Consider the following 144,179-nt stretch of genomic DNA (forward strand, 5'->3'; position numbering starts at 1 on the left):
GGATCCAACATTCTGCTGTTTACAAGAAACACACCTCAAACTCAAAGACAGACACTACCTCAGAGTAAAGGGGTGGGAAAAGGGTTTTCTTTTTTCTTTTTTTTTTTTTTTGGTTTTTCGAGACAGGGTTTCTCTGTGGCTTTGGAGCCTGTCCTGGAACTAGCTCTGTAGACCAGGCTGGTCTCAAACTCACAGAGATCCTCCTGCCTCTGCCTCCCGAGTGCTGGGATTAAAGGCGTTCGCCACCACCACCCGGCGGGAAAAGGTTTTTCAATCAAACAAAACTAAGAAGCAAGCACGTGTGGCCATACTAATATCTAATAAAATTGATTTCAAACTAAAATCAATCAGGAGAGATGGAGATGGACACTTTATACTCATAACAGGAACAATTCATCAGGATGAAGTCTCAATCCTGAATATCTATGCCCCTAATATAAAAGCACCCACTTATGTAAAAGAAACATTACTAGAACTCAAGGCACACATCAAACCCCACACACTAATAGTAGGAGACTTCAACACTCCTCTCACCAATGGACAGGTCAACGAGACAGAAATTTAACAGAGAAATAAGAGAACTAACAGATGTAATGAACCAAATGGACTTAACAGACATCTATAGAACATTCCACCCAAACAGAAAAGAATATACCCTTCTTCTCAGCATCTTATGGAACCTTCTCAAAAATTGATCACATACTCGATAACAAAGCAAACATCCATAGATACAAAGAAATTGTAGTAACCACTTCTGCACTATTGGATCACCATGGAATAAAGTTAGAATTTAACAATAATTCTAACCCCAGAAAGCCTACAAACTCATGGAAACTGAACAGTCAACTACTGAACCACCCCTGGGTCAAGGAAGAAATAAAGAAAGAAATTAAAGTCTTCCTTGAATTCAATGAAAATAAAGATACAACATACCCAAACCTATGAAACACTATGAAAGCAGTGCTAAGAGGAAAGTTCATAGCACTAAGTGCCCACATAAAGAAAACAGAGAAAGCACACATTAGAGACTTAACAGCACAGCTGAAAGCTCTAGGAAAAAGAAAGAAGCAGATTCACCCAGGAGGAGTGGAAGACTGGAAATAATCAAACTGAGGGCTGAAATCAACAAAATAGAAACACAGAAAACAGTCCAAGAATCAATGAAACAGAAAGCTGTTTCCTGGAGAAAATCAACAAGATTGACAAACCCTATCCAAACTAATCAAACGGCGGAGAGAGAATACACAAATTAACAAGATCAAAAATGAAAAGGGAGACATAACCACAGACACAGAGGAAATTCAGAGAATCATTAGATCTTACTACAAAAGCCTATATGCCACAAAATTGGAAAATGTGAAAGAAATGGACACTTTTTAGATAAGTACTATATACAAAAGTTAAACCAAGACCAGGTGAACAATATAAATAGACCTGTTAGTGGCAAAGAATTAGAAGCTGTTATCAAAAACCTCTCAACCAAAAAAGCCCAGGACCAGATGGTTTTAATGCAGAATTCTACCAGAACTTCCAAGAAGACCTAATACTTATACTCTGTAATGTGTTTCACATAATAAAAACAGAAGAGTCATTGCCAAACTTTTTACGAAGTTACCGTTACTGTGATACCAAAACCACACAAAGAATCAACCAATAAAGAGAATTACACACCAATCTCACTCATGAACATCAATGCAAAAATACTCAAAAAATGCTGGCAACCCGAACCCAAGAACACATCCAAAAAAATATACATTATGATCAAGTAGGTTTCATCCCAGAGATGCAAGGCTGGTTCAACATATGAAAATCTATCAATGTAATCATCATATAAATAAACTGAAAGAAAAAACCATATGATCATTTCATTAGATGCTGAAAAAGCATTTGACAAAATTCAACATCCATTTATAATAAAGGTCTTGGAGAGATTAGGGATACAAGGGTCATACCTAAATATAATAAAAGCTATTTATAGCAAGCCGACAGCTAACATTAAATTAAACGGAGAAAAACTCAAAGCCATTCCACTAAAATCAGGAACACGACAAGGCTGTCCACTCTCTCCATACCTCTTCAATATGGTGCTTGAAGTTCTAGCAATAACAATAAGACAACATAAGGGGATCAAGGGGATTCGTATTGAAAAGGAAGGAGTCAAATTTTTGTTATTTGCAGATGATATGATAGTGTACATAAGCGACCCCAAAAACTCTACCAAAGAACTCCTACAGCTGATAAATATCTTCAGTGATATGGCAGGATACAAGATCAACTCAAAAAAAAATCATTAGCCCTTCCATACACAAAGGATACAGAAGCAGAGAGGGAAATCAGAGAAACTTCACGTATCACAATAGCCACAAATAGCATAAGGTATCTTGGGGTTACACTAACCAAGGAAGTGAAAGATCTGTTTGACGAGAACTTTAAGTGTTTGAAGAAAGAAATTGAAGAGGATACCAGAAAATGGAAGGATCTCCCATGGTCTTGGATCGGGAGGATCAACATAGTAAAATTGGCAAGTGTAGCAAAAGCAATCTATAGATTCAATGCAATCCCCATCAAAATTCTAACAAAATTCTTCACAGACCTTGAGAGAACAATAATCAACATTATATGGAAAAAAAATAGGATAGCCAAAACAATCCTATAAAATAAAGGTACCTCCGCAGGCATTACCATCCCTGACTTCAAACTCTATTACAGAGCTACAGTAATGAAAACATCTTGGTATTGGCATAAAAACAGAGACGTTGACCAATGGAATTGAATAGAAGACCCGGATACTAACCCACAAACCTATGAACACCTGATTTTTGACAAAGGAGCTAAAATTATACAATGGAAGTAGGAAAAGCATCTTTAACAAATGGTGCTGGCAGAACTGGATATCAACCTGTAGAAGAATGAAAATAGATCCATATCTTTCACCATGCACAAAACTCAAGTCCAAATGGATTAAAGACCTCAATATAAATCTGACCACACTGAACCTGATAGAAGAGAAAGTAGGAAGTAGTCTACAAAACATGGGCACAGGAGACCACTTCCTACATATAACCCCAGTAGCACAGACAACAAAAAAGTGAATAGATAGGACCTCCTAAAACTGAGAAGCTTCTGTAATGCAAAGGACACAGTCATTACGACAAAAAGGCATCCTACTGAATGAGAGAAGATCTTCACCAACCCCGTATCAGACAAAGGTCTGATCTCCAAAATATATAAAGAACTCAAGAAACTAGACATTAAAACTCTACTTAACCCAATTAAAAAATGGGGTACTGAACTGAACAGAGAATTCTCAACAGAAGAAGTTCAAATGGCCAAAAACCACATAAGATCATGTCAACCTCCTTAGTAATCAGGGAAATGCAAATCAAAACAACTTTGAGATACCATCTTACACCTGTCAGAATAGCTAAAATCAAAAAAAAAAAAAAACAATGATAACCTATGCTGGAGAGCATGTGGAGGAAGGGGTACACTCATCCATTGCTGGTGGGAGTGCAAACTTGTGCAACCACTTTGGAAATCAGTGTGGCGGTTTCTCAGGAAACCTACCTCAGGACCCAGCAATACCACTCTTGGGAATATACCCAAGAGATGCCCAATCATACTACAGAGCTCCCAAGGTCCAAATGAAGAGCAGAAGGAGGGAGAAGATGAGCAAGGAAGTTAGGACTGCGAGGGGTTGGTCTACCCACTGAGACAGTGTGCCTGAGCTAATGGGAGCTCACCAAATCCAGCTGGACTCAGACTGAATGAGCATGTGATCAAACTGGACTCTCTGAATGTGGCTGACAATGGGGGCTGACTGAGAAGCCATTGATAATGGCACTGGGACTTGTTTCTACTGCATGTACTGGCTTTTGTGTCCCTAGTCTATCTGGATGCACACCTTCCTAGGCCTGGATGGAGGAGGGAGGGCCTTGGACTTCCCACAGGGCAGGATACCCTGCTGTCTCTTAAGACTGGAGGCGAGCAATGTGGGGGAGTGGGGGAGTGGAAGGGGAATGGGAAGAGGTGAGGAAGTGGAAATTTTTGAATGGAAAAATAAATAAATATATATATACATATACATAAAGCAAAAATAAAATAAATCTCTCCACTTGTAGAAAAAAAGAAAGAAAGAAAAAACTATCCACAGAAATCTTCATGTATTTCTTTGAGAGAAACGATTTTATTGAGAAGTTAATACACTCTCATTAAATGTGGTGATTCTCTCAAATTACAGCATATAGAGCGTATAGTTACTCCTTAAACATCTAACAATGCTTTGAACAGTTTAAGGAAACCGTCTTCTTTTTAGAGACAAACACATGTGTGTTTCTCAAGAAATCTTATAAATGGGCTATCAGTGCATAGAAATGTTAGAAGAAACCTACGTCTTTCACAGAAGCCTCCGGCATTTCTTTGACTCATGATTCTATTAAGAAGGTAAATGCACTCTCCATAAATGTGGTGATTCTTTCAAATTACAGCATATAGTTACTTGAGGAACACTCCTTATATGTCTAACAATGCTTTGAACAGTTTAAGGAAACTGTCTTCTTTTTAGAGACAAACACATGTGTGTTTCTAAAAAAAAAAAAAAAAAAGAGGGGGGGGAGAGAAAAGAAAAGAAAGTTCCAGGAAAATCCTGACCTTTAGGCTGAATTTCAACTAAGTGATAAGAAATGGTCCTTTTTTTAAAAGCTGTATTTATTTTTATTTTGTAGGTATGGATGTTTTGCTGTATTTTTGTCTGTGAACTGTGTGCATGCCTAGTGTCCAAAGAGGCAAGAAAGTCTTTGGATCCCCTAGAACTGGAGTTAGAGGTGGTTATGAACCTCCATGTGGGTGCTGGGAATAGAACCCAGGTTCTCTGGAAGATTGCCAGGCCACCCTTCTAGCCCAGGCCATGTTTGTATGTGAGTACTTACTAGGATGCAGAGGGACTGCTTAGGGAACTTCCTCTCTGGAACACACGCTGTGCAGTAGAGCACTGGATCAGAAAAGGCACAGATGTTCTTGTATTGATGCCTAGGACCAACATGGGTACATGAAGCATTTTCAAAATGAGAACTATAGCAATAGTAAACAGAACCCTGGTAACATTTTTCTTCCTCAAGAAGTCAAGGTGCATTTAATGTTGGTCTGTTAGTGAAGTCCTGTTGTCCCTGTCCCTACTTCAAGGAACATCACTGTTTTTCTCTGCTCCCAGCCTCCGGCTTCTACGTGTTCAGTCTGTCTGAGTCTTCAGCTATTGCTGTCCTCACTGATGCGAATGCAGGCTGAGAAGCATTACTGTACCTCTGGAAAATCTGATGTCATGAGTCTTGCTGGAATGGCTGTACTTATGTGATTTTCAAAGACGAGGATGAAGAGCTGTGGCAAGAAGACCCGTATGAGGTCATAAGGATGAAATTTGGTAATTGAGATGAGTTCTCCCTCACAGTTCTGGATCTATAAATATGACTAAGTTCATATTCCCAAGCAGTCTGCTCTGTATGATGGACTCCAAAATTCAGAAAAGTTTGATGTTATTTTGCACATAATAAAGCTTGATGCTTTTGAGTGCAGGAGATGAAAGAAGCCTTATTCATCTCTTCCATCAGAGCTGAGGCCCTTGCTGAGTGGTTTGTTACCTAGACTGTGTGAGTGAAATGGAGGGACCAGTTTTCTGTGCTGTGTTACCACATAGCGCTCATTCTGGGATAATTGTGGTTCGTGCTGTTTTCAGAACCTCAGCTTGATTTGCTCCCCCTCCTTTGGACTACATATTCCACCAGGAATAGGATTTCCTTCATCAGCCTCACATGGCTTGCATCTTTCTGGAAGCTGTAGTACTGAGTAGGTTTCCTGGTAATGACTCCCGCTTTCTCTGGGTAAAGCCCTGTGCAGATGTTGTTATATGTAAATCTGTATCCCATCGCTGAGGTACGTCAGAGCAGGAAGGCTGCCGTATTTATTTCCTCTATTTTATATTCTTCCTTCCTTTCTCATGTCTATATTCTCCTGGTCTTGATCTGCACAACTAAGGTATGTTGACTGTGCTGTGGGAAAGTTGTTTTACTGTTTGAGTCAGGTGTGTAGAGTTCCATATTGCAGCTTAAACTCCTGTCAGAGCCCCCCTTGTGGGACCTCAAGCGACAGAGCTCAGCATGCTGACTCCAGGGGAACAAGGGAAGGGCAGCGCTGGCCGTCTCCATTCTCTCTCCATTCTGCTGTTTCCTTTGAGATGTCCTTCCTGTGCAGGATTTGTTTCCTCCTCTTCCTCGTGTCCGCCCTTTCCTTGTTTGCTTTGACAGCAGAATGAAGTCATTCTTCCTTCTGTTTAAGGCTTTGTGAGATAGATAGGTTCTCACTCACTTGTCCAGTCAGGCCCAGAACTTACTGTGTAGGCTGGGCTCAGATCTCTGAGTGCTGCATTTATAGGTGTATGCCATCATCCCTGGAGAGGTGTGCTGGGATTGAGTCTAGGGCTCTGTGTGTGCTAAGTCTACACTGAGCTAACCTCCAGCCCTAGAGCTTTCTTCAGATGGTTAGCATTTCCTATTTTATTTTTAAGACATTTTTATCTATGAATGTGTGGATGCCCGAGAAGGTCAGAAGACAGTGTCGTATTATTCCTTAGAGCTGTGGTGAGAGGTCATCGTGAGCTGCCTGATGTGGGTGCTGGGGAACTGAACTCGGATCCTCTGGAAGAGCAGCAAGTGTTCTAAACCACTGCGGCAACTCTCCAGCCCCAACTTTACTGCTCAGCTGTCCCTCCACTCCATGTTAACTGCTCAGTTGTCCCTCTATTCCCATGTTAACTGCTCAGCCGTCCCTCCACCCCATGTTAACTGGTCAGTTGTCCCTCCTCCCCATGTTAACTGCTCAGTTGTCCCTCTATTCCCATGTTAACTGCTCAGCCGTCCCTCCACCCCATGTTAACTGGTCAGTTGTCCCTCCTCCCCATGTTAACTGCTCAGTTGTCCCTCTATTCCCATGTTAACTGCTCAGCCGTCCCTCCAGCCCTTCTTGTCTTTTGACTTTGTGAATGAGAGTCTCTCTCTGCTCTCAGGCTTACCTTAAACTTGCAGCAGTCTAGGCACGGCCTCCCCACCACTGGATTATATCTGTGTGCCACTGTGCCCAACATCTTACCTTTTCCTCCAGCCCATTTGGTTTTGTAATGTATAGTGTATTTACTTAACTTTTAGAATTAACATTATTTAATTTATTCTTTGTTTTGGTAAAATGGTATCTTTGTTTTGTTTTGCTTTTTTAAAATATAACAACTAATAGTTCTAGTGTCTTTATGCTATAATACAATAAAAAGAAAACTCTTCCATGTATGCTCTCAGTCTGCTTGCTATAGTGGGTAATTACAAATGTCACCAACTGGGAATGGAGAAATGGCTCAGCAGTTAAGAGGACTGGATGCTCTTCCAGACAATCCAGATTTAATTTCCAGCACCTACAAGGTGGCTCACAACTATCTGTAACTCCAGTTTCAGGGGGTCTGACACCCTCTTACATTCTTAATGCCTCCCTAGACAACAGGCATGAGAGGTATCATGACATGCATGAAGACAAAATCTCATACACATATAATTTATCTTTTAATTGCAAGTTGGTTAGAAGAGTATTGGTAACTGAAAAAGGTCACCGAGGAGCTTTCCCCTTGGTTATTCTCTCCTGGAATGATCGAGAGGTCCTGCCAGTCATTTGACACAGGCGCTGTGTTTTCAAATGACGACAGGGAAGAAGTCACTACATTCCTGTCTAAAAGTGTTGATTAATCTTAAAACTGACGGTTTTACCATATTCTGTAGTCATATTTGTCCATTCCCAAGAACAATGGTTTTAGATTTGGTAGAAGCTGCCCTGAGCTCAGGCTTTGATGCTGTGGAGGTGTGAGGTGAGCACCACAAGCTTGCATCCCTGTATATCTGTGGCTCAGCCTCTGTGAGAGGCAGTGTTTTCCCTGTGAGCAGGATACAGAGACAGTACTGTGAAGACCGATAGGGAATTGGAATCCTAGTGTAAAGTACTCAGCATGGAGTGGTACTGAGTGGGAGGGGTGGGAGGGGCTTTGGAGACAGGGTTTCTCTGTGTAGCCCTGTCTTTGAACTAGCTCTGTAGACCAGGCTGGCCTTGAAGTCACAGGGATTCTCCTGCCTCTGCCTCCTGAATGCTGGGAGTAAAGGCATGCACCACCACCAACAACAACAGCAAGTTTCCAAATTCTTAACGACACAGCCTGTTGTGAAACTGTGGAAGTTTCCATGGTATTGCGTAGTATTTAAGGACTTCCCCATTCAACACAGACTCTGTCGGATGCTGTAAAGGGCCAGGCCCTCCTAGAATTGTTCCCTGCTGTCCCCTCTGCCTGCCTGCTGTAGTCCGTCCATGTAATCTCTGTCTCTTTCTTTCCATGTAAGCTTCTGTGTTCGATCCTTTATCCCTGGAGTCTAGAGCAGTGCCTGGCATAGAACACTCTAAGTTTCTGTTGCATTTTGATAGAGGTGAAGTACATTCCCTGTGTTCAGGAAAATAGATACCCGAGACATAACTGCTTTCCTTAGTCTTATCTCTTGAAAGGATGAGCACATGGTGTTTGCTAAACATGCTAAATCATAAATTAGATTATGCATCAAAACCCTGAGACCGCAGCCTTAGCATCTTTACTCTGTAATCCACTGGACAGGTTTAAAGTCTGTATAATAAAGAATTGTATTTTTATTAACATGATTTGCTTTGACATTTTAGATATTTTTGAAGATTGTGCATCTCCCACCATCGCAGCCCAAACCCTCTTGGACAGAGCTGTGCAAAAGGGGAAAGAGGCATACAATTGTTCTTAACTATAAAGTAACTTGTATTATTTGATGTTCTAATATGTCAATATTTATCAATTTAAATCATTATTACTTACATCGTATCACTTTAAATAGTTTTTTAAGTAAAAGATTGAACTATCTTTGACACCTTTGTTCTTGAGCTTATAGTTGATGAATAAAACACAATAAGATGGTTTTAATTTTGAAAATGCACAATATATTTAACATGGTGGTGATAAGATGAGATTCATGCAGATTGAAATGGATTCTTCTATTTCTTTCCGTGATGCCAAAAATGATGGTGTGGTATGGGAGAATTGTCTGTATTTTGCAATCATGTTTTAAATAAACGCTGATTGGCCAATAGCCAGGCAGGGAGTATAGGCAGGGCAATGAGAACAGGAGTATTCTGGGAAGAAGGAAGCCCTTTTCCCAAGTCCTGCTCAGACCACCAAAGAAGCAGGATGTGACCTACCCCGCTGAAAAAGGTACTGAGCCATGTGGCTAATATAGATAAGAATAATGGGTTAATATATGTTATAAAAGCAAATACAAAGCCTCAGCTAATGGGCCAATCAGTTTACAATCTTATGGAGACTTCTGTGTGATTTTCTTTGGGGCTAAATGGCTATGGGAACTGGGCAGGACAGAAACCCCAACAAGCCTGGCCTTCATGTTACAAAATGGGGCCCACATGGACAATTGCATCCACATAAAGCCTGATAGAGCTTGGAAAGTAATTCTGGGCAGAAAAGAATAGAGTAAAAGCATGGCTTCTTGATAGCAGCAATTTCTCGGTTCTGCTCTGCATGCTAAAGACAAGCAAGTGCTCTTTTTAAGAGAGGCTTCCTTACTCAGCTTTAGCTGCAAAACCTTTCAGCTCTTTTAAGAGGTCCTGCCAAGAAACACTTAAATGATGTTAATGAAAAGCTGAATGCATGCTTTTTGGTTTTCAGCTGAAGCAGTAAAAAAATTGAGCTGTTTTAAATTCCGGCTTTTGGGCCATCCTGCCAGGGCAAACTCTGACTCTTTCAGGCAGGCAGTCTGATTATGGATCATTTGAATGTGGTCTATGAACAGACTGTTGCAGCTTGCTTGCTGGCAAGGACCTTGAAATGCCATAGAGTTGTGGCAATAAACGTAGCTACAGCCGGTACCTCCGCCATGGGGCTGAAATCTCAGAAAGCTAAGAAATGGGCTGGATCCAGTCGTCAAGCCAAGGCTTTAATCCTACCCATATTGCTTGGTAAATTAAAGACTCCTGTGATCAAAAAAAAAGAGAGAGATTCAAAGATGAAGAAAACCTCTAAATGGTTTACAGTGTGTTAAAAATATATGCAGGCTTGAAACTAAAAAGGTTAAAGACCTTAAAAAAGAAAGAGAGTAGTTGGGTGTAGTAGCATACACCTTTAATCCCAACACTTGGGAGAAAGAGGTAGATGGACCTCTGTGAGTTCAAGGTGTGGTAGCACACACCTTTAATCTCAAAGCTTGGGAGGCAGAGGCAGACAGACCTCTGTGAATTTAAGGTGTGGTGGCGGACACCTTTAATCTCAGCACTTGAGAAGCAGAGGCAAGTGGATCTCTGTGAGTTCAAAGATAGCCTGGTTTACAAAGGGAGTTCCAGGACAAAGACACACAGAGAACTTGTCTTAAAAAGCCAAAAGTTAAAAGTAAAGGTAAAAGAAATAGATGTTAAAATAAAGCTACATAAGATGGAAAACATACAGAGAATCTGGATACTGTATGTTATTATGCTTTCTTCGTATTGTTTGAATGCTGAGGAAGGAGCAACAGCTGCTAAGAGATATTTGTTTATAAATGCTGCTGAATTAATCCAAGATGGGTATTTTGAAAATACCTTGACTTCAAAAGTATAGTCAAAAGATATGTTACTTTGGAGAGGAGTTTTGCTTTTGTTTCCACAGGAAATGAGAGGCTGTGGATTAATTCTGAGCTAAGAAAAATCAGGTTTGATCAAGGAAGACCACCTGAGACATCTCCAGTAAGAACAGATGGCCTGGATGTCTGAGTTCTTCATCCAGAACAGGTTCAAGACTGCTGCCTGAGATGATCAAGCCTCACAGGATACTCCAGTCAGGACTTGATCATAACTCTAAATTTTCTTTAGGTCCCCATAAGATGATCAGTGCCCCCAACCAGCCAGAAGTAGCCTGGAATACTATGCCCACTTTCCCAAAAAATGGACTTTGTTTAATAAAAAAGAGGGGGAAGTGGTGTGGGAGAATTGTCTGTATTTTGTCAATCACATTGATTCAGGCAGGGAGTATAGGCAAGACAACCAGACAGGAAGTAGAGGTGGGGCAATGAGAACAGGAGTATTCTGGGAAGAAGGAAGCTCTTTCCCAAATCCTGCCCAGACCACCAAAGAAGCAGGACGTGACCCACCCCATGGAAAAAGGCTAACATAGATAAGAATAATGGGCCCACCACCCAGCTAGCTTAACCCCGAAATAACCACACAGAAATTGTATTAATTAAATTACTGCCTGACCCATTATCTCTGGCCTCTTATTGGCTAACTCTTACATCTTGATTTAACCCATTTCTAATAATCTATATTACCACTTGACTGTGGCTTACCAGCAGGAGTCTAACCAGCATCTGTCTTGGGCAGGAGAACCATGGTGTCTTGCCACTCTGCCCTTCTTCCCAGCATTCAGTTCTGTCTGCTCTGCCTACCTAAGCTGCTGCCCTATCAAAAGGCCAAGGCAGTTTCTTTAATAACCAATAAAAGCAACACAAATACAGAAGGACCTCCTACAATGGTGTCCTGGTATCAAATACAAACAGGCCTAAACTTTGACCCTAGGAAGAAAGATGGAGCCCTGTATGTGATTGGTTCCCTGGCTGAGATTTTGTTGAAGATTAGGACTATTGGTTTCTTTTTCCATATGTTGGAAGGTATTTGTGCAGTGTTTGTGTGATAGTGTGTGTTCATGTGGTTTGGAGGCTGGAATGAAGTGCCTTCCTCTATGGCTCCCCTTATTTTTTTTTATTTTTCTTACTTTTATGTGTATGGATATCATCTGCATGTGTGTCTGTGCACCATATGCATGCCTGGTGCCTGAAGAGCTAGAAGGTGTCAGACTCACTGAAGCAGGAGTTACGAATGGTTACAAGGTGCCATGTGAGTACTGAACTGACCCGGGGTCCTCTGGAAAAGGAGCCAGTACTCTCCACTGCTGAGCTCTCTCTCCAGCTGCTGTTTATTTATTTGTAGACAGTTCTCTCATTAGCTTGGAACTTACAGTTGCTAGACTGGCTACTGTGGCTGGTCCCCACAGGACTGGACAAGCCCTGGAGAGTCAGGTCCGGGATGCTGCAGCCCACTCTAACACAGCGGGTCTCTGCAGCCCATGAAAAGCCAGACCTGTGAAGAAGAGCTATCTCCTCCATGGGTGGCCTCACCTGGGACAGACAGGCCCTGGGGAGCAGGGCCAGGGATGCTGTGCCCCCATTTCTACACCTAGTCTCCATAGTCCGGCAAAGTTCATGTGGAGCCAGGCCTGGGGAACCTGAGTCCCCTATTTCACAGCTGGACACCACAGTCGTGGCGAGTCCCTGGGGATTCTTCCCCATGTAAAGCATCTTCCTCTTGCATGTTTGCTCTCCTCAAAAGAGGACAGGCCTTGGGCTCCAGTCCAGCTGTTTTCCCTCTTCCATGCCTGGCCTGTCACTATTCTTCCACATCTAGACTCCCCAGGGCCCTCCAGGGCAGAGAAGTTGCATGCTCTTCTATGGCTTGACTCCCATTGGCAGGACAAGCCTTGTTGAGCCAGGCTAGAGAAGATGTGACACACACAGCCCTTCCATTGTTGGCCAACACATGGCCAGAGAGTGCCTGGGGATCTGTGTCAGGTAACTGCACACCTCTCTTCCACATATCTCCTTACCAGAGGTGACCATGCCCTGAGAAGCCAGGCCATATAAACTGCAAAACCTCGTCCACAGATACCTCCCCACGGCCGGCCATACTCTGGAGTCCAGGTTGTGGAAATTGTGCCACCTCTTCCATGGCTCTCCTGAGCACCCTCTTCCATGGCTGGCCTCTCCAAGACCTGCAAACTTGTGGAATCTGCATCCCCTCTTCTACCTCTAGCCTCTCCATGGCCTGAAAGGCCAGGGACACTGTGCCTTTTCTTCCATAGATAGCCTCACCAGCACCTTCCAGACCAGGAAATCTGTGCCCTGTGACTGGACTCGCCTGGACAGGACAGTCCCTGGGGAGCCGGCCAGGGAAGTTGCACCCCCCTCTTCCCTGCCTGGCCTCCATTTGGCAGGCTATTCCTTCAGGAGCCTGAGCAGGGAGTTGGGACATACTCTTCCACAACTGGCCTTTGCTGGGCTAGACATGCCTTGGGGTTTCAGGCCTTTGAAGCTGTGCCTCCTCTTCCATGACTGGCCTGCAACCCCTCTTCTGAGACTGTCCTCCAAAGTCCAGTAAGCTCAGGGAATCTGCAATTCCTCTTCGATGACTGGCCAAGCCCTTGGAAGCTGCATTTCTCTCTTCTGTGGCTGATCTCTATAGGGTCAGACAGATCCTGGGAAGCTGCACCCCTCCCCCTTTTCCTTTGCTGGCGTCCACATGTGTTGACAGGTCCTGTGGAGTCAGGTCGGTGAGGCTTTGCCCCTTCTTCCATGGCTGGCCTCCACAGGACAAGACAGACCCGATGGAGCCAGGCCTGAGATGCTGTGCCTCCCTCTCCAATTGTTGACATTAGCAGGCCTAGACAGCCCCTGGGGTGACTGCTGGGGAAGCTGAGCCCACTCTTCCATGGCTATCTTCCTGAGGGCCTGTCAGGATGGTGAAGAGGTGCCCTGCTTCCATGGTCTGTATCCCCGGGAGGGACAGGGTCCAGAGCACCATGCAGGGGAAGATGTACTCTCCTCCTCTGTGGTGGCCTCTATAGGTCCAGACAGGAACTGGGGAGGCTAGCTGTGGAAGTTTCTCTCCCATACTCTCTGACTGGCCTTTCTATGACTAACCTCCCAAGGGCCAGCAATGCCCTTGGGAGCCAGGTGGAGGATCCTGCAGCCCACTTTTCCCTGGCTGGCTTCCCCAAGGCTGGCCATGTGCTGAGTAGTCAGGCTGGGATGCTGCATCCCCTCCCCCATGACTTCACTACCCAAGTCCAGTCAGGCCCTGGGGAGCCAGGCTGCAGATGCTATGTCTCCCCTTGTATGATTGGCCACTTCAGCCCCAGACAGGACCTGGGAGCCTTGCTGGGATGCTGTGCTCCACTCTTCCCTGGCTGGAATCCCTAGGGCTGGACATGCACTGAGTAGTCAGGCTGGGGAAGGTGTGATCCCTCTTCCATAGCTGCCCTGCACAGGGCTGGAGAGCCAGACTAGGGACGCTGCTCTCCCCTCTTTCACATATGACCTCTGCTGAGCCAGTCAGGCCCTGGGGAGCCATGCAGGGGATGCTGTGCTCCCCTCTTCTCTGGCTGGCTTCAGCAGTCCCTGGGTTGCCATGTCAGGGAAGCTGGACACCCTCATCCATGGCTGGTGTGTGCCCCGTCTCCATGACTGACCTCCAGAGTATGCCAGCTCAGGTAAGCTGCACCCCCCTCTTCCACATTTAGATCCCCCAGGACAGTACAGGCCCTATGAGCCTGGCTGGAGAAGCTGTGCCCGCCTCTTCCATGGCTGGCTCACCAAAACTGGCCATGCCCTGGGGTGCCAGGACAAGTAAGCTGCACCCTCCCCTTCCAAGGTTGACTTCCCCAGGCCCAGCCAAGCCGTGGGGAAACAGTCCACAGAAGATGTGCCAAACTATCCTCCCACGGGCCACATCGGGGCCAGCCATGCACTAGGGAGCTAGCCTAGGAAAGCTGCACCCCTCGTTCTTTGGCCAGCCCATTCAGGGCCAGATAGGCCCTGGGAGCCAAGCTTGGGATGCCGTGCTCCTCTGTCCCATGGCTGTCCTCTGCCGGGCCTCTATGTCCCTGGGGAGCCAAGCAAGTGAAGGTGCAGCCCCCTCTTTCTCAGCTGGTCTCTGCAGTGCCAGTTAGACCCCGGGAGCCAGGCCAACGAAGCTGCAGCCCCCTCTTTCACAGCTGGCCTAAGCAGGGCCAAACATGCCTTTGGGGTAAAGCCAGGTGTGCCACGGTTTGCGCAAGCATGGCTAGCTTCTGCGGGGACGGACAGTAAGGCTGGAGAAACCGCACCCCCTTTCTTTCACAACTGGCCTCTGTAGGACCGGACATGCCTGGAACACTGTGTGCCCCTCCTCCACAGTGGACCACAGCAGGTTCAGACAGCTCCTGGGAAGCAAAGTCGGGGAGGGCAGACCCTGGGGAGTCAATCCGGGAGTGTCCACAGATGGCCTCTGCTGGGAGGGAAAGGCCTAGGGAGCACCTCACTCTTCCATGACTGGGCTTTGCATGGCCGTATAGGTCCTGGGGAGCAAGGCTAGGGAAGCTGAGCCCCCTATTCCATGGCTGGCATATACCCCCTCCTTTATGACTTGCATTGCCAGGACCTGTAAGACCAGGAAGCTGGGCCCCCTCTTCAAAGGCTTGCCTCCCAGGGCAGAACAGCTCCTGGGGAGACATCCCTGTGCCAGCCTCTTCCATGACTGGCCTCTCCAGGAAAGCGCAGGCCCTGGGGAGCCAGGCCAGAGAGGCTGTATTCCCCTCTTCCTCAGTCGGCCCTCTCAGGGCAGGGTTGGCCCTAGGGATCCAGATGCTGTGCACATCTTCCACAGCTGGCTTCTGCAGTGGCACACAGAATATGGGGAGCCAGGTGGGGAAAGCTGTACCACCGTCTTCCATAGCTGGCCCCTAAAAGCTTGTCGAGGCCTGGGGATCTATGCCGAGGAAGCTGTGTCTTGACCTCCCCAGGACAGGCTGGGCCCTGTGCTGCCAGGCTGTGTAAGCTGTACCCCATTTTCAATGACTGACCTATGCCCACTGTTCCACAATTGGCCACAAGCTTGGTAAACCTGCATCCACTGTCCCTGTCTATCCTCCATAGTGGATCCTGCCAGGCTGGGGATTTGTACCCCCTCGTCCATGGCTGTCCTCTCCAGAACAGGCCTGGGAAGCTGAGCCCACTCATCCATGACTGAACTCAACAGACTATGTCAGGCTATGGAAAGTACAAACCTCTCTTTCGTGTCTGGCCTCTGCAGGGCCTGACAGGCTTGGAGGGCCAGGCCGGGCATGCCGAGCTCCCCTGTTCCATAGATGATCTCTGCAGGACTGGAAACATCCTCAGGAGTCAGGTCACACGAGCTGTGCCCCCGACTTCCATTTATGGCCTCCAAAGGGCTTGACTGTGCCTGTAAAGCCAGGCTGGGAATGATTCATGCCCCTCTTTCATGCCTAGCATCTGCAGGCCTGGACGAGCTCTGGGGAGACAAGCAGGGAAAGCTCTACCCAGCTTGTCCTTGGCCTCCTCAGCATTAGTCAGGTCTGGGGAACCAGGCTGGGGACGTTGGGCTCACCTCCTCTACAGATGGCCTCCACAGGAAAGGACAGGCCCTGGGATGCCAGGACAGGGATGCTGTGCTCTCCTCTTCCCTTTCACAATGGGTCCCCTCAGGGCCATACAGGGCAGGGTAGCTTGACCTCCATCTTTCATGGCTGGCATCTGCAGGTCCAGACAGGCCTTGGGGAGCCAGTCAGGGGAAGCCGCAACACCTCACCCATGGATCACCTCTGGAAGGCTGGACAGGCACTGGGCAGCAAAGCTGAGGTGGCTGTGCCCCCACTACCATGCCTGGCATAGACAGGTCAGGACAGGCCACAGGGGAGCCAGGCCAGGGAGGCTGCAGCCCTATCTACCATGGATAGCCTGTGTAACACTGAACAGACTGTAGGGAGTCCGGCCAGGGAAGCAGCACCACCCTCTTCCACAGCTGCCCTCCTCAAAAGCAGACAACAACGGGGAGCCTGGCTGGGGAAACTGTGCCCCCCTTTTCCACAGATCACCTCTGTCATGCCTTATAGGCCCCGAGGAGCCATGATAGGACACCTGCACCCCCCTCTACTATGTCTGGGGTCAGCAGGGCCAGACGGGTCCTGGGGAGCCAGACCAGGGATACTACACCCCGTCTTCCAATGCTTGCCTCCACAGGGCCTGCCAAGCTGGGGAAGGTGCATACTCTCTTCCATGGTGGGCCTCCCCAAGACATGCCCTGGAGAGTGAGACACGGGAAACTGTCACCTCTTTCACAGCTGGCCTTACCGGGCTTGACCAACCCCTGGGATACCATGCCATATCAGCTGAACCACACCCTACGGCTTCCCCAGGACCGGACAGGCCCTAGTGAGTCAGGCTGGAAAATCCATGACCTGTCTTCCATAGCTGAGCTGCACAGAGCCACACAGACTCTGGGGATTTAGGCCAGTGAAGATGCACCCCCTCTTGCTCAGCTCACCTCCGCAGGGTTGGACAAGCCCTGGGGAGCTAGGCCGTGGCAGCTGTGCCCCTCTTCCGTGACAGGCCTATACCCCCTCTTCCATTACTAGCATCACCAGGAACTTCAAAATTGGGGAAGCTGTGCCTCTTCATCCACAGCTAGCCTCCTAGCAAGCCCGAGAAGCTGTGCCCCCTCTTTGATGGCTAACCTCCCAGGACAAGCCAGTGACTGGGGAGCCAGGCAAAGGAAGCTGCACCCCACTCTTCCATGGCTGTCCTCTGTGGAGCAAGACAGGCTCTGGAGAACCCGGTCAGGGAAGCTGTGCCCTGGGGTTTCAGGCCAGTTAAGCTGTGACCCCTCTTCTTCTGCTGGGTTCCCCAGGGCAAACAATGGACTAGGGGACCAGGTGGGGAAAGCTGTGCCTCCCACTTCCACAACTGCCTGTGGAAGCTGCCTCCTCCTCCACATCCAGCGTCCTCAGCGTCTTGCAGACTGGGGAAGCTGAGCCTGCTCTTCTCCAGCTGGAGTCATCAGGGTCACCACGACCTGGGGTGCCAGCCCATGTAATGTGCACCCGACTCTTCCATGTCTTGCCTCTCCAGTGGCAGTCACATCCTGTGGGATCAGGCCAGAGCAGCTGTACCCCTCTTCCACAGCTGACCAATGCTGGGCCAGGCATTCCCTGGAGAACCTGAATGTGGACGCTGCAGCCCCGTCTTCCACGGCTGTCCTTTGCAGAGCCAAACAGGCCCTGGGGAGCCAAGTGGGGAGCTGTGTTTCCCTCTTCCACGGTTGACCTTCACAGGGTCACACAAACCTTGGGAGCCAAGCTTGGTCGGCTGTTCCCACCTTTTCCATGGCTGGCATCACCTATGCTGGCAATGCCATGGAATCTGCGTCCCTTCTTCCATGAATGGCCTGAGCCCCCTCTTCCACTACTAACCTCCCCACAGCCTGCAAGCTCATGGAAGCTGCACTCTCTCTTCCATAGCTAGCCTCCTCAGGGCCTGCCAAGCCAGAGAAGGTGTGCCCCATCTTCTGCAGCTTGCCTCCCCAAGACAGGACAGGCTCTGGGAAGCCAGGTGGGGTAAGCCGCACACCTTTTCCTTTCTGGAATTCCCTGGACTAGTTATGCCTTTGGGTGCAAGGTCATGGCTGCTGCAGCCCCTCTTCCACTACTCCTCCCCATAGGGCAGGCAAAGCCCTGGGAGCTGTGCCCTCATCAGGACAGGCCAAGTCAGGTAAGGTATACCCCCTTTCCACTATAGGCCTCACCGGGGCTGGACAGTTCCTGGGGATTCATGATGGGGCAATTGCACCTCCCTCTTCCATAGGACTGCATTGGTCCTGAGGGTTCACACACTCCCCCTTCCACAACCGGCATCCTGAAGGACCTATAAAACCAAGGAAGCTGCACCATCTTCTATGGCTAGGCTCCCCATCCACCTCTTCCATGGCTGGCGTCCCCAGGACAGGACAGGACCTGGGGAGTCTGTCCAGGCAAGTTGTTTTCCTCTCTTCCACATTTGGCCTCTGCAGAGCTGGACAGGCCACGGGGAGCCAGGCCAGGGAAGGTGCACACACTATTCCTTATCTGGCCTCACCAGGGCCAGCCAAACCCTGGGGTGTCAGGCCATGTAAGCTGCAACCCCCTCTTCCAAGGCTGTCATTCCCAGGGCTGGTCATTCCCTGGGGAGTCAGGCCAGGGAATCTGCACAACCCTCTTCCATTTCTGCACTATGCGGTGCTGGACAGGCCATGGGTAGTCAGTCAGTGGATGCTGCGACCTCGTCTTCCATGACTGGCCTCTGTTGGGCCAGACAGGCCATGGGAAACAAGTGGGGGAAGTTGCAACATCTTCTTCTGCAGATGGCCTCTAGATAGATGCTGGGGAGACAGTTGTGTAAGGTGTGTCTCCTCTTCCATGGTTGGCTTCTTCAGTGCCAGACAGGCCCTGGGAAGCCAGGCTGGGGAAATCGCTGCCTCTCTTCCACGACTGTCCTTCATGGGGCTGGTAGGCCCTGGGAAGCCTGACCAGGAAAACTGTGCTTCCTTTTCCACAGCTGTCTTCCACAGTGATTGGCAGTCTCTGGTGAGCATGCCCGAGAAGCTGTGTATACCACTTCTGTGACTGTCCCCCTCAGGTGCGTACAGCAATGGAGAGTCTAGCTGGGGAATCCACACCCCACCTTCAATAACTGGCCTAGGCAGTGCTGGGAGGCCCCGGGGAGCCAGACTGAGGATGCTGAAGTGTCACCCTAGTCTGTGGCTGTCACCACAGATCTGGACATTCCCTAAAGCCATGCTGGAGAAGCTGTACCCCCCAATTTTATGAATTTCCTCCCAAAGAGAGCCTAGGCCGTAGGGTACAAAGCCAGGGGAGCTGTGCTACCTCTTCCATGACTGTCCTCTGCCCCATCTTCAACAAATGATCTCCCCAGCGCCTGCCATGTCAAGGACCATATAGCCGCTACTTCCATGACTGTGTGCTCCTCTCTTCCTAACAGGACCTGGGAAGCCAGTTCAGAGAAGCCAACAACTGATCCTTGCAGACTGAGACAGGCCTTAGGAAGCCTGTCTTGGAAAGCTGTGCCCCCCTCTTACAGAGCTGGCCTCTTCAGGTGCAAACAGGAATAGGGAACCTGGCAGGGGATCTATGTCCCCTCTTCCACAGATGGCCTATGACTTGCCATACATGGTCTGGGGAGCCATGCTGGGGCAGGAGCACTTCCCTCTTCTGTGGCTGGATTCTACAGGGCTGGAGGGTCCTGCGGAGCCAGGCCAGAAAGTTGCATCCACCTCTGCCAAGGCTGGCCTCTGAAGGTTCAAACATGCACTGGGGAGACAGGCAGGGGGAGCTGCAGACCCCTTTTCCATGGCTGAGCTCCACAATGCCATACAAACCTGGGGGTCCCAGAGTGGGAACACTGTGCCCACCTCTTCCAAGGTCGGCCTCTGCAGGTCCAGACAGGCCATGGGTAGTCTGTTGGAAAAAGTCGCATCCCCAATTTCACTTCTGGCCTCCATAGGTCAGACAATTCCTGGGAAGCCAAGACATGGAAATATCACCCCCTCTTCCATGGCTGTCCTGTCCTCCCTCTTCCAGTACTGGCATCCCCAAGACCTGCAAGACTGGGTAAGCTGTGACCCTCTTCATCATGTAGTATTCCCAAGGACTACCAGGCAAGGCAATGTGTGTCCCCACTTTAACGACTAAACTCCCAGGACAGGACAGACCCTGGGGATCCAGGCCAGCGAATCTGTGCCCTCCTCTACCATGGCTGGCCTCCCCAAGATAGGATGGGCACTGCAGAGTTAGGACAAGTAGGTTGTACAACTCTCTTCCACAGCTGTCCTTCACATGGCCCAATAGGCCCTGGGGAATCAGTCTGTGAACCTGCACCATTCTTACATGGCTGGACTCCTCAGGGAGAGTCAGGCCCTTGTGAGCTAGGCTGGGGGAGCTGTGCCTCTTCTTCAATGTCTGGCCTCTGTTCTCTCTTCTACAGAGGAGCGTAGCCCCATCAGTGCTGACCATAGAGTCTGTGGGTAGAGATGAGGACAATGACAGCCCACTTTAGTGCTGATTATACTGTCTGAGGGTAGACATGGGTCAGTATAGTGACAGCCCCATCAGTGCTGACCATAGTGTCTGTGCGTAGAGTTTTTAATTTTCTACTCAGTTTATGTGGTGAAAAGATACATTCAAAGATAATATCTTCCCTATGCATTAAAATTTCTGTAGGGGGAATTCTGGAAGGCAATACGGCTAGAATGCAATTAAGATTTGGATCCACCTGTTCCACATGTCCCTTCTGTAATTTTCTTCAACAAAAGTTAATTCTTTCTCTGCTTCAGCTGTTAATTCCCTGGGACTATTTAAGTCTTGGTCGCTATCTAAGGTTTGGTTTAAATGAACTGTTAGATCAGGTGTTATCCCAACAGTGGGTTGTAGATTGGAAATGTCTCCTATAAATCTTTAAAAATAATTAAGAGTCTGTAATTGATCTCTCCTAATTTGAGCTTTTTTGTGTTCTAATTCTCTGTAAATCTATTTTATAACCTAGGTAATTGATAGAATCTCCTCTTTGTATTTTTTCAGGAGCAATTTGTAATCCCCATATAGGCAAAACTTTCTTCTTCAAACATTCTTTCTAATGTATCTGCATTTGAATCAGATAGCAAAATGTCACCCATGTGATGGTGAATTATAGTTAGGGAATCGTGTGCATTATTTCCAGTTTACAGTGTCTTCACAGGGAAGACGGTCCATTGATATCTCCTAGTGGTGAGAATTATTATAAGTAGGCACTGTGAAGACAGTTTTTCTGTCCTATTTTTGTAAGGGAATAGTGAAGAAACAATCTTTTAAATCAATAACTATAAGAGGCTATCCTTTAAGCAACAGGGAAGTCAAAGAAATTCCAGATTGTAGTGGTTTTATAGGTTGAATACCTTGTTGACAGTTCTTAGCTCTGTCACCATTCTCCATTTTCAAGATTTCTTTTTAACAACAAATAGAGCAGAATTCCAAGGGCTGGTTGATTCTTCAATATGGTGAGCATCTAGTTGCTCCTGTACCAGCTGATCTAAAGCCTTTAGTTTCTCTTCTGTTAAAGGCTTAACCCATTTAGGTATCTCAGTTAACCATATTAAAGGTAGAGCTGTTGGCATCTCTGAAAGTTTATTAGTAGTTTTTTTACTTGTATAGCCTGAATGGCTAGTGATCATTTTTATAGTAACCTATATCCTTCCCAGAAACATGAGTTTCTGGGACTGCAGGAATGTTAATCTGGGTATTCCATTGCTGCATCAGGTCATGACCCCATAAGTTCACTGTGATATTAGCCACATATGGCCTCAGCCTTCCTCTGTCCTTCTGGCCCTGTGCATTCATCCTATCTCATGCTTTGATTCACTTGAGATAGGGTTCCAATTCCGAGGAATTAAATGAACATCTGCCTCTTGAAGAGGTCAATCCAGATGCCAAGATTCTGGATTAGTTATAGTAACATCCGCACCCATGTCCAGTAATTCCTCAATTACAGTGTCATTTATAGAAGTCTGCCAGAATACATGTTTCCTATGTCTATTGAAATTTTTGATTCTTCCTCCATGTTTAATCCATAATTCAGAACAGTGTGGTGTTTTACAGGAGGCACTGGACTTTTAATTTTCCTGGTGAGACATGTCCTCCACAGTGACTGGTAATGACTGGACCATGTTTGGCCTGGAGGCCTGCAAGAGGTCTCCCCAGTGAGTTTCCTGATATTATGTTGCCTTGTCTGTCTTTTGTTGCTCTGCATCTCATTAGTTTAATGTCAGCCTTTGCCTCATCTTCTACATAATCCAGAAGTTTGAGACCTTCTGTTTTTGCCATTCTCAGAGGAGACATTATTTCTGGTAATGCCTTGTCTACAATCCCTTCTCAGATGTCCTACAATACCACAATTAAAACATTTGGCATCTTGATGTCTCCTCATATCTTTGGAAATTGCTTCTCCTACCCAATATTCAGTATTATAGTCAAATGTCTCAGTGTTCATTGTATACAGAATCCATTCATCCATAGGTGCTGATCTAACCTTTAAAGGCCCAAGTATCTTTTTGCATTCTAAGTTGGCATTTTCAAAAGCCATAAATTCAATAAGTACTTATCTAGCTTCTCGGTCCGTTACTCCTATTTGTTAATCTTTATAAAAAGTCACTAAAGGGTTATCTTTGGCCTTGTTTAACTCTAATGTATGATCCAACTATTTTTTTCCTCGTTCTTGAATCCTGTCCCAAGCATTTTAGTCTGCTGTGTGACATAGGGACAAGGTGTGTTCATCATAAAGAGCTTGATCCTGTGGGTCAGTATAAGTGCCCTCACCAAGAACTTGGTCTTGGGAAGCCTCAAATCCTTTTGCTTTTCCCTGTTGTTCTAAATTTTTGTCTCTTCTCACAAACAGCATTTCCACAGTAGTTGTGGCCTGTCTTCCAGGACCACTGAGACTAATTGAAATCAGTCATATAGGGTAACCTTATTTCTGGAAGTCCATGTCCTTACCATCTCCCTATATAGTGACTGCAAGCCATAAGATACTACTGCTTGCTTAATTTCTTTTTTTTCTAATATTTATTTATTATGTATACAATATTCTGTCTGTGTATCTACCTGAAGGCCAGAAGAGGGCACCAGACCCCATTACAGATGGTTGTGAGCCACCATGTGGTTGCTGGGAATTGAACTCAGGACCTTTGGAAGAGCAGGCAATGCTCTTAACCTCTGAGCCATCTCTCCAGCCCCCGCTTAATTTCTTTTAAATCATTCATACCTATATGTTTCCATATACATTCTTTGGATCATTTTGGGCATTTAGAACTTGATGGTTTGTCAGGGGTGATTACAGGGTGGGAAGCTAAAACTCTTGGTAGGTCATCTCTGACTCTAACAGGTACTACTGATGTTAAATTCTTTCCTTGTACGTTCTCTTCCTGCTCATCAAGTCCAATAATATCCTCGATCATTTCAAATTTTTTGCCATTGTCTTTTGAAAAGCCTGACTCTCTTGACCTGTGAGTATTTCTAATGATCTGAGTCACTTAAGTCTCCGGTCCTCATTCTGCACATATGATTCCAAGGTATGAAATTTTCCATTAAAGATAACTTCTCACCCTTGGATATAATTTGGATGGCGTGCAGATTGCCTTCCTGGAGAGATACTCTATCTGCTAATTTATAACTTTTTAGCACATTTTGATTGTCAAATTCAACAGTATGAATTCTTTCAGATAATTTCTCAGTACCCTTTGACATGGATTGAATTTTGTCTGCAAAATTAATGTTATCCTTTTCAATGGTATTAATTTTTTCAACTAACTTTTGATTTTCGATGGTATTAACTCTGTCAGTTAGCTGTTCATTATTAGTCTGTAAAGACTGTATCATTTCTAAAAATGCCTGATTCTTGGCACTGTTACCAAACCATTTTCTTAAGGATACAATTCAAACAAAGCTAAGTCCCAATATCCAATAAACGGATATATCAGAAAAACCATATAAGCCTTGCAGAAAACCCTCCATAGTGTAGGGGAAAAGGTTATCAAATTCCTGGATGGTAATATTTTCTGCCATTATATAACTTTCAAATATATTTATTTATTAATCAAATAAAGTTACCTTCGTTATGAGATCAGTGAATTGCTATAGGTGTAATAATTCTTATTAGCCAGCAGGTGTCGTGGTTGCAGCAATGTACTGGACCGACATGACCAGTGGCAGTGAGTACTGCTTGGTTCCACATCGGCGACTACTTAAATACTAACAAATACGCCTTGCTTGACAAATCAAGAGCAATTAAATCAATTCTGTACATGGAGTTTTTTGGTGGCCAGAATATCAAGGAACCAGGTTTGCAGTGAGGGAACACAAACCAGAAGCTGCACGAGTCACCATGCGGCAGGGAAAGTGGTAGCGGGGGAAGTACGCACAAGCCTGGGAAATTGCCAAGTCTCCACGCAGTAGCTCTGCTGCGCAGGTGAAATCAAGCCAGGCAGGCAGGGGTGGGAGAATTTCTGGGCCACGCCCCTTTTGGATCTTGGGGGCTGGTCCCAGTAGGTACAGAGTTGGGATTCACGTGGGCTGCAGATGTTGATGCAGTAGTCAGTCACACTAGCTCAGAATGGAGTGTAATAAAGGGTTCTTTATTTAGAGGTAGACTCACAGATCATAGTCCTCTGCATGAACGGGGTAAAAGAATGAGATCCAGCAGCTGAAAGAGAGAATTCAAGCTTTACAGCTGCATTTATAGTATAAGAGACCAATCCCAAGTGGGCTGGTATCTTAGAGGCCATTGGCTGAAGGAGTTCCCACAGAACTCCCTTTAGTCTTTTCTTCCTCAATTCTTTCCTGCGTGCCTCTCTTCCTGTTTCCTATCCTTCATATTTTTATCCCATTCCACTTGTTTTCCTTTCTGCCTTTCTTCTGTTTCTTTGACTTACTTTATTTTTCTTCTATTTTCTTTATTTCTATTTTCATTTTAAAGTGGCTTCTTGTAAGATTTGAGTTCAAGGAAAAACTTTGGGCAAGGGAAAAACATTCATATTACAAGCACACAGTGTTGGGAGTGCTGTGGTATAGTATACACAGTTTAACCTTCTTGTGTAACAAGTGGATGTGCAGCAATAATTAGAAGTTTACGTCTTTCCTCATGGTGGAAAGGAAGAGCAGAGACTTCCACGCACAAATAGAATGCTATTTAAAAGCAGCAAACTGGAAAAAGATTCATGTGTGTATGTTTGGTGCCTATGAGGCTTACCTAGAAAACCTATGTCCTGCAACAGAGGTCTCAATTTTATGATGGTGGCACAGGATTCCCAGGAGAACTGCCATGATAGGTTTGAAAGACTTCTAGGGATCATCTTCATAACAAGTCAGCCCTCTTTGGGAAGATGGTCTTTATTCATAGGTAGAAGTAAGGTTTGCACAGGCCTAACTATAATCCATAATAAGGGACTTGCTCCTAAAGTATATGAAAAGACGAGGGAGCCTGAATTCTTCATTAGACCCTATAGAGGAAGCCAAGCTTCAAAAGCAACACATGTTATAAAAGAGTGTGCTGTATGTGTTATTCCTACTGGGATAAAAAAAATAATTTAAAATTCAAAATGGGCAATTTCCCAGAAAAGCAGAGATAACTATAGGTCATATTTTTAAGTGGCAGTGAACCTATGTATGAGTATTTGTGAGAATGGGTATAATTTCACATGTAGTGTGATCATGTGTTGGAGAATGTTTGAGTGTGTGTCTCCTTGTATGTGCTGGGAGAATTATTCACATATTGCTCCATTGATGTGCATCTTGCTCATGTGTGTAAAGTTTTATACAGAAAACAGGATGAAAAGAACTTGTTTTTGTTTTTGTTTTGGAGTGGGAATGAGATGAGTAAGAATGAAGCCAAACAGTGGAAACTAAAGTATGTGAATTCTGCATCAGTTCTCATCCATGTCCTCAGCTGGCAAACAGATGCCTTCATCTGCATAATGTTTATATTTTGGCTATGATAGGAAGTTGTGTGGTAGAAGTAGAATAGTTACAACTCACAAACAGAATTGTGTATTTTTGGTCCTTCCATAGGGGTGAGTGTGTACCTGACTGGCAGCCAGCTGGATCCCCTGGAAAGGGAGCACAGGCACCCTCCATTCCCCTAAACGTTCTGGCCATTCAGTGGAGGCTTCTCCCTAGCTACTGTCTTTCTCTTTTTATCCCATCCCAGCTTGCCCCCCAAAAACCCCTTTCTATCTATGGGGTCATAGGATCCCCCAACTCAGCCTGCTTCAGGGCTGAGGGTCTGAGGACAAAGTGGTAAGTGCAACTGCACAGGAGTTTCTTTGTCCCACTGAGCCTGTACTCAGCAAGGCCACCCTTTTGTCTGCAAGGTACCTGGCCAGCAAGTGGACCTGATCCTGTACCAGAAGTTCCATCCCTCAGGAGGGGTGAGTGCCCTACTGGCTGGTAGGATGCCCTGGGAACGGAGCACAGGCACCCCTCAATCCCCTAAACTGTCTGACCATTCAGGGAGCTTCTCCCCTGGCTATTGCCTTTCTCTATTTATCCCATCCTAGCTTGCCCCCCAAACACTTCTTTCCATCTGCAGGGTCTTTAGATCCACCACCACAGCCTACTCCAGGGTGGAGAGAATCTGAGAGACTCCAGTGCTGAGGAGACCTAAGAGAGGGCAGACCAAGAAAACCCCCCAAGTACACAGGTAGCTATAGCAAAGATCGGACCAAGCGGCCAAGACTCTCCTAACAGCATTTGAAGGAAGAGATGGGCAGGCACTGCTGAGAAGTCAAGAACAATGGCACGGGGTTTTAATCCTACTGCACGTACTGGCTTTGTGGGAGCCTAGGCAGTTTGGATGCTCACTTTACTAGACCTGGATGGAGGTGGGTGGTCCTTGGACTTCCCACTGGGCAGGGAACCCTGATAGCTCTATGGGCTGACAAGGGAGGGGAACTTGATTGGGGGAGGGGGAGGGAAATGGGAGGAGGTGGCGGGGAAGAGACAGAAATCTTTAATAAATAAATAAACTGAAAAAATAATTCAGAAACCTTTTCCACATAAGGTTTTAATTTTTTACTTGGTTTTTGTGGTTTAAAAAAAATCCATTCTAAGATAATATCAAATAAATGGATGTATCATATAAGCGTTGCATAATATCTTCTACAGTATAAGCAAAAGGTTATTAAATTCCTGGATGGTGATATTGGCTGCAATTATTTAACTTTCAAATTTATTTATATTTGCATTAATCAAATAAGCTTACATTCATTATGAAATTTCAGTAAATTGTGTAGGTGTAATAATCTTTATTGGCCAGAAGGTGTCACTGTTGCAGCCGCAGAGCAGAGAGATGGGCCAGCATGAACAATCCAGCTTGGTTCAACATTGGCACCTGCTTAAACATTGACATATATACTTTGCTTGACAAATTAAGAGCAATTAAATTGATTCCGTACACTGAGAGAGCTTTTTGGTGGCTAGAATATCAAGACACCCACAGCTTGCAAGCAGGGAACACAAACTGGAAGCTGTACAGGCTGTCTTGCTGCAGGGAAAGCAAGGTCGGGGAGAGTGTTCATGAGACTGGGAGATTGCCCAAGTGTGGTAGCTCTGCTGTGGTGAGGTTCTGGAAGAAAAAACACTTAGTAGGTAAAATCAAGTCAGACAGATGAGGGTGGTAGAACTTCTGGGCCACAGACCTTTGGGCCATGGACCTTTTGAGCTGGTCCAGGTATGCGTGGAATTGGGATTCATGTGAGTGACAGATGTACACTATGAAGTAGTCCCACACTAGATCAGAACTGAGTATAATAAAAGGTTCTTTATTGAGGGGTAGACTCATAGATAGCAGGGAACAGGAATTGAGAGGTAAAGAATGAGACAGAGAGAGAGCCTATGCAAGCTGTACGTCTACATTTATGGTACAAGAGACCATGCCTAAGTGGGCTGGAATCTTAAAGGCTATATCCCACAGCACTCTTTGTTTCTGTCTCCTCTCCCCGAACCACACACACACACACACACACACACACACACACACACACACACACACACTGTGCGTTTTAACTTACCGTAGACAGATTTGTAAGTTTGTTGCAAAATGGGAGTTAAGAAGGAGACCTAACTGGAGGGAACAAAGCAAAAGAGTAGGCCAGCCGCAACAAGCACACACTCCACCCACACTCCCCATTGGCTGATGCTTCCCTCAGCTCCCTCCTACACACACTCCACCCACACTCCCCATTGGCTGATGCTTCCCTCAGCTCCCTCCTGCACACACTCCACCCACACTCCCCATTGGCTGATGCTTCTCTCAGCTGCCTCCTGCACACACTCCACCCACACTCCCCATTGGCTGATGCTTCTCTCAGCTGCCTCCCGAAGCATTCTTTGTCTAGAGCCAGGACTCAAAATTTTCCAATCTCTAAGCTTTCTTTTTCCTCAGCTTAAGTTTTACTAGTATTTGGGTATCTTTTAGGTATGACTTGTATTAGACTGTTGTTTCATGCTGTCCTATTTGAATTAAAACCTGGTTCTAGAGTTAGGAGAGGGCTCCCCCTCCTCTAGACCCAAGCGTGCTTGTTAAAGTTTTCTTCCAAAATCTGTGCTGCACCATTAAGCACATTGCTTACAAACCCCATTCAAGTGCTCAACCTCCTGAAAAGGCCAGAGTTCAGGCTAGCAGCACAAACCAGAAAGTCACCGTGTCTTAACCGCATGGGTTGTTTTGCTGCTAGTGCTGAATCAGGAAGACCTTTCTTAAAAGAGCCACGACCCCCCCCCCTGCTCACTGTCAGCTGAATCAGGAAGACCTTTCTTAAAAGAGCCACGACCCCCCCTGCTCACTGTCAGCAAACAGACCCCACCCCAAAAAATGCAACTAAACTTTTTTGTGTCTAGAATTCCTTTCCAAGTTCTCTCAGGTTTTATAAAATTTTAGCTGGCATACGTTGGAGGTTGGGAGAGAAAAGGGAAGGTGATTGGAATTCCCCTCTGTATACTGTGACTATCATTGGTTAATAAAGAAGCTACTTTGGCCAATGGCTCAACACAATATAGCCAGGCTGAAAGAGATATAGAGAGAGATTAGGCAGAGTCAGAGAGAAGCCACATAGCCACTGCTGTGGACAGACGCCTACACTGGAGCCCGCAGAAATTTCGCAGGTAGGCCATGACCTCATGGTGGTGCACAGATTAATGGAGATTGGTTAGTTTAGGATATAAGAGTAAGCCAGAAATATGCTTAAGCTATTGGCCAAGCAGTATTGCAAATAATATAATTTCTATGTGACTATTTCATGGTAGGGCAGCCGGGAATGATTAATGGCCTCCAATGACATTAGTAGACAGTGATCAAAGTGTTTGTAGAATAACTAAGTAAATGACTACATATTTTAGGGCCCAGCATCATGTTGCAAACCAGGCTGATACATTTAGCAGAGTGAACACAGGTTCTGGGCTCCCAGAGGTCTTTTCTTCTTCTCATTTCCTCATGACATAGTCACAGGTTAGTGGCAACGGCCGATCTTTCTCCAGTCTCCACACATTTCTCTTGAAGTGGCATTTGTAGGATAGATTGTTGCAGGAGAACCTTCGGCTCCTCCAGCCTATAGCCGCTGAGATACCAGCCCATTGGGGTGTGGTCTCTCTCCCTTTAAAAAAGCGGCTACTTCCCTTCTCACCCCTTTTCGCTTCCTGCTCCATTTCCGGCAATTAGACTCCTTCCTAATCGCACAGAGGGCTGTTGTCTGGGACGGTTATCTGTAAGTTTTTTCCCCTTTAAATAAATATCACCCTATTAATCATAATTCCAAACTGGTGTGGCATTGTTTGCTACTTATGCCTTCACTTGGAGCCCCACGTTGGGCGCCATTCTGTAGTAATAGGAGTGGCGGGGCTGCGTCCCCAGCACCCAGGCCGCCTGGCTAGCTTATGCCCCGAAATAACAACACACAAACTGTATTCATTTAAACACTGCTTGGCCCATTAGCTCTAGCCCTTACTGGCTAATTCTGATATCCCGATCAACCCATCTCTAATAAATTGTGTAGCACCGGTCTTACCGGGAAAGATTCAGCGTGTCTGACCTGGCAGCTTGCTTCATCACGTGCCTCTGCCTCAGAGAGCAGAGCTATCGCGTCTGCCCGGGAGAGAGGAGCATGGTATCTCTGAGCTCACTTCCTCTTCCTCCCAGCATTCTGTTCTGTTTACTCCACCCACCTATGTTCTAACCTATCAAGGGCAAGCAGTTTCTTTATTTAATTAACCAATGACCTTCCTCCATCAATAGATATATGACCTAATCTAGCCAGATGTAACAGGGAGTTTCCTACGGGAAAATGTTACTTAGAAATATAGAGACTTTTCCTTTCTCTGGACTATATAATACTTTATTGTTTCAACTTGAGCTATGCCAATCATCTTACCTAGAACCTAACATCAAAGTCAGAATTCTGAGAAAGGCAAGCAGAAAAACAGAAAGATAGAAGATCTTGATCCTTATCAACATGGCTAACAGTTCGTTAACTACCCCTGGAGTTGTCCTGGCCAGGGACTTGTGATTGAACATTCAGAGTTAAAATGTTCTGATCCTTCAAGATGAAAATCTCCCAGTAGGAGGTTCATGAATGGATTTTATGTGTGTATGGGGAGAGGGGAACTGTGTTCTTTTTCCTTCGTGAAAAGCCTGTGGATGTCAGGCATAGTACACACACACTTAATCCCAGCTCTCAGGAGGTAGAGGTAGGTGGATCTCTAAGTTTGAAACCAACCTGGTCTAAATAGCAAGTTCCATGCCAGCCAGGACTATGTAATGAGACCCTGTCTCAAAAAAGAAAGGGAGGGAGGGAGGGAGGGAGGGAGGGAGGGAGGGAGGGAGGGAGGAAGCTGTGTGATGTGTAAGGAGAAGAAGGCCTCTTTCTGTTTGTGGAAAAGCCCATGCAAGCTCTCTGTTTTCTGACAGGGCACAAGTGACAACCAAACACACCCAGAACACGTGGGGACTCAGACCGTGCTGCATACAAAGCAAATAACCATGCTATGTAAATTTACTTAGCAATTATTTTCTCTTTTGATTTCTCAAACTCCATTTTTATAGTACCTACTATTAATTACTATTATTTTATTATCATAGAGAAAAGATCTTCCTATATAGACCAGGCTGTCCTCAGAACTTGCTGTTTAGACTAGGTTGGCCTCTGCTTCCTGGATGCTGTGATTAAAGGTGTGTGCCACCACATCCAGCCTCATACTGACTTTGATAGTCTCAAATTAGGACAATAGAAATAGCAGCTAGTAAGTCAAGTGAAGTCAGTAAGACAGAGAGTATGAAAATACTTTATTTTGACTGCATTTTCAGCCTGAAGTGAGAATTCTCTACTGTGGTACCTGGTGTTTCACACTCCTGATCCTTTCTGGGGCTCTCTTATCCAACTGGCCTGATTTTGTTATTTTTCCCTTCAGTAAACACTTTCTACACTCTCTCTAGTTGGTTTCTTCTGAATAGTCTTTTTTCTCAGTGTAAAATAGTATGGCCCTTGAATAGAAATGTCGGAGTCTAAGTTTGCAATTGAATTTTTTTTAAAAAAAAATTGGAATAGTTTCAGAAAAGGAATGAGGTGAAAATATTTTTAATTCATCTTAGAACTTAGAACTTTGTTCAGATTTTTTTTCAAGATGATGTTGCTTATTACCTCGTTGGATAGTTTGAGATATGATTATGATGCCTTATTTGTTTATTTAGTTAGTTTCAAGATAGGGTCTCATTGTCTAGCCCTAGCTAGATCTCACTATATAAATACCAGGGTGGTCTTTAATTCATACAGATCTGTAAAAGCCTGACCATCATTCTTTTGGGGGCTGGATTATACAGGCCCATATTCCCACACTGTATGGCAGTCAGAATTCTAAGACCTACAAGGCACAGTTTGCACCTGCACAAGAAGGTGGTCACCTAGCCTTTGATAGTCAAACAACCTGATGTCATCCTAAGCAAGTGGTCAAGATATGCTAACGCCATACTGCTTCTTCTGTTGCAATGTAGGCGGTCGCCTGGGGAAGAGGTGTTTTTTGGTCTATGTGGCACTATAAGCACGGCATGCACATGACCTAAGTCATTCCCCTGCTACCTAGCAAACAGAATGCTAATGAACTTCCCCCTCAGTTTACACTTTGATATAAAAGCTGTTTGGAGAACAAACGTGGGTGATTTTTCAGGTTGTGAAGTCAGGATTTCATGAAGGATCCCTGAAAACTCCCTCTCAATACAGTCCTGTGAGTTGTGTTTCCATTTTCACACCTCCACTCTGTATGAGAAACAGTTTATATCCGGGCTGCTCCCTGACATCATTCATGGCCTATCTTTCGATTTTTATGTAACATAATAGCATCCCAGTTAATTTGTGCTGTTCAAGTGTGCACAGAGAAGACAGGTTCTTTCAGCTCCGTAGCAAGCTGCAGTTTGACCGCTGTTCTTGCTTCTGTCCTAAGATGCTGTGCTCTTTCTATAAGCAGCAGTGAAAACAGGTGATTATCTCCTGTAGCAGGTGGAGTGACTCATCCTCCTGAATGTCTTAGAGGATTTTATTTGTGAGGAGAGTGCAGGGAGAGGAATGCTCTAGCAATGTGTCAGGTTGTACACATTCTGGCCCGAGTACAATGAGGAGCAATTTCAAAAACTTGAAAGCAACACCCCACTTCTCAGGCTTTAAAAACCACATTATTCATAACATGGCCGTGATTCACACGAACAGAACAAATAGAAGTATCAAAAATAGATTCTGTAGATCAATCTGTAGCAAAAATATCTTCTTAGCTGTGAGTTGGCTATAATTATAGGAAAGGCATTCCATTTGAGTCCTCCACTTTGACTAAACAATCTTTTAAAAATGCTTTTAAAACTTCTTTATGTCGGGGGCTGGAGAGATGGCTCAGAGGTTAAGAGCACTGACTGTTCTTCTAGAGGTCCTGAGTTCAATTCCCAGCAACCACATGGTGGCTCACAACCATTTATAATGAGATCTGGTGCCCTCTTCTGGCATGCAGGCAAACATGCAAGCAGAACACTATGTACACAATAAATAAATAAAATCTAAAAAAAAAAAGACAAAAACAAAACAAAAAACGTCTTTATGTCTACAGGTATTTTGCCTGCGTATATATATATATCTGTGCACCACTTGCATGCCTCGTGCCTGGGGAGGCCAGAAGAGGGCACCAGGTACCCCGGAACTGGCATTACAGATGGGCTGTGAGCTACCATGTGGGTGCTGGTAATTGATCCCAGGTCCTTTGGAAGAGCAGTCAGAGTTAACTGTTGAGCCAACTCTCCAACTCCCACTAAATAAGCTTTATTCTTCTCTCATTGACCATAATCATAGGTTACTCTACAGGTCAATATATTTGAAAAGGAGTTTGTTTGTTCTCCCTCCGTGGGGCTCTGTTTGTTTGTTTTGATGCTGGGGTTGAACCCAGGAAATCATGCATGCTAATTACCGACAAAAGGTTTTAATATGATGTACTTTGGGTTTTTTTTTGTATGATCCTTTTGAAATGAGATAACTTAAACACACTTTATATATTAATTGTACTTTTTTAATCGGCCTCCTTGAGCATCCTTCATTTTTACGCTGTTTATTGAACCACTACTACTTTCAGGAATGATTATAATAACCTGCAGACTGGGTTGAAAGGCCATCACACTTGATGGAATTTGAATTCCTGTCAAAGCTATTATTTGTTTCAAATATGAGCAATATGGTTTCAGTCCTTTTACCAGGCCATGTTCTCCCTTTCTATTGATTTCCTGCCTCTATAAGAGCAATAAATCTTTTTAGGGAGTAGTTAACAGGAAAAGGCAGTCCCACCTTGATAACTACTACTATGGTATAGATACATATACAATATCACGGGCATAATATTCAAGAAACTGTGTTAGGACTTTGAGAATCTAAAGTTGGCAATTTCATCTCTCATAATGCAAAGAAATGTAAAGTATTTATACATTATAAAGACAATGTTAAATATAAGGTCATTTATTATTTTACTAAAAAGGAATCCAGATAAAGACGAGCTCCAGAGTTGATATTCAGGCTCACGATGCCTCTGGCCTTCCTGACTAGCTGTCATCAATGGGTTGATAGTTTACATTCAGAGTTACATATGAATGTCCACAACAGCTGTATTACCTATAAAACGATTCTGTTCTTGAACAGTCACATCCAAAGGCAGAAAAACAGCAGGTTTTCTTCAACTGCACCTTCTCACTGAGGAATAAATGCTTCCTCAAAACCCTCTAGGTTCCCTCCTTCATTTCTGATTGCTTCAGATTGTATCATGTGCCTGTACCTTAGCTGAAGAAAAGTGTGCAAGTTTTGTTTATTCTTAGGTGGGCAATTAATAGTGTCTACCACAAAGAATAATACAAGATCACTGGCTGTGGAGGTAAATTAGAGAATCCTAGCATTTAGTAGGCTGAGGCAAGGGGATCATAAGTTCCAGACTTGCCTGGGCTATACAGAAGGACCCTGTCTCAAAAAGAGAAATCACAGTCCTCTTTCATGAAAATTTTTTAGCTGGGCATGGCAACACATACCTTAATCTCAGCACTCAGGAGGCAGAGGTAGGTAGATCTCTGTGAGTACCTGGGCAGCCAGGGCTTCGTAGATAGACCCTGTCTCAAAAACAAAAAGAAAAGAAGGAAGGGAAATTAAATTTAAAGAAAGATTTTTGCAAATGAGTTGAGAATACTTTTAAGTGTAGGTTCAATTCCCCATGTTTGGGGGAGTGGAATCTCTGAAGGCAAACATATGATGCAAGAACTTGATAAATAAGAAAGAAGCTTCAGAGAAGAATGAAGCCAGGCACACATTGATGTAGAACGAAAGCTTCACTGGATACATCTGAGTCCTTTCTCTTTGGAGTGGAGGCTGAATTTTCATTCAGCCAGGAAGATAGAGAAGAAGAAAGGAGAAAGGGGGCAAAAGGGGAGGCACCAAACTTTAAAACATCTGAGGTCAGAATTATATTATACTAGCTGTCTAGGTGAAGCACCAGGGAGAAATTTATTCATAAAGTTCTGGAGGAAATACAAAGTAGTTAGAATCCTCGGATGTTACTCTGAAGGCTATTTCAGGAAAGAAAAAAAAAGAGCCACTCTCACTTTTGTTTGCAAAAGCATTTGAGAAATAGTTTCTTGTTACTGTTTTTGTGTGGTAGGACTCTGGGTTACTTTAGGGGAATTCTATCTAACCTGACAAGCTCCTTGAAAACAACTTCAATTTCTCCCTTTTCTTCTTCCTACTCCTCCTCCTCTTCTTGTTCCTCTTCCTCCTCTTCTTCTCCTTCTCCCTCTCCTCTTCTTTTGAGACAGTGTCTTCTGATGGAATGTAGCCCCAACTGAAATTAATTGTGTAAGAACCATCAGACTTGGCTGGTTTTGTTTTATATAAGGATTTGCCAGGTAGTCCAGGCTGGTCTCAAACTCTCCATCATCCAGTATCAGCCACTGGAGTGGTGGGATTGGAGACGTGGGCCATTCATGTGATTTCAAAACATTTTTAAAACTCAAATATCTATGTTATGACTCAGTATTTACCTTTTCATTTTAGGTATACATTAAAAATCCTGCCACTTGCCTTGTGATGTGGCATATGCCTTTAATACCAGCATTCCAGAGGCAGAGGCAGGCAGATCTCTGTGAGTTGGAGGTCAACCTGGTCTACAGAGTGAGTTCCAAGACAGTCAAGGCTACAAAGAAAAACCCTGTCTCTAAAAAGCAAAAACAAAAACAAAACAAAAAATCCTGTCACTTGGTTGAGAGGAACTGCAGGGAAGTAATTCTTATTTTTTATTTTGTATTTCTTTATTATTGATTTATTGATTTGGTGCTAGGGTTGAACCCAAGACTTTAAGCATGCTTTTTTTTTTTAAAGTGCTTTCTATAGCCCTGAGCTATTCCTGACCCCAAAGAGTACATTTTGGTAGAGAAGGTTCTAAGATACAATCGTGTCCTTGGTAGGTCAGAATAGATGACACTTTCAAAATTTCTTTTCTCTCCAAATTTATTTTTGGTCATCCTGTATTTGAAAAAGTTCTTGTTTGGCCTTGCCATTAAATGTGTATAAGATACTATACATAGACCTTTTTTTATGAACTTTAGAAGATTTTGATATGTTTTTTCTTAATTCTTTTCAATCTTTTCAAAGTGTTTTGAACATGAACTTATGTAGCTCAGGCTGGCCTCAAACCCACCTATGTAGCTGACTATGATCTTAAGCTCCTGCTTCCGCTTTCACCTGGTAGAATCACAAATGTGGGTTTTGATGTCTTTATTGCAGAACAGAAATATCTTTTTTAGATCTTCTCCCACAGGATGTTGAAGAATGGCTGAATTCATGCAGACGCCAAATTCTCTAATCCAATGGTTCTTAACTCTTTCATCACCCGAGTAGACTTTATTTAGAACTCTCTTCCCTCCTTTGATACAAGGTTTCATATGCAGTCTAACTTTGATTTGTAGCTCCAGCTGGCCTTGAACTTAGATCCTTCTACCTCTACCTTCCAAGTGCTATGATAATGGGAGTGTACCACTGTGCATGGCCCTAGGAGTTTCTAGGGAACCTAAAGAGAAAATTTAGGGAAACATGTATGCTAGAAAAATCTTTCTACTATCAACCCATATCCCCACCTCTTGCTTTGTTTTGAGGCAGGATCTCACTCTGTATCTTAAACTTAGCTGGAATTCACTCCGCAGCTCATGCTAGGACCTGCCAGAAGTCTCCTGCCTTGACTTCCTGAGGACTGGGATTACAGCTGTGAGGCACTAGAGGAGAATAACTGGATTTACTAGAGATGCAGGATCCTCTATTAGCAGCTAACATTAATAGGATATACTTGTTAAAATAAATGGATCTGTATCAAAATACTATTATTAACTAAATTTCATGCTTTACTCAATTTATTATGTTTCTGTCTGATAATCTTTGTTTTCAGAAATCCCATTTAGATGAAAACTTACACTTGTGTCCACATTATCCTTAGTTCATATTTTCTTGTGGCATTCAAATTCTTATTGGACCATGAATCAGGTTGGCAATTTGCAGAAAAATGGAAATGCTTAGAATGTCTAGTTTAAGGGAGGTTCACTCAAGCATACCCACAGCTCCTGCTTTTTAAAAGCGAATGGATCTTTTAAAGATTCCTTCCGCAGATTTAAAATCTTGTTGAGGCTCCACTCTAGTGTGTGACATCTTCCGAAGGGGCAATGTGAGCAGTCGTTACTTATCTGTAATATGAGGGTTTGGTTTATATAACATCTAAATCCATTTCTATCACATAGAAAATGGTCATCACCTGAGAACAAGGGCACTCAACAGAAGATCAAGGGCCAATGGGCACCAGGGAATTAGAAGGGAAGTAACAGGGGTTCAAATAAAAAAGCCAGGAATTCATTTCATGCTATGTGGATTTTGCAAGTCATTTCCTCCGGTTGGGCTCCAGTTTCCTCACCCACAAAATGGAGAAGACCTGTTTCTGGTAGTTATGAAACTCCACGGAGCAATGGTGTGGAATGTATATAGGAAGATGCCGAGCAAGGAATTGCACTCAAAGATAGAGCAGAACTAAGGAAGGCGCAGTAACGTTAGGGGCTACCAAGGTGTACCTAGCTAAACCTTTGCACAACCCAACCCCACCCACGCCTGCTCGGCCCTTCCACCTCGGTTCCGGCTCCACCTCCGTCCCACCGTCCTTCCCCCTCCTCCCTCCCGCGGCCACCCGGGCCTGGGTCCCCACCCCCACCCTCCCCACCCCCGCCAGCGCGAAGGTCGGGCGCGCTCCCGCGCTGCCACCTCACTCAGCGTCCGCCTGCTCGCCGCTTCTTCTGATTGGCTCAGCTTGGCAGTGACGTAAGCCTTCCTTACGTACTCCTCCCCCTCCCTGTCACCCACCCGGAACTCGGTCCGCCTCCTCCTGGCTGCTCCAGACGCCTGTGGAAGCCGCACGGGAGGAGCCGGGAGAGCTGGGAAACCAGGAAGGCACTGGCGGCGGCGCGCGCGCGCACGTACGCACGTCAGCCCGGCCGGCGGACGGCAGGCGCGCGCCCATCTCGCCCCGCCCCGCGCCGCGCCAGAGGCTCGCGCACTCAGGGGTTCGGCTGCGGCGGCGGCGGCTGCCGTGGGAGTCCGTGCGCTGCGCTGCGCTCCCCGCCGCGTTTGCGGCGCCCGCTCGCCGCCTTCCTCCTCTCGGCCCTCGGCCTCGGCGCCGGACCCCGGCAGCCTCCGCCCGGCCCTGCGGGGGCCGAGAGGACTCGGCGGCTGCCCTTCCGCTCGACCCTCTGGGAGAGGTCTGTGTGCCGCGGCGGCGGCGGCGGCTCCTCCTCCGGCTCCATTATGTCCGCGGGCGGAGACTTCGGGAATCCGCTGAGGAAATTCAAGCTGGTGTTCCTGGGAGAGCAGAGCGGTGAGTGCGCGGCTCCCCGCACCGCCCCGCCCCGGTGCGGCCCTGGAGCACGGAGGCTCCCCGCCGGCCTACCCGGCCCTCACCCCGCCCAGCCTCCGGTCCGACGTCCCTTTCTTCCCCGGCTTTCTGGTGCCCCACCCTTATTCCTTGCTCCTTTTCCGGGTCCCACTCCGGGAAGCCCCCCACTCTGGGAATGGGCCCCTCTTCAAGCTTGGCTGGAAGAGGGTGGGATCTGGGCGTTGTTTTCCCCTGAGGCTTGTGCGGGTCTCCCGGAAGGTGGGAAGTGGTGGCCGTACAAAATAAGCAATTTCCTCCCAATTTTCCCTAAATGAGGAATTTGTTAGGGTTAGAGAGTTAATATATTCAACTCGAGGCGACTTGAAAAGAGGTGGCCTTATCAGTGACGGGTTTTGTCCCTTGGTTGGGACTAGTTGGAAAACCTAAATTTTCTTTTGGTTTTCATCATTGACAATTCTTTTGGCATTGTTGATGCCTTTCCAGATGCTATGTCATGATCAGTTTACTTCGATTTTTTCTCCCCTCACTTCCATTTTTCTCGTTTCAACATGAAACAACATTTGAGTATCTTCATATGATACAAGCAAGAATTAACGGGTGAAATGTTAATTATTCATTTTTCTTCAGTATTTTCCAACTACGTGTTTATGATGCATATGAGAAAGACTTAAAATCATGACCATCTTTGTTTTGTAGGGTAGTAGTAAAGACCCATCATTTAGCTCTCTAAATTAGATTGGAATACCACTTGAGCTAACTGATTGTTTTATACCTATTATTTCGTAGGGTCTTGTGAGTGAAATTGTAATGTCATTTACCTAGTCGAGGTTCTGCTGTCGCTGTACTCCCTATTAGATTCAAGGTCCTAATTTTGTGATGGTTGTCATTAAGATTACCTGGACAATAATTCAGAGAGCATAATCTTTTTTTCCCTCCACATTTTTTCATGACAACTATTAAAATTCAGACACTGTGGGATTAGTTCCAAGTTATCAAGCATTGAATACCTCCTAGGTATCTTAGATGAGGTTATGGAAAACATTATTTCGAGTAGAAACTGATAAAATATTTTTAGGTTTTATTATTAGCATGAACTATTTATTCCTATTGGGAAGTTAACACTGGTTGTAATTTTGTCTTCAGCTGAACCTGAGAAATAATTTTTCTTGTTGCATGTTTAGATTTATCTTCCTTACAACCTTGTAGGGTGGAATGGTTATGTCTCCCTCCTGTTTGCTTATGGATATTTAAGTGTAGACATTTCCAGGCCAGCAAAATGGCTCAGTGAGTAAAACAGGTTCTCACCACACTTAACAACCTAAATTCAAAGAAGAACCAACTCCCAAAAGTTGTCCTCTGATCTTCATTAGCATCCACCTACAGTAAAAAAAACCCATAAATATAAAAGTGAAACCTTTAAAATAAAATATGTTTTCTTAGATGAGTAACTTGATGAAGTCTGTGAAGTTGATCCTGATCAGCTACTGTTATATGGCAGTTTCAGGACAGTGCCATACAGAAAATACATAAAAAGTTCATTGGTTATTATTAATAAATAGGCTTGAATGTACTTCTTGTGCAGTCTAGGGAGATGTTGACTGCCTCATATGGTGTATAGGACTACTTAGTTTTCACGAAATCTATTAATCTTTCTATTGAAGTTTTTAGCATGAGGAGAGAGCTTACCTTATAACTATATATAAGTTTCCTTTGAATTTCTTGAGAGTTTATATTGTAAATATTAGTTTTATGACTTCTAGTAGTTTCTTTTTCATTACTTTTTCTTTTTAAGATAGAGTTATATTCTGGCAGCCCAGACTAGCTTCAAACTTGGAATCCTCCTGCCTCAGCTTCTGAGTGCTGGGATTTCAGTGGTGAGCTACTGCACCCATTTTTATTTTCATTTCTTTTTTTCCTATTTTGAAATTAATTTCTTTTTGAGGCGGTCTCATGTAATAACGCTAGCTATAAACTATGTAACAAGATTTGCCTTGAATATCTGATGCTCCAGCCTTTACCCAAGGGCTGGGATTGTAGGTGTTTGCCACCATGGTTGGTTTTATGTGGTGTTAGATGAGCACTATACTGAGCTATATCCTCAGCTATTAGTAAATTAATTTTTTTAAGTTGGCAAGCAAAGTAATGTGTTTCATACAGCTTTTTCATAATCGTGTGTGTGTGTGTGTACAGAGAGAGATAAGTCTTACTGTGTAGCCCAAGTTGGCATTGAGGGTATGAGATCTTCTTGAATCAGCCTGTCAGTCAGGTTCTGTCATTTTTTACTTTAGATAAACTTATCAACTATTCTGTTTTATGCATTCCCAGCCTTCCCAGGTGACTACTAAATAATGCCTTTTTAGATTTAGCTATGTATTTATGTGTTTCTATAATCAGCACAGTTTTAGATGTACAGGAAATTGGTAAGATAGTACAGAAGATACCTGTGCATCCTCATCATGTCCAGAATACATTTGTGAAAATTATTGGCTCAATATTGATTTTTTTATTATTATCTAAAATTCATTAATTACTTGGGTTTCCATAATTTTAAAAAACTCAATATTCTTTTTCTGCTTTAACTTTCAAGATACAACATTACATTCGATTGTTTTATCTCCTTAGATTTAACCTGCTTGCTTTAGGATTATTTTTGCATGCTTTTTTCTGTTTAGAACTGAGGTTAATGACCTTTTGAGGTCATCATATCGCTAAGTAATGAATGCCATCCAGTAGTTTTGACACTGAAACATTGAGTTCTTTACAGTCAGTGCCTCTAGTTTTGTATGCATTACAGAGATCTGTAGAATTTATGTTACATTGATGTAACTTGCTATGAATTATTTATTTTTCAGTCTGCTAGAATTCACAAAAGATTATACTCTGAGGCATAGCCTTCTTTGTTTCCGAAATAGTATTCACCACATTTAGAATATTTTGTTTGTTTTGGCTATTTTCCAAAGCGGAACAGAATGCAGGTTCCATAAGATACAAATTGTTATCTTTTTATGCTCATTGAACTGTTGCCTAGTGTAGAACCAGTCTCATAGTAGCTGCTCAGAAATATTTGGTGACAGAATAATAATTAAATGTAATAGCAGTCAAAGCTAATTGCCTATATTTTTTGTTATGATAAAAAATCTACATTTTCCCCTCATAAAATTAATAGTTTAGTAATTACATTGCATACTTACATTATTTGATTATTTATAAGTATATACTACAGATGCTGGAGTTTGGATAGAGGAACTAGTAATTTAAAGGCTTAACCATTTCCCTGAAAAAAGCACCTATCTGCATATTACACCTTTTTTTCTTTTTGAGTTAAAAGGATTTTTTTGTTAAAGCTATTAATTTATTGGCTATTTGTATAATATATAGAAGTATGTCAAATATGCAGATGCTATAGTCGTGTAATTTTTATTTAGCTTTTCAAATGAAAGATACTCTGCTCAATAATGAAGATGAGTTGTTTCAGTACTTGACAGATCTAGTTAATGGCAATTTTCTCTTTATCTTAGTAGTATATGATAAAGGAATGTTAAACTACGGAATTCCTAAAGTTTCCTTCAGGAGACTCTTTCCTTATTATGAGGCTATTGTCTGTAGGTTCAGAGGGACTTCTAGAATTCTTAGTAAGTGGTTTATGATGGATTTTACTGCAAACGTAATTGTTATTGATTATTAGGAAATGATGACAAGGAGACTTGTATACCTAATACTGCTTTTTTTTCACTTCATATCACCTTTTTTCCGTCATCTTTTTGAACTACAATGTATTAGATAGGGAAAAAATGTCAGAGGCTAGTAACATTGAACACTGTAATAGTACAATAGAGGTCACCCTGTTGTGTTGGGTATTATGTATTCTTCTCTGAAAATTCCTTTTGGATAAGATCTGTTAAACCACTTAAAGTTTTTCAGTAAAGTACATAAATGTTTACTAAGCACTGCATTTTCCAGACTTTCAGAAAAACGTTAACATTTAATTAGTCTTCATAATAACACTATATACAATAAGTCCTGTCTATTTTTATTCTATAGATAAGGAAACTGAAACATAAAAAGATGTTGAGTAATTTGCCAAAGATCAGTGGCTGGTACCAACATAGGAAACTTGTACTTTGTGCTCTCAATTACTACTATCAAGTTTTAAGGTTTAAAAATAAGATACAGAAAATATTTCCATTAGGACTCGTAATTTGCAAAATGGAGCTGCAAGAAGGACAAAATGACAAATCCAGTAGCTCTCAAACTGATCTACTGACCCCAGAGATCTGACAAGAGTCTGCAAGGGGAGAATCTATAAGCCCCATAGGGGTCCAGAATATTAAGATATTATGTGCTTTTCTACTCTTACTACCTTATAAGTGTATAGTGTGGTTTCTGCGCGCCTACCTGATATGTGTCAGCAGCAACTGTAAGAATATAACCGTCTTCTCTTCGGTAAAACATTAAGGAGTTTTGCAAATAGTGTAAAACAGTGCCACCCTCACTAAATTTTTGTTTGTAAAATGATTGTTTTCATAAAAATTATGTTAACATGCAATAAGATTTATTACTATTTTTAGATTTACTAAGTCCTTTTAATTTTTCATAGTTAGATTTCAGTAAATACTAATGCAATCTACATAAACAGAATTCTTCAGTGTCCTCAGCAATTTTTAAGAACTACCAATCCAGCCACAAATGGTAGTACTTGCCTATAATCTCAGTATTTAGGAGGTAGAGGCAACAGGATCAAGAATTCCAGGTTTTATCGACAGAACCATCTTGCTGCCCCTACCTTATTTATGTCAAGGTTTCCCACTGAACCTAAAGTTTCCCAATTTCTCTAGACTGGATGGCCAGCAAGGTCCAGGAATCTTGCTGTCTATGCATTTACAGTGCTGGTATTACAGGCATACACCAATGTACCTGCCTTTTTTTTTTTTAATGTCCAACTCAGGTACTTAATGCGCAAGTGCTTTACTAAGCCATTTTCCTCGTCCCTAGATTGCTACTTCCTGGAGTTAGGAACAATGATGAATGCCTGTAATTCCAGCATGGGAGACTGAGACAAGATTGCTGCAAGTTTGAGGAAAACATGGATTAAATAATGAATTCAGGGCTGTTATGGACTATATAGTGAGACTGTCTCAAAAAGGGGATAGGCCCTGGAGAGATGTCACTTAAGAGTATTTGTCTTGCAGAGGACCTGGGCTTGATTCCTATCCTGGGTCACAACCGTCCATAAACGGAAGTTTCAGGGGAACCAGTGCCCTCTGACCCCTGGGCACTAGGCATGCACATGGTGAAACACACATAAAATATATCTAAAAAATTGTTACTTTTAAAAATGGTACCAAAAGGACTGGGTGTGGTGGTGTGTTCCTTTAATCCTGTCACTTAAAGAGGCAGAGGCAAGTGGATTTTGGTGAATTTGAGACCAGTATTGTCTAGAGTTTTAGGCCAACCAGGGCTACATATTAAAACTCTATCTCAAAAAAACAAAACAAGCCCTTTGGTGGTGGGGCACTCCTTTAATCCCAGCACTCGGGAGGCAGAGGCAGGCGGATCTCTGTGCGTTCGAGACCAGCCTGGTCTACAAGAGCTAGTTCCAGGAAAGGCTCCAAAACTACAGAGAAACCCTGTCTGAAAAAATTTTGAAAAAAAAGGGGAGGGATACATTTCATTGATAGAGCTCTTGCCTAGCATGTGGGATGACTTGGGACTTAAACTTTTTCTCAAGCGCCTTTGAGGGAATGACAAAAACAACAACAAAAACAGTTTTTAAAAACTGCTTTCTACTTGTTTTAATTCTTTTTTTATTAAAGGTATGTATCTATGTGTATCTGCATGCATTTGTGTACACGTGCGTGCATGGCCCACCGAGGTCAAAGAGGGCATTGGGTCCCCCTTAGAACTGAGGTTAAGAGACAGTTCTGAAGCCGGGCGGTGGTGACGCATGCCTTTAATCCCAGCACTCGGGAGGCAGAGGCAGGCGGATCTCTGTGAGTTCGAGACCAGCCTGGTCTACAGAGCTAGTTCCAGGACAGGCTCCAAAGCCACAGAGAAACCCTGTCTCGAGAAAAAACAACAACAACAAAAAAAAACAAAACAAAAAAAGACAGTTGTGAGCTACCACGTGAGTGGTACCTGAACTATACCTACCCATTTCCATTAGTCTGGAAACTGAAGTCAGATCCCTAAACTTACATACCAAGCACCTTATTAATGGAACTATCTCCCTAGTTTACAATCCCTCTCCCTCTCCCCAAGGACTCAAGTAGACCTGGATGACCTAAAAAAAAAAAAAATTAGAGGCTGACTCAACAATTAAGCACACTTGCTGTTCTTTTCAGTCCCTAATTTTCTTTGAAAAAATAAGCAGAAACAGAGAAACCAGGCATGCATATGCTATTATAATCCCAGAATCTAAGAGGTTGAGGCAGGTGGACCAGGCCAGCCTTGTCTACATAATAAATTTAGGTTGCAGCAGTTACCTCTATAGTATTGAGACTGCATAGCACTGTTTGAGCTAGAACTTACTATGTATGCTGGGCTGTCCTTAAATTTACAGAGATCTGCCTGCCTCTGCATTTTCAATGCTGAGATTTAAGGCATGCTTTTATTTTTATGTGTATAAATATTTTGTCTGCATGTATACCTGTAAACCATGGGCATGCCTGGTGCCCTCTGAATCCAGAAGAGGGTGTGGCTCTCCTGGCACTAAGTTGGGAACTGCCATGTGGGTAGTAGGAACCAAACCTTCATCCTCTAGAAAAGCAGCAAGTGCTCTTAACCACACTGAGCCATCTGTCCAGCTTTTAAGGTTTTGTGAATTCATTTCTCTTTTACTTTGTCTCCGTCCTGTCTGAAGTCCTCGAAACAACAACAACAAAAAATTACTGATATTTGGCTGTTTGCTTCTGTTTAAGAAATAAGCACTAAAATTTTAATTTTTTTACCTTAATATTAGATTTCACTTCTAGGTCCATTTGAGATTTTTTTTTTTTCAGTACAGATTCTAATGTTAGGTATTTAGTATTTAGTTCTTCTTGGCCATATTTCCTTTAGAATTACTTGCTATCTTTCTGGACAGAATAATCCTGGTTGACTTTCTATCTCTCTCCTGGTTCTCTCTCTCTCCTGGTTGACTGTGTGTGTGTGTGTGTGTGTGTGTGTGTGTGTGTGTGTGTGTGTGTGTGTGTGTGTCTGGCTGACAGGCCAGGGAGCCCCAGGAAACCACCTGCCTCTTCTTCCCCAATGCTGAGATTATAAGAAGATGCTTACATGGCTAGCCCCTCTTCCCCTTTAAACCTTGTTTTTGGGGATTAAACTCAGATCTTCTTGCTTGCCTGTGCAAGCATTTTACTGACTGAACTCTCTCCCCAGTCCACTATTATTATTTGTTTTTGTCAGTTTGGGTAGGTAAGCTGGAGCAAACACTTTTCTGTGCTATATTCTTGGCCCAGTAATGGATTTCTGTCTCTGTGTTTTTATGTCTCCCCATGTACACATCCCCCTTTCTCTTTATATAGCACAGGCTGATCTTTAACTTGGGATATTTTTGCCTTAGACTGCAAGTGTGAGCTACCATACCTGGGTTATGAATTTCTTGTTCATAACCATACTTTTTAGCTTATTGTGTAGAGAATAGCACTCAAAAATCTTTAATAAGCAAATTACTTTTTTTTAAGTAGTGAAAAACAAAATGAAGACCTACTCAGTGAAAAGGTAAAGCCAGAGGTTGGAGAGATGGTCCATGGTTAAGAGCACTATTCTCCAGAATACCCTAGTTTTAGTCCCGCACCCACACTAGCTCACAACCACCTCTAACGGCATTTCCATTTTCCAGGGGATTCAGCATCCTCTGGATTCTTCCGACACCAGGTAATGTAGGCAACACACCAATACACATAAAATAATATTTTCTTCTTTAAAAAAGAAAAGTTATGGCAGGTTTGGCTGCCCATACCTCTAATTTCTGAATTCACAAGCTTGAGGCCAGCCTGGTCTACAGTGTGAGATCTAAGTTGTTGGTTTTTTTTTTAAGTTAATTTGTGATTTAGCCATATGTTTTTGCATTCTTAAGATATTTTCCTCTGGGGCCGGAGAGGTGGCTCAGTGGTTACAAGCATTGGTTGCTCTTCCAGAGGGCCTGGGCTTCATTCTCATTGCCCACACAGTGGTTCACAACCATCTTTAATTCCAGTTCCATGAGATATTACACCTCTTCTGGCCTCTGAGGGCACAAGTACAGTCACATAAAATAATAAGTGAATAAATAGATATTTAAAATGTTTGCAACATATATAACACTTATAATTCTAGCATTTCTGGCTGAGGCATGAGAATTTCAAGTTCAGTGCCAGCTTTGGCTTATAGTGAACTTTTCCAAAATCGTTAACAATAACAGAAAACTCATACTCAAGATGAATTAACAAAGTTAAGAAAGGGGAATATTCAAATTCAGATAGGCTTTTAAGCCACCTCCTCTTTAAAGACAGTTTGGCCTGTAGCAGTTAAGTCTATAACAACAATCACAAAATAAAAATAATTCTTGGTGTTAGTGTAATGACCATGCAAACTATTGAATATAAACTATTGAATCTATCAAATCATTAAGAAACTGGAGAAATTGGTCTTTGTCTCTCTTTTTTTTTTTGTAACAGAAGTGCAGAGAATGGTGTCACACCCATGTGATCCCAACATTTCAGAGACTAAGTCAAATTTATCACCTGAGTAAACCCCAAATTTCTGGTCAGCCTGGGATATATGTACAGTCAGACCCTGACATCCGGAAGCTAAGGATGTAGTTCAGAATCGAGTCCTTTTTTTTTAATAAGTTATTTTTATCTTATGTGCGTTGGTGTTTTACCTGCATATACGTCTGTGTGAAGGTGTCAGATCCCCTGAAACTAGAGTTACAGACAGTCATGAGCTGCCATGTGGGTGCTGGGAATTAAACCCAGGTCCCCTTGAAGAACAACAGGTGCTCTTAACCTCTGAGCCATCTCTCCAGCCCCCAGAATAGAATTCTTGATCTGTTTTTGTTTTCTAGTGCCACAAAAAGCAACAAGAAAACAAAGACGACAGAGCATCGTTGTATTTAAGAAAACTAAACTCTGCCAGGCATGTCAGCACTAGGGAGGTAGAGATGGGTCAGCCAGAGCTACATAAAGAGACCTTGTCTCAAAAAAAAAGAAAAAGAAAAAAATACCAAAAATGGAAGCTAAATCTTAGCTCTGCCAGTGTGTGTGTGTGTGTGTGTGTGTGTGTGTTTTCTACCCCTTTGAATTTTAGTGCTTTGGGGTGAACCCTGGGGCCTGGCTCATGCTAAACACATAGCATACTACTGAACTCTATACCCATAGCCCCACAGATTATATTAGCATTAAGATAGGTCTTAAGGGTTTATTACAAATGATAAAAGATGATCCATTCCGTTTTATTACTTCTATCACAAGGAAAACATAAGGGATTTACAAGCTATATACCTTGAACTCCTAAGTGGACCAAAACACACTTTTTTAAAAAAAATTATTTTGCATCCCTAAATTCATGTTAAGGTTATAATTTGCAGTATCTTAACATGTAAGGAGTATTGGAGAAATGGTTAAGCTAAGATAATATTGGGGAAATTTAACCACCTTTGTTCTGAGGGGGAAAATAGACGGTCGTGATCATGTTGAAGCTTCTGTACACCAAGGAATGCCAAGGATTGGCAAAAAAAAAAAAAAAAAAAAAAAAAACAGGAGAAGGTCTGGAAAAGGATTAGAGCAGGTTTACCCTCAAAAGGAATCAACACTGCTAATACTTGAACCTCAGGTTTTCAGTCTCCAGAACTTGTGAATTTCTGTTTAAGCTACTTGTACTTCATTATGGCGTCTCTAGCAAATTACAATGTGTAATATTTTGCAACAAACCTAAAATCCATCTAACACTTACTGAAAAATCTAACAGTAGATATGTCTTCATTTACTATAAAACTACTAACATTTAAAAAAAAATTATGTGTATGGATGTTTTGCCTACATGTATGTCTGTGCACCATATATGTCTCTGGTGCTTGTGGAAACCGAAAGAGGGTATAGGGTTGCAGTTATTACAGTCATAGTCTGGGTGGCTGGAAATCAAACTAGAGTCAATTCTGAGCCACCATGTGGATGCTTCTAATTAAACCAGGGTCCTCTAGAAGAGCAACCAGTGCTCTTAGCCACTAAGCCATCTCTCCAACTTCACTACTAACATCTTTTGAGTAGTCAGAAGTCCTCCTCCTTTGTTAAACATTCAGTTTTGTTCTTATTTACAGGTGTTGGTATTTGTCTTCATATGTGATACTATTAACATTTGGTTATTTACTCATATCGTGTCCTATCATGAATGCCTAATGGTTTTAATTCATTTAATCCTTAAAATGAATTCTAAGAGCTTTACCGAGTGATTGGATTTTGGACTGAAGCAAGGAAATTGTAAGATATTCATGTAGTTTCTGGTGATGGCAAAATGTAAGGAGATGCTTAAAAGAGGAAGGGAGCATGTTGAGAGGGCTGAAGAGTAAGTAGTGCCAGAGTATTTACTGAATATGTGCAAGGCTTTGGGTTTGATCTGAGCATCACAAAGCAAAACTAGAGCCATTCTGAAAAAGTTTCCAATAGAAAAAGCTTTTGGCAACAAAATATTGACACAATATTGGTCTGAACCTACGGAATTAAAAATTTATGAGTCCATATTATTGCAGATTTTTAAGTAAAGGGAAAAGGAAAGTTTTATTCTTGTAAAAAAAAGACTTCTAATTAAGGGCTGGCAAGATGACTCGGGTCAAAAGCACTGACTGCCCTTCCAAAGGACCAAGGTTTAATTCCCAGTATCTACCCTGTGGTTCAACAATCTGTAATTCCAGTCCCAGAGATTAAACACCCTCTTCTGGTCTCTGAGGTTGTTGCGTGTATTTTGTATACTGGCATACTTGCAGGTAAAACATCCATACACGTAAAAGTAAACGAAAATTTAAAAAGAATTTTAATTAATAAGTAGAGTTAGAAATAAACAGAAGAATTTCCATTGGAACACTGCAGTAGTAGTGGCTATAGAAAAGGTTCCTTTGATGAAAGATAAAATTAGTGGACAGAAGTCTGAGAACAGAATGTTTATGTAAATTTAACCACTGCAATACATCATATATGGAAGACTTTGATGACTGAAGTTGTAGAGATGTTAGAGTGAGTTTGAGAGCATCTAAAGGAGGCTTTATTTTCCCAAGGTGACAAGTTCTTTGGGGGAGGGGATTTTTCAAGACAGGGTTTCCCTGTGTAGCTTTAGCTGTCTTGGAAGTCACTCTGTAGACCAGACTGTCCTCAAACTCTACCTGCTTCTACCTCCCGAGTGTTAGGATTAAAGGCGTGTACCACCATCACACAACTTGACAAATTCTTTTTTCAAGAGCTGATTCTACAGATTCAGGAATATCCCTTTGTAGACGAGAATTAAACAGATAATGCTCAGTAGAATCATCATTTATAATTAAATATTCACTATTTATTAGTTTTAGTTGGTATTCTTTGCTTCAGTATAACCTTTTTATTAGAATATCTTAAGTACACATTTTTACTTGATTCAGTGGTACAATAGCTACTATAATGATATTGGTAGGGGGTGGGATAGGAAGAAAAATACTACAGAATTTCATGTTAAATGTGCATCTTGTTTACATAGGAAGAAGTGTTTAAGCTAAAGGTAATTGATTGGTCACTTGGGATTTATTATGAAAGGCAATGGTTCTCAAATACCATTGATGAAGCTGACTGCATTAGATTCCTATTCAGAGTGTTTTTAGAACATAAATGCTAGGGCTGGATAGCTCAACAGTTAAGAGCATCCAGATTCTCTGTTCTCAACAGGCAAAACACCCACATACATCAAATAGGGGATTTTAAACATCTGACATCTCCAGGCTGGAGAGATGGTTTAGTGATTATGAGCACTAATTGTTCTTCCAAAGGAAGTTCAGTTGGGAATTACTGTCTGTAACTCTTAAGACTGGCAGCAAACAACTGTCTGTAACTCCAAGATCTTACACCCTCACACAGAAATACATACAGGCAAAACACCAATGCTAATAAAATAGATAATTTTTTTAAAAAATCTAAAATCTCTGAGTCACAAGCAGCCATGGTGTAGAGGATGGTCACCAGACTAACAGTGGCAGAGTGTTGGTGACTACCGGGGCACTTAGCCTAATTGGCAAGAGAACCATTTCCACCTTAGTGTGTGTTTGAGCACATGAGGGTATTGTGAAGAGTGAAGACTATGCTCTCCCTATTTTTGTTGATAGTGTGACTGCCCCTTGCCTGCTATGGCCCGTGTTAGGCTGCTATCTGCCAGCCAGGAAGCCCTGAAGGAGAAGACTGACTGGAGCAGCCTGTTCAGGGATAATGACAAAGTCCAGTTATACCACATCCTTACCTAGAGCTTTGCGGAGATGAACAGAAGTATAAACAAGTAGAAGACAGTTGTGGTCTCGGCCATGTTCATCAGCTTCATTGCTCTTATTCTGATGTGGAGAAAACATTGTGTAAGGCCCCATCCCTCCTACCTCTGATGGAGACTGGATGGCCATGTAGACCAAGCAGATGATGGACATGAAAATCAACCCCATTCAGGATTTCTCTGACAAGTGGGACTACAACAAGAACAAGTGGAAGAAGTGAGCCCTGCTGTTTGCCAGCCCCCTCCCCTCAGTTGGTATGCTGGAAACTGCTGTGTCCAGTGGTTCATGTTAATAAATGACCAGTTTGTATGGGGAGAAAATAAACTTTTACATAGAGAAACCCTGCCTCGAAAAAAACAGTCTGTCAATATTTTGTGTCAGGTGTGGTAGTGTGTGCCTTTAATCCCAGTACTAGCTTAGTATAGAGGGTTCCAGGGCTACGCGCCAAAAAACACTGTCTCAAAATAAATAATTGTTTTTAGAAATCTGAGATTGTAATACAATAACTCTAGAGTTGCCTGACCATTCATGGTCTTTTGTTTTGCCATGTGGATAGTTTGTCTTTTCTAATGAATAGTTTGTCTTTTCTAATTCTGTGAAGAATGTCATTTAAATTTGGATTGGGATTGCATTGAGTTCTATAGGTTGCTTTTGATAATTGGTCCATTTTCACAGTATTCTGCTAATCTAGGACTATAGAAGTCTTTGGTGCCTTGAATTTCTTTTTTCAGTGTCATAAAGTTTTCAGTGATGGTCTCTCACTTTTCTTCCTGAGGTTGATTACTAGGTACTTGAAATTTTGGGTGGGGTAAGATTATTCACTGCTCTTCCAGAGAACCTGGGTTCAACCCAGCAGCTACCCAGTGATAGCACAGGTGCAGCACCCTCTTCCTGCCTCCCTGGGTACCAGGCATGCGAGTGTTATACATCCATATATTCCGTTAAAATGCCCAAATATACATACATGCATAAGTACATATATGTGTGTGTATACATAAAGTTTGTTCTTTTAATTTTTTAAAATAAATCTAAAGAAATTAAAAATAAGAATTTATATAAGGTATTTTTCCTAGTTTCTTTCTCAATAAGTTTGTTATTGGTATGAAGAAAAGCTACACATCTCTGTGTTATTAGTATCTTACACTTTTACAGGAAGTGTCAGGTCTAAGAGTCATGTGGTGCTGGCACAGGCCTTCAGTCCCAGTACATAGTGAGTTCCAGAACAACCAGAACTCCACAGGGAAACCCTGTCCCCCCAAAAAACAAAACAAAAAGTCCAGCGTCTTTTAAGTATAGAATTGTGTCATCAGTTAGAGAACTTCTACCTTTCCTATTTTTATCCTTTTTATATAATCTTTCTCTTACTGCTCTAGGGTGGGTTTGTTTGGGTTGTTTTTGGTTTTTCAAGACAGGATTTTTCTATATGGGTCTGTCTGGCCTCGAACTCAAAGAGATCCACCTGCCTCTGCCACCCAGTGCTAGGATTAAAGGTGTGAGCCATCATCACCCAGCTGTCTAGTTTTTTAAAGTTTTTTTTAATTGTTTTTAATTGTATATGAGTACAGGCACCCACACGGGCCACTGGAGTTGGATCTCCCTGGAGCTAGACTTACAAGCAGTTATGAGCCATCTGATATGGTTACTAGGAATTAAACTCAGATCCTATGGAAGAGCAGTATATGCTCTTAATTGATGAGCCGTTTCTCCTGCCCAGGGTCTGTTTTTGAGACAGTCTTACTGTGTAGCCCTGACTGGCCTGAGATTTTCAGAAGAATTGCTGTTTTTTCTCATTCAATATAATACTTGCTATAGGTTTGTAATGCATTATTGTTTTGTAATATTCTCTATTCATTCCTAATTTCTTCAGGATTTCATCATGGAAGCATGTTTAACTTTGTCAGATTTTTTTCTGCAGCTAGGTAGATGGCTCGGCTATTAAAGGGCTCAAATATGAGAATCTGAGTTCAGTTTCTAGATGCACATAAAAACTGGACTGGGGTCAGGGGCAAGCTAAGAGCATTTGCTACTCTTGCAGAAGATGTGGGTTCAGTTTGCAGAATCCACATGAAGGTTCACAGCCATCTGTAACTCCAGTTCCAGAGGAGCCAACATCCATTCTGACCTCTGTTGGCACCAGGCGTTCAAACACCCATATTCATACAATAAAATAAATCTAATTTTTTTTAAGTTAAAAAAATCTGGATGTAATGCACACATGTAATCCCAGCACTGAGGAGGTAGAGGAAGAGATGGGAGGATCCCGGGACCTTAATGGCTAGCCAGCATAACCAAAAAAGCAAGTTCCAGGGTCAATGAAAAGTAGATCCTGCCTCAGAAAATAAGGTGATGGGGCTTAGCAGATAAAAGCACTAGCCATGAAATTGTTCCGGAATGTATATAAAAGTTGGATGGTATGAACACACACCCTGTTCCTGCAGTCAGGTGGGACATGTAGAGAAGAGGAACAGTAGGAAACTGACCTAAATAATGCAGCAACAGAAATAACAGGAGAGACCCAGCCTCAGACACAAGAGCCAGGAAAGAACTGGCTCTGAAAAGTCCCTTTACTTCTTTCTTTTCCTCCCTTCCTCTTGCTTGCTCTAGAACACACATATACTTATAAATAATCTTTAAATTAAACAAATGAAAATAAGGTAGAAAGTGATTGAGGAAGACACCACCTCTATTCTGTATGCATATTTGTTGGGGGACTTTGTGCAGGTCTGCAGCTGGTTTGATTATGGAGTGACAGCTTCTGGCTTTGATCTGTGTTTCCGATTGCTACCCTTTGTCTCCAGTACCTCCTGTTTGAAGTCTTGTCTCAGAGTTTCCTAGGGGTTCAAAGCCTATGCAGAGCTTGGTTGGGGCAAACTGGGGTGCCCTTTAACTGAGAATTTCAATTTGTCATTGTCCCTTTGGGGAGCTTAGATAAAAAGAGTTTGGAATACAAAAATTAGCTTGCTAAAGGTGTAAATTGGGTAACAATTTAAAAAAAGTTCTTTGTCCTGATACCCCTGCAACTGGAAAGGCTAAGATTCATCCTTAGAGTACCTTCTTTCCATGGACCCACATGAACCCATACCCAATATACGCGTGAATAAGAAGTACAAGCTAAGCTGGGCAAAGATGTATATTACCTTATTTCTCAACATTTGAGATTGTCTATTCTTTTACTTATAAAAATTACTTGCTAATTTTTTAAATTTAAAAAATACTTATGTGTATGAATGTTTCTGCCTGCATGTATTATGTATGTATGTATATCACATGTATGCCTGCTGCCTGCAGTGGTTAGAAGAGGGCATTCATTATTGGATCCCTTAGAATTTGGAGTTAGGGATAGTTGTGAACCACAATGTGAGTGGTGAAAACTAAACTTAGACCTTCTGTGAGAACAAAAGTGTTCTGACTGCTAAACTATCTCTCTAGCCCATTTGTTAATTTCCTTTGAGGACAAAGAAAGACGGAGGAGGGGGATATGCATGGAGATAGGGTCTTGCTATAGCCCTAGAACTTACTATGAAGACCATAGTGGCTTTGAATTTGCAATAATCCTCTTGCCTCTGCCTTCTGAGTTCTAGGGTTACAGATGTGCACCACCCATACAGACCAAAGGTTTTCCCTAAATAGAAGTTGGTAAAAAAAAATAATTTTTCCTCACTAATTCTGTAGAGTGAGAATAAGAATAAAAGTTTATAATATTAAAACATCTATGAAGGCGTAAGTCACAAACAATGCCACACCAATTTGGGTGATATTTATTTAAAGGGGAAAAACTTACAGATCACTGTCCCAGGCAACAGCCCTCTACGCGACCAGGAGTCTAGTCGCCGGCGGAGCAGGAAGTGAAGAGAGAGAGGAGAGGGAAGTGGCCGCTTTTTTAAAGGGAGAGAGACCACGCCCCAAGGGGCTGGTATCTCAGCGGCGATAGGCTGGAGGAGTGGGAGGACCTCCCGCAACACCTCCCCCTTCTGTTTAAATAAGAGAGTTCTAAACCTACTATGAAATTATATACAATAAGTACAAATATCCTATTCTGACTAGCTTAGGTCTTGTATAATAAATAACTTGGCCAAGTCATGAGAGAAAGTAACTACATTTATATAGTCTTCAACCCCATCAAAGATCTGAGAAGGGAAATAATGTTACCTGGGTAATTAGGAAGTTCAGTAAAACAACTTCCAAAACATGCAACAAATCACAGAGACAACTAGCTACCTAGGCAATCACCCAAAGTCACATTAGCAGCGTTGAAGCAACCAACTTTGGCTAAGGCCTAACATAACTGACACACCATTTTCAAAGGCAAGCAACTTTTCAAAACTATCTTACCCTGTCTTGGCAGGATAAGACAGCCCTGTTTTATCCATTGATGCACGCTCTGTATCTTTGTCAGTGGTTGAGGTATGGGCATTTCTTTGCCCCAAGGCCAGTTCTGCCAAAAGGAAAGGCTCCAGGTGGAGTGTCTTTGGTGCTCAACATTCTCTCGGGAATAGAGTGGTGTTGCCAGGAGCAATTGTGTCTCACTACCACAAAACTCTGAGTTAGATTAAAGGCCATTTTCTACAGCTCTTTGAAGAAGTTGAAGATTATCTATCTATACTGAGTATAATCTCTATATATCTAAAGAACCTGATTAGTCTAATTATAAATGACAAATTTAGATGACTATTAGTCTATATAATTCTCAATATCTATCTAACTTAAAGACTAAGACAATAAACGACTGTGAAACAAATGAGGACAATGACCTCCAAATATAAACAATGTACAAATATACATTGCAGTAGGTAAATATATATCAATACACAAACATTATATAAGTATCTTAATCAGAGGTAGAAATGTACACTGCAATATGGTAAATATATACAATATATATATATATATATCAATACAATATATGTCAATACATAAGAAATGTTTTAAACAGAGGTAGAAACATGAATGCATACAATAGTCAATACAATTTAACTTTGTATCAATATACAACAATCTATATCAATATATTTGTCTAACAACAGTAACTCACAATTACAAATCTATTATCCCATCATCCCTCTTTTTTTTTTTTTCAAAATGATCCCTGAGCTTATAAAATTCCTCCCCCAACCCCCAATCGTATACTAATTATAATCAACCCCTAAATGATGTCCCTAAACCCAAGGGCAAACTTTACTGGGAGAGGGGACGTCGTCCTCTAAAATTACTTCCAGCTGTCATAGGGGCGACGTTCTTTCTGGGGGATCCTGTGAAAGTAAAATGATGGTTAAATTTCAAGATCAATGTCTTTTAAAATTGCCAATAGTCTCTGAGTATTTTGTGCAGGTCTGGCCAAAATGTTGTATAAGATGTGCACCATTTCAGCTAACCAAGTTGGAACTGTCTTGTGCAGCTGGTACCCAAAGCAGGTCTTGTAGTAGCGCTGTCAGTATCATGACGTCATATCAACCAGGTGGAGTTGTTGTTATGGGGCCCCATCTTCTTCCTGGAAACTTCAAATGTCACTTCAGGAAAAACTCATTGTTCATTGTGAAAAACTTAAACATTAATCATATAGACATATATAGACATATATAGACATATTCACTGAAAGGCATGATAGATATGTTCAATGAAAAGTATGATAGATATGAAGAAAAGCAAAGATGTTTTCTAAACTCATATTTCTTTCTGTCCCATATCATGGCTCTTGACATGAGACAGAAACTCCAGAAACTCTGGGTTTTTCTCTTATTAACAGGCTTGGAATTGGAGAAGGACTGAGCCAGAGTCCAACTTCAAAACCAGCTTTATAAATTTAGAAATATGGTTTAATATTACTTACACAACCCTTTCAGTGTTCTTGATATTTCCTATTGGGCAGGTATTTTTCCATCTGTCAGTATCCAAATATCCAGGGTCCCTTGAATTTTTCAAAGATGAGTGTTTTCCTGTGGAGATAAGAACAGAACCCTGCCCCCATTCTATATGTTTTTCTTACCATCTGTATGAATATCATCATTGTAGATAAGTTGTCATTTCTCCTTTCCAAGAGGTTTCTCCTCTTCAAATCGAAACTTTATTAATTTTGATGGTATCCACAATTTTTCTTCTCCTGTGGAAACAAGAGCAAAACCCCTTCCCCAACGTAGCACATCTCCTGGCTTCCATTGAGAGGTCAGCACATCTTTGAAATAAATCGGTTGATTTAGTTCAGCAGACTTTTCCATTATCCAATGTCTCTCTGCTGCTGTCGTTCCTTTCTCATTAGCGTTAAGAAAATTCAAGGTTAATAAAGCATTATGTAATCTATTTCTGGGGGTATTTTCAGTCCCTTTCTGTTTGTTCAGCATATCCTTTATAGTACGATTTGATCTTTCTATAACTGCCTGACCTGTAGGATTGTTTGGTATACCTGTAATGTGTTTTATATTATAATAATCAAAAAAGCATTTCATTTTCTTAGATACATATGCTGGACCATTATCTGTCTTTATTTGTGCAGGTATACCCATGATGGCCATAACTTCCAATAAATGTGTGATTACTGAATCAGCCTTTTCTGAGCTCAGGGCAGTAGCCCATTGAAAACCTGAATACGTGTCTATGGTGTGGTGTACATATTTTAATTTACCAAATTCTATAAAGTGGAACACATCCATCTGCCAGATTTCATTTCTCTTAGTGCCCTTTGGGTTACTCCCTGCAGGCAACGGTGTTTGATTATAGAAAGAACAAGTAGGACATCTCTTTATAATGTCCTTAGCTTGTTGCCAAGTAATGGAAAATTCTTTCTTTAGGCCTTTACTATTGACATGATGCTTCTTATGAAATTCTGAAGCCTGCAACACACTTCCAATCAATAATTGATCAATCTCAGCATTGCCTTGGGCTAGAGGACCAGGCAGACCTGTATGGGACCGGATGTGTGTTATGTACATCGGACAAAGCCTGTTCCTGATTATGTCTTGTACCTGGATAAACAATGAAGTCAACTCTGTGTCATCTGGTATAAATTCAGCTGTCTCAATATGCAAGATAACTCTTTCTGCATATTGTGAATCTGTAACTATATTAAGAGGTTCTTTAAAATCCCTTAGCACCATAAGAATGGCATATAATTCTGCCTTCTGGACAGAATTATAAGGGCTTTGTTCCACCTTACTCAATTCATCTGACTTGTAACCTGCTTTCCCTGATTTATTTGCATCAGTATAGAAAGTACGGGCTCCAGTTATTGGAGCATCACGTACAATTCTAGGAAGAATCCAAGAAGTTCTTTTTATGAGGTTAAGTCTACCACTTTTGGGATAGTTGCTATTAATTTCTCCCAAAAAATTAGCACAAGCTCTTTGCCACGGTTCATTGTCTTCCCATAACTTTTTTATTTCTTCAGTAGTAAAAGGCACTATAATTTCTGCTGGGTCTATACCTGCTAGTTGACGAAGTCTCAGCTTACCTTTTATAATTAATTCAGAGACTTTTTCCACATAAGTTTTTAATTTTTTACTTGGTTTATTAGGTATAAATATCCACTCTAAAATAATATCTTCCCTCTGCATTAGAATCCCTGTAGGAGAAATTCTGGAAGGCAATATGACTAGGATGCAGCTAAGATTTGGGTTCACCCTATCCACATGTGCCTCCTGTAATTTTTCCTCAATCATTGTCAGTTCCTTTTCTGCTTCAGCTGTCAGTTCTCTTGGACTATTCAAATCTTTATCACCATCTAAGGTTTTGTTTAAATGAACTATTAGATCAGGTGTTATCCCAACAGCTGGTCGTAGACTGGAAATGTCTCCTAGCAATCTTTGGAAGTCATTAAGAGTCTTTAAGCGGTCTCTCCTGATTTGTGCCTTTTGCGTTTTAATTTTCTCTAACCCTATTCTGTAACCTAGGTAATTAATAGAGTTTCCTCTTTGAATCTTTTCAGGGGCAATTTGTAATCCCCACCTAGGCAAGACTTTCTTTACTTCTTCAAACATCCTTTCTAAAGTATCTTTATTTGAATCAGATAACAAGATGTCATCCATGTAATGATAAATGATGGACTTGGGGAATTGTTTACGAATTATTTCCAATGGCTTACTTACAAAATATTGGCACAGTGTAGGACTATTGAGCATACCCTGTGGGAGGACAGTCCACTGATATCTCTTATTAGGCTGAGAATTATTATAAGTAGGCACTGTGAAGGCAAATTTCTCTCTATCCTTTTCTTGTAACGGTATAGTGAAAAAACAATCTTTCAAATCAATAACTATAAGAGGCCATCCTTTTGGTAACAGAGAAGGCAAAGGAATTCCAGACTGTAGTGGGCCCATAGGTTGAATTACTTTGTTGACAGCTCTTAGATCTGTCACCATTCTCCATTTACCAGATTTCTTTTTTACAACAAACACAGGAGAATTCCAAGGGCTGGTTGATTCTTCAATATGGTGAGCATCTAGTTGCTCTTGCACCAGCTGTTCCAATGCCTGTAGTTTATCTTCAGCTAGAGGCCACTGTTTGATCCATATTGGCTTCTCAGTTAGCCATTTTAAAGGTAGGGCTGTTGGTACCTCTAAAGGTTTGGTATTTGCTGTATGTTCTTGTACAGCCTGAATGGCTGGTGACCTTTTTCCATAATACCTCATCATATCCTTCCCCGAATTATGAATTCCTGGAAATACAGGAATGTTAATCTGGGTATTCCATTGCTGTAGCAGGTCACAGCCCCATAAATTTATGGCAATATTGGCTATATATGGCCTTAGTCTTCCTATTTGCCCTTCGGGCCCTATGCATTCAACCCATCTTGTGCTTTGTTTTACACGAGATAGGGTTCCAATTCCTAGGAACTGAACATCTACCTCTTGAAGAGGCCAATTCGGATGCCAAGATTCTGGGGTAATGATACTTACATCCGCACCTGTGTCTAATAAGCCTTCAATAAAAGTGCCATTTATACAGACTCTTAGCTTTGGTCTTTGATCATTAATAGAAGTCTGCCAAAATATACGTTTACTCTGTCCTACTGGGTTTTTTGACTCATCCTCCACACGTAATTCATCATTTAGACCAGTATTACTTTTTACAGCAGAAATTGGAGCTTTTAATTTTCTTGGTAAGGCACGTTCTCCACTGTGACTGGGAATGACTGGGCCACTGTTGGCTTGGGGGCCTGCGAGAGGCCCCCCATGGAGTTTCCCGATGATATCGGATTGCCCCGTCTATCTGTTGTTGACCTACATTCGTTGGACCAATGCCTGCCTTTACCACATCTCCTACATATACCTGAAGGCCGAGGTCTCCTATTTTTGTCATTCCCAGAAGAGATATTATTCCTAGAAATTCTTTGCCTGCAATCCCTTTGCAAATGTCCTAATTTACCACAATTAAAACACCTGGCAGTTTGATGTCTCCTCATTGCTTTGGAAATCACTTCTCCTACCCAAGATTCATCATTATAGCTAAACGTCTCAACATCGTATGCTGAATCCATTCATCCATAGGTGCTGATCTAGACTTTAAAGGCCCAATTATCTTTTTGCATTCTATGTTTGCATTCTCAAAAGCTAGAGATTCAAGAAGTATTCGTCTAGATTCTGGGTCTGTTACCCCTATGTCCAGAGCCTTAATCAATCTTTGCAAAAAGTCAATAAAGGGTTCTCTCTGTCCCTGCCTAATTCTGGTATATGATTCAACCCTTTTTGCTGGATCTTGTATCCTATTCAAAGCATTTAAAGCTGCTTGGTGACATAGACACAGTACTTCATCGTCATAAAGAGCTTGGACCTGTGGATCAGCATATTCTCCTGCACCAAGAATTTGATCTTGGGAAACCTCAATACCTTTTGCTCTTCCTTGCTGTTCCATATGTTTGGATTCTTCTCTGAAATAAATTCCAAACATCAAGGAAGGTCCCTTATCTAAAACTGCAGACACTAACTGATGGAAATCATGGGGGATAGCTCTAGCATTAGAAGCCCAAGTCTTTATCATTTCCTTTACATATGCATTGTGCAAGCCAAAATTAACAACAGCTTGCTTAATTTCTTTCAGATCATTCATTGCTATTGGTGTCCATCTAGCTTCTCTGACTCCCTTTGAGCCTTTAGAAGTTGACGCTTTGTCAGAATCAAGTATAGGGTATGTCGCTAGAACCCTGGGTAAGCCAGTTCTAATAGCTGGTGGAGGCATTGTATCCTGTCCTTGTGCCTCCTTACTCTGTTCACCAGCTGCAATAATTTCTCCAATCTTTTCAAATCTTTTTATCATTGTCTCTCTTAAATCCTGAATCTCTTGACCTGTATATATTTCCAGTGATTTCACTGAGGTATCAATTTTTTGGTCCCCATTCTGCACCTGTGATTCCAAAGCTTTAATTTTTTCCTTCAAAGATATCATGTCCTCCTTAAACTTTTCTTGTATATCATGTAGATTCCCATCTTGGAGGTACATTCTGTCTGTTACCTTATCAAAACTTTGTGATAAACTCTGAAGGTCAAATTCAACAGCCTGAACCCTTTCAGGTAACTTTCTAATACCCTTGGATATGGAATCAATTTTGTCTGTCATAGTATCCACTTGTTCAGATAACTTCTGATTTTCAATAATTTTAATCCTGTCAATTAGTTGTTCATTATTAGTTCGTAAAGATTCTATCATTCTTAGGAGTGCCATATTTTTCTGTTCATTATTAGTATGTAAAGATTCAATCATTCTTAGGAGTGCCATATTCTTCCTTAATGATAGAATATGGAAAAGAAAACTGAAGCCTAGTAACAAGCAAATTAAGGTATTCCCATACTCATATAAACCTTGTATGATGTAATTCATTGTATTAGTAAATATAAAATTACTAATCCATTGTATTAGTGAAAACAAAGCAGTAAAATTTGCGTTAGAAACGAAAATTGCCATATTACCTATTGTCCAGCAGGTGGCGCTGTTGCAGAATCGCGATGAAAACATGGTCCTGTTTCAGTGCCTTAGTAGATGTTAAAAACTGGAAAACGCAAGTTTCTCAACAAAGTAAATGTAATTAAATCAATTCCAGAGACGGAACCAGAAACCCAGAATCCAGGGGTAGAGAAGAGCAATCTGGAAGCTGCTTATGCCTCCACGTGACAGAGTCACCCTGAGGGGTTGCAGCTTTCAGCAACCGCGTGCTCTGGTTCGTGCCACTTTAGAGCTGTGCTTGCAAGGGAGATTTAAAAACGACTCAGAAAAGAGCAAACCACGCGGGCAGAGACTACGCGGGCCTGTGGAGTTTAAATCCACAGGCAGCGGCTGAGGAAGCAAGGGCTCCCGCCAAGCCGAACTTGCGGCCACCAAGCCGAACTTGCGGCCGCCAAGCCGAACTTCTGGCCGCCAAGCCGAACTTCCGGCCGCCAAGCCGAACTCGCGGCTGCGAGCCGTGAGAGGTTCTAAAACCAAACGTTGGGTGCCAAATGAAGGCGTAAGTCACAAACAATGCCACACCAATTTGGGTGATATTTATTTAAAGGGGAAAAACTTACAGATCACTGTCCCAGGCAACAGCCCTCTACGCGACCAGGAGTCTAGTCGCCGGCGGAGCAGGAAGTGAAGAGAGAGAGGAGAGGGAAGTGGCCGCTTTTTTAAAGGGAGAGAGACCACGCCCCAAGGGGCTGGTATCTCAGCGGCGATAGGTTGGAGGAGTGGGAGGACCTCCCGCAACACATCTAATATGTGCAATATTATCATAGTTGTAAATTAAATACTGTTATGAGTGAGGGGTTGAGACAGGGTTTCTCTACATAGCCCTGACGCCCTAAAACTTATTCTGTAGATCAGTGTGGCCTCAAACTCAAAGATATCCACCTGTCTCTGCCCCTGGAGTGCTGGGAATGAAGGCATGTGCCACCATGTCTGGCCCCCAAAAAATAAAATAAAATTGGTCTCAGAGGGATAGTGATGTTTATTCAGCTGCCTAAAGATTTTTATCTATTTTCTGGACCTGGTTGAAAAATACAGGTTACTGTATTTTTCTGTCTTTAAACCAGTATCTGCTATCATACTGTCTGGACTCTTGATAGTTTATTATAGTCAGATTTAAAGTTGTTCATTGCTATCAGGATTGCTTTAACTATTCTAAATTATTTGTATTTCTAAGTAAACTTTAGCATTGATTTGGTACTCTTTTCAAAAGACTGTTATAATTGGGCTTGTGTGTGATTTGGGGGGTCATTTTAGCATTTAGTCTTCTTATTTATTTATTTATTTATTTATTATGTGCATATGTTTTGCTTGTGTGTATATCTGTGCACCAAATATGTGACTGGTGCTCACAGAGTCCAGAGGAGAAAAATGGAACCCTGGGACTGGAGGGTTCAACCATGTAGGTGCTGGAAATTGAACCTCCTCTTCAAGGGCAGCCATCTCTTCATTGAGTCGATTCTTCCTACCCTCCTACCCGCTGTATCATATATCCTTCCATTTATTTAGATTTTCTTGATTATTTTTGTTTGTTTTTCTCTGAGTGTTCTGTTGTATTGAGTGTTGTTAAGGATTCTTTATTTGGCTTGGTATGGTGATGCACACCTTTAATCCCAGCACTTAGAAGGCAGAGGCAAGCACATCTTTGAGTTCTAGGCCATCCTGTTGTACAGAGAACGTTCCAAGACAGCCAGAGCTATAGAGAGAGATCCAAAAAGGGTTGGGCAGTGGTGGCGCGCGCACGCATTTACTCCCCCAAACTCAGGAGGCTGCAGGGGCTGGTGGATCTTAGTGAGTTTGAGGTCATCTGGTTCACAGAGCAAGTTCAAGGATGGACAGAATATTAAACAGAGAAACCCTGTCTCTAAAAACCAAAATAACTAAATAAATAAGTCAAGATCTAGTCTCAAAAAATGTATTGAAATAAAAAGTCGGGGCTGGAAAACTGTCTCAGATTAAGATTACATGCTGTTTTTACAGACCGCTCACAACTACCATTAACTCCAGTTCCTGGTAGATTTGTTACCTCTGAGCTTTATAGGCAGCCACACCTGTGTGTATATCCCCCCACCCATGCACACATGATTTAAGGTAAAAATAAGTATTTTTTTTAAATAACAAAACTTATTTAAAATCATACCAAAATGTCACTGACAGTGGTTTTTAATCCTTGCCAAAAATATTTACATTTTGGGGAACATCTGAGTAGTTTATTTACCTGGTTCCTTTCTAACTTACAGAATTTATTACATTTGTTTTGTTATTTTTTTGAGACAGGGTCTTAGCCTACTAGCCCTGGCCTGGCTAGTCTGGAATTCACATTGTAGACTAAACTGGCCTTGAACTCACAGGTCTACCTGCCTCTTCCTGGGATTAAAGGTGTGTGCCGCTGAGCCTGACTTTTGTATTTGTTTTATATTAGAGTCCGTGAAGTGACTGAAGACATAGAAAGTAATTAGATGAGGTTCTTTTCTTGGAAACTCCCAGGACTTCACTGTTTCAGTCGTAGCGACACAGTGGCACATGCTTTGTAATCCAAGCGCTCCACAGACTGAGGCAAGAGAATGACAACAAATGTGAGGCCAATACAGGTCAGCCTGGGCTAATAGCAAAATTCAAAATGACATGTGTTTGTAATTTCCATACCAGTGACACAGGATATGCCAGACCATAGCTGATCTGAGCTTGAGATGAGTTTCAAAACAGCTTCACAGGCCATTTTAACAATCTTAAATTCTGAGGCCCTGATGACCATCTCAGGACTCTCTGTCCTTCAGTGCTTTTCACCTTCACTCCTGTGGGTCACGTTTTATTCATAAAACTTGAACATGGGTTGCTAGGAGTTTTTGTTTTGTTTGTTTCTTCCTCCCATTGTGTCTAAGTAATACTTGATTTTGTTTTTGTGAATTTGGAATATCAGTGATTGTTTTTTCTTACCGTCTCCTCATTTTCCTGAACTTTTAGCTAAATACTTTTTGCATGTGCCCTTAAGGTGAAAAGATCCTTTTTTTTTTTTAGTTTATTTCTTCTAAAAAGAAAACAATCTTTCATTTTGCATACCACTCCCAGTTCACACTCCCTCCTCTCCAGGTCTCATCCCCTCCACCTAACCCACAGACACACCCCATCCACTCCTCAGAGAGGGTAAGGCACATTATTTTGGGGAAGGTCCAAGGTCCTCTCTGCTGTATCTAGGCTGAGCAGGTTATTCATCCAAAGAGAATGGGTTCCCAAAAAATCCAGTACAAGCAATAGGAATAAATCCTGGTGCCACTGCCAGTGGCCCCTCAGTCTGCCCCAGCCATACAGCTGTCACCCACATTCAGAGGGACTAGTTTGGACCTATGCTGTTTCCTTCCCTGTCCAGCTGGAGATGGTGAGCTCCCATTAGCTCAGGTAAACTATTTCAGTGGGTGTCCCCATCATGGTCTTGACCTCTTTGCTCATATTCTCACTCCTCCCACTCTTCAACTGGACTTTGGGAGCTCAGCCCAGTGCTGCAATGCAGGTCTCTGCCTCTGTTTCCATCAGTTGCTGGATGAAGGTTCTATGGTGATATTTAAGATAATCATCAGTCTGACTACAGGGCAAGGCCAGTTTGGGCCCCCTTTCCTCTATTGCTTAGGGAGTTAGCTAGGGTCATCCTTGTGAATTCCTGGGAATTTCTCGAGTGCCACTTACTAGCCCCATAATGGCTCCCTCAATCAAAATACCTCTTTCCTTGTTCTCATCTCTGTCCTTCCTCCATCTCAACTATCCCATACCCTCAAGTTCTCCCCTTTTCCCCCTCCTCCCCTCATCTTCCCTTTCTATCCTCCCTCCTTCCCCCACGCTCCCAATTTTGTCAGGCGATGTTGTCCATGTCCCCTTTACAGGTGGGTCTATATGTTTTTCTTAGGGTTCACCTTGTTCCTTAGCTTCTCTAGGATCATGAACTATATGCTCAGTATCCTTTGCTTTACAGCTAGTATTCATTTATGAGTGAGTATATACCATGTTCATCTTTCTGGGTCTGGGTTACCTTACTCAGGATGGTGTTTTCTAGTTCCATTCATTTGCATGCAAAATTCAAGATGTCTTTTTTTTTTTTTTTTACCACTGAGTGGTACTCTTATGTGTAAATATGCAACATTTTCTTTATCCGTTCCTGGGTTGAGGAGCAACTAGGTTGTTTCCAGGTTTTGACTATTACAAATAATGCTGCTATGTACGTAGTTCAATAAGTGTCCTTATAGTATGATTGAACATCTTTTGGGTATATGCCCAAGAGTGATACTGCTGGGTCCTGAAGTAGGCTGATTCCCAATTTTCTGAGAAACCGCCATACTGATTTCTGAAGTGGTTGTACAAGTTTACATTCCCACCAGCAAAACCCTTACTCCACATCCTCTCCAGCATAAGCTATCATTGGTGGTTTTGATCTTAGCCATTCTGACTGGTGTAAGATGGTATCTCTCAGAGTTGTTTTGATTTGCAATTCCCTGATGGCTAAGGATGTTGAACATTTCCTGAAGTGTCTTTCAGCCATTTGAGATTCTTCTGTTGAACATTGTTTAGTTCTGTTCCCCATTTTTAAATTGAGTTATTTGGAAATTTGATGTCTAATTTCTTGAGTTCTTTACATATTTTGGAGATCAGTCCTCTGTCTAATGTGGAGTTGGTGAAGATCTTTTCCCATTCAGTAGGCTGCCTTTGTCTTACTGACCATGTCCTTTGCTTTACAGAAGCTTCTCCGTTTCAGGAGGTCCCATTTATTTATTGTTGCTCTCAGTGTCTGTGCTGCTGTTGCTATAGTTTAGGAAGTGGTCTCCTGTGCCCATGCATTGAAGACTCCTTCCCACTTTCTCTTCTATCAGGTTTAGTATGGTCGGATTTATATGGAGGTCTTTAATCCATTTGGACTTGAGATTTGTGCATGGGGATAAATAAGGATTTGTTTTCATTCTTCTACATGTTGACATCCAGTTATGCCACCACCATTTGTTGAAGATGCGTTCTTTTTATTGTATAATTTTAGCTTCTTTATCAAAAATCAGGTGTTTATAGGTGTGTGGATTAATATCTGGGTCTTCGATTCAATTCCCTTGGTCGACCTCTCTGTTTTTATGCCAATACCAAGCTGTTTTCATTACTGTAGCTCTATAATAGAACTCAGTCAGGTATGGTGATGCCTCCGGAAGTTCCTTTATTGTACAGGATTGTTTTGACTGTCCTGGGTTTTTTGTTTTTCCATATGAAGTTGAGTATTGTTCTTTCAGAGTCTGTGAAGAATTGTGTTGGGATTTTGATGGGGATTGCATTGGATCTATAGATTGCTTTTGGTAGGATTGCCATTTTTATTATGTTGATCCTACCTATCCAAGAGCAAGGGAGATCTTTTCATTTTCTGGTATCTTCAATTTTTTTCTTCAAAGACTTTAAAGTTTTTGTCGAACAGGTCTTTCACTTCTTTGATTAGGGTTACCCCAAGATATTTTATGTTATTTGTGGCTATTGTGAAGGGTGATGTTTCTCTGATTTCCTTAACAGCTTCTTTATCCTTTGTGTATAGGAGGGCTACTGATTTTTTTTTTTAGTTGCTCTTGTATCCTGCCACATTACTGAATGTATTTATCAAATGTAGAAGTTCCCTAGTGGAGGTTTTGGGGTCACTTATGTATATTATCATATCATCTGCAAATAATGAAAGTTTGACTTCTTCCTTTCCAATTTGAATCCCCTTGATCTCCTTTTGTTCTCTTATTGCTCTAGCCAGAACTTCAAGAACTATGTTGAATAGATGTGGAGAAAGTGGACAACCTTCTCTTGTTCCTGATTTTAGTGGGATCACTTTGAGTTTCTCTTCATTTAATTTGTATGTTGGTTGTTGGCTTGCTGTTTATTGTTTTTATTATGTGTAGATGCTATGTTCCTTGTGTCCCTGATCTCTTCAAGGCCTTTATCATAAAGGGGTGTTGGATTTTGTCAAATGCTTTTCAGCATCTAATGAGATGACCTTATGGGTTTGTTTGTTTGTTTCAGTTTATTTATGTGGTGAGTTACATTGATAGATTTTCAGATGTTGAATTGTCCCTGCATCTCTGGGAAGAAGCCGACTTGATCATGGTGGATGATTTTTTTTTTAGTGTGTTCTTGGATTTGGTTTGCCAGTATTTTATTATTTTTGCATCCTTGTTCATGAGAGATTGGTCTGTAATTCTCTTTCTTGGTTGAGTCTTTGTGTGGTTTGGTAGCAGGGTAACTGTAGCCTTATAAAGAGTTTGGCAATGTTCCTTCTCTTTCTATTTTGTGGAACACTTTGAGTATAGGTATTAGCTCTTTGAAGTTCTGGTAGAATTCTCCACTGAAACCATCTGGCCCTGGGCTCTGTTTTTTGTTTGGTAGGCATTTGATGACAGCTTCTATTTCCTTGCAGGTTATGGTCTATTTAAATTGCTCTCCTGGTCTTGATTTAATTTTGGTACATGGTGCCTATCCAGAAAATTGTCCATTTCTTTTCAGTTTTCCAATTTTATGGAATACAGGTTTTTGTAGTATGACCTAATGATTCTCTGGATTTCCTCAGTATCTGTTGTTATGTCCCCCTTTCCATTTCTTATTTTGTTAATTTAGATATTCTCTCTCTCTCTCTCTCTCTCTCTCTCTCTCTCTCTCTCTCTCTCTCTCTCTCTCTCTCTGCCTTTTGATTAGTTTGGATAAGGGTTTGTCTATCTTGTTGATTTTTCTCAAAGAACCAGCTCTGTTTCATTGATTCTTTATATTGTTTCCTTTGTTTCTTTTTTGTTGATTTCTGCCCTCAATTTGATTATTTCCTGTCTTCTACTCCTCCTGGGTGAGTCTGCTTGTTTTTGTTCTAGAGCTTTCAGGTGTGCTTTTTTATTTCTTTATTTCTTCTTTGACCCAGGGGTGGTTCAATAGAGCACTGTTTAATTTCTATGTGTTTGTGGGTTTTCTGAAATTAGTGTTGCTGTTGTATTCTAATTTTAAACCATGGCAATCCAATAAAATACAGAGGATTACTTCAAATTTTTTATATCTGTTGAGGTTTGCCTTGTTACCGAGTATGTGGTCAATTTTAGAGAAGGTTCCATTTGGTGCTGAGAAGAAGGTATATTCTTTTGTATTGGGTGGAATGTTCTGTAGATGTCTGTTAATTCCATTTGAGTCATGATATCTGTTCTCTTATTTCTCTATTAGGTTTCTGTCTGGTTGACCTGTCCATTGGTGAGAGTGGGATGTCGAAGTCTCCTACTATTAGTGTGTGGGGTCTGGTGTGTGATTTAAGCTTTACTAGTGCTTCTTTTACATATGGGGTGCTCTTGTGTTTGGGGCATAGATGTTCAGGATTGAGACTGCATCCTGATTGTTCCTGCTATGAGTATAAATTGTTCTTCTCCATCTCTTTTGATTGATTTTAGTTTGAAGTCTTTTTTAGATATTGAGACAGCTACACCCGCTTGTTTCTTACTTTGTCCGTTTGATTGGAAAATCTTTTCCCGACACTTTAATCTGAGGTAATGTCCATCTTTGAGGTTGAGGTGTGTTTCTTGTATACAGCAGAAGGCTGGATCCTGCTTTCATATCCGTTCTTTTAACCTATGTCTTTTTATGGGTGAATTGAGTCCATTGATATTAAGAGATATTAATGGCCAGTGATTGTTAATTCCTGTTATTTTTTTCAGTGGTAGTAAGTGTGTTTCTCTTCTTGGGGTTTTGTTGGTATGAGGTTATCTGTTGCCTGTGTTCCTGTGGGTGCAGTTAGCTTCCTTGGGTTGGGGTTTTGCTTCTAATATTTTCTGCAGGGCTGGATTTGTGGATAGGCATTGTTTAAATCTGGTTTTGTCATGGAATCTGTTATTGAGAAAGCCCTGTCAGCAAACTTTTGATAAAACCTTTGAATATATTTTCCATTTGATTACAGTTCTTTGAGCAGTGCCTGGGAACCTAGTGTATTTAATATATTACTTACTAAGGAAATCTCTATCTTTTTTATTTCAGTTGGAAAGACATCCTTAATCACCAGATTCATGTATGACAGTTTTGACAACACCTATCAGGTATTTTTGTTTTTCCAGATTATTAAATTTATCTCTTAATATTAAGAGGAATGGTTATGGTATTTTTTTAAGTTTTTATTTACATGCAGTCATAGATATAAAAGTGCTTTCCATGGGCAGTGGTGGTTTACGACTTTAATCACAGCAGGTGGATCTCGAGTTCCATTATAGCACGACCAAAAGCTACACAGAGAAACCCTGTCTTGAAAAATAAAAAAAAAGGAAAAGTGCTTTCAATAATGTGTAAACTATTATATAAACAACACAATGTGTAAATTATTATATAAATCTTGTCCGTAGTCCTAGCCTTACTCAGTTTGCTTCTTCCACAGCCTATTGAAAAATTATCTTTACTGTCATCTTGGAGGGAATTAGAAGTGATACTAATATATATATATATATATATATATATATATATTTATTTATTTATTTATTTATTTATTTGGTAGAGAAATCACAAGTCTGAGGTTCCTTTTTAGGAATTGATTTCAGTTTATAATGTCAGAGGATTCAGGCCATCCTGACAGGAAAGTTACAGTGGATTAATCAGTTCACTTGTCAGTGCATCAGAAGCAGGGAGGGACATGCCAGCATGCAGATGCCTTTTTCCTTTTTCCTCTTTTTCTTTTAAAATTATATTTACTCATTTTATTTTATGTGTGAGTGTTTTGCCTGCATGTATGTATGCATACCACGTGCATGCTTTGTGCCCATGGGATCAGAAGAGAGCATTGGATCCCCTGGAACTGGCATTATGGATGGTCGTGAACCACTATGTGAGTGCTGGGAAGTGAGCTTGCTTTCCTGCAAGAGAACTGTTCTTAACTGCTGAGCTGTCAACTTCAACCCCATGTCCCAATTATTTTTAATTTATCTTCCTATTTAATTTTAGACTTCTTAACTTGTTCACTTTTTTTCTAGTTTTTGCCTTTTAAAATTCTTGATTATTTAACCAGGCACACAGTGTACTGTGTTTGAACCACAGGAGATACTTAGCATTGAATGATAAAGAGAAAATTTTATTTCCCTTACTTTAATATATTACTTACATATTGGAAGAGTCATGTCCCTTTGAAAATCATACTTCTGAGTCTCTGTGGCATAAGAACAAGCCATTATATAGAAGTTTAGTCATGGTGATCTTTACATGAACAGTATTTCATAAAATTGCTTTGGGGCAAATAATAGTCATCCTGATTGAGAACATTAAGATATTCAGACAAAACTTTGTATTCAGATATTTGAATATTCTGGTACATTAAAAAAATCCCTATTGCCTTGTTCTCTAAAATGAGAAAAATTAGTGTGAGAATGAGTTATCTTTCATGAATGAGGATGAGAGTTGATCACATAAAGGGCCTGAATTAGTCTCCAACACAGAGCGAGTGCTTAGTACATGGAAGCAGGTTAACATTGGACATGTTTGTCACCACTTGAATAAAGTGTGGTTATGTGTATATTCATTATTCTTTTAAATTCATAAATCCTATCTTATCCTAAACTGTTGACTACCACCAAACTGCTATTCCTTACTAACTCTTTTGTTTTGTTTATAGGCGACAATTGGCATTGACTTCTTATCAAAGACAATGTACTTGGAGGATCGAACAGTGAGTAATATTTTCAGTGTGCAATTTTCCGCACACTGCAGGCTGGAAACCAGGATCACAGCTGTGGTCGCCATCAGAAGTGCTTAACAAAATCATCAAAATTGGATCTTGAGAAAAATTTATTACAAAGTTGTTTGGGGCACTCTGATTTCTTATTTCCGTTTCACATCCAAAGTCAAAATTTGTTTGTAAAATTCTGGTGTCCTTAGACTTACTTTGCTATCTTGATTTAGAAAAAAGGACAACACGTAGATTTATAAGAGAATTAAAAGGATTTTCATGAGAAATTAGAGCTACTAAAGACTCTGAGCACCCCTCAGGTCATTCAGGAAGGTTTCATAATTGTGAACTTAAAGACATGTCAGAACATGTAACAGGGTTAAATAGAGGAAAATATATATTTATCAGGTTTTGTATTTTCCTTGTTGTTGAATGTTCTTTTAAAAATTTATGTTTTGACCTACTCCTTGAAGAGATTCTTATCATTTAAACATTGAATAATATCACATTATCTCTGATATTTTTTCTTATTTCTGAATTATGTTTTTTTCTTTTGGATGTTTTCATATATAATATGAAACTATTAAAACTTGAGAGCTTAAACTGCTTTGTATGGATAAGAAAACTTATTTTTTTGTATAGATTGCAGAAATGTTTTCTTTTTTTTTTTTCCTTTTATTTTCTTTTTTTTTCTCCTCCCCTATTATCCACAGTGTTCTGGGCAGAAATGTATAGAAGAAACACACATAGTCACAGACCCAGGAAACATTGCATAGCTTTAGAGAAGCTATCAGATGAGCATTGCTTTCTTTACTCGGTCACCTGGTAGCTTGGGGTTCCTTCATTCTCTCTTTATTCTCAGTATTTGAACATCAGCGGTTTACTTTTTATCATTTAGAAGATACCGGGATTCAAAATTTCATGGAGGGGGAGCCCTGTTTCTGATCCTGTAAAGTCTCTCTCAGCGTACCTTCAGAACAAGCAGCTTTGTGCTGCTGCTCACTTTTCAGAAATGAGTTTACGTTGTTTTCATTCCTCTGCATTAAACCTCCACATGAGTTGTCTACCACTCATGTTTCAAAAATCATTTTTTTTTAAGTATCAGTTTTTTAGTTTAGTTCTGTTTTGTTTTTGTTTTTATTTTTTTTCCCATCCCACAGATCAGGCTGCAGCTGTGGGATACTGCGGGTCAGGAACGTTTCCGCAGCCTCATTCCCAGCTACATCCGAGACTCCGCTGCAGCCGTGGTAGTTTACGACATCACAAGTAGGTGTACTGCAGTGCTGACCTTTCTTACTGTTCTCGCTTGTTTGACTGATTTTGTTGTTAGGTGCGATTGCAATTGTGGGACACAGCAGGTCAAGAGCGGTTCAGGAGCTTGATTCCTAGCTACATTCGAGACTCCACTGTGGCAGTTGTTGTTTATGATATCACAAGTGAGTGGGGGGATTGCGCATTTCTGATCTCCTTCAACCCTTAGCTTAGCTGCATGCATGTTTGTCTTGTGCATGTAAAGTGTTTTATCGCAGACTAGCCAGGTCAGAAATACTTGCCTCTATGTCTGTGCCAGTGTGCTTTATGTCTCTGTGCCCGCGTTTCCACCTTCAGAAACTGTCTTTTGACTCTATTTATAAATCTTTCTCAAGGTGTATCCTCCTATCCATAAAGTATCCCGTAATTGTACTTTAAAGGTATTACTCATTAATCTATCTCAGATTTCAAAGATAATCTATATTTAAACCTCTTGCCAAATATTCTAGATTCTGTATGGCTTCTTTTGAGCCTTTTAAAAGAGTCTGCCTGCTAGTGTTTTCTCTGCTTCCCTCTTGCAGTCAATTTCTTAAATAGAGAAAAACAGAGAAGCACAATGTATATTTTTCTGTTAGTCATTTTTGCTTGAATATGTGGATTCTGTGGCTGGTTTTCTTTGTTGCTAACAAATTACACTTTCATTTCTCTCCAAGAAAAAATTTAAATGGGAAATGAAACAGTATTTTTTAAAGATCTATTTATTATGTATACAACATTCTGCGCTCCAGAAGAGGGCACCAGATCTCATTATAGGTGCTTGTGAGCCACCATATGGGTTCTGGGAATTGAACTAGGACCTCTAGAAGAGAAGCCACTGCTCTTAACCGCTGAACCATCTCTCCAGCCCCATAGTATTTTTTTTTCTTTTCTTCAAAACCTGAAGTGTTTTGGTCTTTAAGTGACTACAAAATTTCCCTGGAGCATTGGCAACAGCTGTCTGGTTGAAATTATCCTTGTAAAGTGTTTTATTATACATGTAAGGCAGTATTCAACATCATTCCATAGACTAGTCCATAATTTATAGGGAAAAAAGGATTATTTACAGCATCTTGGACTTAGGTAAAAATATGTCTAAGAGCTGATTTGAGCTAGTCATATTACTAGAAATTTCTGTATATTCACTCAGAAGTCATAGTTACTAAACAGTAACTACAGTGGCAATATTAAAAAGACTATATTCCACAATGTATTTTTCTTTCTCTCTCTCTCTTTTTTTTTTTTTGGTTTTTCGAGACAGGGTTTCTCTGTGGTTTTGGAGCCTCCTGGAACTAGCTCTGTAGACCAAGCTGGCCTCAAACTCACAGAGATCCACCTGCCTCTGCCTCCCAAGTACTGGGATTTAAGGCGTGCGCCACCATCGCCCAGCTTCTTTCTCCTTTTTTTTTTTTTTTAACTTTTGGATATGTGCTGTATGTAGTCTTCTCTTCAAGTTTTACTTTAGATTGTAACTTGTTTTTTTAAAAACTAGTTAATGTTCATCATAATGCGTTTGCTCGTTTTGTAGCTTTAAAGTATTTGTGTTTACTTTAACCAAAGCTTGTTATACCTTTCTTCTAAAATTCCACGAATTTGTTTAAAATAGTAGTAAATTTGTTACTTTAGCTGCTAAAAAACATATTGAAGTATTCTGGCTAGAATCCAATACTTAAAGAATGAATTCAGTTAGAAGTGAGCCTGATCCATCAAACTAATTAACTTAAGGTCACTTCACATCGACTCTAATACAAAACAAGTGCAAGCGTCAGGCTCCATGATTCACCTTCAATTCCAGGAGAAGGGGATAGAGCCAAGGGAAAGGGTTTTTAAAAACATGGTTAAAGTGATCACAAACTGAGTAAGCAATGCAAGCACAGTGGGATTGAAAGCCTTTATGAGTTCTCTGGGATGTGTCGGGACTTCTGGCTCACATACTTCTGAAATGCTTTCTTTGTCATGTGGTATGTATTAGAATAAGTGATCCAGAAGAGCATTGTGGCAGTGTGACACCATATTATCTGCTGAGCTGTCTTGATGTCAGAACACTGGTTTTTATAATTACATAGTGCTTTGCAGGAGTTTGGTTATTATCAAAAGAGCTTTTCTCTAAAATGAACTTTGAGGATTTTTTTTCTTCTTCAGACTCATTTACATCACTGACAGCTATAATCAGATAAAATGGAGTTACACTGTAGGCACATTAAAGATGGGGTCTTGATGTGCTGCCTCTCTTCCCTCTTTCAGGGTGTTTGTGGGAAGTGTTGTCCTTCACTGGGGGTGGCATTTTCAGTAACTAATCCTTCTGTCCACTCTCAATGCTAGATGTTAACTCATTCCAGCAAACTACAAAATGGATTGATGATGTCAGAACAGAAAGAGGAAGTGATGTCATCATCATGCTAGTAGGAAATAAGACAGATCTTGCTGATAAAAGGTATGAAATAACTGAATGCTTGGTTTCTATGTTAAACACCATGTTTGTTTACTAAAAAAAATTTTCCAGAAAAGGAGACATTTCACTTTGTACTCCTTTTTAGGGAGATAATCTGAATATAAGTATAAAGATTAAATTACATTTGTTTTGTCTAAACCCATAAACAGCACTTTTACAGAATTGTTAAACATGAAGACAGCAAATATTTTCTATTTTTTAAGGTTTAATAAGTGGAGCAATGATTTGTTAAAAAGTAACACCAAGTAACTTCTTATCTTTAAAAAGTATTCATAATAATTAGACACGCATATCCTTGTCTTCTTATAAACATATAATTTTATTATAATTGAGTGATGTGGTCTGTATGTGTTTGTGGGGTTCTGATTGTGTGGTTGTACCAGGCGTATGAACAGCTTGATTGTAGCACCTTAGTCAAAGGAGCAAAGCTCATTCCAGGCATGAGGGGCCAAGTGTATTGACCTTGGCTACAGAGCCCGTGTGAGTGGTCAGCACTGGTCAGTGCTCCGTTGTACATTCTCTCTGCTTAGTCTTGAGCACAGTTTTTAGTTAGTGAAGCTTTTACTATTTATTACTATTTACTATTTATTACTATTTACTACTTACTATGACTTTTACTGTTTACTACTTACTCGTTCATGAGTTGGATATTGAAATTTGGGTGATGAACTTGTGCTATTAAACTAAGATATTGCAGTGTAATCTATGTATAAAGAATTTTGATGTTAAGCCTACTTCTATCCAGTAGCAGAAATAGAATTGGTAGTATAATTGGAAAGAAAATGTTTTTGAGATAGGGTTTCTCTGTGTAGCTTTGGCTGTCTTAGAACTTACTCTTGTAGACCACCAGGCTAGCTCCAAACTTAGAAGTATCTGCTTGCTTCTGCCTCCTGAGTGCTGTGATTAAAGACATTAGCCACTACCACCTGCTTTGGTTTACATTTTTAACAATTGGTAAATCATTACAAAAATTATAGCAAAAAAAATTATAGCAGCAAATTAGCATGAAAGTTTTTACATAAAACTTAGAGTCACAAGGCTAAATGCATATGGTTTTAATATTTTTAGTGTTTTTTATTTATGTGTATATGTGTACCATGTGTATGCCTCCTTGTCTGTATATGCACTGCATGTGTTCAGGTGCCCACTCAGACCAAAAGATGGCATCAGACTAATTCATTGGAGTTAGAGACAGTTGTGAGCTGCCAGATATGGGTATTAGGAACCAAACCTGGCAAGAGCTTCAAGTTCTTTTAACCACCGAGCATCTCTCCATCCCCCTTGTGATTTGGTATTAAGGGGGTAAAGCAGGCCATTTTTAGGTTTTGTTTTGTAGGTGGTTTTTGTTGTTGGCAATACTGAATATAGTACATGCTAAACAAGTGTTCTACCACTGAGCCAGCTTCTTAAGATTTGCTTTGTTTTGGGTTTGTATTTGTGATATGGTCTTACTCTTAAGCCCAGGCCTAGAACTACATAGACTAGGCTGACCTTGAACTCAGGATCCTCCTGCCTCCTTCCTGAGAATTGGGATTATAGGTATAAGCCACCACGTGCAGCCCAATCACTAACTTTTTAAAAGTAAAAAGAAGAGCAGGCTAGCAATGGCTTAGTAGATAAAGGTACTTGGCATGAAACTGGATTACCTGAGTTTGATCCCTGGCGTCCACGTGGGAAAAGAAGAAACTGATTTCCACATGTATGCCACACGTGCACACAAATATTCTTTAAATGAAAAGATTGGGGCTGAAGGTATCGGTTGATAGAGTACTTGCCTAACATGCACAATAATTAGACACACATATACTTGTCTGCGTTTGAGTCCCCAACACTATTTATAGCCAGGTGTGATGAAGTATGCCTGTAATTCCAGAATTTGAAAGGTGAAGGCAGGAAGATCAGAAATTTAAAACATCTTGGGCTAGTAAATTCTAGGCCAGCCAAGGAAGGATACATGAGATTCTACCGCCAAACAAAAGTATCCAATGAGTTCAGCCATATAAAAACAAATCAGTAAAATAAATCTTAGTTTTATACAGCTAGGGAGATGGTTCTGTAGCACTTGCTAAAGGAAACTTCCACTAGTCTACACTGATGGCCCCATCTAAGTCTCCTGGCAGCAGTGAATGCATAGCCTGAACGGGCTGGGATCGGATTGGTGACTACCCTGGTCATCAGCAGAGAGCCTTTATCCATTGACTGATGGAGACAGGTTCAGAGACCCACAGCCAAACATTGGCCCAAGCTCGGGGAGTCCTGCTGAAGAGGGAGAAGAAGGATTGTAGGAGCCTGAGAGGATCAGGAACATCAGAGGAAAACCCATAGAAACAGCTAGCCTGGTTCACAGGAACTGAAGTGTCTGAACCATCAACCAGGGAACCTGCATGGGACCAACTTGGTCCCTCTGCATATATGTGACAGTTGTGTAGCTTGGTCTATTTGTAGGATTCCTAACAATGGGAGCAGGGGCTACCCCTGGTACTTTGGCTCTTGGGAACACCTTCCTCATGCTTGCCCAGCCTCAGTACAAGGGGGGTATTGTATTAGGCCGCTTGTTCATTCTCACCTGCCCAGAACTGAAATACCACACAGAAACTATTATTTGCAATACTGTTTGACCAATAGCTTAAGTGTATTTATGGCTAACATATCTTAAATTAACCCTTTTCTATTAGTTTATATTTTACCACGAAGTTTGTGGCCTCCTGGCAAGGTTCCACCTGGCAGCTCGTGTCTTTCCCCTCTGGCACCTACATGACATCTCCTCACTCTGCCTTCTTTCTCCCAGCATTTAGTTTAGTTTTCCCTGCCTAGCTCTGCTATGCCCTATCACAGGCCAATGCAGATTTTTTTATTCATTAACCAATAAAGGCAGCACATACACAGAAGGACTTCCTACGTCAGGGGAGGTGCTTTGTCTTATGGCAGCTTGATATGCCACGGGAGTCCTGCCCCTTTCTGAGCAAATACAGAGGAGGGGAGACTGTAGTCAGGGTATAAAATTAATATTTTTTTAAAAGAACACATGCTATGCAAGCATGAAGACCTGAATTCAGTTCCTAGCACTTAAGAAGTCATCTGTAGTCAGACCTTCTCATTAATCCAGAGCTGGGTGCACAGAGACAGAAGGATTGCTGGGACTGCCAGCCCTGTAGGGAGAGACCTGTTCAAGGGATAGGGATGCATACCTGTTCGCCTAGGTAGTCACAGCACCTGCACACACGGGTTGTTAAACTGGGGACTTAGTGTTGGGGCCCATGTGGGTCCAACACAGATTCCCTAACTGGACTGGAACGGAGTCGCGAGGAATAATCAGACACAGCTTACACGGTCATCATGGAAGGGCAAGATCTCTCGAAGATCCAAACACCTTACATCAATTGAGCGGGGAAAACGCATTAGGCTGTCTTCTAGGCAACCAGATGAATGGGCTCAAGTCACATCCGCAGCTACCTGTATGCTAGCAGCCATGAAAAGGAAGGACGCACCAAACCTCTTAACTCTTAAGTCATCAGTTCAGCCAACACCTCTTCTCAGGTGATCTACATTCTAACAAAAGAAACTAGGAGCAGCACATCCTGGCTATTGTTAAACAGAGACAGCCTGTCTGCAGAGTTACGTGATCAGCTCAGACCGCTCAGACCAGGCTTATGGCTCTTGTGCCGTACAGAAATATGGGCCTGCAGCTTAGCTAGGACATGCACAAGGCTCTGGCTCTGGCAGAGGCCGTGCATAATGAATGGCGTGGCCGCATTCCCACGTTAGGTCTTGTTTCCAGTTGAGGCAAGAGGATCAGAAGCCCAAGGTCATCCTGGGCTACAGGAGCCCCTGTCTTGTTTTAGTTTTTTGTTTGTTTTTGAGATAGGGTTTCCCCTTGTAGCCTTGGGTGTCCTGGAACTCACTCTGTAGACCAGGTTGGTCTCAATGTCAGAGATCCTCCTGCTTTTGATTCCCTAAGTGCTGTAATTTAAAAAAAAAAAAAAAAAAAAGCCGGGTAGTGCTGTTGCTGCACACCTTTGATCCCAGCACTCAGGAGGCTGGTGGATCTCAGTGAATTCGAGACCAGCCTGGGCTACCAGAGCTAGTTCCAGGACAGGCTCCAGAGCTACAGAGAAACCCTGTCTTGAAAAACCAAAAAAAAAAAAAAAAACAAGGTTCTGGAATTAAAGGCATATGCCACCACACCTGGTCTGAAACTCTGTCTTTGGTTTTGGTTTGGTTTGGTTTAAGTCATTAAGAGGCTGAAGAAATGGCTGAGGTTGAAAGTACTGGCTGTTCTTTCCAGAGGACCTGGGTTCAACTCCCAGGACTCCCATGACATCTTTAGCTATAGCACCAAGGGCTCCGTTGCTCTCTTCTGAACACCTTCATTAGGTACTGATCATGCATGTGGTGAGTAGTCATAGGCAGAACACCTAAACACATGAAACACAATTTTTAAAAAAAAAGAAAAATCCATTAAGCTGTATATAGTCATTGGTAGGGCTCTTGTCTATCCTGTTTAAGACTCCGTTCCCAGTATGGGGTGATGTTGTAGAAAGGCGCTTGTTTGTTTCTGCTGCCCAGCCCCAGAAAACCACACAGAAACTCTGTTATTTAAATCACTGCTTGGCCCATTAGCTCTAGCTTCTTGTTGGCTAACTCTTATATCTTAATTTAACCCATTTCTGTGTATCTCCATAAGGCTGTGGCTTACCCAGTAAGTTCCGGCATCTGTCTCTGGCAGGGCTACATGATTTCTCCCTGACTCCGTCCTTCTTTCTCACAGCATTCAGTTTAGTTCTTCTCCCCCCACCCCTACCCCATAGCTCTGTTTTACACTGTCAAGCCAAGCGAGTTTCTTTATTAACCAATGGTATTCACAGCATACAGAGGGGGATCCTACATCAGGGTAAGATATACAAACACAAACACGTACAACTCTTAAGTGCTACAGACAGTTAAGTTTTCAAACTAATGACCCAACATCAATAGAACTTTGTTTATAATCTTATGATTTCCTCTTTCAAAAAAAAGAATTTGTTGCCATGTATGGTGATGCACACCTTTGATCCTAGCACTTGGGAGGCAGAGGCAGGCAAGTCTCTGTGAGTTTGTGTTCGAGTTGAGGGAGTTCCAGGACTACAAAGAGAAACCCTGTCTCAAAAAAACAAATAATTTGTCTTTTAATTTTTTTTCTATAGGCAAGTGTCAATTGAAGAGGGAGAGAGGAAAGCCAAAGAGTTGAACGTTATGTTTATTGAAACCAGTGCAAAAGCAGGATACAATGTGAAACAAGTAAGTTTTCTCTGAGTATGAGTGTTTGCTCCTAAATCAAGAAAGTGTGAAATAATTGTGATTATGCTAATCTTTAAGGTTTTAGTTCACTTAGCAACAGCAACTAGAATTCAGAAAGTAATAAAAAAAATAACTTGCATAATTTTTGTAAAATGAGAAAATACCAAACTGTTGCAATATTTCTGAATCTAAAGCTTTGAACTTCCCGTAGTCTCTCTACATCCCTGTTGTCTTAAATACAGACTTTCCTTATTTAAGAATTTGAAAACTAGTATTTACTTGCTATAAAAGTACATTCTGATTACTTTATTCTTTATAAATTGCTGGTATTTATATTTTACAAAAGGAAACTGGGTAGTGGTGGTGCATGCCTTTAATCCCAGCACTCTGGAGGCAGAGGCATAACAGTGTGCCACTGGTGACATCCCCAAAGCATGGGGTGCAGGGGAACTGAGGGGTTCTCTGTCCCTGCAACTCTCAGTGGGAGCTGAGATTGTGCAAGTCTAGGTAACACAGCTGATGCTAGTTCGTGCATGCAAAGGCCATACTACGCCAAGAAGACAGCATTTCACAGCACTCCTCCCATTCTCCAGCACTCATATTCCTTCAGTTCCTTTTCTGAGATGTTCACCAGGTCTTCAGGCTGGAGGTGAGTTAGTGAGCACTCACACAATTATTCACAGCAGTTTGACCAGTTATTAGTCTCTGTATTATCAGCCATTGCAGAAAAGATTTTGTGACTAAAACTCAGAGCAGCATAAATAACGTATGGATAGAAACCTAAATATAACTATTTAGGCTGGACATGGTGGCACACACCCTTAATCCCATGACCATCATGATGGTAGCAGCCAGGCAGGCATGGTGCCGGAGCAGAAGCTCAGAGTTTACTTATCTGATCCTTGAGCAGGAGGCAGAGACAGAAAGAAATAGCTAATTGGGAATGGCTGGACTTTTGAAACCTCACAGCCCATACCAAGGGATAAGGCCATAACCCTTAATTCTTTCCAAACAGTTCTGCCAACTGCAGACCAAGCATCCAAATATATGAGTCTATGGGGCATTCTCATTCAAACCATCACACATATAAACAACTAAATACGTAATAAAGTTTGCTGAGTCGATTCAGAGTTGCTTACACATTTGTTGTGTCTTCAAAAAACCAACATTTTATTTTGTTGATTCTTCGGATTGTTTGTTGTTGGTCCCATTTCATTAATTTCTGCCCTGATCTTAATGATTTTTTTTCCTCTACTGATTTAGAGTTTGGCTTTCTTGTTCTTTCTCTGGAGCCTTAGAGGTGCATCATTAAGTTATTTGAGTCTCTCTGGTTTCTTAATGTAGGCACTTAGAGCTATAAACTTTCTTCTTAGAACTTCGTTTACTGTATCTCAAGGGTTTGGTGTGTTGTGTCTTCATTTGATTCTAGGAATGTTTTTTGTTTATTGTTTGAATTCTTCATTGTTCAGTTGTGTTGTTTGATCTCCATGACTTTGTGTGTATTCTATGGTTTCTATTGCTCTTTTCTTCAAGCTCGGGTATTCTGTCCCCTCCTTGATCCGTTCTATTACTGAGACTTTCCGCAGAGCTTTTTATTTGACTTTTACTATATTTTTCTAACATTTCAGATTGATTTTTCTTCAATATTTCTTTCTGTTGAAACCCTCCTTTATATCACCCATCGCTTCACCTATTTTGTTTGGGTGTTTTCATGTTGAACGTATTCTTACACTGAGTTCACTGGGGTTTCATCTAATTTCACTAGATGCCATTATTAAAGGGTTAATAATTTTTGGAGGAGTTCTATTGTCAGGATTTTTTAGTCTTAACCTCATTAGGGGTTTTACAAATAGTGTTATTTTGTTTCTTGGCTTTGTTTTCTATATTCTTTAGTTAAACTCCCCTATTCCTATGGACTTGGATATGCTAGAATAGAGTATATAATTCACAAGCTCAGGTGTAAAAATTCTATTTTTCCCTGAGTAGGAGTTGGACTTAGAAGCTGTAGCTGTTTGGTCACAGCGCTGTGCAGAAGTCTCACTCTCCAGTTCATGGTTTGTAGTTGCTGGCCTCAGTAACTGTTGAGGATTAACAGGTAGTATGGCGGAGACTTTGATTTTAGTTAGTAAGATTGGGAGAGACAAAGGGTGGGTAATGATAAGGATTACAAATTAGATCAATTTGGGGTTGGGGGTAAAAATTGAGATGGGCCAGGGCAGTAGTGGCTCACGCCTTTAATCCCAGCACCTGGGAGGCAGAGGCAGGCGGATCTCTGTGAGTTCAAGGACAGCCAGAGCTGTTACGCAGAGAAACCCTGTCTTGAAAAAGCAAAACAAACAAAAAAAATGAGGTGGGAATAAAATAGTTCCCTCACATCCCTACATGAACCTCTTCTGGTCCTACAGACCTGGTGCGTGGTCTCCCTTGTCCTATTACTGTGTCAGTATACATTCAGCGTTTAACGTTTTGGTGTATTAATGTTGGGTATGTATGTATTTATAAATTTTCTTGATGAATTTGACTTTTTTTCACTGTATAGTGTCTGTAATATGACAGTAATTATCCTCAAGGTCTTAATTTGCCTTCTTAATGCTGTCGTCTAAGGAGTAACCTAAGCTCTGTGCTCTACTTGCCGTCCTACGGTCATCATCTTGCTTTTCTTCTACAGCTTTTCCGACGCGTTGCTGCAGCTTTGCCTGGGATGGAAAGCACACAGGACAGAAGCAGAGAAGACAGTATCCTTTTTGTTTCTTACAGACAGTCTACTGTCTAGCTGAGCATGGTGGCTCACACCTTTAACCCCAGTACTTGGGAAGCAGAGGCAGGTAGGTCTCTGTGAGTTTGAGGCCAGCCTGGTCTGTACAGTGAATTCCAAGACAACCAGGTTTATATAGAGATACTCTTTCTCAAAAAAACAAATTTTACTGTTACTACTACTCTTTGGAGCCACACTTGGGTGGTTTATTATTTACTTGTTGCTGGGACAAGCCACCTGACAAAAGTAGGAAGGATAATGGAGGGTTGTGGGGAAGATACAGCAGCAGAGTCCTTCAAGATTGGGAGGCAGTCAGGAGGCTGAGGGGAAAGCTGGTGTTCTGCTCTTTTTCCTCTTTATTTAGTTCAGGACCCCAGCCTGTGAAATGATACCATCCATAGCCAGTAGGATCTTTCTCCCTCAGACCTCGTTTATCTTCTGGATGTTAAGGATTTGGTCAAGTTGCCAATCAAGATTAACTGTCGCAGTTGGCTGTTACCTTGAGTGTAGATATTGGTTTCTTAGGTGCACAGAAACTCAGAGGATTTCTTTTGCAAATTAGGCCTGGTTATCCAAATGGCCCTGGCTTCTTACTGTAATTCAGATTTTGTTGCTTGCTCACTTGCTCTTTTTTTCTGTCCTGTGGGGATGGGATGGAGTGGGTTTAGTGTTGTTTGTTTGGGGTTTGTTTGGTTGGGTTTTTTTGTTTGTTGGTTTTGTTTTTGTTTTTTGTCTTAAGAGAGTCTTGATTTCAGGCCAGCCCTAAACATCTGACCCTTCACCTTTTGAGTATAAAGTTTTTGAGTGTTTTTTTTTAACAGTTTTTTAAATTTTATTTATTTATTATGTATACACCTGCCAGGAGATGGCACAGGTTGTGAGCTGTGCTTGCTGGGAATTGAAAGCAGGAAGAATGGTCAGTATTCTTAACCTCTGAGCCTTTTTCCAACCCCTTGAGTATAAAGTTTATAGGCATGCACTGGCTAAGTATATCTTTATGTAGTCCTGGGGGTTTTACCAGGGCTTCCTGCTCTCTCTCTCTCTCTCTCTTTTTTTTTTTTTTAAAGATTGCTTGCCAGAAGAGGTCTACAGATTCTCCTGGAGCTGGAGTTACATATAGTTATGAGCCATCCATTGTGAGTGCTTAGAACTGAACTCAGAGTATCAAGCACCCCTAACTACTGGAACATATCTCCAGACTTTTTCACTTGCTTTTTATAAGCAAAAAACCTGAGCACCCCCAGTCTTGTGATGTTATATTTTGAATCCCTTTGACTTTGGGTTTTTCCAGAGTTGGCACAGGAAATAACTCAGAGTGGAGCTGTATTGTGGCCTCTTATTTTAGGTACAGGATATAACAAAATACATCTAATCATCAGTTATTTCTAAGAGTTTTGATTGGATGTTTTTACATGAAGACAAGTTTATTAAGCTGAAGACTTCATGACACTGTATTCAGTGATTTTCATTTCTAAATGCTTACTATTTTTTAAGTCTTCATTACTTTTAGTAATTAATAAATTCTACCAAGTTGGAATAACATATTTTCCCCTTATTTGAATTATTTTGTAGGATATGGTCAGACACAATATAATAGTTTTCTCGTTCATATAGAATAATTTTCTTAGAGTAGATTCCCATGAATAAGGCTTATGTTTCATTGAGTCTTGTTATATATAAGAGATGCATATGTCTAGAAAATAATGATTGACTAGGTTTTGAAGTCAAATAGATGTATGAGGGGCTTGCCAGGGATGTCAGTGTTCAGCAGAGTTAGAATTGTACTTTGCTTGTATATGACTCCTTAACTTTTGCTTTAGTGATTGACATTAAACTGGAAAAGCCTCAAGAGCAACCAGTTAGTGAAGGAGGCTGTTCCTGCTAATCTTCCCCTGGCATCTTCAACCCTTCTGCAGAAGCTCACTGCTTTGGCCCCCATATTCTTTCATTGACTACGGTGTGAATATTGGCTTGAACCTTTTCCCTTCAGTAATAACATTGCAATTCATCATTGCTGCCTGTTTCATGGAGATGATCTATTAGCTTCACAAGCACAAAAAAAGTCAGTGTCTTCATTATTTATATTTTTTAAAAGCCAAACAATTCAGCATATTCGTGATAACTCTGAGGATTAGATACATTTTCTTAACATTTTTTCCCTTTTTAATGTTATGACAATGTGCTTTAAAATGATGAGACTCAGCAGCGTGAGTGCGGCTTGTGAAGAAGCAGTGTGTTCACAGCAGAATTTGCCTTCCTTCTTTCTGTCTCCCAACTTTTCTTGCCTCTTCCTTCTCCCACCCCCTGTTCATACCCTCCCCAAACAAACAAGAGAGGTGGCAAACAGCAGTCCAGCCAAGCCCTTTGGAATTATCATTAGTTTTACAGATACCGTTAGCTCCAGGCCATGAGCCACAATGTACAAAATTATTCTTGAGCACTGATATAAAGTACTTAGACCTTCTTTGAGGTCAGAACTCAGCTATTACTATCACGATGAGCAGTGCTTAAATGAGGGAAGAGTTCTGTTGTGTCTTCAGAATGAGTCCTAATGAATTTACTGAGTGTTTACAGGCAAAGGAGCATAAAACATTTATGACCAGAGCAGGTGACCCTTTCACATAAACTTTACTAGACTCTGGGAGGAAAAGTAGCCAAGTACTTCAGAACTGTTTTTCAATATTTATTTTATCATGGAGAATTTACAAAAGTTCAAACAGTTCTTCCCAAATTTTTGAATTGTCAAAATATTGTCTTAAAAAATCAACACCTTTTAAAGCAATAACAGCTCTAAAGACCCAACATTTTAAAAATACTTAAAAAAGCATAAATTTACATTATAGTGACTTGTTTTCAGTCTCTCCTTTCCCTCTCACTGCCTCTAGAGGTTTGCAGGAAGACCACTTCCATAATCATCAAATGTGACCTCAAACATCCAGAGAGAGGGGTATTTGCTATTCTTTAAAAGTTCTTTTGTTGGCAAACTCTTAAAGCACTTGGGTTTCTTTTCATAAAAATGCTATGAAGACAAGGCATTGTAAAAACCAGTTTCCTTTAAGAACCAACAGAAAAATATAAATTGACAACTTGAAGAAAATTGCTGTATCTAGTAGAAAGTTTAACAACAAAAGAACCCTCACAGAATAGCAAATACCCCTCTCTGGACGTTTGAGGTCACATTTGATTATGGAAGTGGTTTTCCTGCAAGCCTCTAGAGGCAGACCAGAGAAGGCGTGCAGTGAGAGGGAAAGGAGAGACTGAAAACAAAAGCCACTGTAATGCAAATTGATGCCTTATTTTTTAGGATTTTTAAAATGTTGGGTCTTTAGAGCTGTTTTTGCTTTTTATTAGATCTATATAAATAAGTTAACTAGCAGTTTAGTTTTGTATTTAAGCTACAATTAATCTTTTTTTCTTTGGTGGTATTTATTTCTTTGCCTTTTTTTAAACTTTGAATTTGTAGGTGTTTTGTTGAGTATTTAGAGCTTCATCACCATGGCCAATATGTATTTCCCTTGAAACGTTGCAAACAAATAATACTAGGAGTGCACCCTTTTAATCTTTACTAGTTATTGTGAGATTGCTGTGTAAGTTAATAAACACATTTGTAAATACATTGTTTGCAGGGAAAACATTTTGAGTTCTAGCTCAAAAGAAGCCTACTGAGTTTATATTGTAAGCATTACTTAACACAGTATAAAGATGAAAGACAACAAAAATAACTTCATACTTCCTCACCTCCTCATTGCAACAAAATCCTTAACTTGGAAAACCTGACTCCTTCTCTTCCTTTTCCTCCTCTTCCTCTCAATTACTGCCACCTTGTAGTACTTGGAGAGCACTTGGATTATGGATCTGAATAGAGAAATACCTTGAGATAATCATTAGCCCACATACCCTGTAACGTATATTCAAATATGGGATGGAGTTGTAAAGTGCTTTTATAATACATGTTATTGTTAAAAGCAAGGATTGACTCTTCTGTTTTATTTTGACATGGCATGTCCTGAAATAAATATCAGTTCAATATGACAGATGGTTCACATTCTTTATTTGAAGGAACTGTGATTCCTGAAAAGGAGGGTGCTGGCTTCTTGAACCTCCATATTCTCCTAGGAGTTGCTAGGGTGAGTGCACTAACCTCCCCTTCTGCAGCCCCACGATGGAAGACAATCAGCCGTGATAGGGAGTCAAGCAGAAACTCAGTTTATTACTGTGAGCATCAGCTTATATAGCTTAAGTGACATCATATGATGTGGGGTACCTCCAGCCAATGAGAGACAGCCAAGCCCTCCCTCCCTCTGGCTGGAGGGGCATCTACCTAATTTTTGCTCTGTCATCCTCATTCAAACTCGAGCCAGATGTTTTTTTCTGTCCTATAGGCCTCGAGGCCCAGAGGTAATTTTGGCCCGACAGGGCACGATTGTCTTCATACACTGTTGCATTTGATTCTTTTTGTTATCTTTGAAAGTAACCAGTATGCTGTTTTTTCATATTACTGTTTTTTATTTGGCTTGGGATTCTTGAGCTGAAGTAGTAAAGTGTTCATCCTCTAGATTTTTTTTAAATGTAATTTTGCTGCTAAATATATAAATAAGACACAAAAGAAAACAGTTATTGACTTGGTTTCCCATTCCTGCCAGTGTGCTGAAGACTCGTGCTTCTTCCCTCCTAGAGCTACAAAAATGCACTTGAAGTAAAATAAGTGTGTAGGTGAAGAGCAAGACCAGATGGGTTGGTTGGAAACAGGGAGTTGGAAATCTTTTCAAAAGTGTAAAAGAGGGGTTGCAATTTGAGAGACAGCCCTTACTGATGGACCATATGTCAAACAAGGTCTGATACAGTTACAACTGAGCAAAAATATGATGTCAGATGATAGCAGAAAACATCTCTTGTCTGGTAATGTTAGTATAATCTGTTGTGTTTTCAGTCACATAAAAGTAGAGGACATACAATTATGTATAATTCGTGATAAATGCCTATATTGCTATTTAACTGTTATTTTTAAGTGTAGTTCTGCTTATCAAAAAAGATTACAAAATATTACACCAGCCAGACCCTTATACATATGTGGTTACTATGTCCATAATACTCTTTTGTGTTTAAGCTTGTGGTGTTCTGTTACCAGCAAGGAGAATACTGTATCACACACAGACTTTATAGCCTTGCTTTGTGTCATGTCATTTATCCTTTATAATGTTGACATGGTGAGGACTGACTTTTATTTTTAAGGTAGTTTTAGCTGACAAGATGCAGTACTTAGAGCCTGGGGCAGTAGGGTTGGGAGTTCAAGTCTGGCAGGGTCAGGCTGGGGGCAGGGTGGCACATAACCTTCAAGCAAGGCTTCTAACTGCATCTAGCCCTAGTTTGTTTTGTTTGGGACAGGGTTTCTCAAAGCTTTGGAGCTTTTCCTGGAACTTGCTCTCTAGACCAACCTGGCCTTGAACTCACAGAGATTCTCCAGTCTCTGCTTCCCAAAGTGCTGGGATTAAAGGCGTGCGCCACCACTGCCCTGCCCACTGCTTAAACTTTAATTTAAACTTTAGCCAGGTATGGTGGCACATGCCTTTAATCTCAGCATTCAGGAGGCAGAAGCAAGTTGATCCTGAGTTCAAGGGACAGCCTGGTCTACAGAGTTCAGCACAGCTAGAGTCACACAGAGAAACCCTGTCTCAAAGGGCTAAAAATAAATAAGCTTTACTGGAACTCAGGAATACTTTGAAACCATTAAGGTACAATTGAACACTTAAAATAGTTCTTTTTGTTTTTCAAGACAGGGTTTCCCAGTAGCTATGAAACCAGTCCTGGAACTTACTCTGTAGACCAGGCTGGCCTTTAACTCACAGAGATCCTCCTGCCTCTGCCTCCCAGTTCTACCACTGCCTGGATGACAACACTAAAGCAGTTCTTAGGACCTCACAGTCTGAAGTATTTACTCTCTGGCCATTTGTAGAACAAAGGAAATCCCTGTCTTTGTTAGCCACATCTAACTCTCCTGTCCCGTTAACAAAAATATAGAAGCCACGGGCCAGAGAACTTAGTGCACTACAGTTGCCGTGAGAAAGAGGAGTGGATGAACACAGGTAAGGAACTGCAATGAAAGGTCCTGTGGTTTATGGAACTCTTCAGTGCAAGAATTGCCCCCTCTGCTCAACCTGATAGATGGTTGTAGTTGGATTTTTCTTTGGGCCACCAGCTCCCAAATAACAACACAAAGACTTATGAAAGCTTGGCCGTGGCTTAGGCTTGTCCCACTAGCTTTAACAACTTAAATTAACGTAGTTCTGTCTCATACCACCCATCCTGCTTCTTCCATGTCTCCTCTTAGTCATGACAACTCTGTTTTTTTCCAGAGTTCTCTCTCTGCCCTGAAGGCCCACCTATACTAACTGCCTAACTTTTAGCCATTCAGGTTTTTATTACAATGGTCACAGCAATACACTTTGACACAGTGTACAGATATCCCACAACATAGAGTCATTCTCAATTCCGGAATCTAGCATCCAGGCCTGGCTGCCCTGTGTTTTCCTATGGCTTTAAATCAGTTCTTGCAACTATTTCTGCTATTTGTCAGCTTCCAGAAGCCTGATGCAGGTTCTATGTGTCTGTGGCCACCAGGTTTCTATGACAAGAATTAATTGGTTCTACTTAGGTGGGGAAGCTACTGTGGAAACAGTTCTAATGCTTGGTAACTAAGAAGATATCCCAGTCAGCAGAGTCCTTGTCACACAAACATCAGGATCCAGCACTCAAGTAAAAAGCTGAGTGCCACAGCATGAACCTTTAATCTCAGCCATGGGAAGGCAGAGGCAAGGGGATCCCTGAGGATTACGGGCCAGTCAGTTTAGCAAACCCATGAGAAATCTCAAAAATAAGGTGAAGATTGATAAAGACTCTCTGGCTGTTGACCTCTGACCTGGTGTGTGCACACAAATATTCCAACATCAGAGGTCTCAGTGCCATCTCTGGATTATCCATTAACTCAGAGCATAGAACAGAAACCCTGGCATAGCCTCTCCTTTGAGTCTTCAGATAAGGCCAGCTTCCATCTGCCATGTTATGGGTAGGGAAAGCAAGGTCTAGAAATGAGTTGTCCAAAATTGTTCAGCTCACGTGCTGTTACCAATTCCATCTAACTTCATAATACATTTTATCAGACCCATTTTATCAGTGGGTCACAGAGATGTCCTGATGAAACCTCCCCTGGAGGAACAAAGCAAGCAGAGCCAGTTCTGGGACCAGTCACGTCTTTATTAGTATCTGCAGCAGGGCCAACGGAGCCCTTCTCATCTACAGGGAACTTTAGTGGATACTCTGCCCACTGGGGCCAGGGATTTTAGCTTTTCTATTGGCAACTGGGACAGGGTAGTGGAAGAGTCTGGAACCAGGAACAAATGGAGAGATGGCTTGCCACCTACAAGGCAGGCACATGAGTTCCCCATGCTGGTGCCAAAGTGGGCCAGAGTAAAGGAAGAGAAAAAGCTGCAGATGGTAACAGTCACAGCAATAGAACTGAGCTCATGGGATCAGAAAGGCATTTCCTAATGAAAACAACTTGGTGTGTGGAGTAAGGATATGTGCTAGTACTAACAAAACAGGCAAGATATTCATGATAGTTGAAATCATAAAACTTTCCTCCATAAAGAGCTCCATCACCTTTATCAAGCAAGCTCCTTAGCCTGGAGGACACTACAGTCCAAACCCTGCCTCAGTACCAAGCCAACTGTGTTGATTCTTTGGACGTAAGGATGTTCTCTGCCCTTTCTTGCTGCCAGCAGCACCCAGCCTTACTCCTTGCATGTGTCCTAGTCAGACTGATAACTGTAGCTTTGTTGTTTTTTCTTGTGATAGCCATCCCTCAGACACTTGTAGCTAAATGAAGTCATGTTTGCTGTATCTAGAAGAAATAGATCTGTTTGTGATTTATGGGGGTGTCTGGCAATAGGGGTGAGGATTTCGGCCAAGTCTTGCCTGAGATGTTAGCTTCCTCTGAGAGGGAAGGAGGATAAGTGGTGGAGTGGGCCAGGCGTAGAGAGCTTAACAGAGGGAAAGGTCAGAATGAGGGTTTAAATGGGTAGTCCACGAAGAAAAGCATCTTTTGTGTTCTATGTTCAGGGCTCAGAACCAGCAAGGCGACCACATGAGAGAACCAAGAGCAGCACCTGTGGCAGCCCCAGCAAGCATGCCCATGGCCAAAGGGGCGCCCGCGCTGTAGCAAGGATCCTCCCTCACTATCACGTGTGTCACACTAGGGCCTGTAAGAAGAGCCAAAGGGTTAGTTAGGGTCAACCCCTGTGTCCCTAATCCAACCCCGCATTAAGGTATGGAACTGTAAACTCATTCTGCTCCCCAGTCAGAGGAGCTGAGACTTTGAGTGCACCGTGGGGCTGGGGGCTACAGGAAACCTCAGGATCCCTAGGGGATGGGCACCAGTAACCCAGACCTTGGGAATAGGAGGAGGTCATTGCCATTCCTGCAATAGCCACCTGGGGTCGCCAGCAGCACAGGAATGTCATTGCTGAGAAATCTGGCTGGGTGGATCGGGCCCTGGGGGGCTGGGAGATGAGAGAGGGAATAGTGATCCAGAGTCCTGCTAGTGGGATTTGGAAGATACGTGTGCCCTAAGAGCCTAGTGAAGCTTAGTCTTCTCTGGTGGGTCGTGGACAAGGTTTGGTGCAGGACTGTAATGGGCACTTACCTGCATAAGAAGGCCCATAGTAGCTGCGGACATATGTTGCCTCATGCGCGTTGGGGGGCACCACCTCATAGTAGTCTTGATACGGGCTGTAGACGCGTACCTGGGAAGTCCAGTCAGGTCAAATGCCCAGGAACTTCCTGGTCTGGGTTTGGTCCTGTAGCCACCCTCCTCCCCAGGCACCAGGAAGCTAAAGGAAAAGGTACTACCTCCCCCATAGAATCCATGACCCTTCTCTAAAACTCAGCCTTTACATCTCGCTCCCAATGACGCCTTTTCACTTACTCTGGCTTCCTACATGGCTCAAATTTTCCGTGGCTCCCAAATCTCCTTTATAGGTCCAACAACTCTACAGTTCCTCTCACTTGGAGAAGCCTGATTACTCTCCTAGCCACAGGAAGAGAACTATGGCCAAGCCGTAGGCAAGAATTAAAGGAGGACTGGGGCAAAGGAAAGGAAGAGTAGGGAGAAGAAGGAATTGAAGTAACATCCAGTTTCTACTACAGAGTGGGTCCCAAGGGAGATGTCCTTAGAGACAGCCAGTGCTGTCTGCATAGTACCCAGCGCTGTGGGCTGAGGCACAGGGAAGCTGGGAGTGCTGCCTGCCCCTTTAGGTTTCTTCCAACCTTCCAGAGCCTAGCTCAAAAATCACCCTCTCCAGGAAGCCCTCCTGGGCTCTCTGTGTCATGATAGTTCCCTCCTTATCCTTTGTCTTCACCTTTCCAGCCTGCTCCTCAGATGTGGACCACTTCAGGACAAAGCCCTCAGCTTATATCACTAGCAGGGAATAGTGCCTGACAGGAGTCAGCAAATACATTCATGATTAGCAGTAACTGCCAAGCCTGACCTATGGGGTAGCAGACCTGAAGGGGATCACGGCCGCCTTGTCTCCTGGGACCTTCCCTTTTAGCCCCCTTGTGTCGCTCACACAAGAAGGCTTTACACCAGGATGGCAACTCTCTTTAGAAGTTCCAGCCTGTGGTGGTGGTGGTGCACGCCTTTAATCCCAGCACACGGGAGGCAGAAACAGGTGAGTTTGAGGCCAGAGGATAGCCAAGGCTACCCAAAAAAACCCTGTCTTGAAAAACAAAAACAGAAGAAAAGGTTTGTATGTGTCCAACTTTACTAACACATATGGACTGTGCTATTCCCCACCTCACAGCCCTGTTCTTGGTGGAAATGTCCTTGTCTAAATGCCAGCACTGTGCACTCGAGCCAAGAAGTCATGTGGGCACCTTGATTAAGGGGTTCCTTCTCCTTTTTACCCTTTTGTGTGTGGGGATGCATGTGTGCCTGTAGTCAGAGGTTGATGCAAGATGCCTTTCTTACTTTCCACTTTATTGTTGAGATAGGAACTTGGAACTTGCTGGTTAACCCGAACCGAACTGCCAGGCCAGCATTCTCCTATCTCAACCTCCCTGGCACTGAGATTGTACATAACATTGCTGTTGCTGTTTCTACATGGGTGCTGGGATCTAACTCAGGTTCTCATGCTTTCATGGCAACAGCTTTCCTGACGGAGGCGTCACTCCATTTTTGAAACAGGATTTTGAATGCAACCTAGTTTGGCCTTGAACTCACTGTATAGATGAGGGTGACAATGACCTTCTGTTCTTCCTACCTCTACATCCCGGGTACTGGGGTTACAGGAAGACACCACTAAGCCTGGCTATAGAACCTTTGCCCTTTGGGAAGAGGTGTTTGATACACAGCCCAAGCTACCTTTGAACTCACAATATTCCTGCTTTGGTTCCTGGGTATTGGGATTATAGGCATATACCACCAAACACAGAATTTTCTCTCCTGGGATGTTGCCTTTCACACCAGGTCTCAGAGTTTTACCTTCTCAATAGCTCTTCTGACAACCTGCGGGCCAATGCCGGGAGAGTAAGCCATTGGCTTTAACAACCTGGACACTAGAGTGATCTTGGTGGGGAGGGGTGTTTTTCAAAGGAATTGTTGGGGAGAAAAGTCAGACTCGAGAAGACTGAAGGATTCTTAAAGTGGACGGACGGGCAATCAACATTACATGTGCCTGCCCTGAAGCTTCAGTAAGCTGGCCTCTATAAGGATCCAGAGTGGGTGGAAAATACAACCTCATGCCTCTCCAGGGCCCCTGTCCCTACCCTCCAGCTCTGGGATGCCCAAAAGAAAACAGCACCTGGCAACAGGCAGGTCACCCCAGAAACAGCCTCTGTGGGCAGAGACGGTGCTGCCCAACCAGTGAGTGACATGTAAACAACCTCCTGGCCTCATCTAAAACTGTTGTGTACTTAGGTTTGTGGTCTTTCAATCCAGTTTTTAGGCCTTGTACTTGCGGTTCCAGGCCTCTCTGGTAAACTGAGCAACATTGATGAAGCTAAGTAACCTCTCGGAGCATGTTTCTCATTATCCTGGGAAACTCCAGAAAAACTACATCTATTGGTCAGGTACTTCAGGGCTCACTCAGTTCGGCATGCCACAATCACCAGAAGCCTCACCCAATCCCCAGAGCTGGGGATCAACCCAGAGCCTCACACATGCTAAGCATGTACTCCACCACTGAGACACAAACCTGACTCTAGGAGTATATATAGTTCAGTATTACAAACAGCACTTGGGAGGCTGAGACAGGTGGATCTCTGTGAGTTCGAGACCAGCCTGGTCTAAAGAGCAAGTTCCAGGACAGGCTCCAAAGCTACTGTCTTGAAAAACAAAAAACAAAAAAAGCAGTATTTACCTAACGTGTTACGCTCCAAGTTCAATTCCTGGCACCATAAAATATTTATATGCATTTATATTACAGTTCCTAGGCCCCACCCCAGACTTAGGAGGCACATAAAGGAAACCAACATTTGTTGCTGTCATGTAAGTCCCTAAGCAATTCTAAAACACAGCATCAATGAGCAAGAAAAGAGTGCAGCTGACCATATACTTCATGTCACATAGCACTAGACCAGGTAAAAAGAGTACAGCTGACCATATACTTCCACAAGCTCCCATGTCACATAGCACTAGACCAGGTGCTCTGCTAAGCCCTGGGGACAGAAAGAGTTGAGGCCCAGAACCTGTGAGCTGGTCTTCATTGCCGGCCTGACTGAACTCAGGAGACACACCTCTGGGCGTGTCTGTGCTATTTCCAGAGACCTAACTAAGGATGAGAGGGGACCCCCCCCCCCATTAAAGATGGGTTTGAGTTTCAGGCTAAACAGAAGGGAAATGAAAGAGCTGGACACTAGTATTTATTTCCCTTTCTCTGGCTGAATGTGAGCAAGCAGCCTCATTCACAGGTGAAGGAGTGTAATCCCAAACTATGAACCAGCATAAATCCCTCATTGCTTAAATTGCTTCTTGGGAGGTGTTTGGTCATGATAAGAAAAGTAAATAAGGGCTGGAGAGATGGCTCAGCAGTTAAGAGCAATGGCTGCTCTTCCAGAGGTCCTGAGTTTAACTCCCAGCAACCACATGGTGGCTCACAACCATCTGTAATGAGATCTGGTGCCCTCTTCTGGCCTGCAGGCAGACGTGCAGGTAGAACACTGCATACATAATAAAATCTTAGAGGAGGGGAGGGAAGAGGAGCGGGAGGAAGAAGAAAACTACTACATCCTGATTCCAAGAAACCTCCAGGCCAAGAACAGATCCACTCCCTTCCTAAGACTGTTCCCATCACTGAACACCCAGCCCTGTGCTGGGTTTCACTGGGCAGAACCATTTAGTCCTTTCCTTGGAGGAAGTTCCCGTTTCAGAGGGTCGAAGCAAACAGGAATAAAGTGACTCTGAGGCCAGGTAAAATGAAGCCAGTGCTAAGAACCAGTGACAGTGGACTATGCCCTGAGTGCCTGAAGTTCTGGGAAGGTGGCAGCCTTTGAGGCAGTTCTTCAAGGATGAGAAGAAGCTAAGGGTTTGGGCAACAGAGGACAGTGTGAGTATCAGTAGGTGAGAATTACAGCAGCTGCAGCGGAGGGCAGAGCAAAGCTGGAGGATGCCATAGGCCTTGAAAGGCAGCTGTGGTCCAGTGAGGAAAGGGGAGCCATTGATGTCCATGGACAGGAAAGGGATGAGACAGGTAACTTTGGAGGCTCATCCTGATGGCCAGAAAGGAGGCAGAATGACTGAGCTTGCACTTACCCAGATCCGCCTCTCAACCTTACAGGGGTTCCAAGAGAGGGTCGTACACCTGACCTTAGGACAAACCCGACGGCTCCTGGGTGGGACGGTGGCTCCAGCTGGGGCCTGCTCCAGCCACAGAAACCCAAGAAGGGAGAGGGAGGGAGATGTCAGATGCCCTTTACACCGTAAGAGACTAGGAGATGTTACCCCTGTGGGAGTCCTGAGCCAGCTGTTCATGTGCTGGGAGTGGGTCAGAGATGGAGTAAGGGGTGTCAGTTACTCACGAAAAAAGGAGCAATGGCCTCCTTCTAGCTCCCCCTCCCCCACCACCTGGTTTCAAGCACATGGGATCCCAGTCTCTTTACCCCACAGTTCTAGCTTCATCTGTGAGTATATCCTCCTTATGAGCCTCTTCCAAGAATAGGGGAGGGAGGCACATAACACAGGCCACTCCTGCATAGCCTCAGGGACAGAGAAGCCCACAGACACAGATGTGAACATACAGACAGACAGAAATACAAAAACAAACACAAGCACCAACCCTAAAAAAGCCAGGAAGCAAAGAGAGGGGACATGGAAGACGAGGTGAGGTGAGGTGAGGGGTAAGTACAGCAGGCAGGTGGACAGGCAGAGGAGAAGGACAGCATCTTAGAATCACAACCTGCAGAGCCGTCAGCCCTCATCTCCCTCCTGCTGTCTTCAGTATCACTGACTGGCCCTGCTGGGGGGGGGCTTTGGAGCTCAGAGGGTGGTTAGCCAACCTGGCTCCTTCCCTCTGATGATTCTTGGTCTTCCTTCTAGCTTCTCACAACCACCTCCCACTTGAAAACCCAAGGCAGCCCCCAATGGCTGACCTCAGTGTCAGGAAAAGGCTATTCCTCCAACTAGACTTCGAAACCCTTCACGACGTGACCCTGATGGGCTCAGAGGTCGTCTCTGTAATGCCACTCCCTCCATGGTAAACCTTCCAACCAGGCCAGATTCCAGCCCTTAACGTTTACAAACATGCACTCACGCATCTGTCTTCCCTACCAAGTCTCCAGTGACTTAAGATTGTGAGACTCTGAAAGAGCCATTTCCCCTTTCTAAACCTTGGTTTCCCTGTCTGTAAAGTGGGTTAATATACCAACTGCTGCCAACCCCAGTCCTTGTTGGAGGATGAAATGGCATAACTTGCCAGTGGACACTCTCCAGGTGAGAGAGCCCACAGGGAGCCTCGGGCAATGCTTCAAGCTCTCACCAACCACTAGGCACTCTCACCTGCATTCCTCAGTCTGTCAGCCAGCAAGACTTAACCCAGATCTGCAGCCTGCTGCAGGGAGACTGGCTCCAGCTAACTGGTCCCTGAGTATTCACTCTCCCTCCCTAGCAGCCTGCCATTTTGTGATTGTTTTTGAGACAGAGTCTGGCTCTCTGGTCCAGGCTGACCCCAACTTTGGAGTTGTCTTGTCTCTGCCTCCAAAGTGCTGGATCACAAGCACACACTGTTCCACCAGTTCCGGGACAGCTTTTTGAAAATACAAATCTGGCACTGTAGCGAAGGCTAAGTTAGCAAAGAACCTGACTTTCACCCCTAGAATCCATGTAAAAAGCAGGCATGGTGGCATGTGATGGCAAACACAGGAGGATCCCTGGGGCTTGTTGACTAGCCAGCCTAAGTAAACGGGTGAGCCTCAGGTCCCAGCAAGCCCTGTCACAAAATAAGGCGATGGCTGAGGGAGGCTTCAAGGCCAGCCTGGTCTACAGAGGGAGTCCCAGGACAGCTAGGGCTGTTACACAGAGAAACCCTGTCTCCAAAAATGAAAAACCAAAACAATAAAGGGATGGCGTTGAGGAAGGTTGCCCTCTGGTCTCTACACATCTGTGCACACCCACAAATACATGGGCACACCACACATATAAGTAAATTAGCAAAAAGACAGATGTGATCTGGTCAGCCCATTCTTTCCTTTTGCTTAAAGACTGTCAATGGTTTACTGGTGTTCTTAGCAGACACCAGTATTCTTAGGGCAAGGCATGGCTATTTATGCCTGTAATTCTAGCACTTGGAAAGCTGAGACAGAAGAATCACTACAAATTTGAGGTCAGTCTGGGCTGCATGAGTTCAAGGCCAGCCTGAGATTCAAAGTGATACTCTAAGTAAAAATAATAATAATAATAATAATGACCACCAATATTCTTAACACAAGGCACAGGCCTGAATCCCCAGCTGTCCTCCTCCCCCTCACACCATTCTCTGGGCGTCAGCCAATCTGACAATTAACTCTTTCAGGCCTTTGCACGTACTGGTCCCCTTGGAAAGCTGTTTCCTTCACCATAGCCCCACCTTTCACCCGATTTATATTTATCCTTCAAGTCTCATCTTCAAATGAATTCACATCTGGATCAGACCACCAAAAGGGTCACATACTGAATGCCTCTGCCAGAGCGGTAGCTAATATCACAATGGAATCATTAATTAATTAGTTGTCTTATATCTGGCTCCTTCTAGACTGAGTGCAGGAAGGTAGAGCCTACATCCCTTGGTTTACTTCCAGTCCCTGACCCCTGGCATGGTGCCCAACACACCGTAAGATGCATATCTGTTGTAGATGAATGAGCCTCAACCTTAACCATCTGCAGAGAGGGAACACTAACTCCTCTCTCCTCACAGGACCGTTCTGAGAGGTATGATAACACATGCATCCCTCTTTTCTAGCTTCTATGCAACCCTCCAGTGAGTCCTCCTGGAGGCTTCTCTCCCTCCCTCCTGCTGACTCCTCCCTTCTCCACAGGGTACTCCAGAGGGCTGAGTCTGCAGGAATCTCTCCATCCTAGACTGAACTGACAGGCAGAGACCGAGTCTGAGTGACCCATGATTCCATGGCATGTGGGATGGAGAGGAGAAGAGAGGGGCTCACCGGGGTGGAATTCGCCTCCAGCAGTGCTGTCTTCCATGCTCTGCAAAGCAAAACGCACCGAATCATGAGGAAAGATTTGCAGGGTAGACATATGGGGCTCCCACCTTGTAGATGCTCACCCCCAACCCGGCCGGCCCCCACCTCTCCCAACTCTCAGGGAGACAAAGCAATTGCTCTGCTGTCCTGGACACATGGATGGGCCCTGAGGTAAGCAACAACTGTTATTGGTTGAGTTTGGTTTTTTGTTTGTTTTTTGTTGTTTTTGTTTTTATGAGACAGGGTTTCTCTCTGTATCTTTGACTGTCCTGGAACTCTCTCTGTAGACCATGCTGACCTCAAGTGCATAGATCTGCCTGCCTCTGCTTCCCGAGTGCTAGGATTACAGGTGTGTACCACAACTACCTGGCGAGCTAATAACTCTTAGTCCAGCCTCTTCCCCTCATTTGTCCCAGTTGAGCTGGGGGGGCATCTTAGGCGCCTTCTGAGTCTTGCATGTCTGAGTGATGCTCTGCCTGCAGCCCATCTCCACATTCTGACTTGCACAGTTTCCCAAATCACGGCCCAAGCCTCCAGAATGCCCAGTGAATACCGGACAATTGGGCCTTTGTTGATTGTCATGGCATCTGGCTGGGGTGGACAAGGCAGCTCTATGCTATCTGCCCAGATCTTGATTGTCCCCCAAACACACACCCATCTCTTTCCTTCTTCTCTAGGCAGAGGCCCTGCTGTTCAGACTGAGGGTGGGAAGAGAAAGAATGTAAGGGGATGGAGATGGCCCTGAGGATAGATGGTCCTGAGGATGGATGGTCCTGAGGATGGATGATCCTGAGGATGGATGGTCCTGAGGATGGATGGTCCTGAGGATGGATGGTCCTGAGGATGGATGATCCTGAGGATGGATGGTCCTGAGGATGGATGGTCCTGAGGATGGATGGTCCTGAGGATGGATGGTCCTGAGGATGGATGGTCCTGAGGATGGATGGTCCTGAGGATGGATGGTCCTGAGGATGGATGGTCCTGAGGATGGATGGTCCTGAGGATGGATGGTCCTGAGGATGGATGGTCCTGAGGATGGATGGTCCTGAGGATGGATGGTCCTGAGGATGGATGGTCCTGAGGATGGATGGCCCTGAGGATGGATGATCCTGAGGATGGATGATCCTGAGGATGGATGGTCCTGAGGATGGATGATCCTGAGGATAGACGGCCCTGAGGATAGACGGCCCTGAGGATAGATGGCCCTGAGGATAGATGGTCCTGAGGATGGATGGTCCTGAGGATGGATGGTCCTGAGGATGGATGATCCTGAGGATGGATGGTCCTGAGGATGGATGGTCCTGAGGATGGATGGTCCTGAGGATGGATGGTCCTGAGGATAGATGGCCCTGAGGATAGATGGTCCTGAGGATGGATGATCCTGAGGATGGATGATCCTGAGGATGGATGATCCTGAGGATAAATGGTCCTGAGGATGGATGGTCCTGAGGATAGACGGCCCTGAGGATAGACGGTCCTGAGGATAGATGGTCCTGAGGATGGATGGTCCTGAGGATGGATGATCCTGAGGATAGATGATCCTGAGGATGGATGGCCCTGAGGATGGATGATCCTGAGGATGGATGATCCTGAGGATAGATGGTCCTGAGGATGGATGGTCCTGAGGATGGATGGTCCTGAGGATGGATGGTCCTGAGGATGGATGGTCCTGAGGATAGACGGCCCTGAGGATGGATGATCCTGAGGATGGATGGTCCTGAGGATGGATGATCTTGAGGATGGATGGTCCTGAGGATAGATGATCCTGAGGATGGATGATCCTGAGGATGGATGGCCCTGAGGATGGATGATCCTGGGGATGGATGGTCCTGAGGATGGATGGTCCTGAGGATGGATGGTCCTGAGGATGGATGGTCCTGAGGATGGATGATCCTGAGGATGGATGGCCCTGAGGATGGATGGCCCTGAGGATGGATGGTCCTGAGGATGGATGGTCCTGAGGATGGATGGTCCTGAGGATGGATGGTCCTGAGGATGGATGGTCCTGAGGATGGATGATCCTGAGGATAGATGGTCCTGAGGATGGATGGTCCTGAGGATGGATGGTCCTGAGGATGGATGGTCCTGAGGATGGTCCTGAGGATGGATGGCCCTGAGGACAGATGGTCCAGAGGATAGATGGCCTTGCTTGCACACTGCCGGTTGCTTTCTGATGGTAGGACTAGTCCTAGCCCTCAGCTCAGAGTTCCATGGCATCTCTTCGAAGAGGCTCTTTTGAGATGCCACTGGGTATGCATGCTTCTTTCAGTCAGCCCAGGTAAGGGATCACTTCACAGGCTGCCAAAAATCTGATGGTCAGGGGCCCAGCACTGGAAGCAGGTGTGCCTGTGTTTCTGAGTTCTCTGTGTATGTGCCAATTACCAGGAGTTATATCGCTGTCCTCTGCTCAGCCCATATGATAAAACCTTGTTACCTGGCCTTAATCTCCTTTCAGGTCAAAGATCCCACTCCACGCATCCCGTGAACCCACTCACATGGCATCATCCCGGGTCTCTGCACACAGGTGCAGGCGTGAACCCTCCCGTAGGTTCACTGTCAGCAGACCGTCTCGGCTCCTGCCCTCTGGGGGCTGCACATCTGAAAGAAGACACATATACATGAAGATTCCAGAAATAGGCCCTAGCTGTCCCTCCTCAGGAAACCACACCCAGTGATAGGGGCTCACTTCTTGGGGTCCTGTTTGCTGGTCATTGCTAACTTCTGATCCCACATACTTTTTTGCGACTCTGCTGCACCCTCCAGACCCTTCCAACCTTTTCGCATTACTGGCTTCCTAGAGCGTCTCTCAGTTACTGTATTTTACTATGGCTTCAGTCTTGGTTAAAGCATTAGATTCACTGTGTAACTCTAGGTCAGTTACATCACTTCTCTGAGCTCCCTTAATTCATCTTCGTCCACTCTCTAGTACCTGCAGGTATTTTATCTGGACTAACCAGGTAGGAACTCAACCAAGGACCAGTTTCTTAACTCATAGCTAACTGACCTGCAGTTGGCAAAGGCCCAGAAGTAGTGTTTGTGGGAGCTCTCTGGAAGCAACCAAAAACCTCCCAGTTGTAGTCCTCAGATACAGGAAAAACCATGACCATGGACAGAGTTCCACCAGAGAACTGTTTCTGCTCACCATGACACTCTTGGCCGACCTTTATGTCTCGGACATTGAAGTGGATAAGCACACGATCCTCCTCGTCCTGTGCCATCTCATCATGGTAGTAACCCAGCGTGCCGTCCAACCACAGAGCAAACCAATTCCTCTTCCAACGGCGGAGGATGGAGCCTGCAGGATATTCCAGGCCCACTGGGGAAGCTGAACTCTGACCTTACTGGGGCAAGATTCCCAGATAGGCTTCCCAAATCCCCTCAGCTCTGCCCCCATCACCATCACTTCTAAAATGAGGACAAGGCCTCTCCTGTATTCTCATCCCTGCCAGCCACTGCCCTGACACACAGTAGAGGCTCCACTGTGACAGGCTACTCATACCAACTTGTGAGAAAATCCTCTCCCTGCTGGAAGCCTCTGTTTTGCTTCTTATCTCTGGTTTGAGTTACAATCATTTGTCTCCATCTCCTGCACCACATGGGGGATCTGCATCTCCCCATGGGTCCTAAAACCCAACAGGACTGGTGTCTGCCAAACCAAATGAACTAAAAATGGACAAGAAAAAGGACCATGGGGGCTCCTAGCCCAAAGATCTCCAAGACAGCTCTTCTTCAGTTTACAGCTTTGTTTGGATAATGGGGGAGGGGGTGACTGGGGGGGCTACTGTGACTCTAGACATTTTACAACGAAAATGGTAACAGGATGTACAAAACATTAGAGGGCTTCTTAGTCAGGTGTGGAAGCTCACATCTATAGTTCCAGCACTTGATAACTGAAGGGAATTCAAGGCTAGTCTGGACTACTGAGTAAGACCCATCTCAGAGAAGATAAATAGAATTAGGCATGGTGATACATGCCTGTAATCCCAGCACTCAGGTAGTGGAGACAGGAGGTCAAGGGTATATTTGACCACATAGTGAGTTTGAGGCCAACTAGGGCTACACGAAACTTTGTATTCCCTCAATGCCTCACAACACCCCCAAAAGAAGGCTTCTTAGAGCTATGGCTCTGAAAACGAGGTGTGTCTAACTTTGTCTGGGCCTTGATCTGTGTCCCACCTGGGTTGGGGTGCTATGGACACACAAGGCTTAGTTTGTACCCCAAGGAATACGCAGCTTAGAGTCTAGGGCCAGTCTGGGCTGGGGAAGGGAGGTGGGAATAAGACAGGTGAGAACAGCGGTACTATCAGTCAGTGTGGGTCCTCAGCAGGGAGGTGGGAATAAGACAGGTGAGAACAGCGGTACTATCAGTGTGGGCGCTGAGCAGGGAGATGGGAATAAGACAGGTGAGAACAGAGGTACTATCAGTCAGTGTGGGCGCTGAGCAGGGAGGTGGGAATAAGACAGGTGAGAACAGCGGTACTATCAGTGTGGGCGCTGAGCAGGGAGGTGGGAATAAGACAGGTGAGAACAGCAGTACTATCAGTGTGGGCGCTGAGCAGGGAGGTGGGAATAAGACAGGTGAGAACAGCGGTACTATCAGTCAGTGTGGGCGCTGAGCAGGGAGGTGGGAATAAGACAGGTGAGAACAGCGGTACTATCAGTCAGTGTGGGCGCTGAGCAGGGAGGTGGGAATAAGACAGGTGAGAACAGCGGTACTATCAGTGTGGGCGCTGATGCAGGGAGGTGGGAATAAGACAGGTGAGAACAGCGGTACTACCAGTGTGGGCACTGAGCAGGGAGGTGGGAATAAGACAGGTGAGAACAGCGGTACTACCAGTGTGGGCGCTGAGCAGGGAGGTGGGAATAAGACAGGTGAGAACAGCGGTACTATCAGTGTGGGCGCTGAGCAGGGAGGTGGGAATAAGACAGGTGAGAACAGCGGTACTATCAGTGTGGGCGCTGATGCAGGGAGGTGGGAATAAGACAGGTGAGAACAGCGGTACTATCAGTCAGTGTGGGCGCTGAGCAGGGAGGTGGGAATAAGACAGGTGAGAACAGCGGTACTATCAGTGTGGGCGCTGAGCAGGGAGGTGGGAATAAGACAGGTGAGAACAGCAGTACTATCAGTGTGGGCGCTGATGCAGGGAGCCTCTAACCCAGCTTTAGTGATGCAGGGGCGGAGGGGGTTCCTCAAACGACAGCCAGGAATGGGAAGAGAAGACCAGAAGGTTCTGGTGTAGGGAGAAAGGTCTGCCATGATGTGTAGAGCAGTGTCTCTCCTTCCCACCGCGCCCCAGAATCAGGCACAAGGCAGACAAGGACTTGACCCAGCAACACTCACTCTGTCTCCACAGCCAGCCGCCCCTCACCAGGGCCATTTCTTCAAAAGGACTTTCCAGGGTGGAGTCGGGTGGGACCTGTCAGAAAAGCCAGGACACACAAACTTCACGATTCAGTGCAGCTCCTGAGAATGAAGCCCCCAGCCCTACCCTCCCTAGAACCATGCAAGCTTGTCTTTGTCAACATAGGCCAGGCACCTTCCGCCCACCCCACAAGGCTCTGCTCCTGTAGAGAATGGGCACACTGTCCCACTGGGGTCAGCGGGCAGCCACCCAATAGGACAGGGCGGGGGTGAGAGCCAGGCCTTGCTAAGTCCCTGCTCTATGAAAGAGACAAGTAAGGATGGAGTGAGGAATTCTAAAAGCTCATAAAGTGTTAGAAAATGGGACCAGCACAAAGTGTCCGAGTTAGGGCAATGAATTTCCATGATAGAAGAGCCTCCTTCACACTGGAACCCCACAGGGGCTGTGCCATTGAGCACTTCTCTGCCTTCATCCAGCTTCCCAACCATCCCTGCCTTCATTCCTGTTTTAGAACCAGAAACTGGGGCTCGCAGAAGTCCAGCCTACATAGACCTCCTTGACTACGAAGCAGTGGAGCCAGGATCCACACCCAGTCATTTCAGCTTCTCTTCAAGAGCTTTTAGAAGATGCTGTGCCAATAAGGTGTTGTGGCATAGCCTTTAATCCTAGCAACTGGGAGACAAAGGCAGGCAGAGCTCTGCGAATTATAAACTAACTTGGTCTACATAATGAGTTCCATGCCAGCCAAAGTTACTCTGTCTCAAAAAGCCAAAACCAACCAAATAAAAAACCACCGCACTCTATGCAGGATCAGGCCTACTCAGAATCAATACTGTGTGGGGAGGGGGGCATGCACGTTTAGTCTTTAAAGACAACCCCTGCCCTCGCGCACGCAGGTGATTCCAAAAGGGTTTGCCTGCCACTGCAAACCTCCCCAGACAGCCCTGTTAAGTGGAGACCTTTATTTTACAGGTGGTCGAATTGAGGTGGGAAGGGCAAGTGGCACACCCTTGTATGTGATGGAGCTTAGATTGGATGGAGTCCAGGTGCCTTTTAAAGAGGCGCCTCTGCCCTTCCCCCACCTGCGCAACTAGGGCTGGCACACCGAGAGTGGAAACCGTAGCCTCTTGTGTTTCTCCTCTAGCTCATTCCCCTCTCCAAGCTCTGACACAGACCTTACAGTCAGGAGCACACTGCCTCTCAAGTTCCCCGGATGCACCCACCTCTGCACACCTGTTGCCGAAACTGCTGCCACAAAGGCCCGCTACTGGATGAAGCTGCTCCCCTAGCCAGTCGCACCGGCGCTTTGCGTACCCCGGAGAGCGCGCGGCTTTGCACTCCCCAGGCTGTGCCGGGGGCCCAGCTGCCCTCAGGCCCCGCCCTCTAGTCCCAACTCAGTCCCAGGGAGGGGGCGTGGCATGGAAAAATTCAACGACCAAGACCAGCTGGGATTTGTAGTCTGCAGTCCTACGCAGAGCAGTGCAGGCTAGAGTACCCAGCAGGGGTAAGAGGCTACACATATACTTTTATTTTCTTCTTTTCTGTTTTGAAACAAGGATCTGCCCGTTTTTCCAGGCCTGCCCTTCAAATGGTCTGCCTGGGCAGCTGGGACTACAGGTGTGTACCACCACACCCAACTTAATTTTCTATTAACACATTTATTTGTTTGCTTACTTTTCATAAAATTCATTTCCCCTTTTGGTACTAGAGATGTATTCCAGGACCTGCTAAGTACTGACCTACACTCTGTCCTTGACATAAAGTACTTTCTCTTAAGAATGTGTGGGTGGCCGGGCAGTGGTGGCGCAGCCCTTAATCCAGCACTCAGGAGGTAGAGGCATGCAGATCTCTGAGTCTGAGGCCAGCCTGGTCTACAGAGTGAGTTCCAGGACAACCACAGATATACACAGAGAAACCCTGTTGTCAGTAAAGCACTTGCAAACATGACACGGAACTGAGTTTAGATCCCCAGAACCACATTTTACAAGTTGGCAGGGCAGTCCCAATGAGAAAGGGATGAGTGGATCCCCGGACTCACCAACCTTCCAGCCCCACCTGACCATGAATATTAAGCCACGTTGTCTCAAGAAAGGTGGGTGGCTGCCTCCACACACACATGTACACTCATTCACCCCACCTCCACATAAAAATATTAAAAAGAGGGGGAGAAATGTGTAGCTTGAAGCCTGGCCTGTAATCTTTAAGAGGAAGAGGCAGGAGGCCCCTCAAAGGTCAAGACCAGTCTGATCTGAGAGAGAGTTCCTGGACTGCATAATGAGACCTTGTCTCAAAAACAAGAAATTTTAAATGAAAATGAAAAGAATGTTCAGCTTAAAGTCTCATTTTGAGAAGAGAGTCAGAGAGATAGAGATGAAGAGACATGCCCCAAAGAGCTACAGCCAAGTATGATTGCTGCTGGACAAACTGCCTCTGTGATACTCAAGGGCAAGACTTTAGTTCAGCAGAAGCTGGGCCTGGTTGTACAGATCTATAATCCCCAGATTCCTGGGAGGCTGAGGAGCAGGAGGATCACAAGTTCAAGGCCAGCCTGAGCTACAGAATGAGTTCAAGGCCAATCTGGGCAACTTAGACTCCACTTCAAAATTTAGAAAAGAAAGAGGAGGAGGAGAAGACTGGAGATAAAGCTTGGTGGTAGACGGCTTGACTAGCATAGGTTGGACCTTAGGTTCCATCTCCAGTACTAAAGCAAAAACAAAAACAAGGCTAATTTCCATGGCCCATGGTGGTCTGTACTCAGAGCTACTCTGGAGTCTCAGTCTAGAGGATGCCTCAAGCCCAGGAGAACCCAGGAATCCAAGGCCAGCCTGGGCTACATAGAAAGATTTCTAATAATAATTATTATAACAAAGAAAAGAAAGTTTTCTGGGCCATCAAGAAGTGGTGATACACGCCTTTAATCCCAGCACTCCAGAGACAGAAGCAGGCGGCTCTCTGTGAGTTCGAGGCCAGCCTGGTCTACAGAGTGAGCTCCAGGACAGCCAGGGCAACCCTGTCTTGAAAAACCAAAAAGAAATAAAAAAGATGGCTTAACAGACAAAGGTGCCTGCACCAAGCCTGATTACCTGAGTTCTATCCCTAGACCCACAAAGTGGACGAGAGAACCAAATCTCACAAGTTCTCTCTGACCTCCACAAGTGCAGGGTTACACTGGTGCACACACACGAGCATATGCAGAGAGAGAGAGAGAGAGAGAGAGAGAGAGAGAGGGAGAGAGAGGTATTTAATCAAATGTCAGAGAAGCCCACACCACAATCATCAGAGACATTTCCAAATCAATTATATTCAGCAGCTTTGTGCTTCCCAAACTGTATATGAAGCTCTAATTTCTCTCAGTGAAAGAACTGTGTTGTTCTAGAAAACAAATACCCTCCTGAAGCCCAAAGGACTGAACACCCTTGTCCCAGTTTAAACCTTTGGCCATGTGTCCCATGAAAGAATCCAACCCCTTTACAGACTGAAGAACACAATACCCTCTGGAAACAAAATCAACTGGAAATTACACTTAAATCAAACAAAGACTGTGTGTCATGGTCCACATTTGGGAGGCTGACTTAGTGGGATTGGGAATCCCAGACTAGCCTTGACTACATAGTAAACTACATGGTAAAGCTATCCCGGGCTACATATTAGATTTCTCACAACCACCTCACACACAACATCTGTGAACAAATTAAATATATATATACACATATATGTATTTAGCAGAAAGAAGTCAGGCTCTGTCCTGGTTGGTTTTTTGGAGGGTTCTTGGGCAGCAGGAACCTGCCTTCTCAGTCTATCCCTGACTCCCAGTCTACTGGAAGAGACTGGAGGAAAAGGAATCAATGCAAGGGTGGCTTAGCCAGGAGAAAGTTTCCCTCTTAGCCCTAGATGTTCATAAAGGCTTCCCAGAGGAGGCTGGGGAGTCTTAAAGGCCAGTAGTATTTCCCCTGTGTGGACCTAAGAACCCTACATAAGTGCTGGTAGAAAATTTAGGGTCTTCAGTATGTTTAGATGAGTGGGGGATGGGGAAATGTGGATTGGAAGGGACAAAGCCGCCGCACTGCCAGGATATAACAAGGATTGGGTGGCAGCCTGAACGTTGTGGTATTGTGGCTACCTGGGTGAGATACTTTCAAGACAGGATGCTATGTTACAAGGTTACAAGGTTACAAGGTCCCAGGACACAGTGGTGTTGGATCAGGGGCTGGATTTGAGGAAGAGAAAGATTTTATCGCCTGGATCTGCCTCTCTAGGGTCACTACTTTGACTAGCTCAGTCCAAAATCCCCAGCTATGTGGAATTAGACAGGGAATGCCAGAGACCAGAGTTTCACCTGTTGGCCACCACCCCAACTCCCTTCTGTCCCAGAGAACTCCTCCTTACCGGAGTTGCAGGGCTCATAGTTTCTGTGGTCAGAGCAGCATTCCCAAGAAGGTTCCAACAGTAGGGCTCTGTTCTGCAGCCTCGGCGATAAGGAGATCAGGAAAGAGCTACCTGAAGGAAGAGGCAGGGAGGCTGCACTTGCCCTCAGGTCCAGTTCACTCCCCGGCTTTCCTGACTGGGATCTCCTCTGCCCCTCAGTTCCTGGGTAAGTCACCTGATGATTCCAAGGTAGTGTTGACCTAGGTCTCCAAAATAGAATTGGGAGGAGAGTGGGAGGGAGACGACGGGGATGAGGGTCAGGGCGGACTTTCTGCCCTAGGGTAAGGTGTTCATTCTGAGGCCTAGAAGACTGTGCCCATCACCCCAGCCTTGACCGTATAGCCAGGCTCCTTAAGCCTCCCTTCTTGGCTCCCAGGTCTCGTTAATCGTGACCGGAGCCACCCCAGAGCTCCAGCCCTTCCGTGCAATGTGATCCTCTTAGCCAGCGGCTTATCCCTCTCTTGGCAGTCCTAGGAACCACACCTTCCAAACCTCCCTGCTTTTCATCTCAGTGCTTTCAGCTCATTCTCTAGTCTCTTGATACTCCCAACCTACCCAATCCTAACTTTTCTGCTCCCTATAGCCGGGATGGAAAGAGGGAGGGAAAGAGAGGAATGGAAGAAAAAGGGGAGACAGGAGGTGGAGGGAAGGAGGAAAGAGTAGACAGAAACGGGGAGGAAGGGAGACAAAGAGCTATCCCTGGAAGCTTTGGCCGGTTAAATTGCTGAAACACTGTTATAATTGCTATTACTGTTTTTGATAATGAATTTAGTTCTCATTTAGACACTCCTTTTGAAGTTCGCTTTCCTGGACATTAAGGTTTGGGAGTAGGGTGATCTGACTCCCCATTAGCAGCTCCCTAGCTGCTCTGGTTGCCTTGAGAAAACAAAATAAAACAAACAAACAAAAACCTGAGTCAACAACCAGGAGGAGACCCCTTACGCCACTGCAAGCTGGTCTTGAAGTCTCCATAGTGGGCTTGAAAAAAGTGTGCAGGTTAACCGCTGAAGATGCCAGGTCCTGCAAGGGGATAAACTCAGACTGCTTCCCGTGGTTTGGATTACAAAGCTTGATGAACCGGCTGCCATGGTCTGTGTCCGCGTACGCGAGAGGGAAACACGCCCCCTGGTGGCCGTATGGGGATCCAAACATGAGGACTCTGACTGTATGAGGGGGTCACGCAGGCTCATCTCTTCTCTCGTGTTGCCCATGAAGCCGGATGGAAATCTTCCCCCAGTTTCTTAGCTACTGTCAGTAGGACATGTCAGCTAACATAAGGGAAGAAACAGCCAGGCCATGAAAGTGACAAGGCAGGCAGTTCTTTGGCAGCTGAAGAAGAGCAGCTGAACATTTCAAGAGTGGCCAGGGTAGGAAGAAGGGTGACAGAAACAAACTGAGACTGGGCAGGAGCAAAGGCTGTGACTGGCCCTGGAGTTGCAGAGAGCTGTGAAGTCTTCAGGGATAAGGACTCCTGGTGAATAGGCCTGCCGCAAAGCTGAAATGCTCTTCCTCCTCCTCTCCTAGATGGGCAACTAGGCATCTTCCACCAAGGTGGGAGGGAGGAGGTGGGATGGTACAAACATCTAAATTACACTCTCCATATTTGGCAACCAGAAGAAATGGGAAGGTCCTCTGCAGGAGTAGTCAACTCTTAACCACTGACATATCTCCCAGTTCCAAATCTGCTAATCTTTTAAAAGATTTTGTTTTTGTTTTGTTTTGTTTGTTTTTGTTTTTTGAGACAATTTCTCTGTGTAGCTTTGGCTGTCCTGAAATTTACTTTGTAGACCAGGCTGACCTCAAACTCACAAAGATCTACCTGCTTCTGCCTCCTGAGTGCTGGGATTAAAGGTGTTTATCATCCTCTCCCGACTTATATATTTATTTACTATATGTGTACCATGTGCATACATGAACCCAAAGAAGACAGAAGAGGGCATCATATCCCCTGGAACTGGAGTTACAGGGAGTTGTAAACTGCCTTTTGTGTGTTGGGAACTGGATCCATATTCTCTGCAAGAACAGTAACTGCTCTTAACTGCTGATCCATTTCTCCAGTTCTTTCTCTTCTCCTTTTTAAATATCAAGCTATTTGACTTTTGTTTAGCTACAAAAAGGCTTTTGTGGAAATTAAATATTATTTGTAGTGATGAGGTGAGCAGGCCTCTTTTAGAAGGAACAGCGGGCTGTGTTCCTGTTGCCCGGCTCCCGAACAACACACAAACTGTATTCATTTAAACACTGCTTGGCCCATTAGTCCTAGCCTCTTATTGGCTAACTCTCACATCTTGATTAACCCATTTCTAATAATCTGTGTAGCACCACGAGGTGGTGGCTTACCAGGAAAGATTCAGCATGTCTGACCTGGCGGCTGGCTCCATGGCTTCTGCCTCACTGCCTTCTTCCCAACATTCTGTTCTGTCTACTCTACCCACCTAATTTTCTGCCCTATTAAAAGGCCAAGGCAGTCTCTTTATTAACCAATGAAAGTAACACATAGACAGATGACCCACCTACATCAACAAACTATTCAAATTTCTGGAAAAATAATACTTAAATTGATGAAAATGAGAAACAGAAATTGGTCAGCTAGCTTTAGGGTAGAAGATCCCAAAAATAAACTATTTTTCTTTGGCAAAATCTGGAAATGCCCTTGGTTCTGTCAGCCTTCTGACCTTGCTGAAGAAATACTAGAAGGATTTAAGCCAAAATGTCTGCTTCTTCCCTGACCAGAGGTCAGGAATGCCAGAAGAGAAGTCTGACCTGTAATTCTCTCATACTCTTAATGAGCATCACTTCCTGTAAACTATATGTTCGGGCGTGGCTTGCCTTAGACCTGGACACCCCGTGAATGGGCCAGGGGTAATGTGTCTCCTCCGCCTCCATCTCATCAAGCCTAAGGTACCCTCAGTGGCACCTTGTTCCCTCAAATTCCTACCTATGAATCCATCCTAAAAATCCATCCTCCTGTGGTCCATGAATTTCATTCTTCAAAATCACAAGACAAGAACCTTGGAGCCAATGATTCAGTAGAAGTTTTAGGTGGCAGCCTGTGTGTGGAACTCTAGCTCCTGAGCGGAAGCCTCCTGATGTTGGAAACCCCCATCAAACTCAGGGACACACTACCTTCTCCCATATCAAAACAAACCAAAGGCCTTTAGTGTTTCAGGATTTGAATCAGCATCATGTAGACGCTCAGGGTAACTGAAGGTTACAGGATCTATAACCACCTAGAAGCAATCCTCTGGGAGCAGAGTTATGCTAATCTGGTGGGAAGATACACCCTAACCGTGGGAGACACCATTCCGTTGTCTGGGGTGCAGGACTGTCTAAAAAGAAGAAAGCAAATTAAGGACTAGCGTCCACTCTCTGCATCCTGACTGCACAGCATGTGACCAGCTCTCAGGCTCCCATTGCCATGCCTTCTCCACGTCCACCAAAAACAAGCCTTAAGTTACTTTTATCAGGCATTTTGCCAGAGCAGTAAGAAAAGTAACACACTTTCTTAATTCTAGCACACAGAGGCAGGGGAATCTCTGTGAGTTCAAGGCCAGCCTAGTCTACAGGCGCGGGGGGGGGGGGTAACCTACTTTGGTTTTATTTATTTATTTATTTATTTATTATGTATTCAGTGTTCTGCTTGCATGTATCCCGGCAGGCGAGAAGAGGGCACCAGATCTCATTACAGACGGCTGTGAGCCACCATGTGGTTGCTGGGAGTTGAACTCAGGACCTTTGGAAGAGCAGGCAGTGCTCTTAACCTCTGAGCCATCTCTCCAGCCCACCTACTTTGTTTTTATAGGAGTGTCCTGAGGGAAAAATTCATTCCATGTGAATGGTAAAACAATGACCTCCCAAAGCCATCTGGGAGGGTTCAGCCAGGCTTTCTGGAACAAAGTAAGTGTGACAGTTTCATATGTCAATCTGCCTGGGCTACAGTCACTACCCACACCAACCCTTCCATCAACTAGTTAACCAAACAGGAATCTCTGTGTGGTATAAGGGTTCTTTGTAAATTTTTGTAATCTGAACAATCACTTGAATTTACCTAAGGCTCTCAATCTTCCTAATGCTGGACAATACAGTTCCTCACATTGTGGTAACCTCAACCATAAAATTATTTCAGGAGAAAGAGAATTTCTGAATTCAAGATCAGCCTGGTCTACAGAGCGAGTTCCAAGACACAGAGAAACACTGTCTTAGAAAAACAAACAAAAACAAGCAAACAAAATTCATTACTATTTCATAACTGAAAATTTGCTACTGTTATGAATCGTAATATAATATGCGACACCCAAAGGGATCACAATTCATAGGCTGAAAACCATTGAAAAGGCTGGGTGAGGTGGTGGTGCACACCTTTAATTCCAGCATTGAGGAGGCAGAGGCAGGCAGATCTCTGAGAGTTCGAGGCCAACCTGGTCAACAGAGCAAATTCCTGAACAGCTAGGGCTGTTTGTTACACAGAGTAAACCTGTCTCAAAAAACCAAAAAAGAGAAAGAAAAAAAGAAAGGAAGGTAGGAAGGGAGGGAGGGAGGGAGGGAGGGAGGGAGGGAGGGAGGGAGAGAGAGAGAGAGAGAGAGAGAGAGAGAGAGAAAGAAAGAAAGAAAGAAAGAAAGAAAGAAAGAAAGAAAGAAAGAAAGAAAGAACCACTGAAAAGGAAAACGTTCCTTTGGCAGATTTCTCTGTGTAAACATCCTGGAACCAACTGTCCCAGAATCGGCTCTGTAGACCAGGATGGCCTCAAACTCAGAGATTCGCCCGCCTCTGCCTCCGAGTGCTGGGATTAAAGGCTTGCGCACCACCATCTGCAAGAAAATATTCTTAAATATTCTTGAATAAGGTGAGAGGCCCTCACACAGTCTGAGGCTCTGAGCTGAAAACTGAGGCGTCCCTGGAAAAGACAGAGTAGACTGACTCACATCTGGGCGCCTGCCTGAGATTTCTGCCTGCCAGCCTGCCCTCCAGACTGCAACCCCCCAACGTTAGCAAACCAATTCTTTGAAATAAGTCTCTTTATATGGGAAAGCATCGCCTACCATTCTGTTTCTCTGGAAAGCCATGGCTTCTATGAGAAAGAGGCAGACATCTTGCCACGAATTCCCCAGTTGAGTTTTTTAGAACACTATATTTGAGAGCGCAGGAGGGACTCCCTCCCTACAGCTTAAGAAGGGCAGTCATTAAGAGATTCAGAAGAGACAGAAGCTCCCCAGAAATGGAGGTGCAAGTTCTTTCTGAATTGCACATCTGGTCCGTCGGATGAGTGAAGAGCCAGTTCTAGAAGCTTACATGGAGTCAGTTCCCATCCTGCTGTGTTCGTCTGGGCTCTGCAGAAATGGAGAGGTTTTCTTCTGCACTTCCAGCCAGTGACCATGAGCCGTCACTTCAGAAAGATCAGTTGGCTTTGGGAAGAGAGCGTTCCCTGCAGCTTTGCCTCAAGGTCTCCAACGTGCTTTCTGGAGATCCACTTCAGTGTGCTTCAGGGCTTCCCTTCTGCGCCAAGCAGCAATTGTCCTGGAACTCACTCTGCAGACCAGGCTGGCCTCAAACTCAGAGATCCAGCTGCCTTTGTCGCCCAAGTCCTGGGATTAAAGGCGTTGCCACCACTGCCTTGCTATCATTCATATTTTCTCCAAGGGACGCTATCAAAGCTTTCTTCTTTTTCTTCCCCCTTTTTTCTTTTAAAGATGCATTTGTTTTTATTTCATGTGTTTGAGTGTGTTAGCCTGCTTGCTTGTATGTCTGTGTACCATGTACATGCTTGGTTTCTACAGAGTCCTGATGAAGGCATAGGATTTCTTGGAAGTGAAGTTAGAGACAGATGTGAGATGCCACAAGGGTACTGGAATTGAACCTGGGTCCTCTACAAAAGCAGCCAATGTTCTTAACAACTGAGATATCTCTCTAGCCCAGCCTGTTTTCACCTGAGGTTGGAATCCAGGGTCTCATGCCTGATGAGCAAGGGCTCCTTCTCTGGGCCAGCCCCAGTGGGGGTCTTTCTACCTTGGCCAGCATTCCTCTTGACTTGACCCAACAGTACCCCATGCTCTAGAATTCTGCAGGAAAGTTCTAAGTCTCATGTTGTTTGCTACAGGTTTTTTGTTTTGTTTTGCTTTGTTTTATTTTTTTGTTTTTGGAGCAAGGTCTTTCCGTAATAGCCCTGGTTGTCCTAGAACTCACTCTGTAGACCAGGTTGGTTTCAAACTCAAGAGACTGACTGCTTCTGCCTCCTGAGTGCTGAGAAGAAAACACACAGCACTTGACTCTTCTGTAATAGTTTTAACTTTGGATTTTGTTTTCCCTGTTAAGTTTTATTGACTTGACTTCATCTTCTAGGAGAAGGATCTTCAATAAAAGATCAGTGTGATCCTAACAGTTACGTTTCCTTTTCCCTGGTAGCACTGCAGTATGTGTGTTTGCAGTGCTCCTGGGGATAGGCAGAGATTTGGTCTCACATTGCTGAGTACTTCTGTGTAGCATTCCTGAGTACCAGCCTGGGGGTGTAGATCAGTAGGTAGAGTGTTCACCAAGCAAACACAAAATCCCAAACTCCTCAGCACCTCCTGTGTTCATCCACAGTATAGATCTATAGGAAGATGAAGCATCTCCATGGCAACCATGCCACCCAGAGCAGTCTGATGTCCCCAGATCCAACTGGGCCAAGACACACTGTGGAGGACATAAATGAAGTTCCATTCAGAGGCAAGCGCGTGCCCACCAGCCCAGGAGGCTGAGAATGGAGTAGGGCAGGGATAGAATGGATTCAGTACATACTTCACATAGATCAACCTTGTCCGTGGCGGATGCTTCTCGCTACCTAAGTGTCTCTGTCTATGGCCTCAAAGCCTCTTAGCCTCCCTCTTGCTGTCCTTGCAGGCAACAAAGATCTACCCGTTACTGGACCTCTTCATGTGTGTGTGTGTCCAGTGTCCAGGGCAAGGCACAGAGGAAGATCTTGCTGCTGTGTGTGTTTGAGGAGAGAACAAATGAAGGATGAATGACAGCCACCCTGAGCCATCGTGAAGACACACTTCCTGTGGACTCAGCAGGAAGCAAGGCTCCTTTCCTACCTTGGGATGGTGGGTGGAGGAAAAGCCGGTGGCTGATCTGCACCGGACTCCCCATTCTTCTTCTGAATTGCCACCCCCACCAGGAGACTCTGAACATTGGTTAGCCTCCCAGTCTCCCTTCCTGTCCCACCTGTGGGTGAGAGGGCTCTCCAGCTCTAGGAACGCTGTGAGGATTGGTGTGAGGACAGATATAGGGCCTGGGGGTGAGGACTCAATGCCTTCTAGTGATTTTGTTTGTTTGGTTTGGTTTTGGTTTTGGTTTTTTCCCAAGATAGGATTTCTCTGTGTAGCTTCAGAGCCTGTCCTGAAACTTTCTCTGTAGAGCAAGCTAGCCTCAAACTCAAAGAGATCCACCTGCCTCTGCTTCCTAAGTACTGGGATCAAAGGAGTGTGCCACAACCACCCAGATGTTTTTTTAACAGGGACTTACCATGTAGCCCCAGCTGGCCCTTAGAACTCATCATATTCCTCCTGCTTCTGCGAGTATGGGTGAGTACTACCACATCCAGCTTGGTGGGTGGCCAGAAGAGGACATCAAATCCCTTGAAATATGAGGTTAAATTGGTTGTGAGGCTCTTGATGTGGGTGCTCAGAACTGAATCTGTGTCCTCTGTAAGAATAGAAAGCGATCTCATCTCCTGAGCCATCTCTCTGGCCTCTCAGCTGAGCGAATATTCCAGGATATTTGCAATCCTTCTGTTAACCAGGTGTTTGATTATTCCAGATTTAGTAAGAGCATTAAGAGTTTTTTTTTTTTTAAAAAAGTGTGGACACTTATTGAGAACCAAGTGCAGACAAACCTCCCGCCACTGCATGTGGACAGAGGTGGACATGTTTCTGGAACAGCACACACTTGCAGAGGATCCTGCACTGGGAAAACTGCAGGGCTCCTGACTGCCCGAGAGCAGAGTTCTGGCCCAAAGCATGCTGGATCTGGTGTCGGTCATCTTGGTACCTCCAAAGGCGACTGACCACGTCAGGAGAAGTTCAAATCCACTCAACAAGGTCCCTGTCGTCAGAGGTCGGAAGCCTTGGCTGCCTCTGGACAAAATCCTTACGACTGTTAGAATAGTGTCCAGTAAATGTGTCTGGTAGTGCCAGCGAGGTGGCTCAGGAGGTAAGGGCCTGGATTCAACCCCCAGAAACCAGTTCTCTCAGGCTGGCCTCTGGCCGCTGTGGGGCACACAGGCGTGAACTTGCCAGACCCGTCTTTGCCCACCTCAAACACAGATATAAAAGTGAGTGCAAACAAATAGGTTAAAAGAAAGAAACTGGTGAAGACCTACTAGAACTGATAAGAGAATTAGGCAAGAAAACTGAAAGAAATCTAAAACAAAAGGTTTTTGTTACTATTTTAAGAAGCGTAATAATAAATTTATTAAGGAAAAGTAAGAACTCCTGAGAGTAAAACTCCAAGGCAGAATACCCCCCACATTGGTTGGTTTGTTTGTTTTAAGAAATTTTGTGTTGAGGTGCAGCAGCGCATTTGATTGGAAGAGCAATCAGAGGGGGAGCTATGGGTTTCCAGGCGCACGATAACAAATAATCTCACAAAAGCTTAGCTTACTGTTTAGCCTATTCCTCAGGCTTATTATTACCTAGCTCTTACTTTTAAATTAGCCCATTTCGATTACTCTTTATTTTACCACGAGACTTGTGACTTGTTACCTCACTTTCTATGTGCTGCTTGTTTGGCAGCTGACTGGCGTCTCCCATACCCAACCCTTCCTCTTCCCTGTATTTTCAGTTTGGCTTTCTTGCTTAGCGTTATTCTGCCTTACTATACGCCAAGGCAGCTTCTTTATTAGCCAATGGGGATAAAACACATTCACAGCATACAGAGGTTCTCCCACAGCATGGAGGCTCCTGCAAAGGCTACACACATGTTGAAGATGTCAGGATTACTGAAGTTGTAGACTCCTGCTTGGAGAGGTGGAAATGTTGCAGATTGAGATCCAAATGCTCCTGACTATCTGGTCCTGCTAATGGCCACTTCCTCTCCATCTCTACCTCTGATCTGACATCCCTTTTGACCGTTAGGTAAAACCATCGGAACATATTAGTTTATCAGACTGCTGCCTTCCACCAGCCCAGCAGTTAAGGGTGTCATCAGATGGCATGTAAAACCCATTGCAGAGCTGTGCTTGGTGGTGCACACTGCCATCCCAGCACTGGGGAAGCACGCCTGGGCTCGTGAGACTGCCTCAAACACTTATGGCAGAGCTCTCTCTGCTTTGCTTCCTGTAGTAATAAGAGCGGCGGGCTGCGTCCCCAGCACCCCGGCCGTCCGCATGGCTAGCTTTACCCAAAGTAATTACACAGAAACTGTATTATTTTAAACACCGCTTGGCCCATTATATCCAGCCTTTTCTCGGTTAACTCTCACACCTGTAGCCCATTTCTTATCATCTGTGTAGCCCACGAGCTGGCTTACCAGGAATGATCTTAACCTGCGTCTGCCTGGAGTGGGAGAATCATGGCGACTCCTTGACTCAGCTTCTTTCTCCCAGCATTCTGTTCTGTTTACTCCACCCACCTATGTTTTAACCTATGAGGGCCAAGCAGTTTCTTTATTGCTTAACCAATGAAATCAACAGATAGAAAGATGACCCTCCTCCATCAGCTTCCCCCCAAAATATATTTGATAAATGAGCTGATTTATGACAGCCATTTTATGTGACTATAAACATTCACAGAACTATTTCCATGCAGAACATGTCACTCAAGGCAACCCGAATCTGTGTTTCTTGGACCCTGGTTATTCATATTTGCCTCTCTCATTTCCCTTCGGAGTGAAATCTGTATTTTGCATCAACACCCCTGTTTTCTGTGGGGAGTTATGTTCCAAGAACTCCCAACCCTAATTGTTCTCTATGCATACCTATGACAAGTTTAAATTAGACACAGTAAGACATTGGGAACAATGACTAATAAAAAATAGAATAATCATCACCATATTGTTTAGAAAGTATTTAAAGTATGAATTTTTAATTTCTATTTGGTGTGTGTGTATGTAAATATTTGTCTGAGACAGGGTTTCAGGCTGGTTCCAAACATGACCTTACACTTTTAGTCTTCCCTGCCTCTGCTTCCAAGTGCTCAGACTGTGGGATACATCACCACACTCCAAAGGGCTAGGGACAGAACCCAGAGTGTGGCAATGCTAGGCAAGCAGTCTGTCAGTGAACTACAATCACAGCCTCATTTTTTTTTAGCACATCATGAATAATTTGTTTCTGGAGTTTCCCATTTGGCATTTTCAGACTTTAGTTGACAGGTGGGGCAAGCACAGTGGGGGAGCAGGGACCACTGCATGAAAATCAGCTGTAGACTGCTTTCTCCCTTTTACTAACCCGTTCCCTCTCTTCTCATCTGGGGGCTTAGCACCCTAGGTCTGCTTGCTCTGAAATGGTGCCCAAGGCTAAGTGTCCAGGATGACTTTGCTAACACACGTGGTGCCTCAACCAAATGACTGTGTCCTCCCTGACCACATTGTCCAAACATGAGTTTCTTCATGTATAGCTAGATCCTGAGAATGCAAAAATCAGACATTGCTAGCCGTCCTTAAGGTGCAGGCCTACACTGGTGAGTATCTCTTTCTGCTTTCCTAACTAAACTGAAGTACAGAGTGGACCCACATTTACCTGGAGGTACCACCTGAGGCTGCAGCGACCAGCAGCTGTGGTTCCAGCACTGGGAGGCTGATCGCTTACACGCTGAGGCTGTAACTATGAGATGCAGTAATGGAGTTCAGAAACGTAAGAAAATTCTGAATGATCCTAGTTTCTGATCTTGCTACTTTTAGCAAAGTCCAATGAGAGAGAAAAAGACAGAAAATCAAGTTGGGGCTGGCTTTTCTGCTGTTTGCCTTGCTGAGGGGGGAACTCTGGGTATAACCTATAATCTGGATGACTGAGAGGCTTGTAATTTTGAGTTTGCAAAGTTGAAAGAGCCGTGGCTTTGGCACTGAACCAGGTCTAAGAGGTGACTGCTGAGTGGTAGCCTTAGCAGGAGACCTGTGAACCTGCAGCCAATGGAGGAGCCAAGGCTGCTGCTTTCCCACTCAGGCCTGCTCTTCCACATGCCTAAGAAATCCCTTGATACACCCCAGGAATGACTAGCAAGAAATCAGAGTCTGTGCTGGAGATAGCTCTGCAGAAGACCCAGGTTCAGTTCCCAGCACCCGAATGGCTGCTCACAATCTTTTGTAACTCTTGATCTGTTGCCCTCTTCTGATGGAGGAAGGTCATTGGTTAAATAAAAAGAAACTGCTTGGTCCTCATTGGTTAGAAGATAGGTGGGAGGAGTAAACAGAACAGAAGGCTGGGAGGAAGAGGAAGTGAGCTCAGACTCGACAGCTCTCCTCTCGGGGGCAGGCGCCTCAGAGAGAGACGCCTCTGAAAGACTTTGGGCACCAGGCACATATACAGTAAAGATACACACATTTCGGTGTAGTGCAAGACAGCTTGTTCGTTTCCCAGCAACCCAGACTCCCAAAATTATTATTTGCAGTACTTAATAGCTTCAGCGTATTTCTGGCTAACTCATATCCTAAACTAACCCATCTCTATTAATTTGTGTATCTCCACGTGGCTGTGGCTTACCGAGTAAAGTTCCATCTCCAGTGGGGCTACATGGCTTCTAACTGACTCCGCCTTCTTTCTCCCAGCATTCAGTTTAGTTTTCCCTGCCTACCTCTGTTCTACTAAGCCATTGGCCAAAACAGATTCTTTATTAACCAATGGTATTCACAGCATACAGAGGGGAATCCCACATCAAATCAGCAAAACATTCATATACATATAATAATAAAATAAATAAATATTAGAGAATTATTTGATGAATAATCTTAAAAATATAACTAAAAGATTTATTTTTTAAAATATGTATGTGTGCATGCATGGTCTTCTGTAAGATTAGTAAGTACACTCAACTACTGAGTCATATCTTTAACCCCTAAATAAATAAACAAACAAACAAACCGTTTCAGACAGGATCTCACTGTATCACCTTGGCTGGCCTGGAACTCAGAGATCCATCCACCTGCTTCTGCCTTCTGAGTGCTAGGGTTAAAATCATGCACCACCACCATACACTGTGAAAAAAAAATTAATTGCATTTATTTATTTGTTTGTTTGTTTATTTTGTGTGTGTGTACGTTTACATGCACACATATGTACCATGACAAGTTTGTGGAGATCAGAGGACAGCTGTGGGAGTTGGATCTTTTCTTCTACTGTGTGGATCCCAGGGATTCAACTCCGGTTCCCAGACATGGTAACAAACACCTTCATCCTCTCTGGTATCGAGCTGCCCTGCCCCACCCCCCCCCTTTTTTTTTTTTGGTTTTTCAAGACAGGTTTCTATGTGTAACAGCTCTGGCTGTCCTGAAACTCACTTTGTAGACCAGTCTCCTCAAACTCATTTGAGATCTGCCTGCCTCTGCCTCCCAAGTGCTGGGATAAAGACATGGGCCACACTGCCTGGCTTAGTTCACCTTCTAATGTCCTATATCAGTGTGCCCAAGTTGAGACCCCCAGAGGAACCACCACCAGGATCCAGTCAAGTCCAGAATGCAAAAGCAAGGTTTATTCAGCACGCTCTCCAGCCAGGCTGGGGGCTCGACCACTACTTGAAGTGTAGTAGAAAGAGACCCCCTCATCATTTGGGGTTGACATAATATAGGCAAAAACCACAAGCCAGGTTTACTCAGGGTCAAGGGGGTTAGTTTTGCTGAGAACAGGGTATGGACTCCTTCTGCATACCCTCTTCCTGCTTTATGCAGCTACTTCTGATTTGTGCCTGCCCTCCTGCCCTCCCCCCGAGCAGTTATTTTCTGCTCCTGTCTGGACCACAGAGCTGGGTGTTGACAGGGGGCTAGCTGCTAGGGACAGTTGGTATTTTCCCTGCTGACTCCTATGATGGTGCAAAGTGCTTGTGTCTTAACCAGAGCCTAATCAAGTGAAGCTTCTTAAAGTTTTCCTTGTCCTTACAATATAAAGCAACAGTGTTCAAGGCCCAGTTCCCAACTGTCTGGATCTGCTATAGATATGAGAGGAAAGGAGTCATGATTCCAGTGTTCTCAGAGAAACTATCCCAAGACAACTGCCCTCTCATCAACTCTGCCCTGGCCCTTTCATACAGTTCAAAAGACTCACATCCATGAAGCAACCCAGGCCACAGTCAAGTGCTAGTAACAACTCTGAGCATCTTTGAGATCATGCTTCAGTTTATGTGTTTACAGTAGTGCTATGAATAATTTAAAAGTGAATTCTAACATATGTACCCTCCAGTCATAAAATGGCATAAATCCTATCAGGCCTAAGTACACCTAATCCTGAGGAACTTCAGAAACAGCCAATATCAAGCAGGGCTTTGTGTTCTGTGTGCAGAAAGCTAATCTAGTTTAAAAGAAATGTGTTCCTCCTCTCTCGCCTTGAGCCTCAGTATCTGCTTTATTCCTGCCTGCCTACCAGTAGGAGGAAAAGTCCCAGGGAAGGCTGGGGATTGGCCCAGCTTCTGACCTGTGCTTGTTTTAATATTATATATTTAATATTTACTATTATATATATTAGAACTTTAAGACAACTCTGAGGCCTCTCAGCCTTAGTGCTTCCTCCCGCCTCCCAGGAATCTAACAACTATAAATGCAGGTACTGAAATTGTTCTCCAAATAGAGCTCTGCTCCTAGAATTGGGACAAGATAGCACACAGATGTTTTGACTCTGTCCCTGGAATGACCTCCATATGTTCCCTGTTACCTCACCTGATCTGGCAACCGCTCTCCAGCCCTGGCTCAGACCCCTTGTTATTAGAAGACCCCTGATTAAGCCAATCCTAATAATTGGAAAACTGCCCCCGAGTCCCCCCCCCCTTGTTTCTATGACTTTTTGCTTTAAAAATGGTTTATAACAGGCATTCAGGGTCCTTGGCATTGAATGCTGAGGGACCCTGCTGCGGCAGAATTAAAATCCTCTTGCTATTACATCAACTGTAGTGTGAGAGTGAATTCTTGGGGTGACTCCTCCACGGTAATTGGACTCTAGGGTCCAACATTTGGTGCGTTGGCCGGGAAACACGAATCGCCCCCAGACCCACTCCGGACCCAGTTGGAGGTACGAGCTCGCCCTTTCGTCTGTCTGTCTGTCTGTTTCTGTGTAATTGTGAGTCAAGTCAGTAATTTGAAAATTGTACCTGCACAGGGCTAGTGTCGGAACAGGACTGGCGGAGGGAGCAGACATGCCCTGAGACCCCTGGCCCTGGAAGACTCTCCAGGACATTTTGGGGAGGGGGTGACCCGGTCGCCCTTGTCCTCAGGAGGTATGAACTGCCTCCATCTCGGATTGTATTTTCAGTATTGCACCGTTCTGTTGCCGCACGGCTTTTGGCTTTGAGTCTGTGTCTGTCTTTTTGAATTTTTGTTCTTGTGTATCAGTTTGTCTTTGATAAAATGGGACAACAATTAATTACCCCTTTGACCCTGATTTTAGATCATTGGAAGGAGGCTGAAGATCGAGCTCATATCAATCTGTGGAAATCCAAAAGAAACGCCGGCAGGCGTTCTGTTCCTCGGAATGGCCCACTTTTGAGGTGGGCTGGCAGTGGGATGGGACACTAACTTGGATATTATCTTACAGGTCAAGGGAAAAGTCTTCCAAACCAGCCCTCATGTCCACCCAGACCAGGTTCCCTACATTGTTACCTGGGAGAGCTTGTCCAGAGACCCCCCCCACCATGATCAAGCCATTTGTCCCACCTGCAGGAACTCAGAGCCCAGTACCGGCTCCAGCCCTATCTGCTCCTCCTCCGAGCCCTATGTCTACCCTCTTCCTGTGCAGAAGCGAATGAAGCCAAGAACTCAGGCACCTCCGGTTCATCCAGATAATCAGGATGACCTTCTCCTCCTGGACTCCCTTCTGCCTCCTCCACCTCCCCCTTATCCCCATCTTCCTCCTCCTCCTCCTCCTCCTCCTCCTCCTCCTCCTCCAGAAGAAGAAGAAGAAGAAGAAGAAGAAGAAGAAGAAGAAGAAGAAGAAGAAGAAGAAGAACAAGAACAAGAAGAACAAGAAGAACAAGAAGAAGAACAAGAACAAGAAGAACAAGAACAAGAACAAGAAGAACAAGAACAAGAACAAGAAGAACAAGAAGAAGAAGAACAAGAAGAAGAACAAGAACAAGAAGAAGAACAAGAAGAACAAGAAGAAGAAGAAGAAGAACAAGAAGAAGAACAAGAACAAGAACAAGAAGAACAAGAACAAGAACAAGAAGAACAAGAACAAGAAGAACAAGAACAAGAAGAACAAGAAGAAGCACTCCCTGCTCCCATCCCTGAGGAACCCGCACAGGCCCCCAGCCCTGATACAACAGAGACCACTCCTGAAGACTCCAGCCCCCTGCTCTCGGGCAGGTTGCACCTGTGCCAAGATGGGCGGGGAGGGGACGGATGTCCACATTGGGGAGGGGGACCTCCCAAGTGTTTCCCCTTCGCTTGGTAGCAGACCAACTACAATACTAGCCTTTTTCTGCTTCTGATCTTTATAATTGGAAGACACACAACCCTTCCTTCTCTTGGAACCCTCAGGTTGTGACCGGGCTTATAGAATCTATTCTGGTTACCCATCAGCCCACTTGGGATGATTGTCAGCAGCTCATACAGGTGCTCCTCACCACAGAGGAAAAACATCACGTTTTTCTTTCTTTCTTTAATTTTCGAGACAAGGTTTCTCTGTAGCATCACGTTTTTCTTGAAACACGAAAGAATGTCCTAGGAGCTGACGGCTGGCCAACACAATTACTGAACGAGATAGAAGATGTCTTCCCTTTAACTCAGCCCAATTGGGACTTCAGTATTCCAGCTGGTAGGGAGCAGCTTCATCTTTACCTTCAGATTCTATTGGTGGGTCTGAAAAGGGCCGGCAAGCGCCTCACTAATTTGTCTAAGGTAAGAGCAATAGTACAAAGTTCTGATGAGACACCTGCAGGATTTTTAGAAAGGCTATTGGAAGGGTACAGGATGAACACCCCCTTTGATCCCATGGTAGCAGATCGCCAGATCGATGTAGTGATGTCTGTAAGACGCAAGTAGCCAATCTGGGGTACCTCTTGGAAGGTGGACAGAGATGGTTAACAGATAGTCTGAAACAGGCCATGGACCAAATTCCCCACCCACGGGGGCACGAGAAGTCCGAGAGTTCCTGGGGACTGCCGGTTTCTGTAGGCTATGGATACCGAGTTTCTCTGAGCTCCACTGTATCCGCTTATCAAGGCCATCGTCCCTTTCTCTTGGGGAGAGGACCAACAACAGGCTTTTGACAAAATAAAGAGGGTCCTCCTTTCAGCCCCCACTTTGAGTCTCCCTGATGTCACCAAACCATTCACCTTATACGTGGATGAGAGCAAAGGGCTAGCAAAGGGGGTGCTAACTCAGAGACGGGGGCCCTGGAAGAAGCCAGTGGCCTACATCTCCAAAAAGATGGACAATGTGGCAACAGGATGACCCCTTGCCTCGCTATGGGAGCCACAGTAGCCACCCCGGTCAAAGATGCAGATAAATTGACCCTGGGCCAACCACTGACTATAATAGCACCCCATGCCATGGAGACAGTTATTCACCAACCCCCTGATAGATGGCTCTCAAATGCCCGCATAACCTACTATAAGTCACTATTGCCCAACCCCGAATGTATCACCTTCAGGAATGCAACATCGCTGAACCCCGCCACCCTGCTCCCCAATCCGGAACCCACTGTTTGGGTACCTCATGACTGCCATCAGATATTGGTTGAATACCACAGGACCGGGGAGATTTGACTGATTGCTGGCTTCCTGACGCGGAGCATACCTGGATCACAGATGGCAGCAGTTTCCTCAAAGAAGGCGGGGCTGGCAGTGGTAGACAAGCTACCATATGGGCACAGGCACTGCCACCAGGGACCTCCGCCCAAAAAGCAGAGCTAATAGCCCTTACCAAGGCCCAAGAGCTAGCAAAAGGACAAAAAATAAACATCTATACAGACAGCCATTCTGCTCCAAATAGAGCTCCGTTCCTAGAATTGGGACAAGATGTTTTGACTCTGTCCCTGGAAAGGGGTCAGAATGGTCCCAGATGTTCCCTGTTACCTCACCTGATCTGGCAACCGCTCTCCAGCCCTGGCTCAGACCCCTTGTTATTAGAAGACCCCTGATTAAGCCAATCCTAATAATTGGAAAACTGCCCCTGAGTTCCCCCCCCCTTGTTTCTATGGCTTTTTGCCTTAAAAATGGTTTATAACAGGCATTCAGGGTCCTTGGCATTGAATGCTGAGGGACCCTGCTGCAGCAGAATTAAAATTCTCTTGCAGTGTGAGAATGTATTCTTGGGGTGACTCCTCCTCAGTAATTGGACTCTAAGGTCCAACATATGTATTTTTTTTCAAGACAGTTTCTCTGTAGCTTTTGGTGTTTGGTGCCTGTCCTGGAACTAGGTCTTGTAGACGAGGCTAGCCTCGAACTCACAGAGATCCTCCTGCCTCTGCCTCCTGAGTGCTGGGATTAAAGGTATGTGCCACCACCGCCCAGCCGTGTGCTTGTTTTCTGACCAGTAACAGATTCTGCTTCATGGGGAGGAGAGCACATGCGGATGGTGCTACAAAATAATTCTCCGCACATTTGAGAGACAGCAAAGCTTCAGGGAGCAGACTTTTATTCAAGAAGAAACTGTGTGGGCCTGCTTAAGATATAAGAAGCTCTTGGTACTGCCCTCAGCAACAAACTACCATAGTCAATGGGTCTATTGAGAAAACAAACAAATGAACAAACAAACAAAAGCTGGTGGTGGTGGCGCACACCTTTAATCCCAGCACTCGGGAGGCAGAGGCAGGAGGATCTCTGTGAGTCTGAGGCCAGCCTGGTCTACAGAGCTAGTTCCAGGACAGGGTCCAAAGCTACAGAGAAACCTGGTCTCAATAGGTTTTTATTTACCTTTTTGTTTTTAAAGGGTTTTTTTATGTGTATGGGTGTTTTCCCTGCGTGCATCTCTGTACACCACCAGTGTCAGGTGTCTAAGGAGGTCAGAAGAGGATAGTAGAGCCCCTGAAACTGGAGTTACAGACAAATGTGAACTGCCATTGAATGCCAGGAATTGAACCCTGAACCTCTGGAAGAACAGCCAATGACTTAATCACTGAGTCAATTCTCCAGTCCCAGGGTTTTTATTTTTATATGCAGGGTCCCCCACTCCTAGTATGGTGTGCTTTTTTGAGATTTTATTTAAACTGAGCATGGTAACACATGGCTTTAATTCCCCCAACTCAGGAGACAGAGGCAGCCTGACCTACAGAGTGAGTTCCAGGACAGTCAGGGATACATAATCTCAAAAAAAGGAAAAATAAACAAAATAAAACCCAACAACAGCAACAAAAATGATTTTGTTTATTTTTATTTTATGTGTAGAGGTGTTTTCCTATATCTATGCAGTATGTACATTCAGTGCCTGAGGAGGCTAGAAGAGGGCATCAGATCCCCTGGAATTGGAGTGAGAAAAGATTGTGAGCCACTGTGTAGGTGCTAGGAATTGAACCCTGGTCCTGTGGAAGAGCAGCCAGTGATGTCCTGAAACATATTGTTGGACCCTAGAGTCCAAACACCGAGGAGGAGTCGCCCCCAGAGAACACCCTTCACACCACAGCTGATGTAAAAGCATGAGGATTTTATTAATTCTGTCATGACGGGGGCCCTCAACATTCGGGAAGCCGAGAGACCTTTTTTTTAATATTTTTTTAATTTTTTGAGACAGAGTTTCTCCATAGCTTTTGGTTCCTGTCCTGGAACTAGCTCTTGTAGACCAGGCTGGCCTCAGACTCACAGAGATCCACCTGCCTCTGCCTACTGGGCAGAGTGCTGGGATTAAAGGCGTGCGCCACCACCACCCGGTGTGAGAGACCTTGAATAGCTGGTACAGGCTACTTTTAAAGGAAAAAAACCTACAGAAGCAAAGGGGGTGTCTGGGGGTTGTCCTTTGACTATTATGATTGGCTTATTCAAAAGGGCTATTACCAATAATTGGCTGGAGAGCTGTTGCAAGATCAGATGAGGTAAGGGGTCATCTTGACTCCATTTCACAGGGGACTGAATCAAAACATATGTGTATGGGTAATTGTTCAGGAACTGAGTACGTGCATGTGTAGCTGTTAGGTCCTTGGTTCCCAGGGGAGGAGGGGAAGCACTATGGCACGGAGGCTAAGAGGGTTCAGAATTGTCAGAAATGGCTTCAGAATTGTCTTAAAGTTTTACAATGTCTCTCCTTGGATCCTCTCATCTTATCTCTGGGAGGGAAGTAATACGGTTTCTGATTCTTTCATTTAAAGCTATAAATGCAACTGCCATTTTCAGGATTTTCAGGATTGTTTGAGGACTGGGCATGTAGTGTAGAACTTGGAAGCCATTTCTGTCAACTCTGAGGCCTCTTGGCAGTAATGACCCTCCTCCCCTGGGAACCAGACCTAACAGTTGCCCACACATGTACTGAAATGTTGGGAACTTTCCATCATCTTCCTGAGTCCTTGTGAATGTTCTCCAAATAGTACTCAGTTATTGAATAGGGGCAAGATAACCCTTAGGTGTTGACCCAGTTCTTGGTGTTTTGACTAGGCCTTGGGAAGGGGCAAAGTGACCCTCAGATGTTTTCCCTTACTTCATCTGATCTGGCAACCACTCTCCAGCCAATTATTGGTAATAGCCCTTTTGAATAAGCCAATCATAATAGTTAAAGAACAACCCCCAGGCACCCCTTCCTTCTGTGGTTTTTCCTTTAAAAATAGCCTGTACCAGACATTCAGGGTCTTCTGGCCTCCCGACTGCTGGGAGATCCTGTCATGACAGAATTAATAAAATCCTCATGCTTTTACATCAGCTATGGTGTGAGAGATGGTCTCTTGGGACGACTCCTCCTCAGTGATTGGACTCTAGGGTTCAACCCCCAGTACCGGATAAACTGGGAGTAGTGGTACACACTTGTAATTCCAGAACTTGGGGAATGAAGGAACTAAGGTCAGATATTCAAGGTAATTTTGGGTCCATCTTGGGCTGCACAATACTCTGTCTTAAAAAAGGGGGGGAAATGTTGCTTAAATTTGTGCTCAAAATGAGTGTAATTTTCTTTGTTTTTAATTTGGTCAATTTTATTCTTTGCCAATAGTAGTATGAAAATACCAGTGATTTCTGCTAGAAAGAGTCATAGTCACTGCTCATTAAGAGTGTTTTTTAATGTTTACTTTTATAATTTTTAATTAAATGTAGGTGTGTTTGTCTGCATGTAAGTAATGCACACAGTGCCAGAGCTCAGAGGCCAGAGGTGTTGGGTCCTCTGCAGCTGAAGTTATAGACAGTTGTGAATCACCTGACGTGGGTACTGTAAGGCGCCCCCCCCCCTCTGGCCTCCATCGTTGAAGGCCCCGCCCCTGCCAAGTCTGGCCCCACCCCTGCCAAGTCTTGACCACGCCCTCAGTCTGTTTAAACTGCTCCCCTGGAAGTTTCCTTGTGGTCGCCTTAGCAGCATCCGGGTTCCCCCTCAGGGACACCCAAGAGCACAAGAATCCCATTAAACCTGGATATTTTTAATTTGGCTTGTTGTGATTTATCTTGATTGGGATTTTTGCATTGGCAGACAGCTCACATTAGGAAAAATTCCTAACATCTTGGAGGTCCCACCGGATAGGGTGGCCTTTCTGTGTGGCCACGCATCGAAAGCCCCCTAGTCTACAATCTGAGCTCTCCACGCCACACTAAAACCGGCTGCTGGGCTACAGTGGCTGCGTCTTGGTGAGTCCCTTTTTCTTGTCTATGCTACAGGGCTTGGGGAACCACTCATACTTACTTTTGTCAATTATCGGACTCTTGTGGAAGCCCCGAGCTCGCATCAGGAGTTTGACCTCAGCAGCGGCTAGGCCTGCCAGACAGGGCCTAGCTGAGGTGGACTTTGTTTGCTCCAGGGATGCCTAGCATTCAATTTCCACGACCCCGTTAGGCCTTAGAGCTATTTTAGCAGACGCGCTGTAATAGACTTAGGCCACGAGGTTGGACACAGACTTTAAAATGGGCACTTGCAGTTCAAAGCCAGATCCGCTGCCGCCCCTGGGATATGGCTTACAAAATCTTTATAAATTGGGCCTGTCTGATTCAATCTGTCCCGAACGACTAATTTCCCTATGCACTAAGATTTGGTCTCAATACAATCTTGACAGTGGGATGTGTTGACCACCAGATGGGCAGAGCTTACATCTGTCCATGGTTTTTAGGCTCTGCGCTCCCACCCTCCCCTTAGTAGCCAGTGTCTCGCAGCACCAGCCTTGGTCGCTAAGGCTGCAATGCCTCCAAATTCCCAGTCATCTGGGAATTGGGACCCCGACAATTCCAGCTGGACCATGCAGCCAGAGGCACTGGCCCCTCCCCTACTCCCTCAAGCAAGCCCACACTACCCAATCTCCTCCACATTCCTCTTCCCTATCCTTGCCCACCCCTCCCTTCCCAAGTGGTAGGTTCAAGGTCAACTTCCACCTTACCCACCTTCCCCTTCCCCTTCCCCTCCCCCTCCTACCTCATCTCTCCCCACCCTTAGACCCCCTCTGCGCACTGGGCTAGCCTCATCCAATCCTTCCCAATCTCCTCACACCAGATCCCACCATAGCTCTGCCCTTCTCTGTCCTCCCAGGGAGGTGGCGGGAGTCGATGTCATTATGAAAGTTTTCTCTTCCAGAGCTCTCTCGGATAGGAAAGCAGCTAGGTTCCTTTTCTACTAACCCTTCTGCTTATATCAAAGAGTTTTGTTATTTGTCCCAGGCCTACGATCTTACCTGACATGACTATTACATCATCCAAGCTTCTACTCTCACCCTTGAGGAGTGAAGTAGAATTCAGGTAGCAGCTAGGCGGTATACAGACCAGACTCTTTGGTAGACAGCACAGTCCCTGTGGGGGAAGTGGCTGTGCCAGCCACAGAACCACACTGGGATTACCAACCTGGCCAAAGCCGCCAACAGAGGTGGGACATCGCGGTCCGTTGTCTCCTTCAGGGTATGGAAATGGTCTGGTCTTGGAAAAAGTAGTTAATTTTGACAAACTCTGAGACAAACACAGCTAGCAGATGAAAATCCAGCTGATTTTTAAATCAGTTACAAGAGACCATGGTCCAATATGCCAGGCTAGATCCAGCCTCCCCAGTGGAAGCCACAATCTTGGCTACCCACTTGATTTCTCAGTCAGCACCGGATATTAGGAAAAAGTTAAAAAAGGTTGAGGACGGTCCCCAAACCCCTATATGAAAATTTGTGAAAATGGCCTTTAAAAGTTTTAATGCCCGAGAAGAAACAGTTGAGTCTTCCTGACAGACGCGGCTATGACAGGCAGCTAACCTACAGCCCAGGTGGCTTTAGCAGCAGCCCTAAGGGCGCAGGAAGGGGACAAGGGAAGCCAACCACAAGGCTCAACCCTGATGGAGCCCAGCCTAAGTCAACCTCACAGGCAAGCTGTTTCAAGTGTGGCCTAAATGTGGCACGATATTGCACTATACCTACTCCAAGGTTATGCCCTATCTGCCAGCAACCTGGACACTGGAAATCACAATGTCCCCGTGTGGGCTTGTCCTCTATGCCGTGCCATGGAGGTCTGGCCTCACCAACATTGGCAAGTGAAACTGTGCCAGCCTTCAAACTTCTCAGCCTTGCAGAGGATTGACACTGCCCGACGTGGTATATACGTAACCCTATCCGAGCCTTGGGTAAAGCTGCAGGTAGCGGGTAAGTCCATTACTTTTATATTGGACACGGGAGCTACCTATTCTGTTCAAAGATCTCACTCAGGCCTTATGTTATGGGGGTAGACTGGACCCATTTCTCCCCACTTAAAACTTTGTCACTGCCCTGCATTCTTGCAAGACAATTTTCCTCTCATTCTTTCTTAGTGATACCTGCTTGCCCAGCACCTTTCCTGGGTCGAGATATCCTTAGCTGATTCAGGGCCACACTCACTTTAGCCCACACACACTCTCCTGAGTGACACTTTCTTCTCACTTTAATGGCGTCACAGGTTCCTACCCCAGACTGTTCTGTCCCTATACTCCCTTACCCAGTAGAGCCCCGAGTCTGGGACACCTCTACTCCTGTGATTGCTACTCACCACCAGCCAGTGCTAATTCGCCTTAAAGACCCTTCGTCCTTCCCTTCCAGACCCCAGATTCCCATTCCTGAAACCCACCACCGAGACCTTAAGCCTATGATCACCCATCTCCTGTCTCAAGGACTTTTAATTCCTATCAACTCACCTTGCAACACTCCAATTCTTCCTGTACTTCAGTCCTCTGGCGCTTACCACCTAGTTCAAGACCTCCACCTCATAAGTGAGGTGGTCATACAGTTCACCCTCTTGTTAACAACCTTTACAATCTCCTGTCTAATGTCCCTCCTACCACCCCTTACTTTACAGTTCTAGACCTAAAAGATGCCGTCTTCACTGTCCCTTTACACCCTGACTCATACTTCCTCTTTGCCTTCACCTGGAGGACCCTGACTCACGGTCCTCCAGACAGCTCACGTGGACTATTCTCCCTCAAGATTTTTAAAACAGTCCCCAATTCTTTGGCCAGGCTCTAGCTCAAGATCTCTCAAACTTTGACGCAGGTTCTGGCACACTCCTCCAGTACATGGACGACCTACTTCTCTGCAGTCCTACATTGTCTCTGTCCCAACAGGCCACCTCTGCGCTCCTGAACTTCCTCAGATCCCTGGGATATTGAGTGTTACCAATAAGGCTCAGCTGTGCTCTCCTACAGTGGAATATTTGGGTGTTCAACTTAGCCCAAGGTCTAAGACCCTCACCTCTGACAGGATCCAGGCGCTGTGAGATTTACAGTCTCTAACCACAGGGGCTCAGATCCTCTCATTTTGGGGTTTGTTGGGATTCTTTCACCATTGGATTCCTAACTTTTCCATTACAACCAAGCCTCTGTACCATGCAGCCAGAGAGATGCCCACGGGACCTCTCACCCACCTGGCCATCGTCCACCATCACTTCTCTCTACTGCAGGATGACCTTCTAACAGCCCCTGCCCTTGTTCTTCCAGACCCCACAAAGCCTATACAGATGAGCGGTCAGGAGTGGCCACGGGAGTTCTATCCCAACAGGCTGGGCCTTCGAATCGGGCTGTCACCTTTTTATCCAAACAGCTGAACTTCACCTTCTGTGGATGGCAACCATGCCTGAGAGCCCTGGCGGCAGCAGCTGGCCTCACATGGTAATCCTCACCACCCCCTCGGCTGCCAAGCTCCTGGGATACCCATGCTGGTACCATCTCTCCAGGTTCAAGCGGGCACCTACTCAGGACGCTTGGTCTGTCCAGCAGACAGGACCTTCCATCCTCCAGTTTTCCAGGATGCCACAATGAAGGGCCTACCTGCTCCTCATCCCGGCATGCTCACCTTGGTGATAACAATATTTTTTCCTAGACACCTGCCTTCTCACCTCCCCCAAGGAACAGAGCCTGACATCTCCGGGATGACAGTACATGGTATGCCTTTCCAGCCACACCTGCTGAGCATGGACCCAACAATACCCAGCTCTCCCCTTCCCCACATCGTCCCATGCCTGCAGACTTGAGTCAACGCCCCTTTTTCCTAAGAGAACCTAAATGTTAGTCAAAATGTAAGTCTCAGTCTCTGGCCTCCCTGCCCACCAAGTCTTGACCCCTCCCCGGAGAAGGGTCAACACAAGCCCACCAAAATCTTGACCACACCCTCAGTCCATTTAAACTGCTTCCCTGGATGTTTCCTTGGGGTCTCTTTTCCTGCCCCCTGATGGTCACTTTAGCGGCCTCCCAGTTTTCCCTCAGGGCCACCCGAGAGAGCAGGAATCCCATTAAACATGGATATTTTTTAATTTGTCTTGTTGTGATTTAGCTTGATTGAGATTTTTGCATCGGCAGAGAGCTCATGTTAGGAAACATTAGGAAAAACTCCTAACAGGTACTGGGAACTGATCTTAGGTCCTCTGGAAGAACAGCAAGTGCTCTTAACTGCTGAACCATCTTTATAGCCTTGTTTTATTTGTGAGATAGAATCTTAATGTGTTTCTAAGCTTGGCCTCAAACTTGTGAGCCTTCTCCTTCAGTCTCCCGAGTGTTGGCATTGCAGGTGTTCACTACCGCGTCCAACCTCACAGATCTCATTAGACGACACAGGTTCGTGGGATATCCTTCCTAGTGTTAGTGCTACTAAGACCATGGCCTCTGTTCCACTTGTTAAAATGACCCTGGGCTAGCCAGGTGGTGGTGGCGCACACCTTTAATCCCAGGACTTGGGAGGCAGAGTCTGGCAGATCTCTGTGAGTATGAGGTCAGCCTGGTCTACAGAACGAGTACCAAAAACAAACAAACAAACAAACAAAAAATGATCCTGAGCTGGCCTCTGAGTTGTTGGGCATCCTAACTGCCCATGACCCATATGCTCAGATGGATCTTTCTGAACACAGTTTAAGAGCAGCCACCCTAAGAGAGTCCTCCCTAAAGCCTTAGGTTGAACTCTGAATTCACTCCAGTGTCCCAAAGTCAAGGGCCTTTCTGTACTAGCCACAGAAAAAGGTCTCTGTATGTGCTCTTAGATCTTCTGAATTGGGTCATGAATATTTATTAAGCTCCTATTAGGGACTCTCGGGTTTCTGTCTTGATGTGGAACCAGGTGTATGTGTGTAAACATTTTATTCCTGGAAGGATATATAAGAAGTGTCTAGCCGGGCAGTGGTGGCACAAACCTGTGATCCCAACACTAGGAAAGCAGAAGCAAATGGATCTCTAGTTCAAGGCTAGCCTAGTCTACAGAGTGAGTTCCAGGATAGCCAGGGCAATACAGAGAAAGGCTGTTTTGAAAAAGCAAAATAAAACAAACAAAAATTGTGGGAAGACAATGCTGGCAGAGTTGTGCTAATTTTTAGGAGAGATTAATAGCAATTATCCCAAAAATGATAGAATTTGTTAGGTATTTCTTAAGACGAGCCTCTCTGCCAACACAAATAATTCCAATCAGACCAAATTAAGACACATTAAAAGATGTCCATGTTTAATGCAGTGCTCCAGGGGGGTCTGGGGAAAGCAGGGAGAGGGGAAGAAAGGAAAGGGGAGACCACGTGAAATCTGAAGACCACGTGTTCATTCTCTGGGGGGCTGTTTAAGTAGCCTGTGGGAGTGGTCTTGATCCTCCCAGGGAAGGGGACTTGAAACAGAGTTTCCTGCCCAGTATTCCAAAGATGGATGCCAGGCAAACAATCCAGACTGTTTGTATAAAGGGGTGTTAGGGAACTGGGGAGATGCTTTCAATCAAACAGAATTAACCTTATAAAGAGAATTACTTGGATCCTTCCCCCCATTTTACGTGACACACCAATAACTGGAGCCCATAATTCTATGCTGATGCAAATAAATCAGGAAAGGCGGGTTATAAATCAAAAGATTAAGTAAAGTGGAACAAAGCCCTTATAATTCTGTTCAAAAAGCAGAATTATATGCTATTCTCATGGTATTAAGGGACTTTAAAGAACCCCTCAATATAGTTACTGATTCGCAATATGCAGAAAGAGTTGTTTCATATACTGAAACTGCTGAATTTAAACCAGATGATACAGAATTGACTCCATTATTCATTCAAGTTTAAAATATAATCAGGAATAGGCTTTGTCCCATATACGTAACCTGGGTCTGTCAGGTCCTCTAGCACAAGGTAATACTGAAATGGATTGATTATTGATTGGAAATGTGCTGACGGTCTCAGAATTTCATAATAAACATGTCAATAGCAAAGGTTTAAAGAAAGAGTTTTCTATTACTTGGTAAGGAGCTAAGAAGATTATAAAGAGGTGTCCTACTTGTTCTTTCTATAACCAAACACTGCTCTCTGCAGGGATTAACCCAAAGGGCACTCAAAGGAATGAGATCTGGCAGATGGATGTGTTCCACTTTATAGGTTTTGGAAAATTGAAATATGTACACCACACCATTGACGCTTATTCAGGTTTTCAATGGACGACTGCTTTGATCTCAGAAATTCGGTAATCATGCATTTATTAGAAGTTATGGCCATCATGGGTATACCTGCACAAATAAAGACAGATAATGGTCCAGAATATGTCTCTAATAAAATGAAACAGTTTTTTGCTAATTATAATATAAAATATATTACAGGTATACCAAAAATTCTACAGGTCAGAAAGAAATATCAAATTGAACTATAAAGGATATGTTAAACAAACAGAAAGGGATGGAAAATACCCCCAGAACTAGATTGCATGATGCTTTATTTACCTTGAATTTTCTTAATGCTAATGAAAAAGGAACAACGGCAGCAGAGAGACATTGAATAATAGAAAAATCTCCTAAATTAAGTCAGCTGGTATATTTTAAGGATGTGTTGACCTCACAATGAAAACCAGGAGATGTGCTATGTTAGAGAAGGGCTTTCACTCTTGTTTTCACAGGAGAAGAAAAGCTATGGATGCCATCAAAATTATTAAAGATTCAGTTTGAAAAAGAGAAACCTCTTGAGAACAAGAAATGACAGGTCATTCACAGAGTTGAGAACCATACAGATGGCAAGGAAACCTCTTAAGTGTGGAGGCAGGGTTCTGTTCTTGTCTTTGCAGGAAAATACTCATCTTCAAAAAGTCAAGAGACCTTCGACATTTAGATGCCTAAAGAAGAAAAGACAACTATCCAGAAAGGATCACCAAGCAAAGAGAAATCTGACTTGTGGTACCATATCCTCTACAGGGTAAAATTTCATTCTCAGTATAATAAAAGCACAAATCACTTAAAAATCAAAGCTGGCTTTGGAGTGGAACAATGGCTACCCTTCTCTAAATCCAAGCATCTTTCTTTCTTTCTTTCTTTCTTTCTTTCTTTCTTTCTTTCTTTCTTTTGAGATAGGGTTTCTCTGTAGTTTTGGAGCCTGTCCTAAAACTAGCTCTTGTAGACCAGGCTGGCCTCAAACTCACAAAGATCCACCTGCCTCTGCCTCCCAAGTGCTGGTATTAAAGGCATGAACCATCACCACCTGGCAAAATTCAGAGTTTCTGTCTCATATCAGGAGCCATCTTGTATGGGACAGAAAGAAGAAAGAATTTAGAAAAAAATTTATTTTCCCTATAAATATTTTATCTCTATCATACCTTTCATTGAGTATATGTCTCTACAAATAATGAACAATAAATATTTCTGCAGTAATCTTTGAAGGTTCCAGGAAGAAGATGGAGCCCCACGACAATGATTCCACCTGGTGGATATGACATCACGATGTTGATAGCATTACTTTAAGAACAGTTTTGGGTACCAGCTGCTCAAGATGGTTTTAACTTGGCTAGCTGAAATGGTGCACATCATACAACATTCTGGCCAGAACTTCAAAAAAAAAGATCCTATCAACTACTCAGAGACTATTTGCAATTATACCAGACAGTATCTTCAAACTTAACCACCATTTTAGTTTTACAGGATCCCATAGAAAGAACATCACCCCCATGACAGCTGGAAATAATTCTAGAAGATGACGTCCCCTTTCCCAACTTAGTTTGTCCTCAGGGTTAGGGACATCAATTAAGGATTGATTAGAACTGGTATAGAGTTGGGGTTTGGGGTGTAAATTTTTTTGGCTCAGGGATCTCCTTTGAAAAGAATAAAAAAGAAATATAAATATGATAAGATATAAAGGTAGATTATTGAATCTACTTTTTAAAAGCAACTATTAGTTTTAAATATTTTACATTGACTTTACTTTTGTATATTGTATGCAAACTTTGTATATTGTTACAAATTTGAGATTAATTTTGTTAAAACATACTGCATATACATTTTAAATCTTGTTCAAGGTATTGTAGCTATAGAGCTCATTTAACAATGTAGTGCAAATTTCTAGTCCTTGAAAATTATTATTATCAACTGTTTAGGATAATAAAGAAATACAGGTTAGTATTAATCACCTAGTATAATCAAACTTGTAAACACACTAGGTATGTTTTCAAGGTCAAAAAAGATACAACTTAGACAGATAGGACATCTTCAAACACTTTAGAGATCTACAGAATGTGGCATTTAAGATGTTTTAATAACCTAGGTTCTTCTTTTTTATGACAATGAGACATGTCTTCTCCTGGAAGCACCAATCTACTTCAGAGAAGATAATGGGCACTGAGGAAACTCCACATTGAGTTTGCTTTCTCTGTGGTAAAAGTAAGTCGCTAGGCAAGAAAATGCCCTTGCCTCAACTGCTGACAGTAGGCTGTTCTAATTAGGTAAGCCTGTAGGCTGGAGATGGATGCTCCAACATTGCAGAGGAACCTTGGGTGACTGTCCAGGCAGCCAGCTGTTTCTGTCATACTCACATGTTTTAGAAGTTGCTTGTTTGTACTTCCTGCTTACTCAATTACTTCCTTCTTGGGTCTCTGAGGGAGTTGAAGATTAGATAGCTATATAACTATAGTTATAGTTTACCAGACACAGCAGGCAGCGGGGTAGTCAGGCTACAGTGATGCGGTTGCCATGCTGAGCCAGCCCGCTCCTGGCGCAGGGCGGAGGAAGCTCATCAGCGGGGCCACATGCTGAGTGCTCGCCACTCCCGGACCCCTGGGAAGGTCTGATACTGGGAACCCCCGCGGCCCTAACCGGGTCCTCCCCGAGTGGGGAGATGAGTTCCCAGAGAGCAGGGCTCTGGGCATGAGCAGTCTGGGCAGGAAAGGCCCCGAGCGGGCAGATGCCTCCATTGCCGGAGCTTGGAACAGACTCACGGCCAGCAGCCCGTACCAGCACCAGCACCATCATCATCATCACCACCACCACCACCACCACCACCACCACCACCACCACCATCACCGAACCGGTGAGCCAGCGCCGCGGGTTGGCCGGCTTGCGACGCTGCAACCCCCCGATACCACCAGGCCCTGCCCTACAGGGTGCTTACACCGGGCCCTTCATTCCCTAGAAAAGGGAAGGACCAGCCTCCACTGCTCAGAAGGCTGTCTATGGAGACCCCGGATAATAATAGAAAAAGGAAAATAAAAAGTTACTTTTCTGCATTCCTATGACCTTCTCCTTAGATCTTTAGATCACATTGCAGAGGAGAGCAATGACCTAGTAAGAAGAGTTCACATACATAAAAGGGCCATCACCCACGATAATGTTTATCCTTTATATATTTTATTAAAGTCACCTCTTAACCCATTTTCCCTGAAGTCTAGGGATTTTTGAAAATCATAAACTACTTCTGGCATTCATCTGTCCCCTGCCCTGTGTCTTGCCCATCACAGCCTCTCACTGCACTGAGGCCAGCCTTCCAGCCTGGACCACACTGCTGGAGCCTGCTAGGACCCTCTCTCTGACTCTCCAGAGTCGCTCGGCAGCCTTGGCCCCTCCTGTGTCTCTTGTCCTGTGTCTCTGCTCTGGTCGATCATCTCTGAGAGAACACACAAGCCTGTGTCTTCTAGTCTGTCACTCTCAGGAGAGGACAGAATGGTCTCAGTGTCCCTCTTCCAGCTTGTCTATGAACAAGGAGGGGACACACTGGTGTTTCCATTTCCTTGGCCCTGGTCTTATTTAAAAGCCATGGCTGGAATGCTCCCTCTCGCTGGGGAAGCATGGGCCTTAAGTTCCTATAAACAGGTACCGCTGCCTTTAAAAAAATATTCAGTTTAAACTTAGAGACTTCATTTTGGGGCCACCTCAAAGTCCTAGATGTTCTCCATGAGGGCTTGATGGCTGGCTGCTGAGCTGTCATACCACAGGTGACAGGTTGCTTGCTGTGTCTGACGCTGACTGATGTCCTTTTGTTACTGATCATGTTTCTACTGTTCCCCTACTAATGTTAAATATAAATAAAGGGAGGGCCTAGCCCACAGCTGTCGGGACATCCGCAAGGGAAAGATGAACCTCCTAGACTTTACCCCTCCGCTCAGTAGCAGTACAATACTGGCCTTTTTCAGCCTCCGACCTTTCCCTTCCTTCTCTCAGGACCCTCAGGCCCTGACTGCACTCACAGATCTGTTCTGATTATCCACCAGCCCACTTGGGACGACTACCAAAGGCTTTTACAGGTGCTCCTAACCACAGAGAAAAAAAAAGCATGTTTTCCTTAAAAACCCCCAAAAAATGTCCCAGGAGCTGACGCCTTCCCCTTGACTTGGCCCAACTGGGAACTCCAGCCGGTAGGAAACATTTCTGCCTCCATCACCAAATTTTATTGGCGAATCTCAAAGGGACTGGTAGACACCCCACCAATTTGACTAAGATAAGAGCAATAGTTCAAAGGTCTGATGAGAGAACAGAAAGACAGGGAGGACAAGCGAGATAAAAAAACACATAGCCATAAATTAAACAAGATCTTGGCCACAATAGTACATAATATAGAGCAATCAGGGCAGGACAGGGGAGACACAAGGTGGCCATGGATAGACTGAGACCAGTGTGCCCATTGCAAAGAGAGAGGACATTGGGTCAAGGACTGCCCAAAACGTCCAGCCGAACCCAAGAGAAAGCCAGTTAAGTTAATTTGGGCACAGGTCAAGTGACCCACTCTTTCCTCTTGGTGCTGGATTGCCTCTACCCTCTTGTCCAAAGTTGGGGTATGATGGAGGAAGGTCATTGGCTAATAAAGGAACTGTTAGAACATAGGTAGGAGGAGTAAACAGAACAGAATGCTGGGAGAAAGAGGAAGTGAGCTCAGACTCCACAGCTCTCCTCTCGGGAGCAGATGCCTCAGAGAGATGCCATGCTCCCAGCTCCCAGGCAGAAGCACGCAATGAAGCTCCCACCCAGGATGAACATAGGCTAGAATCTTCCCGGTAAGCGCACCTAGGGGCGCTACACAGATGATTAGAAATGGGCTAACTTAATATGTGAGAATTAGCCTAGAAGAGGCTAGATAGAAATGGGCCAAACGGTGATTAAATGAATACAGTTTGTGTGTTATTTCGGGCATAAGCTAGCCAGGCAGCCGGGGTCCTGGGGACGCAGCCCCGCCGCCCTTATTACTACAGGGGTACAAATTCACGTCCCAGAAAACAGAGCCTCGGTTGCTGACTGCACTGGCCAGGCTCTCCAAATTCTAACCTTGAGATTAGAAGATGAACATAGGCTGTTTGAACCGCCTTCCCCAGGGTTGTAGCTGCAAGGTCCGAGAGGGAATCAGGCCCCACATTCACAGACTTTTAACATTGGGCACAGGGGACCACAGACCAGTCCAAGATTTAAGGGAAGTTAATTGCCGCACCCTGGATCATATCCTGAGTGCTCTGCCTCTAACCCATGTTTGGTACTCAGTACTTGATTTACAGGTCGCTTTTTTTTCTGTCTGAGACTCAGCCCCCAGAGCCACCCGTTACGCGCCTTGGAAAGGAGGGATCCTGAAAGAGGTAATGATCCATTGCCAAGGGAAACCAAATGGCCAACAAGACAGCTAAGCAGGCTGCACTGAGCTCAGAAATATTACCCCTGGCAGAGGCACCACCCTCCTCAGAGGATTAATTCCAATATTCCACCCAGGATATAGAGACTATCCAGAAACTCAATGCAAACTTTGATGAACAACAGAGATCTTGGAGGTATCAGGGCAAAATTGTGTTGCCCAAGAAAGATGCTTTTGAGCTGGTCACCCAACCGCATCCATGGACTCATTTAGGACACAAAAAATAGATCTCTTATGAAAAAGACTGATTTTTACATTCCAGGTCTTAACTCCCTCATACAGCAGGTAACATCAATCTGCATCCCCTGCGCCAAGGTAAACGCAGGATGCCAGATTGCCCCAGAGGGCATATGAACTAGGGGAGACCAACCTGGTACTCACTGGGAAATGGACTTCACTGAGATAAAACCGGGAACGTACCCAAAGCTCCAGCACATGCATGGGTGATAATCAGGTTCCTGGTTCCCAGGGGAGGAGGGCCAGTGATGCTGAGACGCCCCAGTCTTTCAGGTGATAATCAGGTTCCTGGTTCCTGGGGAGGAGGGCCAGTGATGCTGAGACGCCCCAGCCTTTCAGGTGATAATCAGGTTCCTGGTTCCTGGGGAGGAGGGCCAGTGATGCTGAGACGCCCCAGCCTTTCAGGTGATAATCAGGTTCCTGGTTCCCAGGGGAGGAGGGCCAGTGATGCTGAGACGCCCCAGCCTTTCAGGTGATAATCAGGTTCCTGGTTCCCAGGGGAGGAGGGCCAGTGATGCTGAGACGCCCCAGCCTTTCAGGTGATAATCAGGTTCCTGGTTCCTGGGGAGGAGGGCCAGTGATGCTGAGACGCCCCAGTCTTTCAGGTGATAATCAGGTTCCTGGTTCCTGGGGAGGAGGGCCAGTGATGCTGAGACGCCCCAGCCTTTCAGGTGATAATCAGGTTCCTGGTTCCCAGGGGAGGAGGGCCAGTGATGCTGAGACGCCCCAGTCTTTCAGGTGATAATCAGGTTCCTGGTTCCTGGGGAGGAGGGCCAGTGATGCTGAGACGCCCCAGTCTTTCAGGTGATAATCAGGTTCCTGGTTCCTGGGGAGGAGGGCCAGTGATGCTGAGACGCCCCAGCCTTTCAGGTGATAATCAGGTTCCTGGTTCCCAGGGGAGGAGGGCCAGTGATGCTGAGACGCCCCAGTCTTTCAGGTGATAATCAGGTTCCTGGTTCCTGGGGAGGAGGGCCAGTGATGCTGAGACGCCCCAGCCTTTCAGGTGATAATCAGGTTCCTGGTTCCTGGGGAGGAGGGCCAGTGATGCTGAGACGCCCCAGCCTTTCAGGTGATAATCAGGTTCCTGGTTCCCAGGGGAGGAGGGCCAGTGATGCTGAGACGCCCCAGCCTTTCAGGTGATAATCAGGTTCCTGGTTCCCAGGGGAGGAGGGCCAGTGATGCTGAGACGCCCCAGCCTTTCAGGTGATAATCAGGTTCCTGGTTCCTGGGGAGGAGGGCCAGTGATGCTGAGACGCCCCAGCCTTTCAGGTGATAATCAGGTTCCTGGTTCCCAGGGGAGGAGGGCCAGTGATGCTGAGACGCCCCAGTCTTTCAGGTGATAATCAGGTTCCTGGTTCCTGGGGAGGAGGGCCAGTGATGCTGAGACGCCCCAGTCTTTCAGGTGATAATCAGGTTCCTGGTTCCTGGGGAGGAGGGCCAGTGATGCTGAGACGCCCCAGCCTTTCAGGTGATAATCAGGTTCCTGGTTCCCAGGGGAGGAGGGCCAGTGATGCTGAGACGCCCCAGTCTTTCAGGTGATAATCAGGTTCCTGGTTCCTGGGGAGGAGGGCCAGTGATGCTGAGACGCCCCAGCCTTTCAGGTGATAATCAGGTTCCTGGTTCCTGGGGAGGAGGGCCAGTGATGCTGAGACGCCCCAGCCTTTCAGGTGATAATCAGGTTCCTGGTTCCCAGGGGAGGAGGGCCAGTGATGCTGAGACGCCCCAGCCTTTCAGGTGATAATCAGGTTCCTGGTTCCCAGGGGAGGAGGGCCAGTGATGCTGAGACGCCCCAGCCTTTCAGGTGATAATCAGGTTCCTGGTTCCTGGGGAGGAGGGCCAGTGATGCTGAGACGCCCCAGCCTTTCAGGTGATAATCAGGTTCCTGGTTCCCAGGGGAGGAGGGCCAGTGATGCTGAGACGCCCCAGTCTTTCAGGTGATAATCAGGTTCCTGGTTCCTGGGGAGGAGGGCCAGTGATGCTGAGACGCCCCAGTCTTTCAGGTGATAATCAGGTTCCTGGTTCCCGGGGAGGAGGGCCAGTGATGCTGAGACGCCCCAGTCTTTCAGGTGATAATCAGGTTCCTGGTTCCTGGGGAGGAGGGCCAGTGATGCTGAGACGCCCCAGTCTTTCAGGTGATAATCAGGTTCCTGGTTCCTGGGGAGGAGGGCCAGTGATGCTGAGACGCCCCAGTCTTTCATGTGATTATCAGGTTCCTGGTTCCTGGGGAGGAGGGCCAGTGATGCTGAGACGCCCCAGTCTTTCAGGTGATAATCAGGTTCCTGGTTCCTGGGGAGGAGGGCCAGTGATGCTGAGACGCCCCAGTCTTTCAGGTG

The 144,179-nt window shown here is 44.1% G+C and overlaps 2 protein-coding genes and 1 pseudogene across 8 annotated transcripts; 2 read left to right on the forward strand and 1 right to left on the reverse strand.

Annotated features, from left to right (window-relative positions):
* Positions 1-38,400: 38,400 nt before the first annotated feature.
* Positions 38,401-87,596, forward strand: Rab6a (RAB6A, member RAS oncogene family). 2 transcript variants are annotated; one of them, XM_075971567.1, is made up of 8 exons: positions 38,401-38,713; positions 70,125-70,183; positions 71,740-71,793; positions 73,124-73,229; positions 75,403-75,514; positions 80,716-80,809; positions 83,478-83,544; positions 85,385-87,596. In XM_075971567.1, exons 1-8 carry the CDS (start codon positions 38,644-38,646, stop codon positions 85,447-85,449), a joined length of 627 nt encoding a protein of 208 aa, XP_075827682.1. In that variant the 5' UTR covers positions 38,401-38,643; the 3' UTR covers positions 85,450-87,596. The 2 variants fall into 2 exon arrangements, with proteins under 2 accessions (XP_075827682.1, XP_075827683.1); XM_075971568.1 differs by lacking the exon at positions 73,124-73,229 and adding an exon at positions 72,954-73,059 and having other exon boundaries at positions 38,499-38,713.
* Positions 49,252-51,477, forward strand: LOC142850647 (cytochrome c oxidase subunit 4 isoform 1, mitochondrial pseudogene; annotated as a pseudogene).
* A 3,198-nt stretch (positions 87,597-90,794) lies between the features above and the next one.
* On the reverse strand, positions 90,795-109,396 carry Plekhb1 (pleckstrin homology domain containing B1). 6 transcript variants are annotated; one of them, XM_075971569.1, is made up of 8 exons: positions 109,037-109,191; positions 104,629-104,704; positions 102,430-102,582; positions 101,783-101,885; positions 99,252-99,291; positions 96,370-96,474; positions 92,263-92,362; positions 90,795-91,819 (listed from the first exon to the last, which is right to left on the reverse strand). In XM_075971569.1, the coding sequence occupies exons 1-8, from the start codon at positions 109,052-109,054 to the stop codon at positions 91,683-91,685; spliced, it is 732 nt and encodes a 243-aa protein (XP_075827684.1). In that variant the 5' UTR covers positions 109,055-109,191; the 3' UTR covers positions 90,795-91,682. The 6 variants fall into 6 exon arrangements, with proteins under 6 accessions (XP_075827684.1, XP_075827686.1, XP_075827687.1 ...); XM_075971571.1 differs by lacking the exon at positions 109,037-109,191 and adding an exon at positions 105,874-106,031; XM_075971572.1 differs by lacking the exon at positions 109,037-109,191 and adding an exon at positions 105,884-106,024.
* Positions 109,397-144,179: the final 34,783 nt, after the last annotated feature.

Source organism: Microtus pennsylvanicus, chromosome 5, assembly GCF_037038515.1.
Source record: "Microtus pennsylvanicus isolate mMicPen1 chromosome 5, mMicPen1.hap1, whole genome shotgun sequence".
Lineage (NCBI taxonomy): Eukaryota > Metazoa > Chordata > Mammalia > Rodentia > Cricetidae > Microtus > Microtus pennsylvanicus.

What these genes read in the sequence shown, in the direction of transcription:
- Plekhb1 (XM_075971569.1), bottom strand. An exon ending in CGGCTGGCTGTGGAGACAGA is followed by an intron (nt 102,583 to 104,628) that starts GTGAGTGTTGCT and finishes AATATCCTGCAG; the next exon opens with GCTCCATCCTCCGCCGTTGG. An exon ending in CTATGGGCCTTCTTATGCAG is followed by an intron (nt 91,820 to 92,262) that starts GTAAGTGCCCAT and finishes CTCTTCTTACAG; the next exon opens with GCCCTAGTGTGACACACGTG.
- Rab6a (XM_075971567.1), top strand. Translation starts at nt 38,644, where the DNA reads ATGTCCGCGGGCGGAGACTTCGGGAATCCGCTGAGGAAATTCAAGCTG. An exon ending in GTTTTGACAACACCTATCAG is followed by an intron (nt 70,184 to 71,739) that starts GTATTTTTGTTT and finishes TTTTGTTTATAG; the next exon opens with GCGACAATTGGCATTGACTT. An exon ending in TGTACTTGGAGGATCGAACA is followed by an intron (nt 71,794 to 73,123) that starts GTGAGTAATATT and finishes TTTTGTTGTTAG; the next exon opens with GTGCGATTGCAATTGTGGGA.